The 144,179-nt window shown below is 41.0% G+C and overlaps 1 protein-coding gene and 1 long non-coding RNA gene across 3 annotated transcripts; both read left to right on the top strand.

The window, feature by feature from the left end:
- The first annotated feature begins 25,276 nt into the window (after window positions 1-25,276).
- LOC128314538 (uncharacterized) lies at window positions 25,277-27,880 on the top strand. The gene is made up of 3 exons (XR_008296291.1): window positions 25,277-26,793; window positions 26,870-26,942; window positions 27,214-27,880. It is a non-coding gene; the product is annotated as an uncharacterized LOC128314538 (long non-coding RNA).
- A 4,568-nt stretch (window positions 27,881-32,448) lies between these two features.
- On the top strand, window positions 32,449-89,079 carry IPO5 (importin 5). Of its 2 annotated transcripts, XM_027065122.2 has the most exons (29): window positions 32,449-32,500; window positions 32,902-32,981; window positions 42,112-42,222; window positions 47,704-47,797; window positions 53,955-54,035; window positions 56,913-57,105; window positions 58,999-59,101; window positions 60,212-60,308; window positions 60,526-60,630; window positions 62,840-62,962; window positions 63,048-63,168; window positions 64,959-65,046; window positions 66,835-66,941; window positions 71,732-71,856; window positions 71,949-72,038; window positions 72,131-72,304; window positions 74,666-74,884; window positions 76,364-76,447; window positions 77,804-77,936; window positions 78,024-78,145; window positions 79,730-79,826; window positions 81,470-81,642; window positions 82,587-82,698; window positions 82,786-82,841; window positions 83,964-84,086; window positions 84,955-85,174; window positions 85,789-86,017; window positions 88,187-88,328; window positions 88,934-89,079. In XM_027065122.2, the coding sequence occupies exons 4-29, from the start codon at window positions 47,708-47,710 to the stop codon at window positions 89,018-89,020; spliced, it is 3,294 nt and encodes a 1,097-aa protein (XP_026920923.1). In that variant the 5' UTR covers window positions 32,449-32,500; window positions 32,902-32,981; window positions 42,112-42,222; window positions 47,704-47,707; the 3' UTR covers window positions 89,021-89,079. The 2 variants fall into 2 exon arrangements, with proteins under 2 accessions (XP_026920923.1, XP_053073252.1); XM_053217277.1 differs by lacking the exons at window positions 32,449-32,500; window positions 32,902-32,981; window positions 42,112-42,222 and having other exon boundaries at window positions 47,634-47,797.
- Window positions 89,080-144,179: the final 55,100 nt, after the last annotated feature.

The raw sequence follows: 144,179 nt of genomic DNA on the forward strand, positions 1-144,179 counted from the left end.
ACATAATATAATGTCAGATAGTGAGAAGTACTAGAAATAAAAATAAAATGAAGTAAGAAGGTAGTGAACAGCAGAATGGCATTGGGAGGAGGGGTGGGTGGTCCAAGGCATCTTCACTAGTGGCATATTTTAGCAGAAGTCTGAGAGAAATCACAACGCCAACCCTGAAAAACTCTGACTGAAGACCGTTAGTCTGATGAAAAAGCAAGTGCAAAAACTCCGAGGCAGGAGCAAACTTAGAATGTCAAGAAATAGCAAAAAAACCAGTATGGCTAGAGCAGAATGAGCAGTTAGGCATGAGAGTGAGGTAGGAGATGGGGAAGGGTTGATCGTAGAGCTTGGTTGGCCATCGTTAAGGGTTTGGGCTTGGAGCATGATGAAAGGCTGTAGGGAGTTTGAGTTTAGATGATTCCAGATGACCTAACTTTTGTATACAGAGAGAAATGGCTTCCTAACAGTCTAAGATACCTCTGGTAGGAGGACAAATCAATAGAAAGCCTTTGGTAGGCTCTTAAAAAGCTGAGAATGTGTGTATTGTACAAACTGGCAATTCTATTTCTGGTACGTAACAGGGAGAAGCCATCACACATTTCCACAAGGAAACACCTATAAGGACGTTCATTGCAATATTGCTTGTAATGGCAAGACGAAGTAATAGGGAAACTGACCAATAAAATAAGGCACGTTCCCTCTTGAGTTATCAAAAAGAAGGCACTAGATCTATCTATAGGAACATGGATATGTTTGAGAAATAATGTGAACTGGAAAAATGAACATGTAGATCAATATGTATAATATCATTCACACAGGGGCGCCCGGGGGGCTCAGTCGGTTGAGCGTCTGACTTCAGCTCAGGTCATGATCTCACGGTTCCTGAGTTCGAGCCCCACATCGGGCTCTGTGCTAACAGCTCAGAGCCTGGAGCCTGCTTCGGATTCTGGGTCTCTGTCTCTCTCTGCCCCTCCCCTGCACGTGCTCCGTCTTTCTCTCTCTCTCAAAAATAAATAAACATTAAAAAAAAATCACTCATACAAACTGAAAGCAATAACCCCATCCCAAACCAGTATTCTATATTGGTTGTAGATACATAAATATGCGCAAAGAAAATGAAGGCTTAATTGAATGGATACCTACAAACTCATGATAGTGGTGATGGGGACAACGTTGGGAAATGAAGTCACATGTCACCGAAGGTTAATCTGTAATGTTTCATTTTGTTGCAAAAACAAAAAGACTGAACGTAACAAAAATATTCTGTGTTAATTCCAGGTGGTAAGAAACGCGAGCTTTTTATACTATGTTTTCTACCTTCCTATCTATGTGAGAAAAAGCTCGGCTATTCCACAGCAAGTAGTTGGAACAAAAGGAAAAGTCATTTTGCACACTTATGGCCATATGAGATTATTTCCCCTTGGGCACACAAAATCAGATGTCTTTTTTGGACTCGAGAAGATAAAACGTTTTCCAGCCTTTGGGTGGGTAAAGCAGGCCTTTTATAACCCCTCGGGGACTTCGGGTCTTTGCAATGTCTTCCTGCTAAACGCTCTCCGGCAGCCTCAGAGCCCGGGTCAATGGTGCTTTCATCATTTTATGTGAAGAAGGCTGTTCACACAGTCCTCAAACCTACATCCAATCAATTAATTTAAAAGAAAAAAAAAATCTCCTCCCTGTCCCTGGGGTGAGGTCCAAGGACTGAGATATCCTGTGGGCTGAGAGGAAGTTTAAACCAAAATAAAGATTTAAGCTTTTAATCCATCGATTTCATTCAGCGAGGGGGCCGGAGATCAAAACCAGTCTCACTGGTTGTGAAGACTAGAAATAAATAAACAAATGTAATTACGTTTTCACCACAAAGCAGTCATCAGGTACATCCTCTGGGAGCTGAGGGAAGGGTGTGGGGAGGAGCGGGATCCATTTCTTCCTCCCAACAGGCATTTTTGCAGAGCCTCCTGAAGGCTGACACAAGTTCACCTCCTGCTGATGTTACAAATGGGCCCTCACGTCCCGTTAGCTTCCCTCAGACACACTTCTACCGGATCTGAAGGTTTTTTTTAATTTTTTTGGTGTGTTTAGTTATTGTTGACAGAGAGAGACAGTGCGAGCAGGGGAGAGGCAGAGAGAGGGAGACCAAAAGCAGAATCCAAAAGTAGGCTCCAGGCTCCCAGCTGTCAGCACAGAGCTGGGCGCAGGGCTTGAACCCACGAAGCGTGAGATCATGGCCTGAGCCGAAGGCGGACGCTTAACCGACAGAGCCCCCCAGGCGCCCCTGAAGTTTCTTTACGCTAAGATTTCAACCTCTGAGCCTACATTTCCATCACCCCCACCCTTAAGCCCCATCTTTCAGTCTCAGGAAAAAAGAAAGGCTTTCCTCCTCTTCTAGATGGCAAATGAGACACTTACTCCTCAACCCTCAAATATGAGAAACTTGACATCTCTCTCTTCTCAGTCAGGTGGATCACTTTGAATCTCACCCAGTCTGCTCCCTAAATGAGTCTGGTGATCTCGGCCAGGGGAGGACCTCTCCCGCTTCTCACAGAATTATGTAAGAATCCTGTTGACAGAAAACCAGGTGAGGGGCTGGTCCACAGCTTTTGCTTCATTGTTGGGGACACTCTGGGCTTCTAGATGCCAGGGTCTCTCAGCATCCCACCCTGTGGAGTGCAGAATCCTCTCCTAAGCCTCTCGCTGCTGCTAGCCTTGGCCATCCACAGACTTCTGCAGCGATGACCATTTTTAAATGTGCCAACAGGTACATTCCTCCAGGAAAGGATCCTGAGATGTGTTTCTAAAGGCCCAGGCTGCCACCAGGATGCTTAACCGACTGAGCCACCCAGGCGCCCCCAATAAGTCTAATTTTTTACTAAGAGGACGTATATTTTGCAGATTTTAACATGTTCGTATCTATCCTTGCCTTCGTCCTTTTTATGGCAACCCTCAACTGTGCCCATCATCCCACGTCTGTCTCCCCCAAGCAAATCGGAGTGCCAGAGTTATAAGACCATTCTTATATAGTCTTCTTATATTCCGGGGTATGCTGGTTGTATTCATTATTTAAGGAATTCGTTATCAAATGTCAGTGCTTTATTACAAACATAAATAATTTGTGGCGAGTCTGATGGACACCACAGAGTACGCCATTCAACCTCATCTCTGCTGCAATGTTATTTCAACCTTTCCTCACCCTCTACACCCAGCCCTGAACCTGTTTCTCCCTCTACCTTCCCCACCACACCCACCTGCCTCCACTCCCTGCCGGGCTAGAGTCGCATCCTTTCTCTGGCTCTCTCTAAAACGACAGTGTGACCGAGTCACTCTCTCGTGGCTGCCGACTGCCTTTCGAGTAAAGAACATGATGCAGCCCCATCCTGGGCACGTGGAACGGGGTCCATGCCACCGCACGCACCCCAAGCCCCAACAAGCACAGGTTCCCCTAAATGCCTTCTACTGTCTAACAGCCTCCGTTTTCCCACGCTATTGATTCTGCCTGGAATACTGCTTCCTCTGCCTTCTGTCTTCCTCCCTCTTCTCTCCCTGACAACCCCCTCTCTGCTGCTAAACCCATATAGTGTTGATGCAGGGGGGCTTCCATTTCAAACTGCCTGGGTTCAAGCCCACCTACATCTCTGTCAGGCCTTGAGCAAGACACTTAATCTCTCTTTGTCTTAGTGTCCTTATCTGTAAAATTGGGATCATAGTATGTTAATAAAAGGTTAATTTCATTAATGATTAGTTGATTGTAAATTTTTTTTAATGTTTATTTTTGAGAGACAGAGAGCACGAGCAGGGGAGGAACGGAGGGAGAGGGAGACACAGACTCCGAAGCAGGCTCCAGGCTCTGAGCTGTCAGCACAGAGCCCGACGCGGGGCTCGAACCCACAAACCGTGAGATCATGACCTGAGCCAAAGTCAGACGCTTAACCGACTGAACCACCCAGGCACCCCTTGATTGTAAATCATAATAGCAGCACCTATCAATAACATAGAGGTAAGGATTAAATTTGCTAATACCAGTAAGTGCCTGGGCAATGGCGTTCTTTTCTGAGGCATCCCCCTCACCCCTCCAGACTGCCTCCAGCATGTCGCCTCACTGTCTTGTGATGGTTTGCTCAGCATCAGACAGTGGTTTCCCTCAGATCAGTGATTTCTTTGTCATGAGCCCTGTGCCCATAGCAGCTCATATTACAGCAAAAACACATTGGAGCTCAACCAAACCACGTTTTTCCAACACCCGCTGCGCATTAGAATCATCTGGGGAGCTTTTAATACGCTGCCTGGGCCCCAAGCCAGACCAATGATATCAGGATCTCAGAGGATGGGGCACAGACTTCAGTATTTTTTAAAACCTTCCCTAGGTCATGAAGAACCACTAAGTTAAACCCGTTGTTTTTTTTTTTTTTTTCTTTTAATGTTTATTTTTGAGAGAGAGGGAGACAGGATCTGAAGCAGGTTCTGCACTGAGAGCAGAGAGCCCCATGCAGAGCTTGAACTCACAACCTTGACATCATGACCTGAGCCAAAGTCGGATGCTTAACCGACTAAGCCATCCAGGCGCCCCTAAACCCAGGTTTAAACTTCAACTCTTCCACTTCCTAGCTCTAGGAGCTTGGCTGAGTTACTAAAGCTCCCAGAGTCTATGACCTCGTCTGTAAGATGTGGATAAAAAATGTCTAACTGCAATAGCAACACTCAGAGTATGTCCCCACCACCCCCATCCCCTTCACAAAGCAGATGCTCCCACAAAGAGGTCAGGGTATTTATTTTCCTGCCGACTACCCTGGCAAGTTATCAGAAATGTCTTGGGTCCCTCCATCAAAGCCTGAAACTCTGAGTTGGGCACTCCTCTCCTGCAGATAGAACCATTTTCTCCCTATTCGAGTAACCATGACCTTCCCTGGCCTCTTCTGGGGCAGGAGCCACGATGGCCTCCTACTCCTTCCACCCTCAGAGCCCTTCAGTATACTTTGCTCGTTCTCTTAGACTCTGCCCACACTTTTTAAAATAATTCCTTTACTATGGGGCACCTGGGTGGCTCAGTCAGTTAAGTGTATGACTTCAGCTCGGGTCATGATCTCGTGGTTCATGAGTTCGAGCCCCCACATCAGGCTCTGTGCTGACAGCTCAGAGCCTGGAGCCTGCTTTGGATTCTGTGTCTTCATCTTTCTTCCCCTCCTCTGTTTGTGTCTCTCTCTCTCTCTCTCTCTCTCTCTCTCTCTTTCTCTCTCTCAAAAATAAATAAACATTAAAAAAATTTTAAATAATCCCTCTATTAAAATTTCCCATAAACCCATTTGAGTGTGCCATTTTGTAATCCTACTGATTATAATAGGGAAAAAATTGCACTAAAGAGGGAGAAAAAAAAACAGAAAAAGAAGTGGAATATATGGTTAAATTTTAGAAAAGTATAAACAAAAACAAAACAAAATAAAACCCTCCTAAATCCTATCTTTCCTTGCCAAATTCCCTTAAGGCAGCTAAAAAGCTTGAAAAGTACTCTGAGTATCTATAGTTTACTATATGATAAATTAAATAAATAAATAAACAGATTGTGTTCTAAGTTTCTCTGAGACTTTTCCTAGTTCATTATTCTCTTTCCTTTACAGGCTTCTTTTCTTATTCTTTTCATTTTGGCCCAAATCATCTAACAAGATCGCAGTCAAGATTTAAGGGAGGTCCTCCAGAAAAATGTACCTTGGGGAAGTAGTGCGTTGGAATGATCTCAGGCTCTGGTGCCAAAGTAGACTTAAATTTGAAACCCACTCCTCATTCTGTAACTAAGACAAGTTGCTTATTGTCTCTAAAAATGGGGTAAGGGGCGCTTGGGTGGCTCAGTTGTTTAAGCGTCTGACTTGATTTCGGTTCAGGTCGTGATCACATGGTCATGAGATTGAGCCCCTCATCAATGTGGAGCCTACACGAGATTCTCTCCCTCTCCCTCTGCCTCTCTCTCTCAAAAATAAAAACAAAATAAAAATAAACATGGGGTATGAATTCTTATCTCATGGGTTTTTGCAAGATGCTATATCATGATAATTATAATAGTTAATATTTTAGGGGCACTGGGGTGGCTCAGTTGGCTGAGCACCCTACTCTTGATTTTGACTTGGGTCATGATCCCAGGGTTGTGGGATCAAACCCCAAGTCAGGCTCTGCCATGAGCATGGAGCCTGCTTGAGAGTCAGTCTCTCTCTCTCTCTCTCTCTCTCTCTCTCTCTCTCTTTCTCTCTCTGCCCCTCTCCCCCACTCATGCTTTCTGTCTCTCTCTCAAAAAATAAAAATAAATTTTAAATATATTTCACCTTTATAAGTCAGGCAATGTGATAAGCATTTGATATATCCCATTTAATTCTCACAAAAACCCTAGGAGGTAGGTGCTATTTTTAATCCCCAGGGAAGTTAAGCAATTTGTCTGAGGCCAAACATGTGCTAGCAAATAACAGCATTAGGCAATAATATATGATGTAAGTTGCCTAGAGATCATATTAAGCACATATTAATGATATCCTCTGCTATTTTGATAATGATTAATTTTCTTCTCCAAGTTGGGGAGGGAATGAGTTCAGAATAAGCTAAGTAATTATACCACTTGCTTCTTACCCCAGTAGTCTGGAATTCAAGGTTTTTTCTATCTGGAACTTAAATGAGTATAATGCTTAGTGTCTCACTCCTACAAATTTCCCGCCCCCCCAAAATACATCCACAAAACGATGTATACAAGAATGCTCAGAGTAGCTTTATCCTTAATAACCTAAAACTAGAAACTTCCCAAATGCCCATCAACACAAAAATGGGAAAATGAATGACAACACATCCATGCAATGGAATACTACTGAGCAATAAAAAGAAATGAAGTGCTGGGGCGCCTGGGGGCTTCAGTCGGTTGGGCATCTGACTTCGGCTCAGGTCATGATCTCATGGTTCGTGGGTTCGAGCCCCGCGTCGGGCTCTGTGCTGACGACAGCTCGGAGCCTGGAGCCCGCTTCGGATTCTGGGTCTCCCTCTCTCCCTGCTCCTCCCCTGCTCATGCTCTGTCTCTCTCTGTCTCAAAAATAAATAAAAAAACATTTAAAAAATTAAAAAAAAAAAAAAGAAATGAAGTGCTGACACACATAACAACATGGATGGATCTCAGAAATATTATACTTAGTGAAAAAAGACAGAAAGTGCACCTCATTGCTCCCATCCAACAGGAGAAAGGGAGGGGCTTGCTGATTGTTCTCTCAGGAACAGAGAACTTGCCCAGAAACACTCTCTGTATCTCTTTGGCCAGAGTTGGGTCGCTCACCCTTCATGAACCAGTTCACTGTTCTTGAGGCAGTCAGGCGCCCCCCTGAACTAAGAATGATCTCCCCAAATGCACTGCTTCTAAAGGAGAAGAGCAGCTTTTGGAAAGGAAACTGTAATATCCACTTAGGGTAACGGGAGGGGATAAGACTGGGGCGAAAAACCCAGATTGTGGAGAACCTTTAATAACAGACTGAGGAACTTGAGTCTAACATAATTAATAGGGAGCAAGAAAGTGACCTAGGGGAAATTGACGATCGTAGTATTGAAAAGGGGCATTGGATTTGAAGTTGTCGGGTCTAAGCCTGGTTCTGCGGCTTGTTAACTGTATAAGCTTTGACTCTTAGATCTCTTAGCACCTCAGGACCACCATACCTTAACAGTAACGTGAGAATGAGAATGAGCAATTTCAAAGCTATTGTTACGAGAATTGTAGTGAAAATATATTCTTTATCATTCATTCGATCTGTATTTATCGAGAATTTGTTAAACACCTGCAATAAAATGTAATAAAAAATATAAGAATAAATGATGCTAAGAACATGAGCCCATTCGGTAAGCCCCTGCTCAGCTCCTTGCTTTTGACATTATTCTCTGCAAGTCATTTCTGGCTGTGCAACTCTACTTTTACTAAACTGAAAGCCAGCAATCTAACTTTTCTGCATCCTTGGGCAGGGGATGTGCTCATGCCTTTGTTCACTCGACAAATGCATTATAGAGAAGTACGAACAAACGGGCTGTTCTATCATTATTCAATCCTGCTTCTTGCTTTCACAGTGGCCCTGGATTTAGTTATCCAGACAACCTGACCCCCACGCTCATAACACAAACAGCGTGCAGAGCCTCGGACCAGCACCCTGCTCAGTCTCTCATCCTTTTCCTAGATTACTTAGAATGTCTCCATTAGGTCCATGGAAACGGAAAGGAATCACATCTGTTCTTGGCTATTTTCAGAATCTCTTTAGGAAAAAAAAAAAAATTGAATGGCAAGCTTCTGCAGTTTTCCTGAGGACACTATACTATACCCTTCCAAAGTTGAGATGATAATTAAATAGAACCTAGCTATTTATTTTTGATGCTTGCAAAGTTCATTGATATTCAGTACCTCGATACATTTCTTTACAAGATAACAGATGGAAAAAAATTAGCTGAAGAGAATGAATAGCTAATAAAGCAAGAGTTGCAAATGACCAATAAATGCACAAAAATTTCCAGGTCTCTCGTGAGTGAGGAAATCCAAACTAAGACGATAATGAAGCATCTTTTTGCACCAAGTAAATTTACAAAGTTGAAAAAGAACGGTAATGCTGCATGAGGGAATTTTCAAATAGAGGAAGTAGGTCTTTGCATTTTTTCTACTTTCATAACTACAGCTTTTTTTGCTAGAACTATAACATTGAGATGAACTTTTTGGAAGGGAATTTGGCAGTAAGTATCAAAATTTAAAATATATGATACCCTTTGTCCCAGCAATTCATACCTAGAACTATATAATTAGGAAATAACCAGAGATGTGAATATATTTACTTGTACAGAGTTATTCATTGTAATGTTATTTATAAGTGAAAAAAACACAATCTAAATATCCAACTATAAAGAATTTTAATAATATGTAACCATTAAAAATCATGTTGTGAAAGTATTTTATAATAACAGGAAATATAGACAATATAATAAGTTTTTTTTTTTAAGCCACATAATCATGTATAGTATGATTCTTCTAAAAATCATGTATGTGTGTGTCAGGGGGTGAGAATAATGGTGGTAGGTATACAAAATAGCAGCCCTGTCGGATTAGAATTTGTTTTTTAATTTGTTAGAATTTATTTATTTTACTTTTTTAAATTTAAATCCAAGTTAGTTAACATACGGTGTAATAATGATTTCAAGAATAGAACTTAGTGATTCATCCCTTAAATATAACACCCAGTGTTCATCTCAAAAAGTGTCCTCCTTAACGCCCCTTGCCCATTGAGCCCATCCCCCCACCCAACACCCGTCTAGCAACCGTCTCTGTATCTAAGAGTCTCTTATGGTTTGTCACCCTGTCTGTTTTTATATTATTTTTTTGCTTCCCTTGTGTTCATTTGTTTTGTATCTTAAGTTCCACATATGAGTGAAGTCATATGATATTTGTCTTTCTCTGACTTATTTCACTTAGCATAATACCCTCTAGTTCCATCCACATTATTGCAAATGGCAAAATCTCATTCTTTTTGATCACCTAGTAATATTCCATTGTGTGTGCATATACCACGTCTTTTTTATCCATTCATCCCTTGAGGGACATTTGGGCTCTTTCCATACTTTGGCTGTTGTCGATAGTGCTGCTATAAACACTGGGGTTCATGTGCCCCTTTGAAACAGCACACCTGTATCCCTTGGATAAATACCTAGTAGTGCAGTTGCTGGGTCGTAGGGTAGTTCTATTCTTAGCTTTTTGAGCAACCTCCATACTGTTTTCCAGAGTGGCTGCACCGGTTTGCAGTCCCACTGACAATGCAAGAGGGTTCCGTTTCTCCACATCCTCACCAGCATCTGTTGTTGCCTGAGTTGTTAATATTAGCCATTCCTACAGTCTCATAATTAAAGGAATTTTTCTTCCTTCACTTTTTTTTGCATGTTTTTCAGGTTTTCTGCTATGAACATTTATTTCCTAATAATGGAAATGCAGGGGAAAAAGGTTTTTAAAAGAATCTTGTGATTCTTAAGAATTTTGTCAAATTCCCCTTTGCCTTCATCCAAAAGTACAAAATAAATAAAGTTTAAAGTAAGACAACACCATATTACTAAGTTACATCTTACAGTATATTAGGGTAAGGTCCAATTCTTACTACTACCCCTGTCCTCTAGCTCAGTCCTTTCAAATTTAAGCTGGTCTAACCAGGCCTTCCTATTGAGAGCCTCAGCCATATCCTCAAATGCTACCCCCACTGCTACCAACATTATCTTCTTTTAAAAATAAGTTACTCGTGGGGCTCCTGGGTGGCTCAATCAGTTAAGTGTCCAGCTCTTGATTTTGGCTCAGGTCATAATCTTACAGTTCATGGGCTCGAGCCCCACATCAGGCTCTGTACTGACGGCATAGAACCCGCTTGGGATTCTCTCTCTCCCTCTCTCTCTGCCCCTCCCCCTGCTTGCGCTCACACAGGCACACTCTTTCTCTCTCTCTCTCTCTCTCTCTCTCTCTCTCTGTCTCAAAATAAATAAGTAAACTTTAAAAAATAAATAAATAAAATAAAATATTTGCCTGTTCTTTACAATGGGTAATATATGCACCTGGTACAAAAACCCAAAATGTAAAGGAAGTAGCTATGCATATAAAATAGACATGTATAGATCGTTTTCTTTTCTTTGGGTACAAATAGTCGTGCATGCTTTTCATTACAAGGATGTAGTCTTTCGTTGACTGATAGGAGGTTGAGGCAATTGTCCGTCTTTATATTCCCAATTTTCTGCTTCATTTTGTTTTAGAGATGTTTTCTACAGACAGCAGGTAGTTGGGTTTTGCGTAGTAATTCAACAAGAGTGTTTTTACTATTGTCAGCAGGTGAGACTAACCCGCCTACATTTACGTATGTGAGAGGATTGTGTGGTCCTGGTTCTGTCAGCCCGTTTTACGTTATAGTACTCATGTCTCCGTTGCCTTTAAAAATGCTCTCATTTAGGGGCGCCTGGGTGGCTCAGGCGGTTAAGCGTCCGACTTCGGCTCGGGTCACGATCTCACCGTTCACGAGTTCAGGCCCCACGTCGGGCTCTGTGCCGACAACTCAGAGCCCGGAGCCTGCTTCCGATTCTGTGTCTCCCTCTCCCTCTGCCCCTGCCCCCATTCACACTCTCTCTCTCACTCACTCTCAAAAATAAATTAAAATGTAGAAAATTTTTTAAAATAAAAACACTCTCATTCTATGGGCTGCGATTTCTTTATGTAGTGTATGTGGGGTTTTTTAATAGTTGCAAACTTGATGTTTTTGTTCGAATGGACACATTCATAACTATAATTTTGCTTTTTTCATTATTTTGTATTTTCCTATTCTTTCTTTTTTTCGCAGCTAGTACAAAATTCAAAAGATACAAGAGTACACAGTAAAAAATGTCTCCTTCTGCGATCTTCCCAGCACTCATTTCTTTTTTTCCCCCGTACCCATTTCTTAATCCTAGAGGCAATTATATAAAGAATCCTTTATAGCCATAATTCCATACAGTTCACTCAATCGTTTGTTTTTAGACAGTGTCAGCTACTGCCATTATGAGCAATAGTAAAATTAATATACCTCTTTTTTCTTCCACATCCCCACCATTGCCTTATTTTTGTTAACTGAAAATTTCTTAGTGTTTCCCCTTGTTCCTTAAATATATTTTACACATGTTGACATGCCAGATTCCAATGATTTCTTGTATCTCTAACATCAAGCATTGAAAATACAGTACTTAAGGGAGCCTGGGGGGCTCAGTCAGTTGAGCGCCGACTTTGGCTCAGGTCGTGATCTCGCAGTTCGTGAGTTCGAGCCCCACCTTGGGCTCTGTGCTGACAGCTCAGAGCCTGGAGCCTGCCTCGGATTCTGTGTCTCCCTCTCTCTCTCTGCCCCTCCCCTGCTCATGCTCTGTCTCTCTAGCTTTCTCAAAGATAAACATTAAAAACATTTTTTTAAAAAAAGAAAATACAGAACTTAGATCACCTCCTACGTTCTCACTACCTCACCCTCCCAAACTTCGATAGTTGACATCATTTCTACAGCGTCGGAGTTTATAGTTTATATTTTGTACCTCTCAATCATTAAATGAGATATGTTTCAGCCTTAATCCGATGAGTAGGATTCATGTTCCTACTGCTGCTTTTCCCCTGAGCTTCATTAGGGCTGAAGTTTGGTCTGTAGTAGTTTCTTCAAGAAAAACTCATTGAAGTTAGAGTTCCTACATTCTTGATTATTCAACGGATTTGTATGTTGCCTTTATATTTAAAAGTTGTAGCTAGGTAGGGGTGTCTGGGTGGCTCAGTCGGATAAGCATCCAACTTTGGCTCAGGTCATGATCTCGCAGTTGGTGGGTTTGAGCCCTGCGTTGGGTTCTGTGCTGACAGCTCAGAGCCTGGAGCCTGCTTTGGTTTCTGTGTCTCCCTCTCTCTGTGTGTCCCTCCCCTGCTGGTGCTCTGTCTCTCTCTCTCCCTCTCAAAAATAAATAAACTTTTTTTTTTTTTAAGTTGTAGCTAAGTTAAAAAAAAAAAAAGTTTGAGTCACACTTTCTTTCTCTAGGGCTTTGTGAACAAAGGTCCATTGTCTTCAAACACTGAAAGTTCTGTAGAACATCCAGAGACCAGCCTGATCTTTTCTTTCTGACAGGTGGCTTACTCCTTCTCTCCCTCACCCAAAACATGCCAAAGATTCTTGTTTCATCTTTGGAGACCAGTAACCTTACCAGGGTGTAGATGACTATTGATTCGTCCATGCCAAATTTTTCTTAGATAAATGGGTCCTTTCAAGTGCAGATTCAAGTCTTCTACTGCTAGTAAACAAATAAATGTCTGGAATGTTTTGTTTCTTTTCTGGGACAACTGAACAGTCAAATCTTAGTTCACTCCTGGAAATGTTCCTTAAATATATCTTTAAACATTTTTCCAGGGAGAGCCTGGGTGCCCCAGTCCATTACCAGCTCAGGTCTTGATCTCAGGGTTATGAGTGCAAGCCCCATGTCAGGCTCTGTGCTGGGTGTGAAGCCTACTGAAAAAAATAGATAGCCTGGGTGGCTCAGTCGGTTAGGCATCCTGCTTCGGCTCAGGTCATGATCTGACAGTTCGTGGGTTTGAGTCCTGCGTCGGGCTCTGTGCTGACAGCTTGGAGCCTGGAGCCTGCTTCGGAGTCTGTGTCTCCCTCTCTCTCTGCCCCTCTCCCACTCATGCTCTGTCTCCCTCTGTCAAAAATAAATAAATATTAAAAAAAAATTTTTTTTAAATAAGCAGGGGTGCCTGGATGGCTCAGTTAAGCATCTGACTCTTGATTTCCCTTGGGTCATGATCTGACGGTTCATGAGTTCAAGCCCTGTGTCAGGCTCCACACTGACATTAATGAGCCTGCTTGGGATTCTCTCTCTCTCTCTCTCTCTCTCTCTCTCTCAAAAATTAATAAATAAAATTTAAATAAATAAATAAACATCTTTCCAGTCCCCTGACCTCAATTCTCTTTCTCACATAACCACTATGCATTATGTTAGCTAACTTCTGCCTTCCGTTGCTCTCCATTTCTTTCTAAGCCTTCTTAAGCTGGCTCATTTCTATTACATTTTGTCCGCTTTTCTCAATGTTATCCACATGCTCCTTTGAGCTACTTTAATGAGGCTTTTCTCTCTCTAACAGTAAACATATATTTTCCTCGTCTCGTCTGAAGTCTGTCAGTTTACGTGCCATCTCTTTCTGTTGCCCTGAATTTTGTATATTTCTTCTCTGAGCTCTTGTTTCATAGATACCATCAGAAAGAGCATTAGTTCCTTGTGATGTTTCATTGCATAATGGCGCTCACGTTTGGCCACAAGTTTCAGTTGTCCTGAGGTAATACTTCTCTGGTGAGTCATTTTTGTCCGCCATCTGTTGTCGCCCTCTCCTCGCCCTTCTTCCAGGACCCCTGTGTAATTACAATTCTTATGTGCTGCGATTTGTCATAGGTTGCAAATTACAAATCACTAATACCTCATATCGGTGATTGTTCAATAATCATTTCTGTTTACATCAATGGATAATAGAAGTTTCATAACAGAGAAGTGAAATGCCCAGAGTATCTGGCTTACGCTTAGGTTCCTTCGACACAGGATTTTGTGTGAGTGAGGCATTTTGATCGCCTTGATGTTTTTGTTGTTGTGCACTTTCTGTTTTGGCTTGGGGTGTTTTGGTGTCTACTTTTCCGCAGGCCATCCGGACTGGTAACTTCTGTGCTACTCATAAGGAGTCTACTCCACTCCTCTTTATGGGTAAACTACTTCTGGCAGATGCGACAGGTCTGTGTTTTTCCCTTTGTTCCAGATTCGCCACGAAGCTCCTGGGAGCTTCGCCCCCAGTGCCCCATCTGTTGACATCTGAACCCGTGTTTCACCTTCCCCAAATGTGGCCACCCTACCTCTCACATCTTGTGTTTCAGCAGTACAGCTGTCTCCTAGTCTATTCAGATATGGAGTTTTCTTTCCTGTTTATTTTTATTTTCAGATATTTTTAGAGAGGAGACTGGAAGAAAACCCTCTTACTGTGCCATTTTAAACAGTTATCTCATTTTCTTTATAAAACACAGAATGATTGTTGATTCTTTTTTATTATTGTATAAAAATAAAGTGCAAAACCTTGCATATCCTCAGTGTTTCATAATCAGGCCCCAGCCTGTTTCTAGACCTTATCTTCGCTCCTTCCTTGGGTACTTCTGTACTGGCCACAAGACAGTTTTAGACGTCGTCCATGGAAACCATGTTTTCTTCTCCTGAAATCCATTATTTATTTATAAATAATATATAAATATATATAAATTATATATATATATATATCTCAGAGTAATCAGAGGCCAGCCTGATCTTCCCCCCCAACAGGTGGCCTAAGTCTTCCCCTTCTTCATCCAAAAAAAAAAAAATGCCAAAGAGTCTTGCTTCGTATTTGTAGACCAATAACTTCACGCGATGTGCATTGCCGTTGATTACTCGATGTCAAATTTTACATAAAAGATGTTAGTCATCTTGGTAAACATTATCAAGATAAAAACAGGATTTAGATATAAGAGAGAAAATATTTATTAAAGGGTAATCAGAACTGTCACAGAGAGAATATCTGACAAAACCAAGTTCTCCCCTGAAGACACTGGGACGTTTACATTGAGAGGACCTAGATTTGGGCATTAAAAAAACAAAACAAACCAATTTATCCCTTTCTCCAATTCCTATGTCAATCTGAGAGCCTTTTTTCCCAGTTTTATTCAGATATACTTCCCATATAACACTGTATTCATTTTAGACATACAACATAATGATTTGATATTGTATATGTTGCAAAATTTCACCACAATAAGTCTAGTTAACATTCATCACCTCACATTGTTACAACTTTTTCTTGCAATGAGAACTTTTTGTGTTTTTTTTGTTTTGAGGGGGGGGGGATGTGGGGGGGGGAGCATGAGTGGGGAAGGGGCAGAGGGAAAGAGAGAGGAAGAGAATTTTAAGCAGGTTCCACATTCAGGACAGAGTACGGAGCACAGAGCCCGGAGCCTGACATGGGGCTCGATCTCAGGACCCTGGGATCATGACCTGAGTCAAAATCAAGAGTCTGACACTCAACCACCACCCAGGTGCCCTCTCTTGCAATGAGAACTTTTTTCAATTTTCTAAATGTTTATTTATATTTGAGAGAGAGAGAGAGAGAGTGTGTGTGTGTGTGTGTGTGTGTGAGCAGGGGGAGGGGCAGAGAGAAGGAGACAGAATCTGAAGCAGGCTCCAGGCTCTGAGCTGTTAGCACAGAGCCTGATGCGGGGCTCAAACTCATGAGCCGGAGATCATGCTATGAGCTGACATAGGATGCTTAACCGACTGAGCCACTCAGGTGCACCACAGTGAGAACTTTTAAGATCTACTCTTTTAGTAACTTTCAAATATATGTTTTAGCCATTTTTAAGTGTATAGTTCAGAGGCATTAGTTATATTCACAGCATGGTACAACCATCACCACTATTTCTAAAATTTTTCATCACCCCCAAATAGAAACCCTATACTCATTAAACAATAACTCTGTATTTCTCCTGGTAACATGTAATCTCCACTCTCTGTCTTTTAAATTTGCCTATTCTAGTTCATATAAATGAAATCATACAACAACTGTCCTTTTGTATTTGGCTCAATTCACTTAGCATAATGCTTTCAAGGTTTATCCACGTTGTAGCATGTGTCGGTACATCATTTCTTTTTATTTTTTAATTTTTATTTATTTTTAAGAGAGAGACACAGAGAGAGAGAGACAGAGTATGGGGGGGGGGGGCAGAGAGAGGGAGACACAGAACCCCAAGCAGACTCCAAGCTCTGAGCTGTCAGCACAGAGCCCAACGTGGGGCTTGGACCCACAAATTGTGAGAACCTGAGCCAAAGTTGGATACTTAACCGACTGCACCACCAGATGCCCTGGCACATCATTTCTTTTTCAAGCTGAATAATACTCCATTGCATAGCTACACATTTAACTCACGTATTCATCTGCTGCTGGGCACTTGGGTTGTTTCTACTTTTCTGTTAGTGTGCGTAATGTCGCAATGAACAGTCACATACAAGTGTCTGAGTCCCTGTTTTCAATTCTTTTAGGTAGAGATACCTAGGAGTAGAATTGTTGGGTAATTCTATGTTTACCTTCTTAAGGAACTGCCACTGTTTTCCACAGTGGCTGAGCCATTTTACATTCCACCAGTCGTGTGCAAGGGTTCTAAATTTTTCTTTTTAACGTTTATTTATTTTTGAGACAGACAGAGACAGAGCATGAACGGGGGAGAGTCAGAGAGAGGGAGACACAGAATCTGAAAAAGACTCCAGGCTCTGAGCTATCAGCACAGAACCCGATGCGGGGCTCACACTCACGGACCGCGAAATCATGACCCGAGCCAAAGTAGGAGGCTCAACCGACTGAGCCACCCAGGCACCCCGTAAGGGTTCTAATTTTTGCACATCTTTGCCATCACTTGTTATTTTCCACTTTTTTGATGATAGTCATGCCAGTAGGTATGAAGTGGTATTATACTGTGGTTTGGGTGTTGTTGTTGTTGTTGTTGTTGTTTTACAAATATTGACTATACATTGATTTGGTGATATGGCATGATGCAACAAATTTCAAAGGAGTAATGTCATAAAGACTACATTTATTAAACACAATCTAATTAAATTGGAAATAGAAAACAAAAAGATAATTTAATTTAATAAGACCCCACATATTTAAAAATTAATGGGGCGCCTGGGTGGCTCAGTCTGTTGGGCAACCAACTTTGGCTCAGATCATGATCATGATCTCACATCTCACAAGTTCGAGCCCCACGTCAGGCTCTGTGCTGACAGCTCAGAGCCTGGAGCCTGCTTTGGATTCTACATCTCCCTCTCTCTGTCCCTCCCCTGCTCACTCTCTCTCTCTCTCTCTCTCTCTCTCAAAACTAAATAAACATTAAAAAATGTTTCAATGTCTCATTTAAAAATTAAAAACATAATTCTGAAAAAATTCTTTTTTTGTTTTTGTTTTTTCCCTTTATTTTTTTAATTAATTTTATTTTTTATTTTTATTTAAATCCAAGTTAGTTAATATATAGTGTAATAATGGTTTCAGGAATAGAATTTAGTGATTCAACACTTCCATATAATACCCAGTGCTCATCCCACCAAGTGCCCTCAATACCCATCACCCATCTAGCCCATCCCCCCACCCAACTTCCCTTCGGCAACCCTCAGTTGATTCTTTGTATTTAAGAGTCACTTATGGTTTGTTCTTTGTATCTACAAGATCCTTTCTTTAAAAGAAGAAAATGCTTTTATTGAATTATGTCATGCATACAGATAAGTGTATAAATGATAAGTTCACAGCTCAACTAGTTTTCGCAAAATGAACACACGTTGGTATTCCCCACCCATATCAAGAAACAGAGCGTGACTACTCCCCCCTACCCCCAAGAAGCCTTACATGGGCCACTTTCCAGGCTGTCCTATCTTCTTCACCACAGAGGTCTCCAATATCCTACACTGATAATCAATGTGCTTTTGTTTGGGCTGGGCTTTTTTACTTAGAATAATGGTTCAGAATTATCCATGTAGTTGTGTAAAGAAATAGTTTTTTCACTTTGTTTTCTATATCTTCTGTTGTATGAACATATCACAACTGATTTATCCATTCTACCATTGATGTAAACTTGGATGTTACCAGTTTGGGAGTAGTACAAAGAAGCTGCTGAAACACATTATTTTACAGGTCTTTTAGTGACTATGCATACACATTTCTGTTGTGTATACCTGGGGACAGAGCTGCTGAATAATGAACTCTCTGTGCCCAGCTTTTAGTAGACATGACTTCAGTTTGCCAAAATAGTTGTTCTTGGGGGGCTCTTCTGCAAGGACTTTATGCCTATGGTGAATTTGCATCAAGAGCTTATATATCGGGGCGCCTGGGTGGCGCATTCGGTTAAGCGTCCGACTTCAGCCAGGTCACGATCTCGTGGTCCGGGAGTTCGAGCCCCGCGTCAGGCTCTGGGCTGATGGCTCAGAGCCTGGAACCTGTTTCCGATTCTGTGTCTCCCTCTCTCTCTGCCCCTCCCCCGTTCCTGCTCTGTCTCTCTCTGTCCCAAAAATAAATAAACGTTGAAAAAAAAATTAAAAAAAAAAGAGCTTATATATCAATTACTTCTGGGGCCATAACGAACCACACACTAAAACGCAATGGCTTAAAACAACAATGTTGCTGTTATTCATGATTCTGTAGGCCAGTAATTTCAATGGCTAAACCAGTCAATCGGGTTTTCTGCTAGGGCCATTCATGTGGCTACAGTTATTCAACAACTCTCCTCGGGTCAGATAGGATAAAATGTCCTCACTTAGGTCTCGGCTGAGCCTCAAATCTTCAGCAGCAAACTTGGGCTTTTCATATAGAGCAGCATTTCAAAAAGACAAGAGCTGAAGCTATAATATCTCCCAGGTCCAAGGCTAGGACGACGTACAACATCACTTCTGCTGCCTTCCACAAGTCAAAGCTAGTGAGAAGGCCAACCCACCTTCAAGAGCAGAACAATAAAGTCCACTTCTTGATGGAAAGGCCAGTAAAATATTATGTCCTTTTTTTTTTCAAGTTACTAACATCTTCTACCTGAATGCAATATTTATTTTCCTCTCCCATGCAAAATATACTCACCCCACCCCAGGATCCCCATGTGTCTCATCCAATTATGACATCATCCTCAAAGTATAGGATTGCATCATCAGCATCTGGTCCAGTGAGGCTCCCTGGGTATATCCTCAAGTGCAGTTTCTCTCAATCTGGGTGACTACATAAATAAAACTGCAAACTTTATGCCCCTCCCCCCAAATATACAGAAGGCACTCCTAATCAAGAGGGAAACTGGGAGAGGTGTAGAAGTCACTGTTCCATGGCAATTCTGAAGTACAGGCACCAGAAGTAGGGAATGTTTCTTGATTGGAGCCATTGCCGCTCTTTGGGTATAGAAGCATCCAGTGCATTTGTCTTGGAGACTCTTAGCTCTGTGCTCTGGGATAGTGGCTTCACCGTCTGACACAACTTCTCTTCTCCATCAGAAATGGCCCATTTTGCAGCTGAGTAGCTTTCTCGGTCTGCCTTCTACCTATAGAGAGTTGGGAGCCCATTTTGACAGCCTCTGTCCCTTTTAGTCTAAGCTAGCAATTCTTCTGTCAGTAACATTCCATTTAAAATTGTGTGGATTTCCTATGACTCTGATACAGGTCTACTCAATGGGGCCAAAGTCACATTTCTGATTCTTTTTGAGACAAGTCTCTTTCTATTTTGGGCCATAAGTCAGGCAATAGTGGGACAATGCTCTTTTGTCTCCTGAGAGAGTCTAGCTGGCACTGCCTTCAATTTTTCAGTGATCTTGAGCATAATCTGGACCTTGGCCCCAGGCCTCATTTCATTTTGAGAATCTTTTATTGTCGTGGACACTGGGGGAAATAAGCTATTTTATTTTCCAGCCCAGCAAATCTTGGACCCTTTATATTCTCTCTGAATTTTGCTTGCAAATTCAATAGTTGCATTTTGACCTCGTCTGTCTCTTCTTATACCTTATATGCATCCAGATCCAACAGACTGACACTTTCCACATTCTGCCTGGTGATTTCTTTAGCCAAATCCAAAAGCTTATTAGAAGCATTTCCCATCTTCCAAATTATTACAGACAACAGTTTTGCAAATTTTGGTACCACTACCTAATGCCCTTTGCCATTTACACAGATTCCCGGAGGAGTTTCCTCACGGCTTTTCCAGTCTCTGTTAACACTAGCTTTGCACACATCCAGCCTTTACCAGAAGTTTTCTCATCACTGTCTAATCTTTCTCTGGGGCAGGATTGTCTGTTTAGCTGGTAACCTTGAGAGATGTAAGATCTCCCTGGAGACAAGAAGCAGGCTTGGTTGCTGCTTGCTTGAAAACAGGCGGGTTCTCCAAGCTCTGTGTTTCTCAGCTGCATCTGAAACCCACTGCATGGATCACATTCATCTGGGCCATACCACATTGACCCCAGGACTTACGGGCAAGGAGGACCAAAGCAAATGTGTGGATACTCATGCTACTTGTTCTGTCAGGAATAATAAAGTGTTCTATCTCAGCCCCAGCAATCTGTCTCTATTGCCAGCACTCCCGAAACAGCAACAGGCTCATCTCCTGTGGCCTGTAAGTAGGGAGCATCAAGACCCAGACCTTACAGTCTCCATCGGCAGAAGGCATTCTCCATTTAGCTTTCAATAAATCTTGACTTGGGGTGTGTGGGTGGCTCAGTTGCTTAAGCATCTGACTCTTGATTTCAGTTCAGGTCGTGATCTCACGGTTCATGAGTTAGAGCCCCACGTTGGGCTCTGTGCTGCAGTGCAAAGCCTGCTTGGGATTCTCTCCCTCTTCTCTCTCTCTGCCCCTCCCCAGTTCTTTCTCTCTCTCTCTCTCTCTCTCTCTCTCTCTCTCTCTCTCTCAAAATAAAGAAATAAACTTAAAATAAGCAAGTAAATAAATAAATCAATCTTGACTTAACACTACCAAAATCTGGCTTTCCAAAGATAAGATTGGAGGCAGCAAACTTTTTTAAAATTCAAGACTACATCAGAATTCAGAGATTGAAACAAATCATATTAACGACTCTGCACCCACGTTATTGCATGTCTCCAGAGCTGGCCTAGCCTCAGATTCAGAGAAATGTTGTGGCATTGTTGAAAATTGTGTATTCTCTTCAAGAAAATTTTATCTGTTGGGCCACTTATCAATCTAGCAACAGAAAAATGCCAACAACTGTCCAACGTCAATGGTCTAGGCAATTTCTAGATAAACATGGTAATTTTGTGTATGTTTATTTATTTTTGAGAGAGAGAGACCCAGAGTTAGAGCATGGGAGGGTCAGAGAGAGAGGGAGACACAGAATCTAAAGAAGGCTCCAAGCTCTGAGCCATCAGCACAGAGCCCAATGCAGGGCTTGAACCCATGAACTGTGAGATCATGACCTGAGCTGAAGTCAGACACTTAACCGACTAAGCCTCAGGCGCCCCACGTTGTAATTTTCTTTATATTCATTTATTTTTGCAATAGAAAGAGAGAGAGAAAACGAGTGGGGGGAGGCAGAGAGAGAAGGGGAGAGAGGCTCTGAAGCAGCTTTGCACTGACAGCCCCAGTGCAGGGCTCAACTGACCAAGCCACCTGGATGCCCCTACAAACACTGTAATTTTTAACTCTCTGGTTCCCAAATGTGTCTGTCTCACAAACTAATAAGTCAAAGGGAGTACAGGGATATTAGAAGGTGGAGAAAGGATAAGTAACACTCATATGAGAAAGACAAATACTGTGTGATCTCACTTACGTGTGAAATTTTTAAAGAGTTGAATTCACAGAAGCAGAAAGTACACAGGTGGGTGCCAGGGGCTGGGGGACAGAGGGAATGGGGAGATGTTGGTCAATGGGCATGAACTTCCAGTTACAAGATGAATAAGTTCCAGGGATGTAATGTACAGCATGGTGACTGCGGTTAACAATACCGTATTGTATACTTGAAGGTTGCCAAGAGCGGATCTTAAATGTCTTTACCACAAGAATAAAATGTTAACTATGTGACCTGATGGATGTGTTAACTAACCTTACTGTGGTAATCACTTCACAATGTATACGTATATGGAATCACCACGCTGCACGCCTTCAACTTCTACCACGTTACATTCCAATTATATCTCGATAAAGCTGGAAAAACAATTCATGCCATATGCCAAGGAACTGCAGAAAGTACCTTGCTGACATTTAGATGAAACCTTCTTATAACTGTTGTCATATCAATTTCCCAAGAAATGCTACAGCTCAGGGCCTAGGAACGCAGGCTCTGGAAAGAGACCACCTTTGCAGGTAATGAGCTCTGAAACGAGGCCCTTTTTTGCAGGAATATTCTCTATGCCTTTGTTTCTTCATCTGCAAAATGGGAATATTGGCTCCTACTTCATTTGGGTTTTTGCTTTATTTGAGCTCAAAGGGTTAACAAGCACTGTAAAGTGCTTGTAACAGTGCTGTTTTGTTACAATAAATAGTATCTACGTCAAAGATAGTTGGTAGCTGAAGAGGATGAGGGGAAAATGTTATAATGCATGGGAGCAAGAATGACCATTTGCTGCACACTCTGCAAATTCCAAGAAACTGGGATGAAGAACTAAAGTCCCTGAATGCCTGAATTTCTTGATAACTAAGAAACCAACTCCAAAAACTTTTCTTTTGCTTCAACATCTTTCTAAAATAGAGGAATTTAATTCCTTGCTCTTGGATTTCTAGCCTCCAGAACTATGGGACGATACATGTGTGCTGTTTAAGCCACCCAGTCTGGTCCCGTGGTGATGGCAGCCACAGGAAACAAGTACAAGATACTATGTCGGACGGTTTTTTTCTTTCCTAGCTTTTTCTTTTCTAATCAAAGTAAGACATAGTAGCAAAGTGCTTATAATGACAAGGAACACCTTCTCACCCCATCCCTCCTCTCTGTTGCACCCGGAAGAGGCTTTTTCTTTTAAGTTTACTTATTTATTTTGAGAGAGAGAGCATGTGTGCATGCGCAGGCAAACGGAGGAGGAAGAGAGGGAGAAAGAGAAGCCCAAGCAGGCTCTGCACTGATAGGGAGCCCGATCCGGGGCTTGATGTGGGGCTTGAACTCGCCAACCTTGAGATCATGACCTGAGCTGAAACCAAGAGTCAGACACTCAACCGACTGAGCCATGCAGGCATCCCCAGAAAGAGCCTTTTAAAAGATTCTTATATGGTCCCCTCTTCAAAGCCCTTCCCAGCTTCCTGGAAATGAGCTGTTGGGTTTCTCATTTTTACTCAAATTACTCTGATATGAACGCTTCCCTTTGCAGCACAGGAAACTCTTATGCCATGCTTGTCATAATAGATGGGTTTTTTTTTTTTTTTTCTGTGTTTGAACTACTCCAAGTCAGTCTCCTTTGGAAAGAGGTTTGTTGTTGTTTTTGTTTTTTGGAAGCTTGTAAACCTATTTCACCCAGAGTTGCCGCGGCCAAGTGCAAATGGCAGAGGCTTCATGCTCAGGCCACTTGACCCCCTACTCTATCTGCCACTTAGCCAGGCTATTTCAATGCCTTACTCATGGTTATTAATTTCACAATGGATGTAGGGGACTAATATCTCAAAACACTAAATTCAATGCTCTTCCTCTCTTCTTATCTTAATGATTGCATTATGAGATGCAAAGCAAGCACAGAGCTATGTGTCCAGGATACATGTGATTCTAAAGTAACCACTACCCAAGTCAGAAGAACAAACATTGCCCTACTCCAGTGATATTCAATATCACCAACCATTAAGAGGATCCAGACTAGGACTGTGACGATCTATCACTGCACACTCTATCAAAACAGCTCAAATTTGAAAATAACAGCAAGGGCGCCTGGGTGGCTTAGTTGGTTAAGCAACTGACTCTTGATTTCGGCTCAGGTCGTGGTCTCGCCTTCGTGAGATTGAGTCCCACGTTGGGCTCTGTGCTGAGTGTGGAGCCTGCTTGGGATTCTCTCTCTCTCTGCTCCTCCCCCACCCCTACTTTCTCTCTCTCTCAAAATAAATTTAAAAAATAAACCTTAAAATGAATAAACAAGTAAGTAAATAAATACAAAAAAATAAAAATATTGGCAATACGAAATGCCAGCAAGAATGCAGAGACACTGGATTCCCACACATTGCTAATGGGAATTTTGGCTTTGTGTTATTATATATTCATCACCTCTACATGCTTCCCTAAAAACATAGTGTATTTTTTTTGCCTAATTTAAGCTTTACACAAATGGAAGCCATCACATGGAGTCTTCTCAATTTGGCTTTCTTTACCTAACATCATGTTTGTGGGTCTCATCCATAACATTGGTGGCTGTAAGCCCTGTATTCCATCAAACAGATAGGCCACAATTTATTTGTCCATTTTATTACAGTTGGCTTCTGGGGTTGTTTCTAGTTTGGGGCTCTTAGGAGCAATGCTGTCATAACATTCTTATACCCTGGTGCACATATGAATGCATTTTTCTTGAGAATATACCCAGAAAAGCAACGGCTGGGTCCTGGGGTATGTTTATTTTTGACTTGACGAGAGAACGGTAAACTATTTTCCAAAGAGTGGGTACCACTCTTCATTCCATCAGCCATGGGATGAGTTGTTATTGCTCTTTCTGAGTCTAAAAGACAGATTTTAGCCATTCTGGTGGGTGCATAACTGTGTCTCATTGCAGCTATCACTCGAATCTCCCTGACACTCTTCAGTTGGGCCTTATTTCATTTATTGGCTGCTGGGATTTTCTCTCCTGTGAAGTGTCTGCTCAAGTTTTTGCCTCTTTTCTACTATGTATCTTTTCCTTACACATTGGTAGGAATGTTTACAAATTCTCAATACTAACATTTTGTTTGTGGCTTTTCTTTTGTCTTTTTCCTATTTTCCTTTCCCCGACTCAGCATGGATGACGCCAACTTTTTCAGTCAAACGCATCCATTACCACAGGTAGAAAGATAATCAATAATAGAATTATTGAGAAAAATACAGCTTTTGGTCTCTTAAATTGATTGTTGAACCCATATTAGTTACACCTATGTTCATAGCAGTGTTGTTCACAATAGCCCAAAGGTGGAAGCAACCCAAGTGTCCGCTGATGGATGAGTAGATAAATAAAACATGGCATATACACACCCTGGAATATAATTCAGCCATAAAAAAAGAAGGGCATTCTGACACGTGCTACCACATGGGTAAACCTTGAAGACGTTATGCTCAGTGAAATACACTAGTTACAAAAGGACAAACACTATGGGGCACCTGGGTGGCTCAGCCAGTCAAGCGTCCGACTTATGCTCAGGTCATGATCTCGCGGTCTGTGAGTTCGAGCCCCGCATTGGGCTCTGTGCTGACAGCTCGGACGGAGCCTGGAGCCTGCTTTGGTTTCTGTGTCTCCCCCTCTCTCTGCCCCTTCCCCACTTGCTCTTTGTCTCTTTCTCTCTCTCAAAAAGAAATAAACATTAAAAAAAAAAAAGAACAAATACTCTATGATTCTGTTTAGATGAGGTATAGAGAGACAAGAAATAGAGTGGTGGTTGCCAGGAGCTGGAGAGAGGGGCAAATGAGGAGTTACTGTTTCACGGGTACAGATTTTCAGTTGGGAAAGATGAAAATAGTTCTGGAGATGGACCGCAATGATGGTTACACAACAGTGTGAATGTGCTTGGTGCCACAGAACTAGATACTTAAAAATGATGAGAACTGTAAATTTTATGTGTATTTTATCACAATAAAAAAAATACCTATGGAATCATTTTTAAAATGATCTTTTATTCATATAGAAAGAATATGTGTGCATTGAAAAAAATAGACATGTAAGAATAACTACAATTTTTACATTTCCAGCATCCAGAGCCCCTCAGAGTGGTCTTGCAGATCTGAAAATGGCCTTATACTGTACCCATGTTTTGTAATCTGTTTTAATATCTGCTTTTAATGAGTACATGATCTCTACATTTCTACATTAAATTTTTTCCAGTTGACCTAAACGTGTAGCAATTGTTTTAAAATAATAGTTTAAAACAACTACAACCTATTTTTTCTTTTTATTTCTTCTTTTTCCTTCCCCCCACCCTTTTTTTTTAAGTCAGAAGGCAAAGCTCTGAAGAGGCCATCCATGAAGTTTATCCTTAAACAAGAGCTCATATGAGATCACCTAGGTGGGCACGAGAAAACCAGCGAGGGTTCAGAAGGGGAGAGGGTGGGTCCCCAGCTCCTGGCGCTATCCAGGTGAACACCTTTAGTCCCTGCACTGAAAGTGAGCTGGGACCTCAGCCAAAGCTAGCAACCACCACTGTCATTTGTGAGCAGTTCTTGTTGCTATGCTAAGAAGCTGCCGTGGTTTTGCTGTGTCCCCAAGAGAGCCTCCCAGCAACAGTGAACAATGTGCCAGGTGACCCCTAGCAGCAGGGACATCTGTCAGCAGCTTCAGAATTTGCACAGCCCATCTGGACTTGTCCAGGGCCCAGGACACGTGCGTATGTTCCTGACTGCACCCCAAATCTTAAGCAAAGTGCCACCCATCTCCAACGGTTCTTTTAAGGGTACAGTGAAGGCATCCGGAACAATGTCAAGCTCAGCTCTGTGCTTGTCCGTCTTCCTTCCTCTTATAACTCCAGTTATACAGTAATTGGCAGAATGCCAACGTCACCTGTACAAAGCATCCCATTGGCCGATGACTCAGAAGTTTACAAGAAAGAAAAAGAACCACAATTAACCACATTGTGTGAGTGTAAGTGATGAGGTTGATTCTCCCAAACATGGCAATCTCGCTGAACAAAATTCCTAACACGGAAATTTCCATACAGGTTTGAGCAACGGTACCACCGCTGGAAAAAGCACACAGTCTGCTTTGAAGCAGCTTTGAAGATCAGCCTTCATGTAGGTGTATAAACTCTCATGTCTGTTGTTCAGCTTTCTAAGTCTTGTCGTTATGTACTTGGCCTCGTGACTATCCTACTTGTTGTTGCCTAAGATGCTTTTAATTAGCTTTCAAGGTCCTCAGAAATCATTAGGCCCACAAAAAAATTAATAATAATCTATCCGGACTAGAAAACTTTCATTTTTGTATTTATAGTTAGCAGTTTAACAGGCAGGCAACAAATAACATCAGTGCTTGCTGAGTAAATACCGGGTACCTGTATTGTTACAGGCACTGAGGTTTTACAAAGAAGAAATCAGACATGGTCCCTCGACTTCTGGTGTCCGCGATCTGACCAAAAAGATAAGACAGCTTAAAGATGAGAACTATAGAGATGTGGGGGAAGGGTCAACTAGAAATGTCCTTAACACTTTTTATAATTCACATAGGCTTTGACGAGGCCAAATTTGAAAGGAGAATATTCTGTTAATTTTTTATATTCTTAGCTTTATTCACATCATGACTTCATTAAGCTTTCATTTTCATGTTTGCTTTAAATTTTACTATGCCATATTCATTAAGTTTAAGAGGAGATGATAAGACCAAAGTGAAATGGGTCAAAAAAAATTAGATGACATAGTTTTTTTGAAGGAAAGAAATCTGTCAATGACAGCATTTTTGTTTTGAACAAAATATAAACCATTGTTAAAATCTTTGCCTGACAATATCCACTCATGTAATCATTCAATGGAAACATTTCTTAGAGTGAGGTGTGCAGGTTTTATGATGCCCCCTCTATGTAAAAGAAAATGTAAGGGTGCCTGGGTGTCTCAGTCGACTTTGGCTCAGGTCATGACCTTGTGGTTCGTGGGTTCGAGCCCTGCATCAGGCTCTGTGCTGACAGCTCAGAGCCTGGAGCCTGCTTTGGATTCTGTGTCTCCCTCTCTTTGCCCCTCTCCTGCTCATGTTCTGTCTCTCTCTCTCTCTCTCAAAAATAAATAAACATTAAAAGTTAAAAATTTTTTTGAAAGAAAATGCACATGAAAGGTCATGTGACTTCTCCAAACTCTCACCATGAGTCATAAAAGCAGAAATCAAGTGTCCTATGGGGCGCCTGGGTGGCTCAGTCAGTTAAGTGTCCAACTTCGGCTCAGGTCGTGATCTCGCAGTTCGTGAATTTGAGCCCCGCATCGGGCTCTGTGCTGACAGCTCACAGCCTGGAGCCTGCTTCGGATTCTGTGTCTCCCTCTCTTTCTGCCCCTCCCCTGCTCACGCTCTGTCTCTCAATAATAAATAAATGTTAAAAAAATTTTAAAAAAAGAAATCAAGTGTCCTCTTAGTCTGTTGCTGTGTCCACTTCACACTAGGTTCACTTATTTCAAATCACAGCTACTTCAATGCATTTCCAGATTCTTTTCATAGCTTATTAATTATGCTTACAATGGCTCAGGAAAACATCTTTATCTTATATGCCCATGCTTTCTCAAAGGATATAGACATTCACACAACTTCAGAACTGTGAGGGACCTTTGAGATCTAGTCCAACATTCTCGTTTTATAGATGAAGACACTGACGCCCAGAGGTGAAGCAGCAAGACCAACAAGATAAAAATGGATTCCACGAGAAAAGGTTAAAGACACTGAAGTTGTTTCCTCCAAACAGACAATAATGACCTTTGAGTATTCGAATTATGATTTGAGATAAGGAAGTTGTTTTCTGACTTTTTTTTTTTTTTTTTTTTTTTTACTTCTCTTTTTCATTACCAAAACCAAAACAAGAAGGAATCAGTTTTGATTACGGTGAGCAAAAACAATGAGGCTGAATGTAAAAAAGAATTTCTGGCAGTCAGGATAATCAAAAACTGAGATAGGAAATCTAGACATATAATTTACGTGATCTACAATTCACCCACCTAACGTGCACAATTTGTGGGGCACCTGAGTGGCTCAGTCAGTTAAGCATCCAACTCTTGATTTCAGCTCACATCATGATGTCAGAATCGTGGGATCAAGCCCTGCATGGAGCTCCATGCTGGGTGTGGATGGATTCTCTCTTTCCCCCTCTCTCTCTCTGCCCCTCCCCCACTTGTCTTCTCTTCTCCCTCTCTCAAAAAGAATTTTTTTTAAGAAATCATTTGTTTAAAAAAAAATAAAGTGCGCATTTCAACGGTTTTAGCATATTCGTATACTAAATGAATATACAACCGTATGTGCAACCATAAACAGAACCCATTTTAGAACGTTTAATCAATTCAAAAATCCCCATACACTTTAGCCATCATTCCCCGTACCCCCATCTCCCCCCAGCCTTAGGTAACCACTCATCTACTTTGTCTCTATGAATTGCCCTATTCTGAATATTACATGTAAATAGAATCATATAATATATGGTCTTCTCTGTCTTCTTTCCATAGCAAAACATTTTCAAAGTTCATTCTTATTGTGGCATGTATCAGTACTTTATTTCTTTCTATTGCCAAATAGTACTCCATTGTATGGGTATACCACATTCTGTTCATCCATTCACCGGTTGTTAGACATTTGAGTTGTTTCCACCTTTTTGGGCTTTTATGAATAATGCTGCTATGAATATTCATGGGCAAGTTCTTATGGGGACATATGCTTTTATTTTCCTAGGGTATATACCTAGAAGTAGGTATTGCTATTGCTGGGTCAAATAGCAACTCTTTACTTAGCTTTTCGAGGAAAACAGACTGTTTTCCAAATCGGCCGCACCGTTTTGTATTCCTACTAGCAGTGAACAAGGGCTCCAATTTCTCCATATCCTTACCAACGTTGCTATTATGACTTTTTTTATGATAGCCATTTTAGTGAGCGAAGTGGTATCTCATTGTGGTTTTGCTTTGCATTTCTTTGATGACTAATGGCGACTAACATCCTTCCATGTGCTAATGGAATATTAGCTAATACTTATATATCTTCTTTAGAGAAATGTCTGTTCAGATCCTTTGCCCGTGAAAAATTTCTTTTTGAAAGTTTAGGTGTATATTCTTAATCTCTGGATTGCTTCAGACCTAAGCCTCCATTATATAAATTATATGAGTCCTAATCAAATGAATTTGATTTTTTCAATTTTTTTTTTTTAATTAGAAAGAGAGAGAGCACGAGCAGGAGAGAGGGGCGGAGAATCCCACGCAGGCTCCACGCTCAGCACAGAGCCCCATGTGCGGCTCAATCCCACAACCCTGAGATCGTAACCTGAGCTGAAATCAAGGGTCAAACGCTCAACCAATTCAGCCACCCTGGCACCTGCATCCAAATGAATTTGATTAATTCTTTCTAGTTCTATGAATCTATGGTTTGAAAGAATTTTCATATCTTAAGGTGGATTTTTACAGAATGGAAGCTGAAGATAGAATGCTACAAAGGGTCCCCACTTCCTGCAGAGATGAAATCTGAGTGCAGCCTCATGGAGATGCATTTCAGGAGGGCCCTTGGAGTGACGAGTTCTGCAAAGCAGACTCTCTACATTGGTGCAAAAACTGACACAGAAACGGGCCAGTGGGCAAATGTGCTTCATTTTCTGTGACACTTTGAAATTATTGCCTGAAAAAACAAACCCAGTTTTTGTCTGAATTACATTATGAGATGATCCGTCTTCCACCCCAGCTGAGAATAGAGCTGAGCTGTTTCAGTAAAAAATGACGTTACATGAAACCGTGCATCTCAAGATAGGCAATTCAGCAGGGTCTCAGTGTGAACGTGTTCCTGAAGGGTACAGCCACGGATGGAAAAAGCCAGCACTTTGCTTCCGGACCTTTCCCTTCATCTCTATAATAATTTATCATGTTGCTTCATTTAAATATGAACATTTCAAAAATATTTTTAAGGTTTTTTTTTTAAGTCTGTGGGCTCAACAGTCCCCAAAATAAGTCTCACGATGGTAGGAAGGAAATAAGTATGTACCCACTTGTGAGTTGGGTTGACGTAAGATTTGAGAGTTAAGAGTAAAAAATTATGACCAGTTCTGGGGCAGCTGAAGTCACCACAGTTGATCACTTGAGCACAGTATGAATTCATTGAATATTTAAGAACTGAGGATGGGAGTTTCTCTTTTTTTAAGACACAAGGCCATTTCTATTATCGCTCACTAACATCATCCATCCCGAATAATGTTGTGAAGGCCACGTGAACAGTTCGGAGGATCAGAATTTGTTAACTGAACAAGGGCAACATATCTAAGTGATCACTAGGAAGTTTACATTTTAAAAAGGAGAGGAAAAACAAGTCACCGAGCTTTCTGATTACCCAAGACTTTCACAGCTCATCTATGGCTGGATCTTGAGTGGAATAAAAGGCGAATGGAGCCATAAGGCACAACATCCCCCACAGTCCTCTCCACACCTGACTCTCTAGCCTTCCTTTCTCCACCGTGATGCTTCCTACTCAACTTTCTTCCTCTTGTTCCTGCTAATGAACAAACCAATAGATATTCCCCTGAATCCAGGCTTTGGTGTAGGTTCATAATGCCCAAAGGCCAGCCAGGGCAGGCTAGGTCAGCCAGCACCTTCCATAAAATGAACGGACCCTGGGACGATGACCTGAGCCAAAATCGAGAGTCGGATGCTCAACCGACCGAGCCACCCAGGCGCCGCTGGAATTCATTCTTTTAACGTGTTCTTCATACACCTTATAATCACTTTATTATCATTCAATCACTGACTCTTAAGCTGCAAAGGTTCAGGTGTGGGACTCTTGGTAGGACCCTTGAATAAAAAGTCATGAAGATATCTCACTGCCATCACCCCTGCCCATGAGCCAAAATATCAGAACAAACAACATGATTGGTGGAAATGAAAACAATGAAGCAAGGAGTGGAGCTGAGGAACGTTCAGGATTTACAGAGACCTTGAGAGTGCGCAGACCTCACATTTCACCAATAAAACTATGACCCATCCTAAAGGGTTTGAGCATGTATTATGAAACAATTTTAAAAATGAAAAAGTTTAGTTTTAATTAATTATCCATGAAAATTAATAATGGAATATTAGATGTAGCAAAACTAGGTCACGGAGAACCAGGACAATCTAGGCCAAACTTGGTAAGTTAATATATCATGTCAGAACTTAAAGTACAAACCAAAAATGCCAAAAAACATATTTAATAAGGAATTTCTTTTGTTTCCTAGAAATTTATCTTTGTCTATTGTAGAGATCAGTTTCTCTTTTCGGTATTAATTACTAGAATAGAAGCGAAATCCGTAGGTAAGGAAACTAATCATACAGTTTCAAGGCTTAAGTTGATGACACATGTATACCCAAGCTGAGTAGCCCTCAACAGCATGAGCTTTGAGTTCTCAAAGGTCTGAGCTCCCTTTCCTTCTATGGCTTTGGGAATAGACGAGTTAGCCTATAATATATAAATGCCTACACGGCCTCTAAAGCTGGCATGGTGGGCAAATTGAAACAGGCCAGCTGCATGACACTGCTTACCTGCTGCGGGTCACAATTGCAGTCAGATGTCTCCATGGTGACCTCTCTGAGCCATGAGGCCGGAACTGTGGGATTAACATCCCACGACTGGAGCAACCACAGTACTGAGAACAGCTTTGACTACTGTAAGTAATCCCTAAACCTCAAATTTAGATGAAAAACTTTAAGAACTTAATCCATACCGAGGGACCAATTTGGGTGATTCTAGAGGGAAAGTCTTTCTGTGTGAGATCCAGGAGGAGCTGTTAGCCCTCGTACCTTCTGGAGTCCCCACAGTAGTATCTATGGGGAAGGGAAAGGAGAGAGAACTTACTAGACAGAAACCAAGAATGAAAGAATGAGAATACCACGACTGGCCATTCATTGTTCCTTGACACTGTGCCTTAAACTAGCTGGTGACTGCTTCCATGTACTTAAGAAAGCACCCCTTGAGCAGAGGTGACCAAAAGAATGTAGACCATTGTCCTAACTATGTGTATAGCCATCCTGAAACAATAAAAAAAAAATGAGTTTTTATTTTATTTAGGTGGTTCCAGGGAGAAACTTTGCCAGGACCCACGTATGGGCACAGCTGTTTTCCCTGATCAGGATCTTTGCAGCACCCAAGTAAGACTATACTTATCAGATAGATCTTGTTCTGTCTCTGGCTACTGCTAATTGCGTTATTTCCTTTATAGCTAAAAAGTCCCCCTTTTTCCTACAATTGCGATATCCATGATCATTTCGCCTTTTGTTCACCAACTAACCAAACTCCAATCCACCAGGATTTTCTATCCTACTTTCCTATAGAAGAAGTCTTAAAAGTCTGACTTTTAAGGGCTCTTTTTTTTTTCTAATGTTTATTTATTTTTGAGACAGAGAAAGATGGAGCGTGAATGGGGGAGGGTCAGAGAGAGGGAGACACAGAATCCGAAGCAGGCTCCAGGCTCCAAGCTGTCAGCACACAGCCCGATGCGGGCTCGATCCCATGGACTGTGAGATCATGACCTGAGCCGAAGTCAGATGCCCAACCAGCTGAGCCACCCAGGCACTCCTAAGGGCTGACTCTTAATTTCTCAAGTGTCTCAAAATAAGTTCTGTTTAAAATCTTTCAAGGTCCCACCTTAGGCCCCTACATATTATGGTGGTGTCCTCTCAGGGGCTGATCACATTTTATCTTAATTTACAGAGATCACTAGTCAAGTAAGTGAGGGAAAACATAATTTATTTTCATTGTGGGAAAACTAAATCAACCACTGTGTAGTAAAAAGACTACTAACCTAATGGATTACATTACTTAACTGTTTCTCCTAGAACTTAATCCCCTAAATAGGTATAAAAAAGCCAAAATTAACAAAGGAAATGATTAGATGCAGGGGACTTGTCACTGGCAATGTCCTTATTACATAAGGTTTAATTTAGACCTTTCTAACCAGTTTTGCTCTATTGTTCTGTCACTTGTTTATGTGTATATATGTTAGAACATCCATAACTCTAGTAGGGGGAGACAGCATTGTGTTAGCATCTGAGTAGAGCTAAATCATTGGAACAGAGTTATGAACCACCAAATTAAAAATACCTAGGCAGCCAAATAGTAATTGTCCTAAGGCTCATGCAGGGTACTCTACAGGAAATATGCTCTACTCTCTTCTCTGTGTCTATATCATATCCTTTTTAATGCATGTGGTTATCTGATTTCCAAAGCACACAGCAAACCAGATGATAAGAGGAGCTGACCAGCAGAGACTGCCATCATTTTATGTTGGCAGATACATTAAGTGGCAGATGCCTGAAAGGAAAAATGAAAAAAAAAAAAAAAAAAACTTTGAGAAAAGCAGGCAGTGATGTAAGACCTCAAATCTCAGAGACCCAGAGCAATTTCATTTCAGGAAGAGCCACCCTAAGTGGCTTCTGCAGTCATCACCCTATTTCAGCGCCGTATGATAACTGACTTAATGACCCTCAAATGCTGGGGCTGAGGAGATACCCTAGGGATCAAGTCCAACACTCCCAATTTACAGATGAGGAAGTGGAGGCTAGAGAAGCCTTGAGGGCCCAGTTCAGGATCATAGCTGGCTAGTGGTGGAGCTCCCATTGGAACCAGGATCCCCTGACCCCAATGCATTTTTTCTTGAAAAAAAAAAAAACGGTTGAAGCCTCATTGCTTAAACCCAACGATTGAATGAGATAATGTACAGAAGGTTAGCACTCAGACACAGAGAGCCAAGTTTCGTCAGTGATTGTGAATAAAAAATCTGATATAAAGAATGGTTGAGCATTTTTGTAACTTTTTTTTAATGTTTATTTATTTTTGAGAGAGACAGAGACAGAACGCAAGTGGGTTAGGGGCAGAGAGAGAGGGAGACACAGAATCCGAAGCAGGCTCCAGGCTCCGAGCTGTCAGCACCAGAGCCCGACGCGGGGCTCGAACTCACGAGCTGTGAGATCATGACTTGAGCTGAAGTCGGACGCTCAACCGACTGAGCCACCCAGGTGCCCCGGTTGAGCATTTTTAATATGAATCTTTGAAATAACTTTGCTCTTTTGGAAAATTAATTTCCATGAAGCAATCCAGTCTCAGATGTTACAGTATTAACGTCTCCTGAAAGGTCTCCCCTGACTACCCTTTTGAAAATAGGACCACTTTCACTTTCTCTTTCCCTTCTACCAAGCAATATTCCAGTTTTAAGCTGTGCTCTATCAAGATTTTCTATATGAAGTTATGTTTTAAAATACATGACTTACAGCTGAATCCAGGCAAACAAGCCGTTTTAAAACACAGTCCCAATATCACTCTTATTTTACATGGCAGTGAGAACTTAAAACACATTCCTGCTTTTCCCCCACTCCCTTTCTACATTCTTTAAAAGGGCAGTAACTATTATCTCTCTGCATAAAGAAAGTTAACTAGATACGTGCGTCTATTGAGGTGGAAGACAGCATCTGACATCTGAGTATTAGTTTGAACTAATGCCTTTAGTAATTATTTTCATTCCACATTAGTACAGCTAGTTTCTAAGTGAGAGGCAGAGAGGTAGATTAGGTTGTTAAGAGAGCTGAGTAGTTGAAGCAAATTTAGAGAAAGTAGTATTTCCTTAGCACCAAATAAATACTACTACTCCTGAGTAGAAAAAAAAATACAAATAAAAAGTAACCCTTTCAAATAAAATGCTATGGGATTGAGTTTTTCTTTAACATCTGTGCCCACTTTTTCTTCCAACTAGTTTTACATTCATGAGTGGATGCCTAGGTGTTAACCCCTTGCCCAGCGGAGATCAACAGGGAATTTGAACTTAAGGTGACTAATAATGCTCAGTGTAGGTAGTACCATCAGTTCCCTCTTAAGATTATCTTTATATTATGTATGAATTATAAACCTCCTCCGCCTGGCCCCAAGTGCTGGGATGTCTCACGGCTGAGTCCTTGACCCTCTTCTCTCTTCTCCAGGCAACGTTATCCACTTCGGCAGTCTTGAATGCCATGAATGTGATGACTCAGTTGGTATTTCCAGCCCTGCTCTTTCTGAGCTCCAGCCTCCTCTGTCCGACTGCTCACTGGACATCACCACTTGGATGTCTACTAGGCATCTCAAACTGACTATGACTGAAATTCCCCTCTTGATTTCTTCTTGCCACACCTTCTCCCAAACCCATCCTCCTTTTAGTGGCATTACCATTGCTCAGACCCAAATCCTAAGCATTCTCGACGTCTCCAATTTACTCCAATTGACCAGAGGAGGATTCACCATGGAGCTCATGAAGCTTGAGCTTACAGCCCATTCACTCGCACAGAGCCCCTCCAGGAAACCTCACTTTATGTTCAATTTTTTTATTTATCTTACAGAGGGCCCTCAGATTGTGTCAAGTTTCAGTTGTTTTTAACTTGGATCTGCCTCTGCACCCTACGTCCTGCTCCATTTCCAAAAGAAAAACATCTAAACCAGACCACTTTGGACACCGTTGATCGCCATACTCCAGGTCACATTATTCTCCTACCTGGAGTACTATCGTGACCTCCTCATGCTCCCCCAGCTTCCTCACTCCCTCCTACTATTTCCTATATTGCAGCAAAATGACCTTTTATAACTGTTAAATGTTCAATGATCTGTGAAAAACGGTCATACCCTTTACTTAACCTGTTTTGCTTAAAATAAGTTATACTACTGAACGATCACAATGCCCCAGGTGATGTGCCCCCCCCCCCCCCCGCCCCGACCCAACTTGCTTCTCAGCCCTCCCTTCCAGGTTTACTCCTCTCTGGCTGTACCCTTCTTTCCTCACTGGAATACACCAGACCAGTTTCGCCTGGGGGCTTTTGCACTTGCTGTTTCCTCTGGTGGAAATAGGAATTTCCTCCATTTCTTTCTTCACCTTGGCTCAACTTTCAAGTCTCAGCTCAGATATCTCCCTCAAAAGACTGTTTCACCGAAGTAGCACCCAACTCCACACCCTCTTGATCCCATTATCTTCCTTTCACTGGTCACTATAGAATGTTCTAATCTACTCAGTTGATCTGTTGATTGTCTGACTTCTCCCAAAAGATAAGCTCCATGGAGGTGGGAACCCAGTCCTACTCACCACTGAATCTCACAATCAGTGCCCACTGCAGAGAAGGTGCCCAATAAATATTTGCTAAATAAGTGAATAAGTAAATGTTAAAAACAAATGCTAATACAGTAAAGTGAGGCATAAAGTGATAAACACATAGCATGGGTGGAATTGAAGAGTATGAACTGTATTACGAGGTCCTTTTTGTTTCTACCTCATTAATTACAGCTAAAAATCTGTTGCAAGTAGTTGCAAATTTGAGCTGTACATTGATCTCACAATTGATATTCCACTATGAACGTCATCATAATGCATGAGGTAAAATTTGCGTGTCATAGTATCCAAACTATGAGATAATTACTATAAATAGCAAATATATGGAGAGGAAAATATATAGACTGAATCATATCTGTATCTCCCCAGTCCTTTTCCTCCAAAATAATGGTTTAGGAATGCTCAGAAGGTTTCAAGGTTATGAATGCTATCATCTATGTACTCTGAATTGAGTTAAAAATAGTGTAAAAATAGAAAAAAATAGTAATTGAGGTCCGGATCAACTTCCTTCAGATAGCTAAGGAAAAGCACTTTTTAAAATCACACCTTTATTGAGATATAATTCACATACCATAAAGCTCACACTTTTTAAATGTACAATTCTTTAGTATATTCACAGAGTTAGTCATCCATCACTGCTATCACATTCCAGAACATTTCATCACGCCAAAAAGGAACTCCATACCCATTAGCAGTCATTCCACCTTCCTTCCCCTCCCCTCCAGGCCCCTGACAACTACGAATCTACTTTCTGTGTCTATGGATTTGCTGCTCCTGGACATTTCACATAAATGGAACCAAAAAATACGTGACTTTTTGTGTCTGGCTTCTCTCGCTTAGCATCATATTTTTAAGGTTCATCCATGTTGCAATATGTACCAGTCTTGTTTCTTTTTATTGCCAAGGTGATATACCACATTTTGTCTATCTATTCATCAGTTTATGGATATTTTGGATTGTTTCCACATTTTGGCTACTATGAATAATGCTGCTATGAACATTCATGTACAAGTTTTTGTGTAGACATATGTTTCCATTTCTCTCGAGCACAAATGCTGACTCATATAGTAACTTTATGTGTTACTTCTGAAGAACTTCCAAACTGTCGAATTGACCTCACCATTTTAAATTTCCATCAGCAATGCAGGAGGGTTCCCATATGAGGGGCCCAGTTTTTCCACACCCTCATCAACACTTGCTATTGTCTTTTTTATTGTAGCCATACTAGCAGTATACCCCCTTTTTTGGGGGGGTGGGGGTTTAATTTATATCTCCCTAATGACTAATGACATCGAACATCTTTCAATGTACTTATTAGTCATTTGCATTCATGTATCTTCTGTGGGGGAAGGTCTATTTGAATGTCTGTTTTGCCTATTTTTTAATTGGGTGGGTTTTTTTGTTGTTGTTATTGAGTGCAATGGTTCTTTATGTAATCTGGATACAAGTCCCTTATCAGATGTATGATCTGCAAATATTTTCTTCCATTCTATGGGGTGTCTTTTCACATTCTTGATGGTTTCCTTTGAAGCACAAAAATTTTTAATTTTGATGAAGTCCAATTTAACTTTTCTTATTTTTGTCTTTTGTAATTTCAGTGCCATAACTAAGAAACCATTGTCTAATCAAATGCCATGAACTCTTATCTTACGTTTTCTTCTAAGGATTTTATAGTTTTGCTCCTACATTTAGGTCTATGCCCTATGTTGAGGTTTGCACATGGTATGAGGTAGCAGATTAGCTTCATTCTTTTGCATGTGGATATCCAGTTGTACCACAACATTTGTTGAAAAGATTATTCTTTCACATGAATGGCCTTAGCACCTATATTTGTCAGGATTCTCCAAAGAAATAGAATCAATATGATCCCCAAAAAGAGATCTATTTTAAGGAATTAGCTCATGTGATTGTGGGGGCTGGCATGTCTGAAATCCTTAGGGCAGGGCAACAAGTGGAAATTTAGGCATGAGTTGATTTTGCAGTATGGAGTCTGAAATTTGCAGAGGAAGCCAATATGTGTTTCTGTGTTGCCATCTGTCTTAAGCCAGGTCCGAATTGCTTCTTCCTTTGGAAACCTGTCTTTGCTATGAAGGCCTTCCATTGGTTAGATGAGACCTACCCACAGTATGGAGGGTAATCTACTTTACTTAGAGTCAACAGACTATACATGTTAATCACATCTACAAACGCCTTCACGGAAACGTCTAGACTAGTGTTTGACCAAACAACTGGGCACCATAGCCAAGCCACGTTGAAAAATAAAATTAACCATCATAGCACCCTTGTCAAAAATCAACTGACCACAAATATAAGGTTTATTTCTGAATTCCCCATTCAACTTCACTGATCTTTATAAAGGTCTATCCTTAGGCCAGCATCACAGTGTAGCTTTAAAGTAAGCTTTAAAATCAAGGTGTGGGGGCGCCTGGGTGGCTCAGTTGGTTGAGCGCCGACTTCGGCTCAGGTCATGATCTCACGGTCCGTGGGTTCGAGCCCCGCGTCGGGCTCTGTGCTGACAGCTCAGAGCCTGCAGCCTGCTTCCGATTCTGTGTCTCCCCCTCTCTGACCCTCCCCCGTTCATGCTCTGTCTCTCTCTGTCTCAAAAATAAATAAATGTTAAAAAAAAAATTAAAATCAAGGTGTGAATCTTTCAATTTTTGCTGGGTTTGAAATTATTTTGGCTATTGGTAGTCTCTTGCAATTCATATCCATTTTAGGATCAGCTTTTTCTGAAGAAAAAAGTGGTTAAAATGTTAATAGGTATTGCTTAAATCTGTAGATCAATCTGGGGAGTATTGCCATCTTAATTTTAAGTCTTCCAATCCATGCACGTAAAATGTCTTTCCATTTATTTAGATCTTTCTAAATTTCTTTAGCCATGTTTTATAATTTTCGGTGTAGAAGTCTTATATGTTTGTTAAATTTGTTCTATTTTATTTTTTTGATGTCATCATAAATGAGATTTTCTTAATTTCATTTTTTGATTGTTCATGGCTAGCGTATAAGTGCATGATGTTTGTGTATTGGCCTTATATCCTGTAACCTTGCGGAATGCATTTATTTTTCTAACAACATTTTTGTGGATTCATCAGGATTTTCTCTATACAAGTTCATGCCATCTGTGACTCTCCAGTACAATATTGAATAGAAATGGTGAGAATGGGCATTCTTGTCTTGTTCTTGATCTCAGGAAGAAGGCATTCAGTTTTCCCCCAGTAAGTATGATATTAGCTGTGGGTTTTTCATAAGTGGCAATCAATTTGTTCAGTTTGTTGAGTGTTTTTATCATGAAAGGGTGTTGGATTTTGTCAAAGGCTTATTCTGCATCAATTGAGATAATTATGTGGTCTTTATACTTTATTCCGTTAATATGGTGTATCACATTGATCGATTTTCTTATGTTATACCAACTTTGCATTCCTAGGAAAAGTCCCACCTAGTCATGATATATAATCCTTTTTACATGTTGCTGAATTCAGTTTGCTAGGATTCTGTTGATAATTTTTGCATCCATATTTATATTGGTAGGCATTTTCCTTGTGATATCTTTGGTTTTGGTATCAAGTTAAAACTGGCCTCATAGAGTGAGTGTTCACTCTGCTTCTATTTTTTGGAAGAGCTTAGAAAGGACAGGTGTTAATTCTTCTTTAAATGTTTGGTAGAATTCACCAGTAAGGCCATATCTTTTCTTAGAATTTTGTGGGAAATTTTTTTATTACTAATTCAATCCCTTTCATTGCTATATATAGGCCTATCCAGATTTTCTATTTTCTTTTTGGATTCAATTCAGCAGTTGTGACTTTCTAGGATTTTCTGTTGAATCCAGGTTATCTAATTTGTTAGCATACAATTGTTCAGTTTTTCCTTTTAATTCTTCTTATTCCTGAAAGTTTGGTAGTGATGGTCTGTCTTTTATTTTTAATTTTAGTAATTTGAGTCTTCTTTTTTTCTGGGTCTAGCCAGAGATTTGTCAATTTTGTTGATCTTTTCAAAGAAACAACTTTTTCCCCCCTCTGTTGATTTTTTAATTCTCAATTTCACTTATTTCCTTTCTTGTTTTTATTGTCTCTTCTGCTTGCTTTGGGTTTAGTTTGCTCTTCCTCTAGTTTCTAAGAAACTAGGCGAGACTATTGATTTGAGCTCTCTTCTTTTTTACCAAAGATGTTTACAACTCTAAAGTTTCCCAAGAGCACTGCTTTCATTGCATCCCATAAGTTTTGGTCTCTTGTGTTTCTGTTTTCATTCGTCTCAGAGTGTTTCCTAATTTTTCTTGTGATTTCTTCTTCAACCCATTTGTTATTTAGAAGGATGCGGCTAATTCCCACTTATTTGTGAATTTCTCAAATTTCCTTTTGTTCTTGATTTCTCATTTCATTTTGCTGAGGACAGAGAAGATATTTTATATGATTTGAGTCTTTTTAAACCTATTGAGACTTGTTCTATGGCCCAACATGTGATCTCTTCTGGAGAATGTTCCCTGTGCGCTTGAGAAAAATGTGTATTCTGCTGTTGTTGGATGGAGTGTCCTATGGATGTCTGTTAGGTTTAGATGGTGTATAGTGTTCTTCACATCTTCTATTTGTTGTTTGTCTTCTGCCTAGTGGTTCTATTCATTATTAAGAGCGCAGATAGAACTCTTCAACTATTTTGTTGAACTTTTCCCTTCAATTCTGTCAAGTTTTGCTTCATGTATTTTGGGGCTCTGTTGATGGATACATGCGTTTATGATTTTTGTGTCTACCTGATTGACCCTTTTATCCTAATAAAATATCCTTCTTCGTCTCTGATAATTTTATTTTAAAATCTATTTTGTCTGATAGCAGTATAGCCATTTTGGCTCTCTTTTGGATGGCATATCTTTTTCCATCCTTTCATTTTCAACCTATTTGTGTTCTAAGGAAAAAAATACACTTAACACTAAATTCTTCTGCTAAGTGTATTTTTATTTCAGGTGTTAAAAGGCAGCAAATGATGGTTTTTAAAATCCATTCACATTTAAATGAAAATAATCAACATTAAAAAAATAAAAGATATTCTTCCTTCCTCCAGCTCTTCAACAGTTCTTGACTTAACTTATAAGGATTTATTCTAGGGGATCAAATCTTGAGACTTCCTTACCTTCTAAAGGCTCACAAATGTGTTCAATGTCAAACCAGCAGGGAAAGGACATTCCTAAGCAAGAAACACTGCTCAGGAAGTACTGCACCATGTCTCCAGGTCCCTGAGAATCAAGTCAGAAAACTGGGAGCAACAGAAAGCACTATAAGGTAACTGATCCTCACTTTGTGACAAGTCATTTCCTGAATATAAATGAACAAACTACGTAGCACACTTGTGTGTAACTAGTTGGTTATTTTGCTCCCAAGCAAAGCAGTGTTCAATAGAAATATCATGTGAACCACAAATGCCAGTCATATTTGTAAATTTTTTAAATGTTTATTTGAGAGAGAGAGCACACATGCAAGTGGAGGAGGGGCAGAGAGAGGGAGAGACAAAATCCCAAACAGGCTCCACACCGTCAGCACAGAGCCTGAGTAGGGCTCAAACTCACGAACCCTGAGATCGTGACCTGAGCCGAAATCAAGACTTAGACACATAACCGACTGAGCCAGTCAGATGCCCGCCCCCATATATGTAATTTTAAGGTTTCTAGCAACCATATTTTAAAAAGTAAAAACAGGAAAATTAATATAATTAATAATTATCATTTATTAATAAGTATAATTAACATATTTTATTTAACCCAATATGTTGTCATTTCTACATGTGACCAATATAAAATTGTTACTCTTCATTTTCTTCCAAGGCTCTGAAGTTTAGTTTGTACCTTACACTTAAAGCACACCTAATTTCAAACTAGCCACATTTCAAGTGACTGATAGCCACAATGGCTAGTGGCTACCACTCGGACAGAGAACTGTAGCATTTAAAAGTGAAAATGACCTTAAAATGCTCTATGATGATCATGACCTGAGCCGAAGTCAGATGCTTAACCGACTGAGCCACCTGAGCGCCCCGTAAATTTTTTTTCCTTAACATTATACATTGCTATAACATGACTGCTTATATAATAGGAGTATAAAAATGTAATAACCTAACAAGTAGGTGTGCAATCCAAACTAACAAATCTCGGAGGTTTTGATCTGCATCAATAAGTACAGCTAACTTTATTAAGCATTTACTCTGTGCCAGCACTATGCCAGGTATTTTGATGCATGGTGGAAGGTACTACTGTTATTTCCATTTCACAGAAGAGGAAACTGGGGCTGAGAAAGGTTAAATAACTTGGGCAAGATCACAGCATGTAAGTTGTGAAGTCATAATTTGAAGTCTCGTTCTGGCTGGCTCTTGGAGCCTCTGCTCCTAAGCCTCCAAACTCTATACGTCCTTCAAATGTATCCAACCACCAGCTGACATTCAGTGAATTTCATATATAAAACTATGAGAGAGAGGGCAAAAGAAACTAACCGAATCCAAATTTCCCCTGCCTGTGTTCAATTCCACAGTTTGCTGACTAGTGTGTTTAGTGCCCTTTGGGAATACAAGGTTTCACTTGCCCCTGGCCTGCATGCTCTGACTGTAACAGACTGCTTCAGACAGGGGCTTAAAAATCTTGATAAAAGGCAGCTGGAGAAATGGAAACAGCTTAGCATTTTCTTTTCAGCAGACAACTTTCCTCAACAGGTCTCATCTTTTCTGCTGGCTCTTACCTAAGCAACAAAGAGCATCGATATTAGAAAGCATTAGAAATTTTATTTATCAGCCAAATGCTTGTTAACCATCCTTAATCCATCAACATACCATTTTACTCTGCATAATTGGGAGGGAGACTAATAGAAAATATACAAATACACTTTATTACACACACAAACGCGATGCATACATCTATATCGCATGTAGCTTTAAAAGTAGTCACCTGAGGCCTATTTCTTATTTAACCCTAGAATCCATCTAACCAATAATAGCTGATAACTATTGAGTGCTACGGTATCTGCAGACCCCATGCTATGTGCATTTACAAATATTATCCTACTTTCTACAACACCCCTATGAAGAAGTATTATTCCCCTTTTACAGATGAGGAAACAAAGACAACTTGTTATGTCATACCATGTTAACTATTAATACAAACACCTGTAAATAATACCATCTGCTTATATCTGTGTAGTTATAGATTATAATACTTTCACTTCTATTATTTAAACTGCCCCTCAAAATAGGTTGTGCTATAGAGAGCACCTGTGCTTACCACTACCAGGACAGGTAGTGGAAGTTATGTTGGGAGTCCTGGGGCAACTTTTAAAAATTTACAGATTGTTCACTCGGGAGAATCTTATTTACATTCAGAACCCAATAAACCAGAAATGACAGACAAGACCAAATTCTACCCCAGCTGAAAGAAGCTTTCGCAGGGGTTTTATAAGCCTAACTTCTCCAGCCACTCCCATCAACACAAAACCTATAAAATCAAGAGCAGTACCCAAGGAAGATTCTGCTGCTCTCTTGTTAAGGAGTCTGGCCTCCTGTATTATTATAAAGAGGGCATGGCCAGGCTGTGCAGTACCTTCTGACAAACATCAAGAATCCTAAATTGCCTAGATTTCAAGTCTCAGTTGAGAGAAACTTCCAGCCTTCCATTTTCCCAACCTCACCCTTTTACACAAAGGGTTATAAATGCTCTGAGCAAATATGCCTCCAGAACTTAATGGAGGCAGGGTCAGGTCTAATAAGCTGAAGTGAAAGGCATCAGGAGCTGGCTGTTCACAGTTGACTCGCCCAAAGCAATGGCGGCTAATTGGGAGTGAGCAAGACTTCGTTCTACCCCTCCATTTCATTTCCAATTATAATTTAATGTCAGAACTTTTCTGATTAATAATAGCATACTTTAACAGCCATTATTATTCCATGTTATAATGAGAGATTGAGGCTTAAAGACATTAAGTGCTCACTCAAGTTCACATTAGTAAGACACTAAAGACCCACATCCACTCAAGTTCAAGGTTCTTTACCTTCTACCATCTGATCTCCTTGGGAAATAAACCTATATTCTTATGGACTGCCATGATACAATATCTGAGCTATTTTCCCAGGGGGAGATTATGTTCACAAAACAAATAGGACTCTCTCCATGAGAAATAGGTTTCGAAGTGCAATACATTCCCTGAAGGCTGAGCATTACAAACTCTCTAAACTGGCAGGCCTGCTGTTGAAAATGCAGTCCCCACTTAGGAGGTTTCCTGGACACAAGAACTGGTCTCCGTTGTCAGAATGGCTGATATCCACCCCAAGTTTACAGGAATTTCTCCCATTTGGGGATCTCTTCTTTCATTGCCCGTAAAAATCTCCTTCCTTCTTACTTAGAATATTAAAATAAAGCTGGGCTGACATTTCATATTGTAGCAGTTGATGTCACAACTAACACTGACTTGTTTTATTTGTAGTCTGAATAAGTATGTGCTTTGCCTCACCAAAAAATCAAGCTCTCTCGGGCACCTGGGAAGCTCAGTTGGTTGAGCATCCAACTCTTGTTTTCCGCTCTGGTCATGATCTCACGGTTGGTGGGATAGAGCTCGGCTCTGCACTAACAGTGCGGAGCCTGCTTGGGATTCTCTCTCCCTCTGTCTCTTTGCCCCTTCTCGGCTCTTACACACACACACACAAACACATTCTCTCTCTCTCTCTCTGCCCCTCTCCTCTGATAGCTCTCATACTTAATCTCTCTAAAAAAATAAATAATTTTAAAAATTAAAACAAGCTCCCTATCTTGACACATACGTTGTAATTTCTATTATTTAGTAATTATTAAACAAATGTATGTAATCTACAGAGTCATTACCAATAAAACACATACCACAGCAAGTGTTATAAAGTAACTGGAGATCAGGACTTACCCTAAGCAAGCCTCCAGGCAATTCATCTTATTTCACTGGTAACATAGTCATAAAATAGGCTGGATAAGTAATTCCCCAAATCTTAATAACCTTGGGTGAGGAAAAAGCCTCCCAGAATCCAGACATGACCACTGCTGACATACATACATACAAAACAAGCAAAAACAAAAACCTGTCCCAAATTAATGTACGTGATGTTCTATCTTTAAAGAAATAATGTGTCATAAGAACAACAAATTGTCACATCTAAGGAGCATCAATTCTTCAAAGATAGGTCTGCAGACCTCTTGTAGAGAACTCTTATCACTATCACAGCTAAAACTTTCTAAGGGAGTTTTTTTCTCCACGAATCAGAATCCTTTAAAAGATCTTAGCTGGCAATCACAATTGCATAGCGATCCCGGGGCCTCAGCGCAGAGATTCTGGACGCAGTGGCTGGGATTCTAATATACAGCCAAGGTTTAAAATCATTCCCTTTAAAGCAAATGTTTTAAGTAGACTTCCAGAGAACACAACTTCCGAGTAGTCAACAGGAAATTAAATTCCCTTCGGGCTGCCAGAAGTGTGGTCCATCTCACCCAACGTGGAATCTCCTCCCTACCAGTGTCCTTTTGAAGCAAAGATGATGAATTATTTTCTCCACTGTCACCCTTAGCCCAAACCATTGGACACAGTAGGGGCTCAACAGAAGTGCCCTTTGATTTGAACACTGCCCTCTCCCATTTGGCAGCTCCAGGAGCGAAGAAAGATTGGGTGTATTGTCTATGCAATTGAAATCAGGTCTCTGGGTCCCGCAGTACCGGCAGGAATCATTTAAGCATTTAGATGAGCCCTACAAACCAGGATTCCGTTAGGGAGGGGTGATCTGTCTTAGCTTCTCCCAATCATTGAAAGAACGGGACCCCAAAACAAGGAATTCAAGGGAAAAGTCTGGGATCCTGGGTGGGGAGGGGATGGAGGCCTGTGTGCTACGTGTACAACTCAGGACGACCCTGGGCTGGGGAGGGCAGAGGAGGGCAGGGGAGGGAGGCCTGGCGGGAGAGCCCAGGGCTGAGTAACACCTCTCCCGGACAAGCCGAAGGTGTGAGTCACTGGTGAGCGCGGCTGGAGCAAGGGGTGGCCTGAGTCACAGCCCTGGGGGAGGTCGGAGGGTCTGACAGATAGAGAAGTCTGTAAACCCGGGGGTGGAATTGAGTGGGAAGTGGGTTTCAAAGGAGCTCCTCCCTGGGGGGTGGGGGTTTACGGTCCTAGAGACTGCGGGGGCTGGAGTTGGGGGAAGCTCCGCGGGCCGCAGGGAGAGGGTGGCGGGCGGCAGCCGAGGAAGCCGGCCAGCCCGCGGCGCCGAAATCTCCCGCGCTCTGGAGCTGGCCCCACCTCCCCAGCCGAACCTCACGCCCCTCCGCGCGGCGCGGTGCGGCGCGGCCCGCCAGCCAGCCCCTCCCTCCCGCCACCCTCCCGACGTCACCCCAGGCCCCAGCTGGCCGGCAGAGTCCCCGCCCCACATCGCCCGCGACCAGCCGGGCAGCCCGCCGCGAGTCGCCAGTGACGGCACTGCAGGGTGCGTGGCCAATCGGCGCGGCCCCGGAGGAGGCGGCCTCCGCCCCGCCTCCCGCGCCCAGAGCCAATGAGACGCCGGAGCTGGGGGCCGCGACTGGGTGAGGGGTCACGAGTCCCCGCCCCATCCTCCCCTTTCCCCTTTGCCCCGCCCTTTCCCGCCCGCCACCCGCCCCCCCCACCAGCCCCGCGCCGCGGCTGGTGCAGGTCCCCGCGCTGGGCCCGCCCCCACCCCTCCCGCCGGCCCGCCAGCGCGCCTCACGGCTCCTGTCTCCCCTCCCTCCTTCTCTCTCACACGCCTAGCGCAATGGCGGCGGCCGCGGCGGAGCAGCAACAGTTCTACCTGCTCCTGGGAAACCTGCTCAGCCCCGACAATGTGGTCCGGAAACAGGCAGAGGTAACCGAGCTCGTCGCCCCTGACTCCGTGCCCCGGCCGGCGCGCCGGCCTGCCCCCGACGCCGCCCCTCCGGGCCTCGGTCGCTCAGCCGCGGCCGCGCAGGCCGGGGCCGGGCGGCGGCCGCGTAGCCCACGTGTGAGGCGGCCCGCGGCTCCCGGCCGTGCCCCCGGGCCCTTCCGGCCCTTGTCGCCGCGGCGCCCGGAGCCAGTTACCTCCCCGCCACCCCTCGCACACACGTGCGGCCACTCCTGACACGCTGCCCCCGCCCAGATGGGGAAGCCGGGCGGCGGGGAGGGATGTGGGGTGTGGGGCGGGCCGCGGGGCTCCCCTCGCCCCTTTCCCGCTTTCTCCCCGTGGGAGCCTTCCCCGCCTTTCCAGCCCTGGTCTCCAGCCGGCCTCGCCCTCCTGGGTCCCCAAACCCTGCCCGCTACCTGACCCTTCACCCCGGCCTCTCTCCTGTCCCCTCTTTCTTCGCTACCGTCTTTCCCTCCCTCCCCCATCCCCTCCTTTCGAAATGTGTGTCTTGCTCTCTTGCCTTTCCACTCACTCCATTTAGTCCTCTTTCTCTTGTCTAGTTTCCTGACAATCCATCGGAAGCTGGATTTCCCTCCTCCCCCTGCCCCCCGCCCCCGGCCCCCGGCCCTCGCCACAATTCTGTAAAGTTGCCTTTAGGGTTTCTTTCTAAGCCGCTTGCACCTTACTTTATTCTTCCTTTAGACACATTTTCTTTGATCTGTAGAGATTTGTGGTCTCATTACTGCGATGTCCTGGGACTTCCGTTGTTTAAGTGGGCCAGTGCCACCATATGTTTAAGTCTTTAATTTCATGAACTCCAACATGAATCAATCAGTCAATCAATCTCTCTCTCTCTCTCTCTCTTTTTTTTTTTTTTTTACCTCCTCTGACTGCTGGCCTCCAAAATGTGGAGCTGTGGATATTTTCAAGAGACAGTATTTCAGATGTATCTTCAAGTTCTTTTACCAAGTAGCAGTGAGAAACACTTGGTTTAGTAGAAGACTGATGTTAAGGCTGTCAGTGTTGAGACCACAGTACATACGTGAGACAGTGTAAGGGAAGGGCAGAAACTTTCCAGTTTCTTTTAAGTGCATTATAAGAACCTGTCTTCAAACTTGGTTATATGTGGAGTTCTCTGCCACCATGTGATCGAAGATTTTTAGAAGATTCAGCAAAAGATGTTCAACCAGATGTTTTTAGGGAGCAAAATTCATTTTACGTGTAGCTAACAAAATTGGGGGACAAGTCCTCTTCTGTACTCCTGGGTTTTATAGATAAACTTTAGAATCACAATGTTGTTAGTACTTACTTTGAATAGATTAGGATATGCTGGTTATACTTAGTGGTTTTATAATATTTGAAGTAAATACACTGGAAGTTCAGTTCTGTATGAGAACGCGCTTTAAACAACTATTTAATGATTTTTGCTTCATGTATTATACATGTGATATGTGTTCAGGGTAAAGTTTTAAACAGTGCAAATAGTTTTTTATCCCTTTCCCCAAAGGTAACCACTTTTAAGTGTCTTGTGAGTTATCCCTGAAAATACCTTCACAAGTGTAAATGTATACATTCATTTTTACATGAATGGACCTTAATACACATACACATATAATTCATATGCTGTGAACCTGGATTTTTCACTCCATATATTTCACGTTGCCACATACAAGATTTTGTTAAAGCAGCTATGTAGTAGTCCATAATATGGATGTATTATTTATTCAACCAACCCACCTATGAAAGGACATTAAGGTTTCTAGTGTCCTTTTAAAAATAAGAGTACATGCTAAAAATAAGAGTACATGCATACTTATCTTTTCAGACTTTTCCAGGTTTACTTGAAATACTTAAAAGTAGTATTTGTCCTTGGAAGTAAAGTGCATTTATTAGTTGCATCAATTTGCACTCCCGTATTAGTGGGATGTGATGATGCCTATGAAAACATTTTAATGCATTCTGCTAACTCTGGGGGTAATTTTTCACCAAAATAAGTTCCTAATCCCAAACCATAATAGAAATTGCCATGTGTTACAAAGCAGAACAGCATTGTAATTAGTAAGCTAGTTTAATTCTCCCTCTTCCCTCCAGTTGCTTAAGTCTCTATTGTCAAGCCTAGTGGGGAATCTCTCTTCTATTGAACTAAATACCAGTGTCTGGTTCAGCTTGAATTCCGATTGGTGCCTGTTGTAAATCTTTTATCACTTGCATCACTTTGGGGATAATTAGCAGCATTCAGCACATTTTCTCATAAAGAACAATTGGAAAGTATAGTTGACCCTTGAACAACACAGAGGTTAGGGACACCAGCTCCCACCCCCCTAACACTCCCAAAATTTAACTACTGATAGCCTCCTGTTGACTGGAAGCCTTACCAATAACATAAAGAGCCAGTTTACACATGTTTTGTATGTGTGTTATATACAGTATTTTTACAACAAAGAAAGAGGAAAAAAACGTTATTAAGGAAATCATAAGGTGAAAAGATACATTCCAGTACTGTACTGTATTTATCACCCTCAGAAAGAAATCCACATATAAGTAGACCTGCACAGTTCAAACCCATGTTCAAGGTTCAGCTGTACTGTCAGTCTTTTTATTCCTAGTGAAAACATTCAGGTAGTACATTTTTACTTTCTTTGTATATCCCAGGAATGTATTAATGTGTGAAGTAAGTCTTATAAAACAGAATATTCTTAATTTGACACCAAAAAAGGTAAATGTTAGAGGGGAAGTTTCCTGATGTCACATAACACAAAGTTTGACTGTAAATAGAGCTTAAGAAAGCAAAATATTAGTTGGAAAAGTAAATAGCTGTGCATAATGATATTTTAATGCCCCTTTTTTGCCTTATGAAATGAGCTGTTTATAAGTAATGAAGCCAAATTAAATTGAGTTATTACAGTCTGATATGGCAAATATAGAAATTTTTTTAACTAAAAATTGGCAAAAGCTCAGTAAGTATTTTTGTAATTTACTCAGTCAAAATAAAAATACTTAGTTGACACAAATACTGAACTGTTGACTAAGGTAACTTACATTCAAACATGAAATGAAGTACAGTAAAGGACTCGTTGTAATATATTGTTGAAATCATTGAAAGTCTTGAAAAGTTTTAAAAGGTTTTAAAATTTCCATTATATAAACTATCTGGTAGGCTTTATGTTATATTTCTGTTAAATCTTGAAGAATTTTTCTCTTTAACTTTACAAAAAATGTTTCTGATGCTTGAAGAAATGATTTAAATGCTTCTAAGTCTAAAAATACAATGATTAACATGAATAAGCAATTTGAATGAATAGTTGACAGGTAGTACAAAGTTGAATGTCCATGGCATTCATGACTGGACATTTTTATGTGACACAAGCTTAAGTATTTTATTAAACATATGCTTGGATTTTATATTCTTAGTTTTTCCATTGACTTTGTTCTTCATTGATTGTAGTATAGAACTACATCAATGAGATTTGAATTGGAGGAGGGTAATGTATTGAAAAATATACCTGATTTTTGAGGAACCAGGTTGTTTATTTACTAGGTAAAAATTGTACCAGGTAAAACTTGCCCCCTCTTTTCATATGCAAGGTTGGCTCACCATAAATATTTATGGAATGAGTGAAATGAGTATTTATTAGCGTTTCTCCTTTGTATGGACAGAAAAGGGGGAGGTGAAATACTTTGCATTGTGTGAATGTGCATGGTGAAATCAAATGGAGTTGAAATTGTGTTTGCCAGGAAACTGGCAACATTCATTGAACCTGCCTGGCCTAGGGCTAGGAATATTCTTCGAAAGATTGTTTATATATTCTTTATATAGATATTCTTTACATTTGCTGCACTCTGATGTGCTAAGTGCTGGAATACAAGGAGATACCAGCCCTGTCTTGGTGGCACTCCGTCTGTTTAGGGTTTTAAGGTTGTGCTCTTTTTGCCAAACTATTATCCTTGACCAATGTTATAGTGTAAATGTAATACTATATCTGGATTGCTACAGTGGAACATAACAAATGGGAGAACCCTCTCTCAGGAGTCAGATGTCACTCATACCAAACTCTCTCTCCATTGACTTCTAATTCTAATTCCTTATGGAATAGAGTTCAGTATTGGACTTAATATTTCTAAGTCTCTACTAGAATTAGCACAGTATAACTGTCACACTAATAGTCCCAGCTGGGCATGGTTTTCCGAGAGTGATATCCTAATAAAGAATTTTTTTCTGAAACTTGATTTAGACCACTGGAAATTTAACTGTTTAACATTTATGGCAGATACAGTGCATCAGGAGCTAGGCTAGATACAAAAATAAAAAGGCATTTTTATTATATACTGAGAGACTGTGTTTAAATGGAAAGGCTACACCGGTCGTTCAGTTGCATTCATAAAGATTAAGTGAGAAACCTCAAGGTACATTTCCATTTTTGCAATCATCTTATGAATATCTCTACATAAATTATCTCATTTCTGTATACATAAATTCAGACCATCTTCTCTCCTCAGCTGTGAATGCTTGTCACAGTTTTCGGCATTGTTGTATTCCTCTGTGCTTACGCGCTTGAGAGGAACTTGAGTTTATCAGAGGATTTTGAATTCTCCTCTTCCCCCCAGATGTGTTCTTTCATTGAGATATGTTTGAGAAGTTTGAAAACTGTGCAGCACTGCATAAACAGAACTGACTGGTTGGTGGAGTCAGGCCCCAGGAGCAAAACCCAGAAAGAACATTCGGTGCTGGGGAGATTTTGAATACGGTTGGCCTCAGGAAACCAGAGTTCTCTCCAGCATTTATTGTATTTGACCTTGGGCCGGTCATTTAACTTCTGAGCCTTTATTTCAGTATCTGTCAATATCTCAGGGATGCCACAGAGCGCTTAATAGAAGTTATGAGGTAGATGTGCATTTGGGGAAACCCTGTTTTCCCACCCTTTTCCTTGTCACTTCTGTCCAGAGGAACTAGGTAGGTTATAGGGGTAGTGGCTATTAGAGAGTAGACAAGTGAAGAGTTGTCTTTGGGAGAACAATTCTATACTTCAAATAATGATTTTTTTCCACAGTAAAAGACTACTATTACAGAATTCTTTATTTTATTTTATTTTATTTTATTTTATTTTATTTTATTTTATTTTATTATTTTTTTAATGTTTGTTTTTGAGAGAGAGAGAGACGGAGCGTGTTCTAATGTTTATTTTTGAGAGAGGGAGACACAGAATCCAAAGCAGGCTCCAGGCTCTGAGCTGTCAGCACACAGCCTGATGTGGGGCTCGAACTCATGGACCGCGAGATTATGACCTGAGCCAAAGTCGGACGCTTAACCGACAGAGCCACCCAGACGCCCCTGTTATAGAATTCTTAGAATACATGCACATGAATCTATACTTCTCTTTAGCTTTTGTAGACAATATATACTTAGATCTTATATTTTGATCTACTCTGACAATCTGTCTTTTAATTGGTGTCAACTTTTTATTGTTAACCAATTTGCTCATTTTACATTATTCATGGAGAAGGGAAGCAGTGCCCCGAGTCACAAAACTAGATTTCTAGAATATTAAAACAGTATTAAAGAAATTATGTTAAAATCTCCTGGCCAAATTTCTCCTGGCCATATTCATTTATTTGTGTATATAATATGGTTTTAGTATAATCCCTCTCTCGAAAGAAGAATTTGAATACTTTCTTCCCTTTCTTGGATTTACTTCATCTGAGGTATGTTTCTGGTAGTTTGTAAGTAGTGGTAACATAAACCAATTTTACGTCATCTGATCTAGAAAATGTTGACAAGATAAGTAGTTTTCCATGATGTAAAGGGATACTGGGTAAGCACTTGCTTTACAGCATGGTGGCTCAGGTCACATTTAAGAATTTTTTGGCCCTCATAGGCCTTGAGTTTTGTTATTCACAGAAGCAAAAGTTGGGAAAATATGCACTTACATTAGAAAAATCTAAGAGCTAAATGTAGAAAGGAGCTTGAAAGTCACTCCCTGGACATCCTCTCTTTCCTTACCAGGAGAAAATTTTAACACCAGACCTAGATTACATGACTTCGTATGCACAGACCTTTCCCAGTCTTATTTCATTTTTTTTCACTGGTGTGCTCGTGAAGTTTTTGAACATCTTCTAACCTCTAATGTTTTTCTTTTCCCTGAAGGAAACCTACGAGAATATCCCAGGCCAGTCAAAGATCACATTCCTCTTACAAGCCATCAGAAATACAACAGCTGCTGAGGAGGTACTATTTTAATATTTGAGGATATGACATTCTTACAAAACAAAATACAAAGTTGGGTATTAGATGGTGGTCCATGTGGGTAATGAGAACTGGTGATTACTGCATAGATGGTACCAGAACTTTGAACTTATATTTGCGAAAAGCTACTTTGCAGTTACATTTTTTTTAAGTATTCTATTAAATAATTTCTCTTTTCCATGTCAGATGATGTGTTCAGGATATTTGAGTTAATAGTTTTTATTTTACATAAAAATTTATTAAATTTAAGTGATTTCTGTGGTTATAAAAAATATTTCTTCCTTGAAACCATCCTAAAGGAGGAAATTTAATTCATTCGTTGTTTTAATATGTTGCCAGATGTTTCTGAAGAAATATGTTTTGCCTGTCTTTAAAATTCTTATGCTTATTATAATCATCCCTAGGTGGTGAATAAGATGTGTTAAAGATGTTTAGGAACACAGAGACACTTTGTTGAATCCTTTATAAACTGGTTTTTAGCAAATGACCTGATGACTGTACCAAATTCAAATGTGTTTTTCTTACTGGTTTTATATGCATAAGCAGCTGATTTTTTTTTCTTGCCCAAAGTAATATCCTTACATATATTGAACGTTAAGTGAATATTTTATTTATTTCAGAAAAGGTGTCAAAATATCCAAGTCTAGAAAACTAATCCCACCTATGAAACATGGAATTTAGAATGTGTAAAGTTAGGGGTGTTCTAGCTGGCTTGTTGATAGAGCATGCGACTCCTGATCTCAGGATCATGAGTTTGAACCCCACATTGGGAATAGAGGTTACTTTCAAAAAATAAAAAAGTGACAATTTGTAAAGTGAGACTTTTGCTAATATTAAAACATGATGGAAACAAAGCCACACTAAATTTCTACATACTGTTACACGTGATTTCTTGTAGTCAGTCGGTTTAAATTGGCAATTTAATGTTCTGTGGTATTACTTAAAAACAGTATGAAAGTACCCCAGTTTGTTTTTTTTTTAATTTTTCTTTTCAATGTTTATTTATTTTTGAAGGAAAGAGACAGAGTGTGAGTGGGGGAGGGGCAGAGAGAGGGAGACACAGAATCTGAAACGGGCTCCAGGCTCTGAACTGTCAGTGCAGAGCCTGACCTGGGGCTCGAACTCACAAACTGTGAGATTGTGACCTGAGCTGAAGTCGGTCGCTTAATCAGCTGAGCCACCTGGGTGCCCCAAAAGTGCCCCAGTTTTTAAAAACAGATGACTGGGGCGCCTGGGTGGCTCAGTCGGACTTGGGCTCGGGTCATGATCTCACGGTTCATGAGTTTGAGCCCTGCGTCAGGCTCTGTGCTGACAGCTCAGAGCCTGGAGCCTGTTTCGGATTCTGTGTCTCCCTCTGTCTCTCTGACCCTCCCCCGTTCATGCTCTGTCTCTGTCTCAAAAGTAAATATACGTTAAAGTAAATAAATAAATAAATAAATAATTAAAATAGATGACAAAAGGTGCTTCTTCGCCTTTGTAATATATCCTTTAATTCCAAATGAATGTTAAAATATGAAGAATAAACATAAAGTAACAAATCTCTAGAAACAATTGGCTATTTTAATTCTTGAAAATTGAATCAAGTTAATTGTAAAACACATTTTAAAGCCAAGAGTAAATAATACTAAAACTGTCGAATTTTACTTTTAAAAACCTACATTGAACCTGTTTTAAATCTTGAATTAGATGATGATTATGAACTAGCCTCAGTGTCTTCATTATGGCTTCATTGTTTTCAGTGTGAGAACTGCACAAATTTTAGGCACTTTTACAGGGATTTTAACCATTTTGAACCCTTTCTAGAGCATTGAAATTTCTTTAAAAGTTTGCTGTTTGCCAAAATTGAAATAAGATTCAGGGCCACCTGGGTGGCTCAGTCCTTTAAGCATCCAACTTGGGCTCAGGTCATAATCTCACAGTTTGTGGGTTCAAGAGCCTGCTTCAGATTCTGTGTCTCCCTCTCTGTCTCTGCCCCTCCCTTGCTCACTCTCTGTCTCTGTCTCTCTCTCTCAAAAATAAACAAACATTAAAAAAAATTTTTTTAAGTAAAAAAAGATTCAGTGAAAAATAACTTCAGGAAAAAATTGGCACATTTTATTTGTATAGCTTAACTTTTTTTTGTTGGTCATAGTCCCAAAGTAATTATAGTGATAATGAGTAGCCCATGAAAAATTGGGTTTAATAGTTTTAATGGCTTATTTATTTAGTATGATAAAATTTTAGAATGATTTTTTTTCTTGACTCATTATAATCTAAAGGAATATCATACAAAAAACGCCAAACTTAAATATAGTCTACAGATTTTTAATTGGGATAAGAATGTACACATTGATATTGATTAGCACTTGTAGGCATTAGGAACTTGTAATGTTTGTCTGCTTGAATGAAGCATAAAGATAAATGGATTTGATAGCATGTTATCAAAGGTTAATGAAAGGGCTGTGATACAGTGAGATAAGGCCAGGCTAGGAGTAAGATTAGGTGTACTGGAATGAGAAGTAGGACAAGAGCATTCTAGAGTTTGCAGTTTGTATTAATACTTATTTTTCTTCAAAAAATCTATTGAAAATACCAATTAAAGATAAGTTTACCATTGCTAAGATATATTTTTTATTTGTGATCTGATGTGTTCAGGGCTTTTCCTTACTTATTAACAAAAAGAGCTTTTGGGTAGCATATCAGTACAGTAGACTAATGTGATTAGAGAGAGTTTTATGTATTTTATCTTTTTTAAAAAGAATCTAGCAAAGTGCTTTAGAAATGAATTGTAACATATACCCATGGTGGAGTGAATGTAGTTTGTTAAAAATTGTTTCTCTTGAAAGATACCAAGTTCTTAACCATGCTCTCCATTTATAGGCTAGACAAATGGCTGCCGTTCTCCTAAGACGTCTTTTGTCCTCTGCATTTGATGAAGTCTATCCAACTCTTCCTTCTGATGTTCAGACTGCCATCAAGAGTGAGCTACTGATGATTATTCAAATGGAAACCCAGTCTAGCATGAGGAAAAAAATCTGTGATATTGCTGCAGAACTGGCCAGGAATTTAATAGGTGTGTATGCAAATACATTCATTATTACGTTTTGGAAGAAAATGAGTATATTCTTCCCTTTTTTTTTTTTTTTTTTCTAAAGTGGAGTCTTTTTAAAATTTTTTTAAAAATGTTTATGTATTTTTTTTTGAGAGAGTTGGGGAGGAGCAGAGAGAGAAGGAGACAGAATCCCAAGCAGGTTCCACTCTGCCAGCGTAGGGCCTGAACCCACAAACTGTGAGATTATGACCTAAGCTGAAATCAAGAATCAGACACTTAACTGACTGAGCCACCTAGGCGCCCCTGGTGGAGTCTTTTTAAAGGAAGATTTATAAGTACCTGAGTACCATTTATTCTGTTCAAAATGAGAGTGATTATGGATTCTGCATTTAGAGCCAAAAATCCGATGTTTTGAAGTGCAGTCATAATACTTACCTGTTGGTTTTCAGAGCATCTGTGTGGAGAAATAATTTTGTAGTTTGCTTGAAAATTAATCAGTTTTATTCCCCCTAATCTATTAATTTTTGAAAGCACAGTCTAACTTATAACCCGTTTTGTAGATTAAACTTGCCAACAGAAGTAAAAATCAGTGGACTCCAGGAGATTGGGTGTTATATCTGTATGATAATAAATTTTGCAATAGGCTATTCTACCACTATACTGTATACCTTCTAAAATACCCCAAAATATTTTTAAATGATGAAATAAAAAGAAAATCTCTAAGAATGCACTTTGCCAATAGTCAAACCTTTTTTGGTCACACTAAAAACATTAATAATGTAATTGAATATGCTTTGTTTTTTTTGGGAGGTTCATAGATGTGATTGTAAACTTCATTTAGGCAGCATTTTTAAAGGTTGAAAAGGATACCTCACTAAGATAAGATTTTTTAATCTCCACTACCAGGAATGTAGAAATTCTTGTTCAAGTCAGCTTACAGATATCAACTAATTCCTTAAAACAGGAAATGTGTTGGGGCGCCTGGGCAGCTCAGTCGGTTAAGCGTCTGACTTCGGTTCAGGTCATAATCTTACAGTTCATGAGTTCAAGCCCTGCATCAGGCTGTCTGCTGTCAATACAGAGCCTGATTTGGATCCTCTATCTCCCTCTCTCTGCGCCTCCCCTGCTTGCTCTCCCTCTCTCTCTGTCAAAAAAGTAAATATTTTTAAAAAGTAGGAAATGTGCTAAATTTTTTATTTTAAATAAGTTCAAACCCCACTGAAACTCTTAATTTTGAATTTTTTAAAAATATTTATTTATTTTGAGAGAGAAAGAACGTGACCTGGGAGAGAGAGAGAGAAAGAAGGAGAGAGAAAATCCCAAGCAGGCTCCACATTGTCAGGCAGAGCCCAACATTGGGCTTGATCTTACCAACTGTGAGATCATGACCTGAGCTGAAATCAAGAGTTGGGACACTTAACCCACTGAGCCACCAGGTGCCCCTTAATTTTGAAAAAAAGAAAGAAAAGGCTGGTGAACCCCCATTGTTTTCTGGGTCTTCTGTGACCAAACTTTATAAATGACATCATTTCTAATTCAGAATCACTTAATAATGGAAATGTTTCAAAGTGCTGTCCACAATGATTTTTTTTAAACCATGATTTCATTCCCTTCCACCCATAAGCATGATCTTTATGTTAAAAGGACTGATTTAAGGGTGTTTCTTTTAATGCCAGCTCTTTAGAAAATAACCACTGCCAGTATCTGTGCTTATGCAACACAGATGCACAGTTGCTGTTTACAAGATTAGAATGCCATGTTCATGGTTAAAGGACCTAATTTTATTAGGACGTTTTAAAAATGTGACATTTTCTACTACTAACATACTTTGAGGCTTGTGAAATGAAAGGATTCACCCTTCATTCTTTGAAGTTTTGACTTACATACTTTATGCCTGGATTTCTTTACTTTTAGATGAGGACGGCAACAACCAGTGGCCCGAAGGTTTGAAGTTCCTTTTTGATTCAGTCAGCTCTCAAAATATGGGACTGCGGGAAGCTGCCCTTCACATTTTCTGGTATATACATTGATCTTATTTTCCTGAAAAACTTAAGTGTCATGAATGTACAAAGCACATTTTAATGGATGTTTTAGTCTGACTTTTTAGACTTAAATAATGCCTTTAGATGAGCTATTTGTGTTGGAAATAAATTGAAAAAACACAAAGCTTTTAATTTCATATTATATTCCTTTTTGTGCACAGAGGTTGTCTGCAATTTATTTTCTATTCTTTGGCTTTTATGATTCCAAACAAGATGGTTTCTTTTCCCTTTTTTGGAGATCGACACAGTATTAAATATATCTTTTAGAAAGCTACTTTAATAATGAAATCTTGAAGAAGAAAGAAAAGGCTGGTGAACCCCCATTGTTTTCTGGGTCTTCTATGACCAAACTTCATAAAAATACATTATTTTAATAAAATCCTATATATTTACAAGCAAATGGTCTCAGTTTAGAATTAAATTGCACTAAGAAAACTTTGTCTGGTGTTGTCATACAGTTCTACATTAAAAATATAGTTGGATTTATAACGTTTCAAGATTATATACTTGTTAAGAAATGAGATACACCTTGAATATCAGAAGCGGATAAGGGTAGACATTATACCATCTTCTACTTAATTTGTCAAATGGATCCCATTTGTATCGGTAACCCGGAGTAGAGAATTAATTGCAAGTATTGAATATACTTGTTAGCTACATTTAAAGTAGAGCAGAATCGGGACTCCCTGGGTCACTGACTGAGCCCAGGCACAGATTGTCAGGTAGCTCTGTGACTGCAGCTACCGTCTGCAGCCTCGTGTTTGCTTTTGTCCTGCACTCCAGGTCAGCTTCCTACAGGGACAAGAGTGATAAGGATCAAGTACAGGGCTGGATGGGCTGCTGAGTAGTGTGTGCGCACCTGGGTCACCTCTGCATCCAGCATAATCCTCTCTGCTAATGTTTGTTGCCATTCGCCCAACCCCCAAAGAGGATTACTTGGAAGATGGATGGATGGTGTTCAGCCATCAGGGTTAATGCACACTTAAGTCAGGCTGATGTTTAAGGTTAGATTAGAACATGAGATGTTCTAGCTGACACCTTACTGAAATATGTCATTTTGAAAGAGTACTTTGGATCTTTTTTAGGAACTTTCCTGGAATTTTTGGGAACCAACAGCAGCACTATTTAGACGTTATCAAACGGATGTTAGTTCAGTGTATGCAAGATCAGGAACATCCATCGGTAAATAATTTCAATTCCACTAGTATTAACACCTAATTTAAGATAACATTTAACTTGTGAACGGGATTTATGTATTTGGAGATTATCTTTAGTTTTAATACTGCAAAATAGAAGTACTGGTTTTACTGATGAAAAATTTCATCTTGAGTAAGAAATCTTGACCTTGCATCCATCAGTAATTTCTCATGCTTGACGTTTTTTACTGTTTTTGTATTAGATCAGGACATTATCTGCTAGAGCTACAGCTGCATTTATACTTGCAAATGAGCATAATGTTGCTCTATTCAAACATTTTGCAGACTTGTTACCCGGATTCTTACAGGTAAGAAAACGGTATGAAATAAGTGAAAGTTATATCCTTTTTTGGTTTTCTGTGGTTTCAAATTCTTACCAGAATTCTCGAATGCTTTCATTTATTCAATCAAGTCATTGGCTACTGTGTGCTAGCACTAGGCACTAGAGGGGATCTCTGTCCCTGTTGAACTAGATCTCTTGCCTTTCGTAGACTCTTAATCTCTTAAAATACCTAGGTTAGGGTTTCTAAAGTTTTCTATGATGCATGATACAAGTAATTTGTTAAGTAATCACATAGATTATTGCCACTGAATCAACCAAAAAAACCTATGAAATTTAATGCCCATTTTACATAAGGAGAAACTAAAGAGGGGAGGATAAGAAACTTGCCCAAGGTCACAGTGTCAGTAAGTGATGGAACCATGATTTAAACCCAAATCAGACCGAAGTCCTTACTCTTAATCCCAGGGCTTATGATAGTTTGTACTATAAATAGTTTATGGTTAATTGTCACTATTGGATCCTAAGGTTGTTATTATTTTAGGGATACCATCTGCCTCAATCAGAGCATAAAATATGATTGGGTAAGTTAGAACAATTATTGTCAACCTTGTTAGACCCAGATTTTGTAACTTTGCATATTCCATTTTGAAATATTGAAATGCACAGGTAATGTACATATGTATATGCACAAAGTTTAAAAATAAAATTATATTGCCCTAAGTTAAAATACAAAGAAGAAATAAGAAGAAAGTAATATGCAATAAAATGGCATGCTTTTCGATATATAAATGGTAGGGCATGACTACAATGAAAGACATAGTAAACTAGGTGTTTTTTATTTTATTTATTTATTTTTTTAGAGCATGTGTGGTTGGGGAAGAGGGGCAGCAGGGGAGCAGGGTGAGAATCTCAAGCAGGTTCCACACTCAGCATAGAACCCAGTGCAGGGCTTGATCCCACCACCCTGGGATAATGACCTGAGCCTAAATCAAGAGTTGGATGCTCAACCGACTGAGTCTCCCAGGCATCCCCAGACTAGGTGATTTTTAAGTGATCTATACAAACTCAGTAGCTAAACATGTGGACTGATAGATATCATTGGCAAGGCCAACACCACAAATGCTGTTATTATTGATGATTTGATTTCCAGAAATGGTAAAGTTCTGGACAAAACTATGTGTTTATTCTAGATTTATACAATGTTTACTTTTGGGGGTGGGGGGAATCATGGTACATTAAAACCAGACAAAATCTAATTGTGACTTAGGTTTTAGGTTCAGATCATTATAAATGAGTTTTTCATTTTTAGAAGTATCTGACATTATCATGTGAGATGCATGGTAAGAAGGTCCTGTGAGTTCCTCGTAAGCATTTGTGTCACAGATGCAGACGTCTAGCAACCCTGGTTTTGGCCCTTCCTGAGTCATTGTGACAACCAAGAAAACTCCTGGGAGAAATAGTGTCCTGTTGAAAACCACCAGGTTAGAGAGGATTCAGAAGAGCTAAAATTGAAAAATCCTGTGTGAATTGTACATGATTCAGAGTAATTTTGTAGGATTTAGTAGAAACTTTTCTCTCAGTGCTATCAAATTGAAAAGATAGTTTAGGTCAATGACAAAAAACATTAACTTTTCCATTCTATCGTTTCAGTCGTTTATTACCTAAAAATTTTGAGTTACTCACTGTTGAAGTCTAATCTCAGATTTTTCTTCCCTTGAATTTAGAGTAAGTTAAAATGTTAGCCAAAACTTCTAGGAGTTGTCACTCTTAAATAGTCAGTGGTTGATACAGAATGTATATATAAATACCACAGTGAGCTAACTCGATGTCATAGAGAAATAAGTTGAGTAATATTGGACACTTGAAATGTATCCTACGGCCTAGTATTTATTGTATGTCTGAAAAAGACTAGGATGTGGATGTTGGAAGGACAGAGGAAAGGGATTCCTTCTAGTTATGAAAAGAATTCTTTGACAGCCTCAAGTTTGTTGTGCTGGATGCTATAATTGTGAACTAGATTTAAATCTTTGTATGTTTCTAGTTGACAGTCAAAAGGAAGGTGTACATGTGACTGTAGGTAAAATTTCATCGTATAGATTGCTAAGTTATTTAGTGAAAAATACTCTTTGATAATGCCACTTTGTTGTCTGCCTTTTACTGTTTTGGCAGTGAGGCATCTATAAAGTGACTCTTGAACCCAGACCTTTTTTCCTTTTCTATTTTATTTTTTCCAGGCTGTGAATGACTCATGCTACCAGAATGACGATTCTGTCTTAAAGTCCCTTGTTGAGATTGCAGATACCGTTCCAAAGTATTTGCGTCCTCATTTAGAAGCTACTTTACAGCTAAGTCTAAAGGTAAATTAAATACTTCAGTAAATGTTCTGTTTATTATTTTCAATGAATAAACTACGAAATGTGTACAAATACATCTTCTTTGTAGTTGTGTGGAGACACCAGCCTCAATAACATGCAACGCCAGCTCGCCCTTGAAGTAATCGTGACCCTCTCTGAGACTGCAGCTGCTATGTTAAGAAAACATACCAATATTGTTGCACAGACTAGTAAGTCAAAGATCTTTAAATAATTTGTGTTCATGTGGAAAAACTCTTCAGTGAATTTGCTGAGAATTGTGTAAGCTCATAGATTTGTTGAGAATATGATGTCCTTTCAAAACAGATGAATCTGGAGACATACATCCCTATACATATTTATGGGCATGGTGGCTATGCTGCACACATCTTGAAATCCCATAATAGGCAAGACATGTGATACCTGGAAACAAATCCAAAGACACAGAAGACCTTTATGGGGAAATTAGATAACATGTTGAAAGACTAGACTAATAGAGGAGCTAAATACCAGTTCTTCTGAAATTAATCTATAAATTAATACAATTTCAGTCAGAATCCCAATAGAGTTGGACATGATAAGATTGATCCTAAAATTCATGTAGAATAACACAGGGCCTGAAGTAGCCAAGACCATTTTGATGAGCATAGTGGAGATCTTGCCCTCTCAACTATGAAGATTTAGAATTTGTTCGTGGCACAGGTGTAGACAAGTGAATCATCTGAAACAAAAAGACCTATAAGCAGATCCACTCACATGGAAACAAAGCTGACTTGAAAAGATAGATAATTGGGGGAAAAAAAAAAAGATAATTGATCAAAGGTCATTTCTGTGGCAAAAATATATCCCAACCTCAGATATCCTATAAACACTAATTTGGGATTAAACACCTAAATAATAGTTCATTTTTACAAGTAAATCTTGATGATTGAAAAAGATTTTTTTAAGACTGAATCACAAACCACAGATGCAAATATTGCTAAATTTGCAAATACTAAAATAATTTTTTGACCAAATACTCCGTAAGTGAAATTAAAAAATAAGCTGCAGGCTGGGGAAAAGTAGCTGCAGTGGACAGAGTCAACAAAGTTTAAGTACCTAGAAAATAGATGAAGGCTAGGGAACTGGAAATTCACAGAGGAGGAATCTGAACTAGCTAATGAGTGCTGGTCAGTCTCAAATAACAGAGTAGTTGTGGAGTCCCAAGTTGTCTGAAAGTTTGACAATACTGAGTGTTGATGAAAGATGTTGAGCAGGCAGGACTCCTACAGCTTCAGGGCACTTCACACGTTGTTGTGAAATAAGACAGTTATCCTTTTAAACTTCCTCTAGGAATGCAAATTTATGCAACCACTATGCAGAGCAGTTAGTCTTTCTTATAATATTGAAGATAACCTGTAACAGTTTCATGCCCTGAACTCACACATTTCAAGGATATGTGTATAGAAAACTCATCAAAGGAAATTTTTTAATAGGAAGAAAATTGGAAACAACCAGAATGTCCATAGATGGAATAGTGTGTTTACGTAGTGGAATACTGTGAAGTAATTAAAATAAAATCCATATGTGTTGAAAAGAAAGCAAATTGCCAAAGGTTACATGTAGTATGGTACCATTTATTGTGTAAAAACTAAAATCTTGAAATGGTGCTGTTTTTTGTATATAGGGAAATCTGTAGTTCAAGTGTAAAAACAGTTTGGGAATGAGAAGCGTCGGTTTTATTCATTGCTCACCTCTGGTGAGTAAAAGAGAGTGTAATAGGATCTAGGAAGTTTGACTTTTATCCTTAGTGGCACTTCTTAAAAAGAACAAGGTCTAAAGCAAATGTGGCAAAAAGGTTAAAATATAGCAAATTTTGGGGGGCACAGGCAAATATTTGTTCTGTCTCTTAGAGGCAAAGTAAATCCTTCATTTTTTACTTCTTAAAATTCTTGTTCATAAATGGTGATATTGATAAAATAAAAAAGCTAGTCTTCAGGTGTGAAGTGATGATTTACTTTAGTTCCTCAGATGTTAGCAATGATGGTTGATCTTGAAGAGGACGAGGACTGGGCGAATGCAGATGAGCTAGAAGATGATGACTTTGACAGGTAATCGCATGCGCCAGAGACTGTGTGGAGGCTCCTCGACAGAACAGAGAGAGCTCCGGTAGTGACAAGAGTTTAGGGTTCCAGGCTCCATGTCTTCCCACTGTATTCTGTAATCTAAAGTTAAACTTGTCATTTTGGAACATGGGACACTGAGGCTTTCTGTGTCAAATTTTATAAATTATATTTTATTTACTTTTAATTAAGTAGCCATCTTTCCTCCCCATTTTACTCTGAATTTTCTTCAAGATTTTTTTTTTTAGTGTAAGAGTATCTTAAAGTCTGTATAAAGAAGCTTTATTGTGAAAAATGCCTTTATATGCATAGACCTCACTTAGAATAGTTGTTTCCACACTGTTCCCTGCAAAATGACGTTTTCCCAATTTCATTCAATTTAACCATGGGCTAGAGACAAGATAGTGGCAAGATTTGCACACTAGATTACTGTGACACTGGAGCTACTGTTTTACTTGTTTAGACCTCAGAGATTCCTCTGGAATTCCTGGAAAAGTCCACCAGAATCTATTCACTGTCCAGTGGTGATGATGGCCTCTTCTTACACGCATGTGAGAAGTAGCACTTTAGAACTCTGTTATTTTAACTGATTCTTTCAGTGTTCCTACAGATACATTCTCAGGTAGAGTCAGAAATGGAGAGGGCATTTGAGTGATTTGTCCAGGGTTTGTATAGCCCGTCTGTAGATGAAGGTTTAATGCCAGTGTGTCATATTCTCTTTCTCAAAGAGCTGAAAGTATTGCCCTGAAAGACTGGTAGTTGGTATAAGCTACTATAACAGGAATTAGGTAAAATGAAAGACATTTGACTTACAGAATGTACAGCGCATCTCGCGGCTTAGTCCCATTATTAAAAATGACTACTCTGGCTTAAATGCCGTTTTGAAGTATGTGAAAATAATCCTTCACTGGAAATTACCTCATAGGACTAAAGAGAAGACCAGGCTCAGATTGGGTTTCCTTTCCCTGGTTCAGTTACTGTAATGTGCTGCTGCTCCCTGGCCTTTAGTTTGCCCTGTAAAAGGCACTTACAATTATATGGCTTATGAAGCTACTTTTTCTGGGCTAGATGAGTAAGATTTTCTTATCTGTGGGTAAATAGGCCAGGAATATATTCAAGGTGAGTTTAGATATATTCTAAAAATCATTTATAGTTTCATCTTTATAGTCTCCTCTTCACTGGACAGTTGGAGATGATCCCATGACAAACTCACTACCAATCTTAGAGTTCAAAGCCAGTGCAAAAGGCTCTTATACCCAAGTTTCTTCCATTTTCAGTGAAAACACTGGAATTAAGTCTCACCGGTGCATAAATGTTAGCTATGCAGCTAGTACTCCTTTAAAAGGTAAGTTCACTGCAGAGAAGGCATCCCTGAGTCTGAGCACTGCTTTCAGTGTTCTGTGTTCTGTTGATGGAGTTTGAAGGATGTATGTCTGGGAAATGAGGTAACAGGCTGTCTTTAACACGCTGCTCATACCTTTGAGTCTTGAAAGCACCAAAGCTGAGTGTTAGCCAGTGAGGGGTGTGTGCAGAAAGAGCAAAGTCTTGAAAGTTAAGATTGAGACAGGACTTTTTACATCATGGCGAATGAATCATGAAAATGTTACGTGTTCTCCTTTTCTTGAGGATTTTGAACCCACAACTTCATGCATTTGAAAGACTGCTTAAATTGGTCTTTCTCAGCCTTAGTTTCATAGCATATTTAGAAATACATGTGCACAGTGCACTGTTCTTCTGTGTGTTGAACATGTTGGATATGTTCTGGTTTGTGTGCAGCAATGCGGTTGCTGGTGAGAGCGCTCTGGACCGAATGGCCTGTGGACTTGGTGGGAAGCTGGTGCTGCCGATGATCAAGGAACACATTATGCAGATGCTCCAAAATCGTAAGCTGTGTCTCCCTCGGATGCTAGCATAGTGCATGTGGCTTTCTAAGTCTCAAACTGACAAATGCTTAGACTTCATCTTTCTTTGCCTTTTTATATCCAATGTTTAGCCTAATTTTTGTGTTATACTGATAAAATTCTATTTAGTCCTCTTTGGAACCATCCAATCTTATGCTAAAGAATGTTTTTTCTCGCGACTGCAGATACTCCATTTCCTCTGTAGAACTGGCTTCAATGCATAGGAAATAATTACAATACCAAGGAAAAACTATAGATTTTCTCCCTAGCCAGAAGTATCTAGGTTTTAATTTAAATAAGACATCGTCATTTGATGTTTACAAATATTAGCACATTTGATTCATATGATCTTCCTTAGCTACTGTCTTTTATTTTTAAAAATACATAATCAGGGGGCGCGTAGGTGGCCCAGTTGGTTAAGTGTCCCAACTTTGGCTCAGGTTATTATCTCACGGTCTGTGAGTTCAAGCCCCACATTCGCCTCTGTACTGACAGCTCAGAGCCTGGAGCCTGCTTCCGATTCTGTCTCTCCCTCTCTCTCTGCCCCTCCCCTGCTTGCACTCTGTCTCTCTGTCTCAAAAAATAAAGAAACATTAAAAAATACATGTATAATATATATATAATCAGAAGAGAAGCCACTTCTGGGGCCCCTGGGTGGCTCAGTCGGTTGGGCATCCGACTCCATTTTGGCTCCATGATCTCATGGTTTCGTGGGTTCAAGCCCTGCATCAGGCTCTGTGCTGGTGGTGTGGAGCCTACTTGGGATTCTCTCTTTCCCCCTCTCTCTGCTCCTCCCCCACTCATGCTACCTCTGTCTCTCCCAAAAATAAATAAACTTTGAATAAAAAAAGAGAAGCCACTTCTATTTCTTTTATTGTTTTCATAACAAATATCTGGTCATTTGTCAGTCAGCCTCTGTACCTGTAATTTATATCTATATCAAAAATTGTTGTATACATGTTATATTTTTATGTTTTTTTAAGATTTTATTTTTAAATAATCTCTATACCCAGTATGGGGCTTAAACTCAACAACCCTGAGATCAAAAGTTGCACATTCCACCAACTGAGCGAGCCAGGCACCCTATGCTTGACTTTTTTTAAAAATTCAAAAACAGAGATATATAGACTGAAAGTCTCTTAACTTATTAGATTTTGAGGTGGCCACTGTTAATTGTTTTCTGAGACTTTTCTTTGGCCTCCATCATGCATATATGCAGTTTTTAAAACAATGTGAACATACCATATAGATACACCATACTTAAGCTTTTACCCCAGGGTATATCATATCACCACAGAATAGCCCCCTCATAGCATTCTGTAATACCCCATTAAATGTTAATAGTTTTTGTTGATACAAATAATGCTAATGCATATACTCTTCCACAGATATCCTGACTTGTATGGATAGTCCTATCTATAGGGTACATGGCAAGAGACACACTTGAGGGTCAGACAGTTGATTCAAGGTCTTAAAGTAGTAAAGCAGGGTAATAACATAATACCAGCTTCAAATGAAAGGAACTGTTGAGAACTGTAGCCCTTTATACAATTTACTTAATTCTTATCCTATAAAATTCTTCTGAAAAGGCATGGCCCAAAACAATTAACTCTTTTTGATGACGTGATTGTATACATGGGTCTTGAATAGTTGTTTCCCCCCTCTTTTTTAACTGTTTATTTTGAGAGAACATGAGCAGGGGAGGGGCGGAGAGGGGGAGAGAGAATCCCAAGGAGGCTCTGCTCTGACAGTACACAGCCCATTGGGGGACTTGATCCCACAAACGATGAGATCATGGACCTGAGCCAAAGTCCAGAGTCAGACGCTTAACGAGTCAGCCACCCAGGCAGGCGCCCCAGTTTTCCTTTTTTTAGCTCCTCAATTTTTTGAGGGTTTTTTTTTCCCCAAAGGAATAGAGACAGCTTCACAGATTGCTTAAGAGAAAGAATCTAGCTTTTCCATTTTTAAGATGAAGAAGGTAGCCTACAGATATAAAAGATTGTAGTCACTGTTTCACTATTGGTTGATGGTGATCTTCAGATAGGTCAGTTGTGGATGTGGTTGGGATTTGTAATTAAAGAATTTGGCTTTTCAGTTTTTCTTGCTACACCTACCAGCTGGATGCAAGAGGCTTTATTATATATGGCAATGAACTCTTAGTAAAGATCTGTTATTGTTAATTCTATGGCTTTGAGCAAATTTTCTGCACCTTAATCTCGTTTGTAAAAGAGGCAAAAATGATGCTTGCTTTATGCCCAGGCTTGAGATTAGATCCAAAGATGCATCTAATGTGTGTGAAAAGTGCTTTAAACAGTGGCCAACGATATGTATCTCCTAGTAACTTAACACTTTATTTTCAAAGATAGTTTTACTGGTTTTGCTTTAAATAATAAACAGCAAAATTTAAAGGAGAAAAACCACTTCTAAATCCCCATAGCATACCATCACATTCTGCCGAACATACTTTCAGGAACTCTGCCTATTAGAGATACACAGACATATCTTTTTATTTTTATTTCTCTGATCCAAATAAGGACACATTTCTGTATCAGTAAGTATTTATTGCATCTCTTCTTTAAATTAGTAAATCCAGGGCGCCTGGGTGGCTCAGTTGGTTAAGCGTCCGACTTTAGCTCAGGTCACAGTCTCGTGGTTCATGGGTTCGAGCCCCACGACAGGCTCTATTCTGACAGCTCAGAGCCTGGAACCCATTTCAGATTCAGTGTCTCCCTTCCTCTCTCCCTCTCCCTCTCCCTCTCCCTCTCCCTCTCCCTCCCCCTCCCTCCCCCTCCCTCCCTCCCTCCCTCTCTCTCTCTCTCTCTCTCTCTCTCTCTCTCTCTCTCTCTCTCTCGTGTATGTGTGTGTGTGTGTGTGTGTGTGTGTGTCTCCCCCCAAAATAAACATTAAAAAAAAAAAAAAACTTAGTAAATCCAATATGCAAAGGTTAGCATCTGATTTACTGATTTCCTAGGATGATTATTCCTTAGTTGAAAAATGTTGGCTTATTGGTATATTAAGTAATTGAAATGCGTTAAAAATATTTAATAATGTTAATAATAAAGTTTTAATACTTAACAGCAGAATTAGGAAACTTTCAGAAATTTTTTATGTTAGAGGGGTGCCTGGGTGGGTCAGTCTGTTAAGCATCAACTCTTGGTTTCAGCTCAGGTCATGATCTCAAGGTTGTGGTCATTAGATTGAGCCCATGTTGGGCTTTGCACTGAGCATGCAGCCTGTTTAAGATTCTCTCTCCCCTCTGTCTCTACCTGTCTCCTCATGCAGGGTGTGCAGGAGTGCAGGTGCCCTCTCAAAAAAATTCTTTATAGTAGTATATTACAACGGAGTTCATCTTGGGCTCCCCAAAGTGAAAAATTATTAATTCTGATATAATTTTATGCTTCTCTACAACTTTTGTTAACTCTTACGCCAGTGGTTCACAAACTTTGTTTTTAAGATCCCTTTACACTCTTAAAAAATTTAAAAAAAAAAATTTTTTTTTTAATGTTAGAGAGAGACAGCCAGCATGAGAGGGGGAGAGAGAGAGAGGAAGACACAGAATCTGAAGCTGGCTCCAGGCTCTGAGCTGTCAGCACAGAGCCTGACACAGGGCTCGAACTCATGGACTGTGAGATCATGACCCCAGCCGAAGTCGGATGCTTATCCTACTGAGCCACCCAGGCGCCCCTACACTCTTAAAAATCAACTGAAGATCCTAGAATGCTTTTGTTTATGTGGGTTATATCAGTGTTTGTATTATTAAAGATGAAAAACATTTAAAATGTTCACTTAAAGATAGCAATAATAAACCCATTACACATGAACAGAAATAACATTTTTCGTGAAGAATGACTTCAAAACAAAAATATGTTAGCGAGAAGAATGTCGTCTTATGCAGTTTTGTAAATATCTTTAAGTGTCTTAGCTGAGTTCTTGTTTCTGCTTCTTCATTCAGTGTTAGTGACCATAATGTGTTGTAATCCCTGGAATACTCCACTGGACCCTCAGAGTGAGAGTGAAAGAGTATTATCAGGACAGTAATCCCAGGGTTCTTGGGCCTCACCTTGAGAGCCACTGCTTTACACAGATATTAGCTTTCTGTATTTATGTATGTCTTGCTTTGTTCCACAAGTTGTGTGAAACCGCTTAAAGGGAACGATAATGTAATGAGCATAAACATTTCGAAATGAGAGTCAGGGAAATTATATATTAGAATATGATATGAAGATCAGTATAATAAATACTGCTTAGCTAATATTCTAGTCTAAAACCAAGTAGCCATTAGTAATATTAGAATATATGTAATGTTCATCTATATTCATTTACCATGTTGTTACATAAAAATTCTTTAAAAGCAGTATCTTCTCCATGGCTTTTGTTCTTTTTAAAGAAATATAAATTTCCATGGTTGGACAATAGTGAATCTCTGTGTTCAATAAATAGCAGTGTGTGGCACAAAATCCAGGTATTTGTTGCTAATGGTAAATCTTAGGGGGAAAAGGCTTATTTTCAGTGGTTGTTATAAATACTAATAAACTCTTTTCTTTCATATTGCCTTTGCACTACTTTTGGAATAGAAATGCTCGTCTGACATAACCATTACCATAGTGAAATAGTCCAGTCGGGCACTTTTTTCTGTCCATTTTTCTAATTAATGTATAAAAATATTTTGGTGGTCTTTTCTAAATAAGGAGAGCTTTTTTTATGCTTCTGACTACCAGAATGACATGTTTGTACTCGCTAACTGTTCTTTCACCTGTAATTCTTTTTTGTAGCTGACTGGAAATACCGGCATGCAGGATTAATGGCCTTATCTGCCATTGGTGAAGGATGCCACCAGCAAATGGAAGGAATTTTAAATGAGATAGTAAATTTTGTTTTGCTTTTTCTTCAGGATCCTGTAAGTACCAGTAAATACCTGATTCATACTTATTACCATAGTTCCCATGTGGGAACCCCTTACCTTTACTTACACAAAGTCCCCTATTGCAGCATCCAAGAGTAAGGTACGCAGCCTGTAATGCCGTGGGACAGATGGCTACAGATTTTGCACCTGGCTTCCAAAAGAAATTTCATGAGAAGGTAAGTAACAATGCCTCAAACACTCAAACAGAGGAGGTATGCTTGGAAATGTGGTGTTTCAAAATGTGTGTTTATCTGATTCCGTTTTCCAGGTGATCGCGGCCCTGCTGCAGACCATGGAGGACCAGGGCAATCAGCGAGTGCAGGCCCATGCTGCTGCCGCTCTGATCAACTTCACTGAGGACTGTCCCAAGTCACTGCTTATTCCATATTTAGACAATTTGGTGAAACATCTACATTCCATCATGGTACTTAAACTTCAAGAGGTAGGTTTTCAAGGTCTTTAAGCTCCTATTTAGAGATTAATGTAGGTTATTTTAGTGGGTAAGACCTGGAGAAAGACCAGGTTCAGCCTGGCCATAAAGAATAGAAAGTCAGGTTAGGCTGTTTGAAGTAGAATAATTCAGTCTTGACCAGAGAATAGGCCAACATTGGAATTGGGAAAGAAGTTGTAGCCTAAACGTTAGGTAAAATCAGTATGTGAATTGCCTTGAAAATAAGGCAGTTATTTTGAATTCTGATTTGTATAAATTTGGAAGAACCATTTTGTTCTTAACTGCTGCAGGAAATCCTGATAATGTGATTGTAAGAAATTAGCTGTGTAGCATTGTGAGGCGTAAACAAAACGGGAGAAAATTTAAGACTGTCAAGATTATTGTTCACAGAGCTTGGGTGGTAATAGTGGAAATTAGTGGGGAAAGATGATTCTAAAAGTCATTTTTCAGGAAGCAGTAACAGTTTCTACCAGTTTGAATTTTAAAAGATGATAGAGAGGGGGTGCCTGGGTGGCTCAGTCGGTTAAGTGTCTGATTCTTTGTTTTGGCTCAGGTCATGATCTCATGGTTTGTGGGTTTGAGTCCCACTTTGGGCTCTGTGCTGACAGTGCTGAGCCTGCTTGGGATTCTCGATCTCCTTCTGCCCCTCCCCTGCTTGTTCTCTCCCCTCCCCAACCACCCCCCAACCCACCCCACCCCCCCCGTCAAAAATAAATAAACTTAAAAAAAAAAAAGACGAAAGATAAGTAAAAAAAGTTGACCGTTCTTCTCACCTGGATGACAGAAGTAGACAGATGAGAAAGAATATCATTTTTACGTTAAATAAGTTGAATTTTAAAATCAGGCCTGGCTGTCCAAATAGAAGAAGGTTTGCAGTGATAGCTTACATAAGAAATAGAGCCTAAGAGACTCAGTGGTGTTAGTACAGCAGTGTGTGAGGAGAGGATGCAAGTGAGAAAGGCAAAGATTCAGGCTCAGTTTGTCGTGAAATGAATAAAAAGGACAAATAAAAGCCTCTTAAGAAAAGTCCTGTGTTTACCAGACACAAAGTTACTGTCAAATTGCTATAAAAGTAAAGTTTCTAACGTTATTAACTCAATTCTCACATATCAATTCGTTATGAACCAGGAAGAATTAGTAAACCACACTTCACGTAGTCATTTTCTAAAGGAGAAACGGGGTGGAGACGAGATACAGTGTCTCCGAAGGTGAAGAAAGGGGCTTTTGAAATATGACAGGTGTTCAGTGTCCAGTGACAGCAGACCAGGAAGGAACAGGAGTGAATCTGAAGACGGGTAGACCCCAGTTGAAGGCAGATGAGTTTGTTGGTTAAATCAGGAACAGAAGGATCAAACGTGACTTTACAAGTGTGTTTGGGTAGAGGGCTGAAGTGTAAATAGAGTTTCAATTGCATCCCCTTACTCCAAAGAGGCAACAGGTCAGATTTTTTAAAGACTAAAAGAAGGAATTGTTAAGACGGCCTGGGGAAGAAGTTAAAGTATGTGAGCAAAAGTTGTGCAAAGAGAAGGTAGCTGATGAGGAACAACGTTCCTCGGAGATCAGAAGCAGTCAAGACCTGAAACGTGGAGCGGATGCAGAAGAAGGGAGTAAGTTACCCTCTTACAGGGCAGTGGAAGTGGTCGTGCAAGAGGAAGAACTCTGCTCAGAGTGGCTGGAGTTGACTGGGGGGAAATGAAACAAATCTGGAATAGTCCCTGGGTCAGGTACTCCTGTGAATCCTCAAGGGTTAGAAAATGTTACCAGGTGACAGCATGAGCCCCGCTGCAAGTACCCAGTGTTTGTTACTAGCCAGGTCAGAGAACCTGTAGATCTTGAATGCAGGAGAAAGGGGAGCTCGTGTGTTTCACCAAGACAGTGAAATAGTTGGCTAAAAAGCTCTGGCTCTGATGGGGTCATTAGTGCTACCTTCTGGGGAGAGTCACATGAGAAGATAAAGGAATGGACCATGAAGGGGATTCTCTCATGCATGGTAGGACGGCGCAGAGTGTACGGTAAGTAGTGGGAGTCAGTGAGGTAAAAGGACCGAGAAATACGGGTGTCAAGCTGGGATACAAAAATTGGAAAAGGAATCAGATTTGTGCTTGAGAATTGGTTGCTTGGAGTTAAGGCAGACCTGAGTAAGGAGCATTCCATTAACAGAAGAGAGAGGAGATCCCACATCAGTAGTTCCGCAGGGATTCTTTAATTTGCTCCGGAACCTACGGTCTCCACTCGGGCTGCTGGAGGGTGGTCTCCGCTGGCTGTCTCAGAGAAGCCTGTGAGAACTCGGAGCAGGTATTTCTTCCAGTTTCTCGTTTGCATGATTTATTTTGTGTGTCTTCCTTCTCCTAGTTGATTCAGAAAGGCACCAAGTTAGTTCTGGAACAAGTTGTGACATCTATCGCATCAGTTGCAGATACCGCAGAGGAAAAATTTGTCCCCTACTATGACTTATTTATGCCATCACTAAAGCACATCGTCGAGAACGCAGTTCAGAAGGAACTCCGACTTCTCAGAGGAAAAACTATTGAGTGCATCAGCCTCATTGGTCTAGCCGTTGGGAAGGAAAAAGTAAGTGATTTGTAGAAGGCTGAATTTACTGTCTGTAGTTTGGCTGTGGAGGCATTGAGGGAGGTACTTAGAGGCCTTTTCCTTCTGCTAAATGGTTTTCCAGATACTTGTTTTTTTCCATTGTCTTACTCTCCTGTAATTCTAGCTTTATATAGAAATTCATTTTTTCAGCATTAATATTAAGGTTTTTTTCTTAATTCATTTATGCTCTTGAAATCTCCTCCTCTTCCTACCACATGTACAGTCTACTGGGAGGCGTGTGGAGTTCAAGATCCATATGTTTAGCTTCACTCATTTAAACACGTACTTGGTAACATTCCGTTTGCTTTCTTGTTAATCCAAAAACCATCAAGTGTCCTAAGAGAAATCTCTATACATATAGCTCTGCAGAAAATAATTAGCAAGGACCATTGGCAGATGTATTTGTCTTCCAGCCAGCATATCAGAGTGTCAAAGCTGATCCAAATGAAGTCCCCCCTGTCATTGACCTCTCGCGCTCTAATTCTCAGAACTACCAACAGTAGAACCTCTCCAGTTGGTCTCCTCCAAAACCAGCACCAGTGTTAACTTTACCTTAGAAATTATTTTCTGTGAGATACTGAGAACCTAATCAATACAACATTTTCATGTTCCTACTCTGTCTGATTTTCAAACTGTCTCTGAAACACTGCCTGTTTATACAGTGGGGATTGGCAGAACTACACAGAGTTACCTGAAAATCCTATACTTCTAGGGAGCAATCCAAAATTTTCTTTCTGGATTTGGATTATCTTTTTACTGCTGGAAATACATAAACTATAGACCAAAACTTGATATCATTAGAAATTCCTTAAATTGTGGTTTATATACACAATGGAGTACTACATGGCAATGAGAAAGAACGAAATATGGCCCTTTGTAGCAACGTGGATGGAACTGGAGAGTGTAATGCTAAGTGAAATAAGCCATACAGAGAAAGACAGATACCATATGTTTTCACTCTTATGTGGATCCTGAGAAACTTAACAGAAACCCATGGAGGAGGGGAAGGGGAAAAAAAAAAAGAGGTTAGAGTGGGAGAGAGCCAAAGCATAAGAGACTCTTAAAAACTGAGAACAAACTGAGGGTTGATGGGGGGTGGGTATTGAGGAGGGCACCTTTTGGGATGAGCACTGGGTGTTGTATGGAAACCAATTTGACAGTAAATTTCATATATTGGAAAAAAAAAAAAAGAAATTCCTTTATACTGCAGTTCACTCTGACCTTCACTGGAGAATCTATTTTTCTAGAAAGAGCACTAGGTGTGTGCAACATAGATGAAAATTTTTCAGTGTGATACTTTTGTCTAAGGGGTTATGACCCATGTGGGAAATGTAATGGATTTTCTTTTGGAAAGTTGTGTTATTATACAAGAACCAAAATTGGGTAGCGGTGAGCACCTCTCTGTTCTGATAGCCACGAGAAACACCGGTGTTGATTTTCCCAAATATTTTCTTCCAGTTCATGCAAGATGCATCAGATGTGATGCAGCTCTTGTTGAAGACCCAGACGGACTTTAGCGATATGGAAGATGATGATCCCCAGGTAAAGCAGCTTTCACATGTTCGTATACTACATCTAGTATAAAGTTAAATGTACTCAAAAAAAGAAATTGAGTGATAGTTTTCTTGAGATAATCCCTGGTTGCAGAGACGTTCTTCACTGGCTTTCCTTCTACTTCTCATGCCATCTTTTTCTCAGTCTGCTCTGGCTGCCCTCTCCCCTGACTCTGGCTTTTGGCTTTTGGTTTTTCGGGTATTTTTATGCTCTTAGGGTTCTGTCTTAGGCCCTCTTCCCTCCTGAGCAGTGTCATCCACACCATGGCTTCAGTTTTCCTCCATGTGCTGTAACTGCCAGATCTTTCTCTCAATTCAGGGTTCACTGATCCCCCCGCTTACTAGACATCTCCATTTGGACGTCTCTCAGCCCTGTCATTGCCACATGACTTCCCACAAACCTGCTCTGCTTTTTTCTTTCTGCCCATGAGCACACATTCATGTCACCCCTGCCCCATGCAGCCTGACTAATCCCAGCTCATATTTCAAGGCCAGTATAAGTCTTGGTAGTGGATCCTTACGACACAGTGTTGTAAATTGTAAGTGTGTGTCATGGTCCTAATAGTATTCACAATGCCTAATGAATAACAGCGACTCCATAAATAATTGCTGGGTTACATTTGGACTTTACACGGCCATGCTATCATTATTTCCTATGAACTTAGATTGTTTTTTCTTTTGTGTGTGTGTGGTTTTTTTGTTTGTTTTAGAGTAGGTGTGGAGAATATGTGTGTATACGCACGTGAGATATATTAGTAAAGATCAACTCACTTTCTGGGTTACAGGGATGATGAATTAGAACTAGATCCTCTGTTGGTGGTTTGCAGGTGATTGAGACTATGTAAACACAGTAGTAGAAGAGGTGTCTTAAAAACACCCAGCCACTTACACAGAAAATTGAAACAGCTAGGAGAAAGGGATGTTTTCTCGGGTGTTAATACATGTTTAATGAATGGAATGCTAGGCAGTAAAGATACAGTCAGATAAAATATGTTCTTGTCTTCAAAAAATGTAGGGCCTAGGAGTTAAAATGGTTAAGTAGATTTTATATATGTGACTCAGATGCTATTAGAGGAAATTATATATTGCTTCTTGAAAGTAAGAAAAAAATAAGACACAGTCCTGGTCTTCCTCTTTTCCCTCGCCTGCTCTCTCTATCCCAGGGTAAAGGTTCACAGTGATTTTATTTCTGAATGTTTTAAGTATATGACCCTAGGAAATGTACTTTCTGCTTGAAGGGCTATGAATGTGAAATAAAACATTGTTTGTATGAAATAGGGAAATGGCTTCTTTGTGATTGTCTATTTACCATTGTTTTGAAATCAATTTTAATTTTTTTCCCCAGATCTCTTACATGATCTCAGCATGGGCCAGAATGTGCAAAATTCTTGGAAAAGAATTTCAGCAGTACCTTCCAGTGGTTATGGGGCCTTTAATGAAGACCGCTTCAATTAAGCCTGAAGTAGCCCTTTTAGATAGTAGGTGTCTTCATGAAGACATAACAGTTGTAAAATTCCTCCCTGTGATTATTTTTAGCGTGAATTTGTTTTCTTCCTTGTTAATAGCCCAAGACATGGAAAACATGAGTGATGATGACGGTTGGGAGTTTGTGAACCTTGGAGATCAGCAAAGTTTTGGTATTAAAACTGCAGGACTGGAAGAAAAGTCCACTGCTTGTCAGATGCTGGTGAGTGCGTATAGTGTTTATCAGACTTCAGTTGACAAGTTCTTAGAACACATTCATACACACATTTCAGAGGAGTGCCTCCCATAGATGTTAAAGAAATTATTTGAAGAGCAGGAATATGTTCTTTAAAAAATAAAATGTAGAGATATTTTGACCCAACATTTCCACTTCTGGATAAAGAAATCACGTAGGTAAACTTCATGATCATTGCTGTTTCTAATAACAACAACAAAAATGAAAAGCCTGAATGCCTGTTATCAGGAAGATAATAATTATTGTACCCAGCTGATACAAAGCTATGTTGGGGCAAGGATTTTTGTCCGTTCTGTGCTTAGTGTATAGTAGATAAGATGACCAAGGAATATTTTTTGAATGAATGAATGAACAGAAATGTGCTCATGCTACTGAAAATATAACTGGTATGATGTCAGTCATATAAAAAATATAAACATGGTAGGGACATCAAAATGTTGACAGTAATTACCTCTTGCAGTGTTATGAGGTCTTGTGTGCAAGTTCTCTTTGAGGTTGTTTTTTTGTTTGGTTTTTTCCCTCCCCTTCCCCTTTATGAGCATGTGTTACAGACAGGGACAATAATCTATTTTTCTTAAAGGTAGAATTAAGAAATTATGGTATATTACAAACTTAGCAGATGAGTAAGCCCAAATAAAAGTTAATAACTTAAATTTTATCTTGCATTAATAAAGCATTGTTGTATTTACCAGTTCATTTAAACTTATATTTCTTGAACTTATTTTTATCATCAGTACTTACTATATATTGTAAACATTTATGCCTATAATATAATTCATAGACATTTTGGATTTTTGTGGTATCTTTCAACTAGAGAGTAAATGTAAATGTAACATCTCTAAACAAAATTATCAAATCTTTTAATGTGGAAGAAAGTAAAGAAACTTTTTTTTTTTTTAAGTTTGTTTAGTTTGAGAGAGAGCACGCGAGCAGGGGAAGAACAGAGAGAGAGAATCCCAAGCAGGCTCCATGCTGACAGCATGACACAGGGCTCACTCAGTCCCACGAACCATGAGATGGTGACCTGAGCCAAAACCAAGAGTCAGCTACTTAACCGACTGAGCCACTCAAGCACCCCGAGAAACAATTATTTTTAAAGCAGCATTATTTTTCTGTTTCACTGATGAAATGATTTTTTTATTACAAAATAACATAAGCCTATTTGCAGATTTACAGAGTGATACACTACAATTAAGGTTCGGGTTTTTATATCTCTTTAAAGTATTTTTCTTCAATGATATATTTTGTTTGAAGTACCTCAGAGTGCTGAAACTTTTGCACCATTCTCCCACACACAACACTAAAAACGTGGGGTGTTCCGGTCTTTGAATGACAGCGTATACTGCAGTCACGCCAAGGCCCTTTCCCTTTGTACAGCTTTTTCTACATTTATATTTGTATTTCCCAGATACTTTTCACAGTCTTGCATGCAGCTCTAAGTGTACTTCCAGTCAGGGTACAGCATTCTGTGGTCCTTACGATTCTGCTATTTAATCAATGTTAGTACCTAAAAACTAACATGGATCTTGATTTCTGATACTTTGGTTTCAGGTTTGCTATGCTAAAGAGTTAAAGGAAGGCTTTGTGGAATACACTGAACAAGTTGTCAAACTGATGGTCCCTCTACTGAAATTTTATTTCCATGATGATATCCTATAATTTTTGAATGCAAAACATTTCTAGAATTAGTTAAATTGTAGCTTGAGTGTTTGACTTTGTGTTAACTGATGTGTGCTTCACTATGATTGTTGGCACTAACTGTAATTTAAGATTGTTAACTACATTTTTTGCAGGTGCTTTAGTGTCATGGTTTTTGTGCCAAAAACAAGAAGAAAATGTTACCTATTTTCTAGTTGACAGCTTTTTCTGTGAACCACTGGAAAGATTTTAAGGATTGATATTTTTAGTAAATGTTTGTAGTTGTATATAAGAACTTTTCTCAAATATCTGTTGGTGGTGTTAAGCTAAGACTTTTTTATAATTTTTTTTTCAACGTTCCTTTTTTGAGAGACAGAGCACGAGAGGGGGAGGGGCAGAGAGAGAGGGAAGCACAGAATCTGAAGCAGGCTCTAGGCTCTGAGCTGTCAGCACAGGCCCAACACAGGGCTCGAACTCACGAACAGTGAGATCATGACCTGAGCCAAAGTCGGACACTTAACCGACTGAGCAACCCGGGTGCCCCGAAACTAAGAGTTTTCTTAATAGGTTAAGAGACCCGCTGATAACTTTCTGTGGCCTAGTCCTACATTTCAAATGTGGGTATCACCTTGGAGAAACCTTTCTTGATAAATCTGCATGTTAAATGTTTTCCTTCATAACATGATTGTTGTAATTAATACATGGAAACATTTTTAGGCCTTAACACACACACACAATTTCGTAGATGGGTTTAAAAAAAAGGGACAGCCCAACAGAGTGGTTGAGGCCAGACCCAAACTCAGATCTTCCTGACTCCAGAGCCCCTTTGTTTTAGTTCCTCATGCAGTATCCTGTAGTGGTATCCTTTACAGAAGATGGCTTTTGCCCAAGAGAAACTTACCATGATGAGAGAGGACAAAGGGAAGTCTCACGACCTGATGTCACAACTGACACTAGATAGGGAGGGGCAGCTTGGTCTTCATTGAAACTGAAAAGGCTCTGACAGGAGAACTTAATTAGTGTTCCCAGGAGAAATATAGCTTTGGTTGCATTTATTAGTAACATTTTTTTTAATTTTCTTTTTTAAAGTTTGTTTATTTTGAGAGAATGAGGGGTGGGGGCAGAGGGGGGGCGGGTATAGGAAGAGGGAGAGAGAAAATGCCAAGCAGGCTCCACGCTGTCAGTGTGGAGCCTGACATGGGGCTCACACTCAAAACTGTGAGATCATGACCTGAGCCAAAACCAAGAGTCAGCCACTTACCAACTGAGTGCCACCCCCCCCACCAGGCTTCCCATTAGAAATATATATTGCATAAGTTTGGGGATGAGAACATACTAAGATATGCTCTAAGGGTCCCAGAACCTTTTACAATCATTTCTGTGTTTGCAGGTCACATTTGAGACTCACTGCTGTATTGTAGGTGACAGAAAAGACAGGGATAAGTCATATGGCCGGGGAGATGTCTGTTTTTATACACACGATATATTTAACACAAGCTCCTGGATAGCAGTCTCAGATAATCTGGCCATATGACTGGCACTCGGTGAACACTTTAACATTTACGTAAGCAGAATGAGAGAACAATCTTTCAAGGAGAGGAATTAGACTAAGTGTGTCTGAAATTATTGATTACGTTTCCTTAACAATAAAACGTGTTCGAGTGGCGGCAGCAGAATCCATGCCTCTTCTCCTGGAATGTGCGAGAGTTCGTGGTCCTGAGTATCTCACACAGATGTGGCATTTTATGTGTGATGCTCTAATCAAGGCCATTGGCACAGAACCAGACTCAGATGTCCTCTCAGAAATAATGCATTCTTTTGCAAAGGTAAATATTCTCTTAAAAGTATGTATAAGGTTGTATGTTCATATATTAGTCTTGCTAAAAATAAATAAAATTGGATCTTAAGTGATTTTTTTTTTTTTTTTATTTACTGAAAATGTTTCTTTCTTATTTTAACGTTTTAGTCCAGTCTTGATAAGTTGCCACCGTCATTTACCTAATAATCCAACTGCAGAATCTTGGCTCATCTCCAGCTCACACCTACTTTCTGTCCTATTCTCTCCTAGATGCCTCTGCTCTTCATTTTCCCTTATGTCTTCTCTGTGCTGAGATCGCCTCCTTTGGTCTGCTCCCGATGTCTCTCTCCTTTCTTTCCCTCCCAGTTCATTCTCCTTTTCTCAGGCATGAACTTGCTTAATACTTGCACTCCTCTTCCCAATATTCCTGGTCACCCCCATTGTTCACAGCTCCATGGTCTGCTCCACAGTTTGGTTTAAAAGTTCTTCATTACCTTTCATTTGTCCCCATTTACACTCTTACAGTTCACATTTCTTCTATTTTAACAAAGGAGGCCCCCCTGGGCCTTTGTGCATGTGATTTCCTCGGCCTGTAGTGCCCTCCCAGCACCCCCTTGTCCTTTCTCCCCACTGTGTTTGTGTAGACCGTGTGTGTGGTAATTGAGCTCCTCAGAAGCTGGATAGTCTGCTCCATCTTTGAGATGTCAGCTCCTAGCAGTAATGCCTGGCATTTAAGATCTGCTCAGGACATGTTCAAAATAAAAATATTTTTTAAATTATTTTCTTTGAAGTACTGTCATATGAACATACACCAAGCAAGTGTAATCTACTCATTTAATCGTTAGTCTTCGACTGTACTGAGTTATGTTCATTTTTCTCATGCTTCCGTGTTATTCTTAACAGAACTTAACTTTTGACTCTTAAAACATTTAAATCTCATGGGTTGCTTTCTTTCCTCAATTTCATCATTAGTGCATTGAAGTAATGGGAGATGGATGCCTTAATAATGAACATTTTGAAGAATTGGGAGGCATATTGAAAGCTAAACTCGAAGAACATTTTAAAAATCAAGAATTGCGGCAAGGTAAGTTCTCCACACTTTTATTTCTGAATGTAATCCTTGACCATTTTGGCGACCGTTTAAAAAGACATTTATTTGGGTGTGTTTTAGTTAAAAGACAAGATGAAGACTATGATGAACAGGTGGAAGAGTCACTACAAGATGAGGTAAATTATTCCCTTCAGAACTTAATTTATATGATCATTTGCATCTGGAACATTTTTAAATGCTTAAGTTTCTAATTCATTTCTGACTTGTCATTCTGATGTAATTATCGGTAATTTTTTTAGCAGAAGAATCTGACATGTATTTCATTTACTAATCTAGAGAATAAGTAATTGCAGTTAGCTGATTTGTGTTTTGGATGCTGTGTGAGTGTTTTTGCTGCAATACCTCCCACATGACAGCACTTCTAAGTTCACCTAGTGTTTCTTTTATATATGCCTCTCAGCAAATTTTTATTGGCTGGCGTATTCACTGTTTTAAAGATTAGTGGACTCAAAGTCAGGTGTTAAATGACTGTCTAAAGCCACACACTGCCGCGAGTCTAGGGCTTAAGGCCAGATCTTTTTGTAACAACAGCTGTCTTTCTACCAGATCACAGGATAGTGAGAATTGCCTTATAAATAATACACATGCAGTGGTTGAAATAAGTCTTCTACGTTGCTTTGTTCAGTTCTCTCCTCATCAAACCATTTGATGCCATCAGATGTATTTCAGCTGCATATTTAGGTTCCAGATGTGGCACGTAGCCATCCTGGTGGACCAGTGCTCGCGTGCTCGGGTCATCCCCTTTCTGTGCGGGTGCTCCTGTGCGCAGCTCATCCCCTTTCTGTGCGGGGTGCTCCCGCACACGGCTCATCCCCTTTCTGTGTGGGGTGGTCCATCCCTTTCTGTGCAGGGTGCTCCCATGCTGACACACACAAATTGCTCCCAGGGATGAGGTGTTGTCAGTTAACTGACCCCACATCTCTCCACCCATCTGCTCCAAAATTAGAAACATTCTTGCAGAAAGCAAAAAATACTACTGAAGTAAAAACACTTCTGTTTCAGAATTTGAAATGTAAGTATGTTCCAAGGAAAGTCTTTGGAGGAAGTGCAGTACTGGCCGCACTTCTCTTTCTGTCGGCAGGTGGGAGGCGTGACACCCAGCCGTAGAGGTGCCCTTACAGTGATGAGTAGTTTAATTTCTGCATTTCCTAGATTTTTGTAAATGAATGTTACTGTTGGCAGTAGTAGTGGAGATGCCTTTTGATACATATGGGTGTTGTGTGTGTTTTTGTTTTTAGGATGATAACGATGTTTATATTCTGACCAAAGTGTCAGACATTTTACACTCAATATTCAGTAGCTACAAGGAAAAGGTGTTACCATGGTTTGAACAGCTGCTCCCGTTAATTGTCAACCTAATTGTAAGTGTTACCTCTCTTTGACGTTATTTTAGATAGTTGACCAGGGATTGTTTCAGTGCAGCACTTGAAAACACACTTCTAGGTTAAAATGGACCTTAGAAATCCTAAAGAGTTTCCATGATTTTATCAGGTTTATTGCATTGCCCTTGATATTTTCTCATTTGATACATGCTAGAAGTTTGCTAATTAGGTTTTCCATAGTTCAGTTAAATCAGAATGCATTCCAAAGACATACAAATGACTTTTCATTATTTCCGGTTATCCGTGCCCTGCTCAGTTATCAACATAATTAGTTTTTTTCAGTGGACCCTAGAGGACTCCCTTAAAATCCTTGTTACATACAGCCAGCAATCATCGATTCTGGATGATGGCCTTATGTATTCAGTCTTTAAAATACACATGAAAAGCAATCAATAGAAATTTGTCTCACTTTGGCTTTTAATCTTGTATTTAGTAGGGCAGCACGTTTTTTTAAAAACTTAGGCACATAGGACTTAGCCTGTTGAGTGGATATATAAAGTTAACATCGTCATAACTTTTGTTGTTCTTTAAATACAGCATTATCATTGTCTTTTTTGTGAATTAAATGTACCTACGTTGTTGCTGCTGTTGGTTCTTCCGGTATATGCTGATATCAAATTGTGGGATTTTATAAAAAAATCATACAAAGTCTTTTAAACCTGTACTTCCTTAAGTCTGTGTTGTAATTTGAGGATTCACAAGAAGTGATTATTACTGTGTTTTTCGTTGCCTGTATCTGGAATATCCATGTAAGCTTATCACTTACATGATAGCCTATAGTGAATTTTTTTTTAACGTTCTTCGTGTACTCCAGTATTCAGAGCTTAAAAGATTATCTCTTTTATAGTGTCCACATAGACCATGGCCAGACAGACAATGGGGATTGTGCATCTTTGATGATGTCATAGAACACTGTAGTCCAGCCTCTTTTAAATACGCAGAATATTTTTTAAGGCCGATGCTCCAATATGTGTGCGACAGCAGCCCCGAAGTGAGGCAAGCAGCTGCGTATGGCCTGGGTGTCATGGCACAGTACGGTGGAGAGAACTACCGGCCTTTCTGTACAGGTACTTTCTTCTGCTCGGTCCCAGGCATCCCTTTTATCGCTCTCTCGTTCTCTTTTCCACATCCCCAAACATTATATAGCTATTTCTGCTGTGTTCTTCTTCCCTTTTTCAAACGTCTCCCCTATAACATATACAAATTGACCGTCTTTATTCTCGAAGATACGGAAATGAAATCTGAGTGGAATCAGAGCCTCCCCACCCCCATCCCCCAGAGTAGAGTTCATTTTGGGCTTGGGAGGTACACCCCAGCTGCGGCATAGGACTTTTAAAACATATGGGGGTCCCTGTAAGCCAGTGCAGGAATACAGCTGGAGGCTTTTAAAAGCTTGAAGTACCCTGAGATGATCGGGAATTGAATGTTGAGCCTGCCGACTTCTTGGGCTCCCAGTTAGTGGAGCACTGATGCTCCGGCCCATGCCGGGGCAATCCTCCTTTCCTTCTTAGGTCTGGCTCTGCAGCCAAGAAAACAAAACGGGCTGGACACTTCAATAATTCTTGACTACAATCGATAACTGGACCGAAGATAAAAAGAAATATTTATATAAAAAATACTGGCTTTGCATGAAAATGTGAGGTTTTAAAAAACTGACCTTTTTTGCAATTGCTTATTTTAGAAGCACTTCCACTGCTGGTAAGAGTTATTCAGTCTGCTGATTCTAAGACCAAAGAAAACGTCAATGCCACAGAGAACTGCATCTCAGCAGTGGGGAAGATTATGAAGTTCAAGCCTGACTGTGTGAACGTGGAAGAAGTCCTGCCTCACTGGTTGTCTTGGCTTCCACTACATGAGGATAAAGAAGAAGCTGTTCAGACTTTCAATTATCTGTGTGACTTGATCGAAAGGTAAGAAAAAGGACAAATAGACCTCACTCTCTTCCTCTCTAAGCAGTGTTTCCTGTGCACAGCCCCTCAGATATATAGGTTTCTAATAATGTTGTCTTTAAAACCGTATCACAGTTAACGCTGCCTTACAGTTAGATCTAGTTTGACTTGTTCTTTATGGAATTCAACAGATGAGGCATTATAGAACATAATGTTTTAAGAAGATTCTCTTTCAAGGGTGTCTGCGTGGCTTGGGTTAAACATCCAACTCTTTTTTTTTTTTTTCTTTTTTTTTAACCGTTCATAGTGGTGCCTGGATGGCTCAGTTGATTAAGTGTTCAACTTCCACTTAGGTCATGATCTCAAAGTTCGGGAGCTCGAGCCCCGTGTCAGTTCTGTGCTGACAGCTCAGAGCCTGGAGCCTGCTTTGGATGCTGTGTCTCTTTCTGTCTTCCCTCCCCCATTCACGCTCTGTCACTCTTTCTCAAAATTTTAATGTTTGTTTGTTTGTTTGTTTGTTTGTGAGAGAGAGTGCGTGCACATGCAAGCAGGGGAGGGGCAAAGAGAGAATCCAAAGCAGGCTCCGTGCTGTCAGCACAAAGCCCGATATGGAGGTCGAATTCACGAACCATGAGGTTATGACCCGAGCCAAAGTCAGATGCTCAACTGACTGAGCTGGCCAGGTGCCCCAGGCATCTGACTCTTGCTCTCAGCTTGGGTCCCCTCTCAGGGTCATGAGTTTGAGCTCCACACTGGGCTCCACACTTGGCATTGGAGTCTACTTAAAAAAAAAAAAAAAGTTTCTGTTTTAATGTTGTTGCCCGTTTATGTCACCAAAATGTCACCCCATTTATCTATTGTTTATTTATTTGGCTTTAGATTTTTTTTTTAATCTCCGCTTTACAGAAGTAGAATTGACATGTATCATGTGTTAGTATAATGAGATCAAAGTATGTCATTAGCACCATGGTTTTTGGATTCAAGAATCAGTGGTATAAGGAAAGTATTCCAGTTGGGTAATGAAGATCTGGCCCTGGGCTCTGGCATTATTAATGCTCTTTTGTGTCCATGAGTATATCTAAGAATTGCAACAACCTGGAGGCTACAGAAGCTATCAGATCAAAGGCATGTTCTGTGGTGTGTTTTTCTAAGTCCAAGTTCTCCTAAATGTTAATCAGATCGAGGCTCTGTCACTACTAATTACTGCTTTTATTCATGAATAACTCCAAGGGCTACAACCACTCATCTGGAATTCGTAGAAATAGGCCAGTGAGCATATTCCTTCATATCTGTTTAAGTTCAGGTTCACACAAGTGTATTTGTGTGTTCCCACTGAGAACTGTCATTAAGGGATGTGCTAACCCTGGTGGAGACTGCACACTCCGTATCTACTACTGCCTTTGAAGTGACCACTTCTCCATCATGCTGTTTGATCACCTCCCTTGGAAAGGACTGTTGTGAAATTCTCTTAATGACAAAGACTGGAATCCCGGTTAAATACACTGTTATGTTTCTTTCCATTAAACTTGCCTGACGTTTACTTCCTGGCTTACTCTTTTTTTTTTTTTTTTTTTTTTTTTTCTTTTTTTATTAGAGAGGGAGAAAGAGAGAATGAGTCGGGGAGGGGCAGAGAGAGAGGGAGACACAGAATCGGAAGCAGGCTCCAGGCTCCCAGCTGTCAGCACAGAGCCCAATATGGGGCTCGAACTCACAAACCACGAGATCATGACCTGAGCCAAAGTTGGACACTCAACCGACTGAGCCACCCAGACGCCCCCTGGCTTACTCTTAAAATGCCCATAAATCCTTTTGAACTTCACATTTATTTGGAAATCATTTTGCCATATAAGAAACTGCTATTCTTAGTAATAGCTCTGTTGTTTTGTTTTTTTTTAATAAGTCACAAGTTATTTATAAGGCACTTAGAACGTCCTATTTATTGTTTGGCCCTTGAAACTAACCTGAGATGAGCCAAGTATTTTTCTTAATTTACATGGGAAAACACTGAAGAGCTAATAAATAAAATTAGCTGGTTTTCCTGCCACTGAATTTGATTTTAATGAATGCATAATCATTTTATAAAGATCCTATAGCAGAATTCCATACTGGGGGAAGGATATAGGAAAATGTGAGTGCTTGCGTAATTTTTCCTTAATTTTCATTTATAATGGCTTTCTTCTCTTTGGTCAGTAATCACCCAATCGTTCTTGGCCCCAACAATACCAATCTGCCCAAAATATTCAGTATAATTGCAGAAGGAGAAATGCATGAGGCAATTAAACATGAAGATCCTTGTGCCAAACGTCTGGCTAACGTAGTCCGCCAAGTACAGGTAAGCTGTTTTGTGGAAATAAAACAGTTTCTTAGGGAGGTGTTTTGTTTTGTTTTCTGTTCTACAAGAAAAAAAATAGGTACCCAATGAGCAAAGGAAGTTTCTTCATTTTTATATTCTCTTGTCTCCAACCTTCAGATTACTTAATGTATACTGTGTCTATATGTTCTCATCTTTTATCAGTACTAAAATGTTTGTCTTAAACTTGAGATACTTCAAACCTTCCACTTGGTGCTTAGCGCATATTCCTGTAGAAGGTTTTTTTTGCATTGTCTGTGACGAAAAAAAGATGAGATTTTAATAGTAAATGAGCTGTCAGCTACCAAAGTTTTTTAAGTGATTTATGCTCCTTATTCCTTTGTGTTGTTTACTTGACTGTGTCCTCTACCTAATATAGCTTTTTCAGGTTAGATTGGATGAAGAAAACAGTGTGAGTGAAATGAACTTTAAATAAATGCATAGATTTCTTGCTTTTATTATGGCACTCCTCAAACTACATCGACAGAAAGTATTTGGCATTATTATAGTCTACTAATGATGATTAGTAAAATACTTCTAAATGACCATTTCACTGAATCTAAATGTATGAAATTGTTTTTTCCTAGACTTCTGGAGGATTGTGGACTGAGTGCATAGCACAGCTCAGTCCCGAGCAGCAGGCAGCCATACAGGAGCTCCTGAACTCTGCTTGAAGGGCCTTAATATCACCACCAGAAAACTAACTCCAAATAAACGTTTACCCTTTTGTTTAGGTTTCTTTGTTTTGTTTTTGAGCAAAAGAGAACGGTAGAGTTGTGTTGTGTAGGCCATTCTTCTGCAAAGCCACAACAGCAGGAAGAGAAGCACTGGGTTTCAGAGTGGGGTTTGAAAGGATTTCTATGGTACCACTGAAGAGGTTCCCTGTAAGCCCTACAGCAGCACTGAAGAGTATTTTTCTATTGGTATAAGCCACCCACGTGAAGGTGAAAGGGAAGGAAAATTAATTTTTCTCTTTAGACTTAAGGAAATTTAAGACAAAACAGCTTTAAGATCAGTTATTCGGTGTAGATGTGTACTAAAACAATTTGCTATACACCTAGTGTTCTATTAATTGGATGTGAGTCTTTTTGTAGGGTAGAAAGAAGCCTTCTACCCAACAAACCAGTAGATCTAAAAATTGGAAGAAAAAAAAAAAGCTGAAGACAAAAACAAGCATGAAGATGTCATATTTGATGTCACTTTCAGTTTTTTCCCAAAAGGCTTATGCAGTGACTCAATCTGGAAAGCTCTCCAGCTTCCAGCCCTTGAATGTGAAGTGTCGTTGGCATGTCTGGCAGTAGTGTCTCATTCACTCAATAAACAACATTGAAGTACAAAGAGATCTGTGTAGAAATTCAGTACTGTCTGGCTTTGATTCATTTAATGTTTTTAATATAAGAATAAGCTAATATTTTTTTAGAGTAGCAACTATGTCTTCGAAGGTTTTCTTTTTCCCCTAATATTTTCCTTGTGCATTTAGTTTTTACCATCTTCCACTTTAATTTAAGCTAAGTTATATACTTATTCCTTCACAACTGGTATCCCTTTAAAGTTTGCAAATTTCAACCAATAGTTTTTTAAACTAGTGTTGTTCTGGTAGATAAAAAAGATCTGGCTTAGTATTTTCACTGCAAATTGTAATTGATAGGGAGCCACGTACAACTTTCAGACTTTTAATTTTATGATAAGTATTATGCCTAAAATTATTTGCTGATAAATTCAGTAAAATGTATGAAATTTTTTTCCTTGTGTGTTAACCTCATAGCAGTGAATGACTTGCTGTTGTTTCTTTACATAATTTTTCTAAGGGATCTTAATAGATTTCTGTTGAAACTTCAGTGTTAACACTTTTATAGTTTGTACTAAATTTAACCGTGATACAAAAATGAATTTTATGCATAGATCAGAATTTAAAATTAAAGATTTTTTCTTTAAGTGATTTGCATTACTTTATTAAAATTAAATCTGAAATGGAATAGAAAGAATGAGTTAAAATTAAGATGGTTCACTGGGTAGCAAATATCCTTCAAATATATTTTCAGTTTTCAGCACATTGTTAGCCCAGAAGCTTCAGTATCCTGCAGAACAGCATTGAATGACTTCACCAGCACAATCATTGCTTTCAGTGGGCACCTACTCGACTGTTTTGTAACGTGTGTGGGTAACACTTGGAACTACTTTATACCCTGTGTTCCTGTTGGAGTAAAATGTGTCAAGACAACTCCTTTGTGCTTTCTTATGTAGAATAGAGTTTGGAAGGCCGAATCGTGTACTGATTGCAATAGCAGTTTCGCTGTTGTTTTTAATTTAAATTATTACAACACTTAAAACATGTTAAAAATGTGGCGCGCCTGCCTAAGTTGAAATGGAAGTGTGATCAGAAGATGGCTGCATGTTTTTGGAGAATCTAGTGTCTGCAAAGCTCTGTACTAAGTACTTACGGGTAAGACTCGTAGCTTCTGGTTTAAACACTAATGGGAAAGTCAGAAGATGGACCAGTGAAGAGTCAGTAAGATCCCTGAAAGAAGTAAATGGGTGCAGATCCATCCTCGGGCTAGAAATAGAGAAACAACTGAAACTGAATCGCATTCATCAGGGAAAGGTTGGTATTAAAGGCTATTACTGTGCCATGATCCGGAAATCCAGGGCTTGTAACTAATTGTAATATGTTCATGAACTAACGGTTCTTTGGAATTATCTGGGGACACATTTTTAATACCTCATTTTATCTACACAAGATGAAAATTCATGTTTTTTCCTTTTGTACCAAATTTAGTTGCCTGGTGGCCTTGCGTGTCAGCCAACAATGGTATATTTATGAATCCAAGCTATTTCTGGAGGAAAATCATGTGTGTGGCTCTTACGTTTTCTGGGTATTTTGTAACAAAGGATTAAGTTACCTGCACAAGTATTAGAAATTTGTAGCAAAACTTATTTGGAGTATTTTTTTAATGCTGTAAATTTAAAGAAAAGTAAAATTGTCTTAAAGCTAATTTGACACTTCTGTAATGGGAGGCAACTTTATCATAACTCTGGAGTTGTAGTTTGACTAACCGAACCATCACTAAATAATACGCAAATAAACATTCTTGATGCACCTGGTCTCCTAGTAAATAAGGGGGGTGCATATTAATAGTTGTGTGAGCATTATATTTTTATTAAGGCATTTTAAGCAATTTGGAAGCCCCTCACAGCAAGGTAATGTTTTATTTAGTATGGCTTCATTCTGCCTACAGGTATTGGATAAAACAGTTTTTTGGCTTTCATCTTGTTGCATAGAAATCACTGCTCCTATTCCTCTTTGCCTCAAAGGAGTGATGGCCAGAAGCTGCCGTCTTTGATTTCCTTAGCTCCAAACGTGGGAGTACCACTGTTTCAGAAGAGTGTGAACCAACTGCAACGAGGAGGCTGGGATTTTCATTTCCAACACTTGAACTTCTGAAGCAGAGGGGCAGGGGTAACAAACCATTCTGGACTAGACTTGCTTACCCCCCTCCTTACCCCCTCCCCCCTTTTTTTTTTACACAGACCTTTAGTCCAGACAGTCATTGCCTAGACTATACAGATTATATTGTTTATATGAATGGATAAATACTAACACTTAGAAGATAAAATTATAGCTCAGTTGTTACTTTCTAAAAACTGAATCCAGAAGCGGTGTGGTATGTATGGATTTTATACAAAACATCTCCCAAGTGCTTTAATTCTAGTTAAGGCAGAAGAGTGATTCTGAAATGTTTCTTGGTGATTCTGATCTTTCATTGTTTCCTCAATCTGTAAGTCTCTGTCCTCCTTGACTGTCCTTCAGATTGTGATGGAAATCAAGACTTGCGCCGTTTGCTGTGGATAAGGAATTAGTTCCCCTTTGTCTCTGGACACTTTGTGACAGATGGGTAGAAAATGTCCAAGTTTTCCATTGCAGCCTGACCACACCCTGTGTTTTCAGGCACACCTTGAAAGAAAGATCATGGTGTTGAGTGATGAAAACCAGGGGTCAGCAAACTTTCTAAGGGACAAAAAATATTTTAGGCTTTGCAGGCTCAAAGGTCTCTCTTAAAACTACTTAGCTGCCATTCTAGCGCCAGACCGTCCATAGGCGATACCAAACGAGAGGGTGTGGCTGTGTCTCCTTAATCTACAAAAACAGGCTGGCCGTGGTTTGCTGACATCTGATGAGAACCATTGCTTGGGTTCAAAAGTCTCACTATACATGTATTGACACCTTGGACAAATTAACCTATGTCTTAGTCGCCTTCTCAAAAGTGGGAGCAATAGCACACACGCATTTTGGCTGCAACTACTTACTAGTCTAGGCCCTCCTAGAGCCCCTGTATTTCTCTGCCTCAGTATTCGTTTGTAAAACAGTCTGTCGACAGATCTACCACACGGGATGGTTGTGAGGCCTGAGGTAGTACAACACCCGAAGCACCTGAGACTGCCTAGTGGTGCAGGTTTGCTATTTGAGTACACATTTGAAGAGGTAGAATTAAATCTGGACACTATCTGCTTTTACAACTAGTTACGTCATAGTTACTCCATGAAACGTGGAGTAGTACTTCCCAGCGAGAACGCGGTCACTTTTATTAAGCTGTGTAACAAACACTGACCGGCTTCAGTGCAAGTGCTGAGCAAAACGTCTGCCTTTAGGTAGGGGACACCCAATTACATAACAAGGAAAAGTAGAAGGTAGAATAGGAAGAAAGAGAACTAACATATCAAGTACTGCAAATAGGGGATGTACACAGTGGCCTTAAACTGCCCACTCCTGGTCCCTGAAGAAACTCCTGAGCTGAAGCTTTCTGCCTGGCCTTGCTGGCACCGTGGAGCTGGTGCTAGGGTTGTGTCACAGATGGCCCAGAGTACCAGACCAGCACATGCTCTCTTGGAGGGTGAAGGAGCCGGGCACAGAAAGCCTGTCGGGTCCCCAAACCCTCTCCCCGCAACCGAGCACAACTCCTGCCTAGGGGAAGTATTGCCAGTAAATCACAATCTGGTTGACCGTGAAAAATGCCGAAGTATTTGTTGCCCATTTAGAATCCTGGTCCCAATCCCCAACTGCAGCTAACTCTTGTTTCACAATATGTAGAAACCTAGTGGGGCAGGTGAGCTTTTTGTGTCTGTTTCTGTCCCACGTGTACATGACTGCCCCTTACCGCTTAATTTCACACTCCCAGACTTTTCCCAAACTCCTTTCGGCTTCAGCTGACACGTCTTACATAGGTCTAAAATTTGGCCTTTATAACAAAGACCCTTTGACTGCAAGTAGTGGGAAAATACAGGATTGTGGCCATATTGCACTTTGTGCTTTAAAAATATTTAAGGTTTATGGGGCATCTAGGTGGCTTAGTTGGTTGCGTCCAATCTCGCAGTTCATGAAGCTGAGCCCCATGTTGGGCTCTGTGCTGCCAGCTCAGAGCCTTGAGCCTGCTTTGGAATCCGTCTCCCCCTCTCCCTGCCCCTCCCCCACTTACATTGTCTCAAAAATATTTTTGAAAATTTTTAATAAAAATATTTAAAGTTTATTAAAGGGGCACCTGAGTGGCTCAGTCAGTTGAGCTTCCTTCCAACTCTTGGTTTCAGCTCAGGTCATGATTTCATGGTTCATGCGTCTAAACCCTGCATGGGTCAGTGCAGAGCCTGCTTGGGATTCTGCACCCCCCACCCCGCTCGCACTCTATTTTGAGAGAAAAACACAACCTGTCAATTTTTAGTGTTCCTGAATTGTCTCGAGAAAAGGTTACCACTACTATATGAAATATCAGTAAGTCGTAAGACCAAGAACTCACATTGTAGATGGTGTTTAAAGAGACTAAAAATACAAAATAGCCAACACTAGTATGGAGACCTAAAAATGGATTGCAATTATAATTGTCTCTAGAGAGGGATAGCTTTTCTGGATAGCAGTTGGAAAGGACTCCGAGGCACAATGAACTTTGCCTTTGAAGATACTAAGTGAGGGGCCTTTTCTAAAAAAGTTTACTCTGAGAGAAAGCAAGCAGAGGAAGGACACAGAGAGAGAGAGAGGGAGAGTATCCCAAGCAGGCTCCAAGCTGTCAGCCCCAGAGCCTGACGTGGGGCTCTATCTCATGGCTGTGTGATCATGACCTGAGCGGAAATCAAGAGTTGGACCCTTAACCAGTAGCCACCCAGTACCCCTGTGAAGATACTAAGGGGGGTACTTCCTGATTCACAATGGAGATCACCCCTTCCCTCCCGAGATGGAAGCTTCCAGATCTCTGCCACCAAAGACAGTGAGTGGGAGACCCTGCAAAAGCCTTCAGGGATCCCACTCACTCCAAAGCTACTTGCTTCCCTAGATGGCCTGTGCGATCCCAGTGCAGAGGCCAGCTCAGACAAGTCATTCCCAGAGGTGTGCAAGGCTGGGGGCCAGGCAGCAGGGCCTGCTTCCGGCTCTGATCCATGGTCCCCCACAGCCCCGCCTCCCCAAGTACCCAGCAGCCCGAACCCCATTCCCTCCTGGGAAGGGAGCCCTGGACCCACGGACTTCTGCTGTTTTGAAAACTGCTTAGACCTGCAGGTAAGGTGCTGTCTCCCTCATCCCCCGCTCTACTTTGTTGTACTAGACCATTTGCTTCTTGCCTGGGCCTGTTTTCATTGCAAACATCTCAACCTGGCCTTTATCTGATCTAACTAGCATAGATGACATGGTTTCTGAATTGTTGCTCTTGGATGCTCCAAAGACTTCTCTAATTTTGTGCGGTGGAGAGTGCTGGTGACAGTTCAATGGAATGATGTAACCCAAGTGCTTACGTGGTTCAGGGTAGTGGCTTTACTATGACACCTACACCCAGGTCCCGGAGACCAGCCGCCAATTAAATACTCCAAAACCAACCAAGATTGGAAAACCTGATAATCTGAGCTTTCTGCTTCTGAACTCAGGTGAACATTTTGCTGGAAATATTTTAATTATTTATGAAAAGGTCCTTGACATTTTCTGAAGCAGATGGCAGTGGATAAGTAAGGAATGGGTAGATAATCACTGTTTGCTTATTTAAAAAAAATAAAGGTCTCTTCCTTAGTTGGCATATGGGTATTTCGAGAAGAGGCTCAAATTCTGCGGAGTCTTAAATTTTTTTTTTAATTATTTAACTTATTTTTACACAAAGGGCCACCTGTACCTCGTTCAAACTTCAAGATTTATTTAAAAAATGATTCAGGGAAAAGTCTCTTTTCACTCTTGTGCCTCAGCTGGCCCCATTGAGCTTTCCTTGTGAAAGAAAAATTCATAGACTTGGTCCCAACAGGACTTTTTTGCCCTGTATTTGATAACCTCCCTCTGGAAGGAAATCAGCATTCCAGATGAAAAGCCTATGCTTTCTGATGGATATGAGTCAGGTTAACAGTTCTGAGAAGGGCACCTGGCTGACTCAGGAAGTAGTACACAACTCTCCATCTGGGGGTTGTGAGTTCAAATTACACGTTGGGTGCAGAGATAACTAAAAAAAAAAAAAAAAAAGATTTTTTTAATGTAGTTCAAAAAAACAAAAAACAAAAAAAACCAAAACTATTCTGAAAAACTACCCACCTACCTAGTTAACCCAGCCTGAACTCTAATCAGACATTTGGTTTATTTATTTTGTTTTATTTTTTGCTAAGCCAACAGTGATTATCTAACCTAATTTTTTCGTGCCTCTAAATGCCTCTGCTATGAAAGAAATCTTTGAAATTGGCCTGCTCAAGATCTATGTTCCTGCAGTAAATTTATACTAAAGTTCCAACATACTACATTGTCTGAAAAGGATTTTTTAAGCCATTTTCCGTCTTATGTATCCTTCCAAGGTGATGAATATTCAAATGGATCTTTGGAATGAAAGTACATCATTTTCACTAGGAATTATCAATAACCAGCTCTATTAAAGGTGGAGGTTAAAGATCTTTTGCCCTCTAAATTGAAACACTCAGTACTGGTTATCATCAAATTGGTAAAATGAGGTCATCACATTGATTTAGAACCTCATTTCGTTTTAAACTAAGTGGCATTGGGCCAAAAATCCTTTTATTGCTAAATCAGCATAAAGTCTCGCTCTCATTAGGGAGAATATTTTCAAGTATGCATTTTCATAAAATAATTATCTTTACTAGCATTCCATTTTATTTTTAAAAATTTAATAACATAGTTCTGTTCTTAATGTGTTTAGTTTTGTGGTTACCTGCTATTTACAGCAAATGATACCAGTTTTTTATTTGGAGTAATGACTTAAAATTTTCTCTTAAAGCACTTTTTAAAAAGCGAGTTGATTTTTTAAATTATAATGCAAATACAGACACGATTGCCGTGAGGGTGCAGCAAAAATCATGCAGATGGTACTCATGATTAAAGTCTTTGAGATACTTCTTGACCAAGGTTTGCAATGAAATCCTGCAGGATCGACAAGTTTTGTCCTTTGTTACGAGAAATGCAATGCCATGGTTGTTCTGTCAGGTTAGACAAACAAAATTCAGCAATAGGCTCAGCCAACAGGACACTTGGAGGCATGGACCAAAAACTAAAGAACTGTACAGGTTTGGGGATTTTTTTTAAATTGTGTTGTTTTAAAACAACTTCAAATTCATAGGTAAGTGTACAAAATAGCACACAGAACTCCCATATCTCCCTTCTCCAGATTCACCACCTTGAATGTTTACCTCCCAAATCCCTTGAGGGTGATGGAACCTGCCTCCTTGACCAAGCTCTGAGCAGGTTCCTCTGAGCACTTCTTCACACAGACCTTGACTTTCAGACTTCCTCTCTGCCTTGTTCCAATCTAGCCAGAATCGTGCTATCAGTGGGGCCGCTGGACATCCAATATCCGGTCAGGTTCAGGGTCCTGCAGGTCAGTTCAGCCAGAACCCCACGTACCCCTTTTCACGGTTTTCCATCCACCGAGCCCCACCTTGCCCCTTGCCTGGAAATCCCCACTTGTCCTCGTTGGAGTCAGAGCTGAGCCCGGTCTCTGCCACATCATGGACCCACTGTCCTGGACCCTACACCTGTCACAACGGCCTCCCTGAATAAAGTCCACCTTGCCTTCTTAGCCAGTGTCATGAAAAATCTTTTCTTTAGCAAAAGTTACAGAATCCTAACCCGCTGTTCCTTCACATTTCAGCACACATCTCCCAAGAATAAGGACATTTCCGTAAACACCACAGTATCATCACCATCAGAAAACTTAACGTCACCACAATAGTGTCCAATGTCACATCCATGTTGAAAATTCACCAGTTGTGCTGGTCATTCATTCACTCATTCACTCCAAGCTTCCTTGCTCTGCTCTCTGACACTGGGGTTGGGACTTTGCCAAGTGCATTTGCAGGGCTCCCTTGCCAGCTAGCTCCTGTGGGGACCCTACCGACGGGAGGCCCCGCTGGGAGACATGGCAGGGAGAGGAGAAGGAAGGAGTAGGAGGAAGCTAGCACGTCAAACTCCAGCTTCCCAAGGGCTTCCCAGCGTCAGGCACACCACCCGCCTCCCACCCCAGGTTTGGGAGTGGGGCGCCAGCCCCCTGAGCTCTGGTTCCAGCCAGCCCAGCCCTTCTTTTCTCCCCTAGCCCTTGGTTAGTAGCTGCTCCCCAGAGTAGGAGAATCTCGCTTACCTCGGCCCCAGGCATCACAACTGCTTTGTGAATTTACCAATGTTTAAGTATCCTGTGTCTTACTCTTTCAGCCTTCCAATGTCTCTATGTGACCGATATTTTATTCGCTCTGTCTCATTTTTGTAATTGCATTTTTTCAACTGTGGTAAATACACAAAACGTCGAGATTACCATCTTAGCCACTTTCAAGGGAGCAGTTGAGGATTGTGGGGTACGCTTTCATTGCCGTGCAGCATCGGAGTCTGGGGGTCCGTGCATTATATCTGCCTTCTAACCTGGAAGGATTTAAACTCTTACCTTCAGGGCCCACAGAGAACAGGTGCACAATGAACGGCTTGGACAGGAGCATGAATGGAAAGCAGAAGCCTAAGGAAAGAATGAGCAAGTGCATGTTTTCTCCTGAGACTAGCGCTGGGTGGGGAAAAGCATGGACTCTGAAGGCATTTGAATTGTCCATGTGCTTTATTAAGTGCGTGGGTTTGGAAAATGTACTTGGCATTGGCAAGCTTCCTACCTCGGTTTGCTCATTGGGAAATGGGGAAATAAATGCCTATTCCGCAGAGTTGCAGTGAGGGCTGAGGTCAAGGGCGCAAAGGCCAGGGAATTCCTAGGTGCACAGCAAGGTGGACCCTGCCCTCCCACAGGCCCTTCCTGCCCAGCACAATGCTGGCAAATCCTTATATCTCAGAACAAAAATGTAGTTGCTAGGTTGACAGTAGACACAGTGAAACAATAACCAAGACAGAATCTGTGACTCATTTATTACACGGTGGGTGTCCTAAAAGCCCAAGAATATTAGATATCAAAAAAAGGCTTTGCTCTTTTACCTTAAAATGTATGCAAAACATATTTTTTAATGACTAGATCTTAAATATCCATCATCCTGAATGATGCTAATAGCAAATAAATAACCCCCCGACGAAATCAGTGTGCGGAAGATAATATTACTGTTCCTTAATCATTGGGACTATCAGTGGTTTGCATTATGAGCAGCTTATGTGAGATTTTTATACTCTGTTTTGGGTGGCATCTTGGGTTACTTAAAAATGTGTCTTCCTGGAAAAAACTCTGAGAACCTTGAGGGGGCAGCAAAGGAGCATCACAACTTGAAAAGTTGAAGAACAATAAGGATTTCGTCATTTGGGGGAAGAGATACACTAACCTATCCTGAAGCAGTTTCTAAAGAATGTACCAGTTCTATTAGAAATACCTCAACGTATTCTGTTGCTGCCCAGGATTCTACTTTCGCCCCTTCCGTGGTCAACGTTCAGAGCATAAACAGGCAAGAAACACAGGTTACTATGAATAATCAGAGCCGTTGGGGACTGGTCCTCTCCTGGGTTATCAGTGTATTTGCACTGTATTATCTTTTCTGACCCTCCGCCATTGTTGGGACAAATAATCTGATTAACAACACAAACTTGGTAAAGCATGAGGCCTGAGCTGCTATTTATGTAAAATTATTTTGAAATTTTTCCACATTGGAGGAATTTTTAAAAACTCTTTCTGGGGCGCCTGGGTGGCTCAGTCATTTAAGTGTCCAACTTCGACTCAGGTCATGATCTCATGGTTTGTGAGCTCGAGCCCCACATCAGGCTCTGCACTGATAACACAGATCCTGCTTGGGATTCTCTCTCTCTGTCCCTCCCCCACTCATGTGTTCTTTCTCTGTCTCTCAAAATAAGTAAATAAACATAAAAAAAAAACCAAAAACTTTCTATATAGTCAGTGCCTGATAAATGCCAACTAATTATTTGACCTTCAATACATATATGGCAGATAATTAACTGCTACATAGCATTAGTCTTTAAAGCAATGTTTAGATCCCAGGTTCTACACATTCCTATCCGAATGATGGCCTGGTACAATATGGTTAAACAAACAAGGAAAAAGAAACTGGAGAAACCATGAGAGTTTTACGATCAAAATAATAGCATGGTAGGATTAAGGGGGATCATTAAGGATAAATATTAGAAAATATGAAAATTAACATCTGCTACCCTAAGATACAGATTAAGCTGGCTCTATGTACTTAACACATTTTTGAAAAGGAACACATGTACCATACAGTAATACTTTTCACACTGTTATAAATTTGGCATATGCCTCTGGAGAAAACAGTAGCTTTTCTGTGTGATAAACACACACACTTTTGACATAACACTGGATTTGTTCAATTATATCCTTTATCATGGATGACCAATATGAGCACATTTAATTCTCCCACACTAAGAAGTCAACATGGACACTCAATCTCTTGATTTCTGTGCATGATCCAAGCTTGTGTGTACTAAAATATAACGTGGCTACTGATGTTGAACAACTTGTCATGTGCTTGTTTGCCTATTTTATAATTCTATTTTATAATGATGCTAATAGCAAGTAAATAACCCCCCGACGAAATCAGTGTGCAGAAGATAATATTACTGTTCCTTAATCATTGGGACTATCAGTGGTTTGCATTATTGGATTGTTAGTTTCCTTTACTGTCAAGTTTTGAGAGCTCTTTATATTAAATATTACAAATGTAAGATCTTTGTGGGACATGTGATCTGCAAATACTTTTTCCTGGTCAAGAGCTTATCTTTCACCCTCTGGACAGGGTCTTTTGCAGCACAAAACAGGATAGAATCTGTATGCTGACAAATCACAACATATTGATGAAATAAATAAAAGAAAATCTAAATAAATGGAGAGGTGTCAGGCACTAATGAGTTAGAAAGCTCACTATACTAAAGATATCAATTTCCCCCAAATTGATCTGTAGATTCAACATAGTTCCTATAAAAATCGCCACAAGATTGTTTTTTGCAGATATAAACAATCCAATTCTAAAATACATATGGAATGGTCAAGGAACTTGAATAGTCAATACAACTTTGAAAAAGAAGAATTAAGTGGGAGGAAATACTCTACCTGTTTTTAAGACTTAGTATATAGTGTTAGTAACCAAGACAGCACAGTACTGGAAGAGGAATAGACACATAGATCAATGGAAGAGAAAAGAGAACCCAAAAATAGATCAATGTAATATGTCCAATTAATGTTTAGGAAAGGCACAATTCCACGGAGGAAGGACAGTGTTTTCAACAAATGATGCTGGAAAATTAGACATCCAGAGACAAACAAGGAAGTTCAACCTAAACTTTGCACTGAATGAAAAAACTAATTCAACAATGGATCATTAATTAATTTATTTTTTCATTCTATTTTTTAAATTTATAATAGGCTTCAGGCCCAATGTGGAGCTTGAATTCACAACCCTGAGATCAAGATTCACATGCTCTACCGACTGAGCCAGCCCAGCACCCCGGATCATGGATTTAAATGCACAATGTAAAGTTCTAACACTTATAGAAGAACACTGAGGAAAAAGTCGTTGGACCCTAGGGCTAGGAAAAGTGTTCTTAGACATGACACCAAAAGCATAAGCCATTAAAAAAATTTTTAATTAAATTAGATGTCATTAAAATGTTTGTGTCCATCTCCTTTTGAGGAGCCATTCTTTCTCCCTCCCTCCGTAGAGATGGGAGCTTCCATTATCTTCAATGATCCCAATCCTGTGGCTACAAGGGATGGCACAGCTGGCCCAAGCTGGGCCAGTTGAAATACATAGTCTCCTGGTCATGGGAATTGGTGGAAAACTTGAACACATGATGGAAACCAGGCTTATCAGACCATCCCTGGGGTTTTCCACGTGTGGCCCGGGGGGGGGGGGGGTGGCAGGGGGGAGACTTCTTTCTTCTCCAACCATGTGATGTGAGGATAGAAACCCATAAGGGGCAGTGATCACATGAGACAGCAGGTGTGCAATGAGAAAGCTTGCCAAGGGAAGCAGAGAGACCGGTTCTGCATGTTCTTATGTCAAGACACCAGCCCTGGTGGACCCCACGGCCTCACCAGGGCTGAGGGGAGGAGGACCACCACCCACCTATAGCCTATGCACAAGACACTGTTTGGGAAGCTCTGCCAGAGCCAGCAAGTCAGTCTCCTTTCTTCGAAGGGCTGTTTGAGTCGGGTTCTTGCCACTTGCAATGGAAGGAATTCTGACTACTTCAAAGCAAAGCTAGTTTGAAGACCCAGGACAGTCTGGTTGCAAAGGCTGTGCTTTTTACCACCGTGTGACCTACTGCCCCCACCATGAGTGCCCTCCTCTGGTTGAAATTCTACTTCCTAGAGACACGTTTTCTATGGAAACTCTCCCCTTTTGGGAAATTGTCATGTGTGTATCTATCATGGCTTCCACCAACTTTTCAACTACATTGAAGGTATCTGTTAGTGAAGAACGTTGAGATTCAGCTAATTATTGTCCACACTGTGCCAGTGAGTATGCTTTTTCATGTTTTTTTGTTTAATACTCAAGTATTTGGTGATGTCATGGTTTTGGTATTTCACCAATGAGGAAAGTGAAGCTCCATGAAAGTAAGGAATTGGCCCAAGGCCAAAGGTAATTTTCAACCCACTGATATTGCTGTTCTCCCTGTGATCACTCCCCTTAATGGGCTCTAAGAATTTATGGCCTCTGCTTTGGATTCTGTGACTCCTTCTCTCTCTGTCCCTCCCCTGCTAGCACTCGGTCTTGCTCTGTCTTTTCCATCTCTCAAAAATAAATAAATGTTAAAAAAAATTTAAACAAAAAAGGATTTATGGCCTCTCTAGTGCCTTTCCTTATTTAATTAAAACATTCCACTGAACCCTCCTATATTGCTGGTGGGAATGCAAATTGGTTCAACTCCTGTGGAAAACAGTTTGATAGTTCCTTAAAAATTAAACACAGAATTACCATATGATCCAGCAATTCCACTCCTAGGTATGTACCCAAAAGAATTGAAAGCAGGTGCTCAAATACATGATCAAAGTAGCACTAATCACAGCCAAAAGGCGGAGACATCCCAAATGTCCATCAGTGAACAAACGGACTAATTGTGGTATAGTCATACAATGGAATATTATTTAGCCATGAAAAGGAACAAAGCATTGATACATGCAACATGGATGAATCTCAAAAACATGCTAACTGAAGAAGCCAGACACAAAAGTCCACATACTATATGATTCCATTTATATGAAATGTTTAGAATAGGTAAATCCATAGAGACAAAGTGTAGATTGGTAGTTGTCCAACTGGTGGATGTCTTCTTCAGAGTAGCTAATGTTAACACAGTGTTTCTCTACAAATTATAAGGAATTTTAGGGTGCCCGGCTGGCTCAGTCGGAGCATGAGACTCTTGATCTCAAAGTTGTGAGTTCGAGCCCCACGTTGGGTGTAAAGATTACTTAAAAATAAATTCTTTAAAAACAAACAAAGAAATGAAAAGGCATTTATGCATTTATACATAGCTATAGCTAAGGGTTTTTAGTTATCTTATAAAACAAGATCACACCATATGTTCCTTCTACATCTTGCTTTGTCGTCACCAGAAAATCCTACCACAATAGATCCAAGTACTGATATAACTCTGACTTTTTATTTTTAATGGATATATATATTGCTTTTCTTTTTTTCTTTTCTTTTTTAAAATTTTTTTTTAACGTTTATTTTACTTTTGAGACAGAGACAGAGCATGAACGGGGGAGGGTCAGAGAGAGGGAGACACAGAATCGGAAGCAGGCTCCAGGCTCTGAGCCATCAGCCCAGAGCCCTACGCGGGGCTCGAGCTCACGGACCATGAGATCGCGACCTGGGCTGAAGTCGGACGCTTAACCGACTGAGCCACCCAGGCGCCCCATATATATCGCTTTTCTAGAAAAGTGGAAGAAGACCTACATTCAACCCAGAATACAGTAAAACCTTGGATTGCAAGTAACTTGTTCTGCAAGTGTTCTGCAAGACGAGCAAACATTTTAAATAAATTTTAACTTGATAAACGAGTGATATCTTGGAATACGACTGGTATGTGATGCTGAGTTGTCACATGATCACAACTGAGTCAATGGTTTTCTCTCTCTCTCTCTATCTCTCTCTCTCTCTCTCTCCGGGATTGTCGGTGATTGTCTACCATGGTCAAACGCTCAGTCTCAGGCCACGGTGCTTGTCAGAAAGCAGTGAATTTTCAGAACGTTGGGAAGTGCCCACAACTGGCACTAGGGTACTTTTTGTCCCTTCAAAGCACCAATGGACAGTCCTTTGCTTTTCCATGCAAGAGTAAGCTTAGGAATGCTTTGCTTCATTCTAGGTCATTGGATAGGTTCTTTGTTAAAGTCGCATGAAAAGAAGTGTGACGATAGCACTGATTCTGTTAATGATAGTGAAAGTCACTCTATGCAATAACCCTCCTCCCTTGTCCCCTCACACCAGCCACGAAGGTTTTCAAAGGTAAGTGCAGGTTAATTTGTTTATTTTTCTATTTTGTATTATCTTTATTATGTTGTATTACATTACAGTATTGTTATCATTTTTATGTGAATATTTTTGGGTTGTGAAACATATCATCCGAGTTTCCATTATTTCTTACGGGGAAATTCGCTTTGATATACAAGTGCTTTGGATTACAATCATGTTTCCGGAACGAATTATGCTTGCAAACCAAGGTTTTACTGTACTTACTACTATCTGTTCTTACGTTATTCTCCCATCTGTTCCATAAAAGACCTCTAAGTCTGTTCCTCATCTACAAGAAAGCACTGCAACCCCAAGATCAATGAGTCACGTACTTTGGGCGCCTGAGTGGCTCAGTGGATTAAGTGGCCAACTTCAGCTCGGGTCATGATCTCACAGTTCACAAGTTCCAGCCCTATATTGGGCTCTCTGCTGTCAGCGCAGAGACTGCTTTGGATCCTCTGTCTTCCTCTCTCTCTGCCCCTCCCTCACTCACACACATGCACATGCTCCCTCTTTCTCTAAAATAAAAAAACATTAAAAAAAAATGAATCATGTATTTGTACAGTGTTCGTCCAATTGTGTGAGGACCATACCCGTACCGTCTCGCTCAGGCCCTCTTGGATAAGTGATGCGCGTTTTTAAGAGCACCGAAGTCCAGATGCATTTTGTAATCATGTTAGGAGCAAAGTCAGCTTGTCCACAAGGGGCCCAAACCCAAGACCTAGGCCTCATTACTGCCAGTACTGAGCCATGGAGGCAGCCTGTGGCTGAAGATAATTAGCTGTGCAGACAGACTCTCTCCTCTCATGGGTCCTTAGTGACCAAAACAATCTTTTGAAGCCAACAAAACAGGCTCAGATTGTGTTTCTGCACTGAAATGCAATCATTTTCCTCAGCGTCCTCAAAATAAGATTTCATAATAAGAGCTGTTGGTGTCAGAGATCAGTCACACAGGTGGTAAAAAGACAGAAATAATCCCTTACTTTGTTTATTCAACTTGCTGACAGCTGAGGCTGTTTTCCGTTGTGGTGTAGGGAAGGGAGAAGGCAGGGACCACTTTCTTCTTAAATTCAGGAAGCACACGGCTTAGCAGGCTGCCGAGGCATTGTTCTTCGACTCAGGAAGGCACCAGCCATTTTGATCGTTCTGAAGAATGAAGGAGCGGGCTTCACTAACAAAGATGGAGCCATGTAATCCTCGAGGGAAAGGTAACATGACATTTGTCGCTGGAGCTGAGCCTTGCCAACTCGTGGTGGTCTCAGTCGCTTCCACAGGCCTTTCCTAGTAGATGGAAAACATGGTTTCGCTGTTCATCAAGGGAAGGAAAGTAACTACAATTGTTTAGCAGGAGACGTTCCAGATTTTGTGGCACTTGAAAAAAAAATACAAAAATAGATCACTTTTGCAAATTTCACAAAAATCGATGACCGAAGGAAAAACTGCCAGGGGCCGTGGAAGGAGCTCATGTCACTGTGGAAACCTGAAACTTAAGCTCCATTGGTTTTACTATAACTACACCCCTGTTTTTGAGGACCTACTATGTGCTAGATATTTTCACATGCGTTCTCTCATTTAACCCTCCCAACAATCTTGTGAGGTGGTTGCTCTTACCTCCAGTTTTCCAGGATGCTAAGAAAAGCAACCACTTTTCCCCCTTCTTTATATTTTTTGTATTATTTGAATTTTCTGTATAATATGCATTTTTTTTGTTATCAAAAACAATAGTGATGCCATTTTCATTTTGGAAAACTGCAAGAAAGAAAGAAACATGCCCATAACTTTTGTGCATAGGGTTTAATGCTATTTTGCCAGCATGTGGCTGAAAGCCTGGCACTCAGTAGGTCCTCAGTAATGTTGTCATCTATTCACGTAGCTGCACCCTGCTTGAAAGGCTGCATTTTCCACATATCCAAGTTGTCTCTAAAGGGCTTGATGCCAGGCCAGGGGAACAAGAAGACCACAAGGCACCATGATCCCAGAAAAATTAGGAAGCCTCTTTGCACCCAAATTCTTAATCTCCTCTCCTTCCCCATCATGATCCCTACAAAAACAAGCCATACTCTTATGTCTGTTGAGGCTGGATACTTCTTTCATAAGAGGCAACATTATTTTGTCTCATAATTGAAATTAAGGCTTCATGTTTCCTCTGGGATTTTGACATGAATCCCCCCCCTCCCCACCACCACCCACCCACACCCCTTACTGATTCTTAAAAGCAGTTTTGGGAAAAGGCCGCGTTCTGAGAAGAGTTCTGGGGAAAGGGGAATACCATCCACCAGCATCATAAAATTTGGCTGCACCATGCAGAGGAAAGATGTGGTAAGTTCAAGATCTTGGGAGGGGATCCCCGTTGTCTCCAACAGGGACTGGGCCAGTTCTGCCTGGCTCTCAATGGCAGCTCTAGAGAAGTGGCTGAGAGCTATGAGTCTGGGTGGTGTCTAGAGAAGGAATAAGTTACCAGGAAGGAGAACGGATCCAAGACTTAGGAGTTTTTCATCACTGTTAATGTCCAACCTAAAGCTGACGAAGTGATATTATGGAAAGAATTTCTCAGTCTTTAAGGGGATAGAATAGGCCACTCACATCTTAAGGCTTTTAGTTCTTAAGAGTACCCTTCTAGGGGCGCCTGGGTGGCTCAGTCGGTTGAGCGTCCGACTTCAGCTCAGGTCACGATCTCGCGGTCCGTGAGTTTGAGCCCCGCGTCGGGCTCTGGGCTGATGGCTCGGAGCCTGGAACCTGCTTCCATTCTGTGTCTCCCCCTCTCTCTGCCCCTCCCCCGTTCATGCTCTGTCTCTCTCTGTCTCAAAAATAAATAAAACGTTAAAAAAATTTAAAAAAAAAGAGTACCCTTCTATTGAGCTAAGAATTTTGGGCGGGAGGTTGGGGGGGGGGGCGGCTAGAGAATATTCCACATACTACGTTCTTCATCTGCAAAATATTTGCTTAACCTGTCATAATCCATACGTTTTGACGAACCCAAGGGTTGTCATTTTTGTCTTAGAAAACTTTACATCAGTCATGGAAAAGGGTTCCATTTAGTGTAGCCTAATAATAATAGAAAGTAATAGACTTTTTAAAAAAATTGTGAATATAGCGGTGGGGAAAAATTGAGAGAAACCTGCTTGAGCGCATTAGGTTCATATAGTCTTACTCCTACGCAGAATAGTTTGGCAGAAAATCAAAGATAAATTGAAAATTCAGGCAAGAAGTCTGTTGATCCAAGTTTTGTTTTTTTTTTTAAGTTTATTTATTTATTTATTTTTAGTAATCTCTACACCCAACGTGGAGCTCCAACTCACAATCCTGAGACCAGGAGTCGCTTCCTCTTCTAACTGAGCCAGCCAGGCACCTCAATCCAGGTATTTTAAAAATAATCTTCCATGTGGTTATAACACTTGGAGCTTCTGTAAAGATGGCAGGCAATTTTTTTGATTTTATTATTTAAGTGCACTTCAATGTTTTCATATAGAAAAATTTATTTTTTAATATTTATTTATTTTTGAAAGAGAGAGAGAGAGAGACTGACAGTGTGAGCGGGGGAGCACAGAGAGAGAGAGAGAGAGAGAGACAAGAATCCGAAGCAGGCTCCAGGCTCCGAGCTATCAGCACAGAGCCCTACTTGGGGCTTGAACTCGTGAACCATGAGATCGTGACCTGAGCCAAAGTCAGATGTTTAACCGACTGAGCCACCCAGGTGCCCTTCTTATAGAAAATTTTAAAGATTCCCCCAAATAAAGAAAAGATCCTAATGAACCTCCATGTAACTACCACCAGATTCAATAATTAACAGTATTCTGCCATCTTGTTTTACTTCCTCCCAACTTTTTATTCCTTGAGTAATCAAAATCAAGCCCCACCCCCCTGCTCCTTTCGATTTATCTGTTGTGTCTTCTACCATACCTTTCAATTCCAACTTTGCTCTGTACTATAGCTTTATAAAACAGGAGTGTATGGGATTAAGGCCAGGAGTATAAGTACCTGCCTTGGACACTATTCCTTATACAACAAAAATATTAAACATTTTTTTCCTCCTCAAAGATAAAAATTGGAAAAAAAAATCAAATCCCAGACATCAAACATTTTACTTGCAACACTTCAATACATTGCAACATTAAAGAATGGTTCTTGAGGGTTTTTTTTTTTGTTGAAGATAAAATTTACCAATAAATGGCCAAAAGTTGATTACCAGAAAGAAACAAAAATGTAAATTGAAGTCATGCCATACACATGGATCAAATCTACATCAGACTATAACTCTGCTGGCAGAGCATTTATTTATTTAATGAGCAAATACTTTTTTCAATGACTACTATTTGCCAGGCATTGTGCCAGGTCTGGAAGATAGAAAGAAGACAGACAAGCGTTCGCCTTTGTAGAGCCAACACTGTCGAGGGTTTGGGTAGATATGGATCGCTGGAGACTTGAGCAGGTCCAGTATGGCAAATAAAGATACACACAGTGAACAGGAAAACACTGTAAGGTCATGCAGCTAGCAGTAGACCAGGGGGCAAAGCTGTGAAACACTAAGACCCCACAAGACTGTGCCTCACAATCCGAGACCATGTGGCACTTTGAAGGCAAAGGAAATGTCAGCTGTGCGTGATCCAGAATGATGTAATCCAAGAGTGGACCCAAAATCTGAAGGGGAGCTATCACAATGATGAGGCTTGGGAAGATTGCTAATGCTAATTTTTTTTTTTTATAATACTCAAGTTTATTTTATTTTATTTTATTTTTTTTAACGTTTATTTATTTTTGAGACAGAGAGAGACAGAGCATGAACGGGGGAGGGTCAGAGAGAGGGAGACACAGAATCCGAAACAGGCTCCAGGCTCTGAGCTGACAGCACAGAGCCCGACGTGGGGCTCGAACTCACTGACCGCGAGATCATGACCTGAGCCGAAGTCGGCTGCCTAACTGACTGAGCCACCCAGGCACCCCTATAATACTCAAGTTTAAATCACACTATCCACAGGCAAAAATTGCAAAAATACACTGCAACGTCCACTACATAAAATCATTGGTAATACGATGCATTTGAATGGATAATCATACTGAACTTGTATTATTTACTTATATTCACGTATAGGAATGGCTTTCTTTTGTGCTGTAACCAATTCTCTCCCACGTTGCATCCTGCCTCCCCCCGCCCGCCCCGATTAAGAGATATGTCCTTTGAATGTGGGCTGTCCTTAGCAGCTTGTGTAACATTTAAGTCTGTGATCCATTCTGAGTTATGTTTTACATAAGGCGTGAGGTTTATGTTGAGGTTCATCTTCCACCATTGTCTTTAATAGCAAACTATTGGAAACCCAAATGTCTAGAGGAGATTGAGGAAAATCTTTGTGTTCTGCTCTGGGAAACTATCCCAGATAGATTATTAAGCAAAACTTAAAATCTTTTTAAAAGACAGTGCAAAACCACTGGCTCTAGTATGCTAGAAAATATATACACAGATACTTAGCACAAAATAACTGGAAAGAAACAAAAGAAACTGATTATATTGTTTGCCTCTGGAAAACAGAACAAGGAAACAATGGTGCAAGGGATTGATTGATTCATTGATTTATGTAATTTCTACACCCAACATGGGGCTCCAACTCACAATCAAGGGTCACACGTTCTTCTGACTGAGCCAGCCAGGTGCTCCTTTCCCTTTCAACTCTTTTTTTAAAAGTTTGTTTGTTTGTTTGTTTGTTTGTTTATGAGAGATATAGAGAGCGAGCAGGGGAGGGGCACAGAGAGAGGGAGAGAGAGAATCCCAAGCAGGCTCTGCCCCATCTTGCAGAGCCCAATATGGGGCTTGAACTCACAAACTACGAGATCATGACCTGAGCGGAAACCAAGAGCCGGACGCTTGATCAACTGAGCCACCCCATTGCCCCTTTCTTTCAACTTTTAAAGTTGAAGTCACTGCTCACAGAACAATGGGCAGAACATACATAGATAACGCTCCATATGTGCTCCCCAGTGAACACCCATGAAACCACCCTCCCACTCAATGAAGGATCCTTGCCAACACCTGAGAAAGCCCCTCATGGAGCACCACTGCCCGTTCCCCCTTCTCAAAGGTTATGTCTGTGAACTCCATCCGTGCTGTGCTTGCATAGTAATTCATTCTTTCTTGTCACGGAGTGTTGCGCTGAAGAAATGTGCCACGATTCCTCTCTTCAACTATTGAAGAATGGCGTGGCTCTTTCTAGGAGGCAATTAAGCACAACACGGTGTTATTCCCAACAGCCAAAGGGTGGAAACAACCAAAGTATCTACTGATGGACAAACGGATAAACAAAATGTGGGATATACAGACAATGGAATATTATTCCGCCATGCACAGGAGGAATATTCTGACACGTGCTACAACGCACATGAACCGTGAAGACTCTGTGTTCAGTGAAATAAGCCAGTAGCAAAAGGACAAATACCATATGATTCTGCTTATATGAGATACCATATAAGATACTCATAGAGGTAAAAAGTAGAGTGGCGGTTGCCAGCAGGGGAGAGAGGAATAGGGAATTGTTTGATGGGGACAGAGTTTCAGTTTGGGAAGAAAGAAACAGCTCTGGAGACGGATAATGGTGATGGTTGCACAGCCATGTAAATGTACTACATGCCACTCACCTGTGCACTTCAAGATGGCCAACATGGCAGATTGTATGTTTTGTGTACCTTGCTACAAACTTTAAAAGGGGGAGAAAAGGGGCACCTGGGTAGCTCGGTTGGTTGGGCATCCACCTTCGGCTCAGGTCACGATCTCGCGGTTCGTGAGTTCGAGCCCCGCGTCGGGCTCGCTGCCGTCGGCATGGAGCCTGCTTTGGATCCTCTGTCCCCCCCTCTCTCTCTGCCCCTCCCCCATGGGCTCTACCTCAAAAATAAATCAACATTTAAAAATACAAGGGAGAAAAAGGAATGCTGCTCATTCTTCTTTTAGCTTTCTTTTTCTCTCTCGGTTTTACTGACATATCACTGACACACAATGTGGTTCGAGTTTAACATGCACAATGTGCCTGTCTGATAGACGGATCTATTGCAGATTGATTGCCGCAGTAAGTTTAGTTAACGGCTCCACATCCATCACCTCGTGTCGTTACAATTTTTGTGTACGTGTGGTGAGAACATTTAAGATTTACTCTCTTGTCAACTTTCAAGTACACGAGAGAGTATTGTTAACTGCAGTCACCATGCAGTGCAGGAGATCCCTGGAACTTAATCGTCTTGTCACTGGAAGTTTGTACTCTTTGACCAACATCTCTCCAGTTCCCCACCCACCAGGCCCTGGACACCGCCATTCTACTCTCGGTTTCTAGGAGTCAGGAGTTTTTTAGATTCCACATATAAGGAAGATCATACAGCACATGGCCCTCCAGAGCCGTTCATCCGTGTTGCCACAAATAGCAAAGTTTCCTTCTTTTTTGTGGCCAAATGATGGCCCATCGTGTGTATCTGTGAATACCACATTCGCTTCAGCCATTTATCTACAGACGGCCGGGTCAGGTTGTTTCTGGGTCTTGACTATCGTGAATAAGGCCTCAATGAACATGCGGGGGGAGGGGCAGGGTGCAGCTCTCTCTTCAAGATGGGCATTTCATTTCCTTCAGCAGTGTACCCAGAAATGGCCTTGCTGGCCCATGGACTAGCTCTATTTCTCATTTTTTGAGGCACCTCCATGCCGTTTTACACAGTGGCTGCACCAATTTCCAGTCCCCCCAACAGTGCACGAGGCTCCCTTTCCTCCACGCCCCGCCAACACCGTTGTCTCTCGGATACTAGCCGTTCTGACAGGTGTGATGCATTGCCCACCCTTACGTGGCTTCTAGAGGCCTTACTCATTTGTCCCCGAATTGCTGAGTCATAAGGTAGGGCGAGTTTAACGTTAGTGGCCACTTGGGCCTGGTTTTAAGTTTTGAAGGGCCAGTCACATCCCTGTGGGGTGGTCGTCCTCATCTCTGCTGCCGCATAACAGATGAGCACAAACTCAGAGGCTGAAAACAGGACCCATCTGTTATCTCTTAGCTTCTTGGAGTCAGGAGTCGGGCACAGCATTGGTAGGTCGTCCGCTCAGGGTCTCCTGAGGCCGCAGTCATGGGGTCTCATGGAATCGCAGGGTCCTCTCACGTGGTTGGTGGCAGAAAGCCATTCCTTGCCGTGTGGGTCATTCCTGCCTCCCACGGTGACTCTGCAAACTGAGATTTCTATCTCCTTCCAGGGACACCTGGGGAGCTGGCATCACAGCCCTCAACACCTCTCATGTTTTCTGACGTGTCTTGGGATTCTTTCTCCCTCTCTCTCTGCCCCTCCCCATCATGCATGCTTACTCTCTCTCTCTCTCAAAATAAATACACATTTTTTAAAAGGTCTTAGCTCCTTAATATGGAATAGACTCAGATTTTCCCCCTTAGTAATCAAAGACCTGATAAAGACAAAATGTAGAATCTTCTTCTAGGTAGATTATGTGAAAGATAAAGAAAAACATGTGTTTACAATTCCTTGCAAATAGCAGACCAATACTCTAAGAAACCATTTTCTTTTGAGTAGGGGGAGGCAGGAGGGGCAGAGGGAGAGAGAGAATCTTAAGCAGGCTCCACACCCAATGCTTAACCCACTGAGCCACTCAGACGCCCCAGAAAACGTTTTCTTTTTAACAGAGAGAAAACCAAATCCTAATTTTGCATCAGTTTACTTCTGATATTAAAACTCATTAAATAAGGGCACCTGGGTGACTCAGTCAGTTAAGCATCCGACTTCAGCTCAGGTCATGATCTCACAGTTTCAGAGTTCTAGCCCCACATCGGGCTCTGTGCTGACAGCTCAGAGCCTGGAGCCTGCTTCGGATTCTGTGTCTCCCTCTGTCTCTGCCCCTCCCCTGCTCACACTCTGTTTCTCTCTGTCTCTCAAAAAATGAATAAATGTTTAAAAAATTTTTAAAAACTCATTAAACATATTTATTTTAATCTAAACCAGCTTGACTGCACATTTTAAGACGGTTTTTCCACAAATCTTTTTAACCTTTTCCCCCAGATTTTGTCCTAAGTTTTTCCTCTTTAAATAACCAGACTCAATTTAAGACAAAATTACTTTTTTTATCCTCAGTGAAAAAGTGCATTTTCATTCCTCATTTTACCCAAAAGCACACATCCTACTTTTCTCTTTTCCCTCCCAAGTTTTTATTAAATTCCAGCTGGTTAACATACCGTGCAATATTAGTTTCACGTGTAGAATTTAAAGATTCATCACTTACACACAGCTTGGTGTTCATCACAAGTGCCCTCCTTAGTACCCATCACCTGTTTAGCTCTTCCCTCCTGAACTATTTAGACTTCTAGGAAAGTTGGAAAAATAGTGTACTGTTCCTGTAAACCTCTCACCCAACTTTCCCCATGTAATCCTTACAGAGCCATAGTGCAACGATCAAAAGCAGACAATTTACGTTGGAATAATCAGTACCTGGACTGTGGACCTCATTCAAACATTACCAGTTTTTCCACGAACATTCTTTTTCTGCGCCAGCATGCTATGCAGGACTCCACATGGCATTTAGGGGTTGTCTCCTCTTAGTCCCCTTTGGACCGTAAGAGTTTTTCAGTTTCCTCCTGCCGTGACCTTGACACGTTTGAAGAGTTCTGACCAATTATTCTATAGAATAACTCTTAATTTGGGCACGTCTAATGTTTTCTCATGACTACAACGATGTTATGGGCTTTTAGCAAGAAACCCACAGAAACGTGCTGTGTCCCCAGTGCGGCAGACACAAAGATACGTGATGTCAAAATGCCTTCTTATTGGTGATGTTAACCTTTGATCGTTTGGTTCTGGTGGTGTCCACCAGCTTTCTCTACTGTAAAGTGACTACCTTTTTCCCAGGGAGATTCTTTCAGACTATACCAATATCCTGTTTCCCCTCAAACTTTCACCCACCAATTTTAGCGTTCATTTGTTCAGTGGCTCTTGTCTGTAACGACTATGTGTTAGCCAAGTGGCAATTTTCTATTTCCCTCTGTCTTCTACGGTTGGAATTCTTCTGTAAGGAAGAGCAGTCCCTTCTCTCCATGTGTTTGATTTCTATCAATATGGAAGAGTGGATATTATTTTATTCTATGAGCTAAAATCCAACTTCCTTTTTTCCTTCTGCCCTTCCTTCCATCCTTCCTTGGTTTCTTTCTTTCTTTCTTTCTTTCTACCTCTTTCCCTCCCTCCTCTGTTAAATTGTTGCAGCTTTGACTACCAGGATCCCCTTTGGATTGAGTCCTATGATCTTTCCTCAAGGCCCCATTCTTTTGTGAGCACTTCCTTATTTCAGGCACTATAAGATGTTCCAACATCATCTTGTGTTTTCCCTGCTCAGTCCTGGAACTAACCACTTCTCCAAGGATCCTTGGTTGCTTTTATTGGAGAATGGCATCTAGAAACCAAGATTTGGGTGCTAGATGTTCTCATTGTCATGGAAGTGTCATTGCTTTTCAGCCCTCTGAATAGTCAGAGCCAGGAAGTGTAAGTATGTACATTTGTGTGTATACAGCTTCCTCACTGTCAGCGCAGAGCCCAGTGTGGGACTCCATCCCACAAACTGCGAGATCATGACCTGAGCTGAAATCAAGAGCCAGAGGCTTAGCCAACTGAGCCACCTAGGCGCCCTGACATGTGTATTTCTATATCTATCTTTCTGTGTATATATTTAAAACTATGAATTTATAATATCTCTTATTCAAATCCACTGCTATGGGGTACATTCTAGCCTTTATTTGGAACTTCTTTTTCCTATGGTGAGAAACCTGGCTTTCTTTCTTTTTTTTTAATTTTTTTAAATGTTTTATTTATTTTTGAGAGAGAGACACACAGTGAGAGTTGGGGAGGGGAAGAGAGAGGGAGACACAGAATCCCAAGCAGGCTCCAGGCTCCGAGCTGTCAGCACAGAGCCCCACGCGGGGCTCAAACTCATGAACCACGAGATCGTGACCCGAGCAGAAGTCGGATGCTTAACTGGGTGCCACCAGTTAGTCGGAGCCACCCAGGTGCCCCAAAACCTGGCTTTCATTATCTATAGTGCCCTTACTTATTTCTTCCATTCTTATACACCCATAGTGATTTTAGAATTGTTACCTCATACACCTGTAAGTAACACATTTACTAACAATAACATTTATGTACCATTCTGTTGGTATCCAGTAAGGATATGGGTTACCAAAACTACCCAGATTAGGCGTTTTCTTGCCTATCCCCCTTTGTGCTGTTAGTGATTCATTTGTGACACAGTTAAGGTTGATTCGTTGGTGTTTGTGTTTCATTTTAGGTATTTGAAGGGTGTCTAAAACACGGCTGTCGTTCTAAGGGTCACAGCCATACAAAAGGTATACTCAGAGAAATGTCACTCCCTCCTTATCCCTGATACTCCGATTTCACACCCCTTTTTCTCACTTCTCCCCCACTCTCTCCTATAGGTGATTGGTGTCTTTAGCTCCTGATTTACCCCTCCTCTATTTTTTTTGGACAAATGAGCAGATACATGTGTATTTTTTAATAATCCCTTCTTCCTTACGTGAAATTTAACATACTGCAGGTAACTTTTACTCTCTGCAGGAAGGGTACTCTTTTCCTGGGAGTCCCTGCCTATCATGTCACAGAGATCTTCCTCATTCTTTCTTATGTCTGTAGAGCACTCCACTGTGTGGACGTAGCATGGTTTATTCAGCCAATCTCCTGCATAAAGGCACTTAAGTTGGGTCTGGTGGTTCACAATTAGGAACAATGCTGCAATGAATAATATTGCGCATGTATATTTTCATGTTGTTGGAGGCATATCCATAGCATAGAGTCCTAGAAGTCGAATTGCTGAATTGCCAGCTCCAGAAGTAGAAGTGATGTATAATACTGTTAGACACTGCCCAGTTTTCCTCCTGAAGGGTTATGCCAGGGTGCATGCCTACCACCAGCATCTGAGAGTTTCTGTTTCCCCACAACCTCGACAACAGAATATGTTGTCACGTGTAAAAATTTGTGCCATCAGGGGCGCCTGGGTGGCTCAGTTGGCTAAGCGTCCAACTTCGGCTCAGGTCATGATCTCACCATCCATGAGTTTGAGCCACACATCGGGCCCTAGGCTGACAGCTCGGAGCCTGGAGCCTGCTTCCCATTCTACGTCTCCCTCTTTCTCTGTCCCTCGTCTGCTCTGTACTCTGTACTCTGTCTCTCTGTCTCCTTCAAAAATGGATGGTATTGGTTTTTATTTTTACCTCCAGAGTCCTGATGCATTTGGGATTTGCTTTGTGTGTGGAGTGGAATATAAATCTAATTTTATCTTTTCCCAAATGGCTGTGCCACGCTCCCAACACCATTTATTAAAGTTCGTTTTGACCCAATGATCTGAGATGCCACATTTGTCATATATTAAATTTCCCTGTATATTTGAGTCTAATCTGGACATCCCATTCTATTTCCATTGTCCATTTTTCCATTCACATGCCGGCACCACACTGCTAATCATAAAGGCTTTATCCTACAGTTTAATGTCTGCCAGGGCTAATTTGCCCTCACAGTTTTTATCTTTCACTGTTTTCCTGGCTTATTCTTGCATGTTTTGTTTTTTTCCCATAGGAACTCTAGAGTCACGTATCTAACTCTATAAAATAGCTTGTTGGTATTCTTACTGGGTCAGGTTGCATTGAATTCATAAGTTAACTTAGGAGAACAGACAGCTTTGAAATGTTGAGTCATCTTGTCCAAGAATAGGGGACATTTTCCTTTTTGCTGAAGCCTATTTTTGTGTCTTTCAGGAGCATTCTAAAACTTTTCTCATGCAATCTTTGCACGTGCCTGCTCTGATCACATCCTATTCACCCCACTGGTGAAGGAAGGATTCTGCGCCCTAGTGTATGATCACCGCTCACGCAACACCAGCACCGGACAGATAAGATGGACAGTGGTTTGTTAGTCACCTGCATTCCTAGTCCGGGGAGGAGGACATCCAGGCCATGCAGGGCCACACAGGGGCCACACTTGGGAGCAGAGTGACCCAGTCCATGTGGTGGGAGGCAGGCTCTGCGGTGACAGGAGGTGATGATGGTTCCCACAAGAGGATATGACTGGCTTGTCTGAACAAACACCCCACTGGGTGGGGCGGGGGGGTGGGGTAGGGCATATCCGGCAACAGCCGAACTTACCACTAAGGCTCCGGGGCCCCATGAGGCTCAAAGACATTAAGGCAGCACATAGAATTTCAGGCTTTACGATGCAATATCTTGTTAAATTTATTCCTGACTGGTTTCTCTTATTTGTTGCTATTGTAAATGGGGTCTTCTCTACCATTACATTCTATAACGAAACAATATTTTCTAAAAACTGCCGCAAGCAGCAGAGTAAGGCAGCTGCTGTTCAGAGATATGCGGACAGGAAAAGCCTCAATTTTACAAGTGAAAAATCAGGGAAGACATTTACGGAGCAATTTCGGACGAAGCATTATAATCCCAGGTCGGTTACCTCGTCCATTTGTTCTGCTTTGACAGTAGAAGAGCAACATTTGTAAATCCTCAGGAACGGAAAGGGCTACAGTTAAAAATCATTCATTTCGAGGATCATTAAAAATGGACAATTTAATTTGCATTTCAAAGGTAGACTCAGAGAAAAGATTAATTTGTCAGTATGACTAATGGGGAACGTTTGATGGTGTAAATTATTATCTTTTGTCTTAAGGGAAATACAGTATATAATAACAAGGTATTTAAAAAGGAACTAAAAAGGGGGCGCCTGGGTGGCTCAGTGGGTTTAGTGTCCGACTCTTTTTTTTTTTTTAATTTTATTTTTTATTTTTTTAAATTTACATCCAAGTTAGCATATAGCACAACAATGATTTCAGGAGTAGATTGCTTACTGCCCCTTACTCATTTAGCCCATACCCCCTCCCTCACCCCCTCCAGCAACCTTCTGTTCTCTACATTTAAGAGTCTCTTCTGTTTTGTCCCCCCCCCCCTTTTTATTTTTGTTTCCTTTCCCTTATGTTCATCTGTTTTGTCTCTTAAAGTCCTCATATGAGTGAAGTCATATGATTTTTGTCTTTCTCTGATTAATTTCAGTTAGCATAATACCCTCCAGTTCCATCCACGTAGTTGCAAATGGCAAGATTTCATTCTTTTTGATTGCCAAGTAATACTCCATTGTATAGATATACCACATCTTCTTTCTCTATTCATCCATCAATGGACATTTGGGCTCTTTCCATACTTTGGCTATTGTAGATAGTGCTGCTGTAAACATGGGGGTGCATGTGTGCCTTTGAAGCAGCACACCTGTATCCCGTGGGTAAATGCCTAGTAGTGCAATTGCTGGGTTGTAGGGTAGTTCTGTTTTTAGTTTTTTGAGGAGGCTCCAGACTGTTTTCCAGAATGGCTGCACCAGCTTGCATTCCCAGTGTCCGACTCTTGATCTTGGCTCAGGTCATGATCTCACCGTTTGTGAGTTCAAGCCCCACATCGGGCTCCAAGCTGATGGTGCAGGGGCTGCTTGAGATTCTCTCTTTCATTCTCTCTGCCCCTCCCCTGCTTGTGCAGGTGCGTGCTCTCTCTCTCTCTCCCCGAAAAGAAATAAATAAACTTTTCAAAAAAAATAAGGAGGAACTAAAAAGATTTCAAAGCAACAATATTAATGATTTGACATTATTTTATTGTTTTATTTTATTTTATTTTATTTTATTTTAAAGTAATCTCTATGCTCAACGTGGGGCTCGAACTCGTGACCCTGAGATCAAGAGTCACATGCTCTACTGACTGAGCCAGCCAGGAGCCCCCAAACCATTTTAAAGTCCATAAATATCAAGATTAATGTCTCATTCATTTATTTATTCAACAACCATTTATTGAGTGCCTACTATGGGCCAGGATCCATTGGCATTCAGAGGTCAAGTTTACCATCCTGGCCCTCAGGTTGCTCATAGGCTTACAGGGAAGATGGACAAACAAGGTTGTATCACATGTCATGAGGCTCTAGTCAAGCAATGTAGGGAGGCAAGGAAGGAGCATCTACTCGGGATTAAGAATGACAAGGCTGAGGTGCCTGGACAGCTCTGTCAGTGGAGCGTCCAACTTGGGTTCAGGTCATGACCTCACGGTTCATTTCGTGAGTTCGAGCCCCACACGCACCGGGCTGGCTGCTATCAGCACAGAGCCCATGCTTCAGAGCCTCTGTGCCCCTCTCCCCCACCTCTCTCTCTGCCAACTTCCCTGCTCACACTTTCTCTCTCAAAAATAAATATACATTAAAAAAAGAAAGAAAGAAACCAACCCAAGGATTTGATGGATTTTGGATTATGTCCAAAGATGCATTTAAAGGAAAGAGAAAAGGCAAAACTAAAAATAATGCCTGTGCAAATGTAAGAGAGGCAGGAGTTTTAATCATGATCTCTGACAAAACAGACTTTAAACAAAAGCCCAGAGGAAACATCCACGCTGGCACATTAGAATGATAAAGGACACAGTGAGTAATGAAAACACAGCAATATTCATTAGGTGCTACACATTTCGTAACAACAAAATATATAAATGAAAAGGTGACAGTTATCCAAGAAGAAATACATAAAACTTCCTCAGTTTTATTCCTCAGTTTTATTCCTCAGTACCCTGTGTTCAGAATATGGCAGATCAAATAAACAAAAAGACAATTAAAAAAAAAATCACAGAGCTGAACATCACCACCAGTAAGGTAGAATTAACAAAGTTTCAGAAAACAAGATGCAAAATTGGAGAATCTACCTTTTAAAAATGTGTATGAATCTGTCTCACACTCCAAATAATTGTATATTGGGTTAAGAAGTTTGGAGTCCATGGGGTGCCTGAGTGGCTGTCAGTTGAGTGTCCGACTTGGGTTCAGGTCATGATCTCACAGTTCATAGGTTCGAGCCCCGCGTCGGGCTCTGGGCTGACAGCTCAGAGCCCTGAGCCTGCTTCAGATTCTGTGTCTCCCTCTCTCTCTGCCCCTCCCCTGCTTGCACTCTGTCTCTCTCTCTCTCTCAAAAATAAATAAAACATCAAAACTAATTTTTTTTAATTAAAAAAAAAAAAAAGAAGTTTGGAATCCATAGAATCGACGGGCCCTATGTTGACCAAATTAGAAATATAATAGCAAGCACGTAAACAGTGTTGGTTCTGTGACAGGCTCTGTTCTGTGTGTGTTTACAAATGCTAATTCGTTTCATTTGCACCATAAACTCTCTGAAGTAGGTAGTATCAGGATCCCCAATCTACAGATGAGAAAACTAAAGCAGAGAGAAGTTATGGGCCAAATTCCTCCCTCGGAAGTGACTGGACAGTACACGGTCCACTGTGTACCGGGAGGGATAGCTGCTCAGGTCATGGTTCTCCATTCTGGGAGCCCGAGGGACCCTCAGATGGTGAGTCCTCAGCGGTGGTGTCTGTGTTGTATCTTCCCCCTGGACCCAGAACTGGACGCCTGGCCCAAGCCAGATCAATAGATTTTCTCTCCCAGGAACTGAAACCTGATGCAGAGAGATCCGGGGGCTTGACATGATTTCCTAGCTGGGTCCCAGTGGGGCAAGGGAGCTCTGGAGGATACAGCCTGGGCTGGGCTTCCGGCACCTGTATCCCAGGGCCGGCTCTTCTCGTCCTTTGCTGCTAGAGCTGCCCAGGCTCCTTCCAATACTTCACACGTTTGCCTAAATTACTCAGTACCCGGAGGAGCCTTAACTGATATCCCCACAGAATTTAATTTTTTTTAATGTTTATTTATTTTTTGGGGGGGGGAGGGGCAGAGAGAGGGGGAGACACACAATCCAAAGCAGGCTCCAGGCTCTGAGCTGTCAGCACAGAGCCCAAGGCGGGGATCGAACCCATAAACTGCCAGATCATGACCTGAGCTGAAGTTGGGTGCTTAACCACTTATCCAGCTGAGCCACCCAGGCACCCCTCCCCACAGAATTTAAAACACTCCCCATGATAGCAATAGAGTTACAGAGAGAGTCCACAAAAATTACTAACATCCTATTTTAAAAACAAACTCTAGGGGCGCCTGGGTGGCTCAGTTGGTTAAGCGTCCGACTTCGGCTCAGGTCGTGATCTTGCAGTCCGTGAGTTCGAGCCCCGTGTCGGGCTCTGGGCTGATGGCTCAGAGCCTGGAGCCTGTTTCCGATTCTGTGTCTCCCTCTCTCTCTGCCCCTCCCCCGTTCATGCTCTGTCTCTCTCTGTCTCAAAAATAAATAAACATTAAAAAAAATAAAAACAAACTCTACCCACCAAAATTCATCAGTGCAAAGTGTTATTTAGAAGAAAATATATTTCTCTAAATAAATATGTTAAGAAGGCAAAAGGAAGTTATACAAAATATAAAGGATTTAGAAAAGGAACAAAACAATTAAGCATTGTTCAATATTTAACAACATTTAACAAACCAGACACTTAAACAAGTAGAAAACTTAGGGGGTGTCTGGGTGGCTCAATTAGTTAAGCGTCTGACTCTTGATTTAAGCTCAGGTCATGATCTCCTGGTTTGTTAATTCCAGCCCTCATGGGCTTCTGTGCTGACAGCTCAGAGCCTGCTTGGATTTCTGTCTCTGTTCTTTCTCTCTCTGCCCCTCCCTTGCTTGCTCACACTCTCACTCTCCAGTTCACTTCTCTCTCTCTCTCAAAATAAATAAATAAATTTAAAAGAAGAAGAAATAAGAAAGTGAGAAAGCTATTAATTCCACAAGCGGAGGGAATTAGCAGTAAAAATAGGACCACACCTGTGTAACATAAACTCATGGATTAGTTGTGCTTATAGGCTTAAATTATACCTTTATTAAATCTGTGTATGGTTAAGCCACACTGTATCTTCGCCTCTCACCAGCTAATTCCTCCGCCTTTTTTTTTTTTTTTTTTTTTTTTTTTTTTTTTTTTTAAGCGCTTGTTAAAGAAACCTGCCAGGAGTTACAAATCAGAATACTCAAATCTCAGGATGGAAACCGCTCCACAACGGGTCAGATCGGGGTGCCGGAGAATCTGCAGGGTCCTCTGAGGTGAGCCGGCACTTACTTAGTGGCCCCCACGCTGACCCCAGGGCCCCTCACTGCTGCTCCTGGGCGGGGTGGGTTCTGCGCCCATTCTGCATATTCGCACTCCACCTCCACTCGCCCACCCCCACCCCTTGGTGCTGGTGCTACTGGGGTGTCTGCCGAATGCAGAAATCCCCAAACCACCACCCTGGTCAGTTTCAGGAGAAGCTCCAAGCACCCTCTCCTCTCTGCCTCCCCCAAGCCTTTCTCAGTCCAGCACACCACCTCTTAGAGCCTGGGGTGCTCACAACCAACGATGGGGCAGGGACTCTCCCCGGACGCCTGGCATTTCTGCCTTGGACTCAGCATCCCCCAAACCAGTAATGAACCCCTGGAGCAGTGAAAGGCAGACTCTCACCTCCTCGGAACAGAGAGGAGAGAAAGTATTCACAGCAGCACTAGACAGACCCAAATTACGCTCTGTCCTGACATGGTCTCCTGTGGGTTTCAAGGGTTCCTCTTGAGTGAGTGAGAGCCACCCGTGGCTTGGGTATTGTAAGTCCTGCTGCTTTGGGTCCCCACCAAGAAGGGGTGTGTAGAAAGGAGGGGGAACAGCAGAGCACAGAAAGAGGTGTTGGAGCCTTCAACACCTTGTAAGTAGGACATTGCAAATTTTTAAATATTATTTTTTAAAAATTATTTTTAATGTTTATTTTGAGAGAAAGAGAGAAGAACCGTGAGCAGGGCTCGAACTCACTGACCCGGAAGTCATGACCTGAACAGACACTTAACCCACCGAGCCACCCAGGCGCTCCTGCCCAATATTTTAGATATTTATTATCAAACAACCATGACTGTGAATCATCAGATTGATAACGTAAGACAAATTTCATGTCTTTTCAAACTGGGAAATATAGGATCTAAACCCAAAAATATATCCCAGGGGTGCCCGGGTGGCTCAGTTGGTTTAGCATTCAGTTCTTGATTTCGGCTCAGGTCATGAGCCCCAGGGTTGTGGGATCTGGCCCTGTGTGGGGCTCTGAGCTGACAGCGTGAGTCCTGCTTGGGATTCTCACGCTCCCTCTCTCTCTGCCCCGCCTCCGATCTCACTCTTTCTCTTTCTCAAAATAAATAAAGAAACATTTAAAAAATATATCCCAAAATGTGTCATCACAAAACACCATGAGAATCGTGATACTTTAGTTAGATTCAAAAATTATCTGAAAGGAATAACACGCCACGTTGCTAATGCATTAATATTTAGCTATTTATAATAATTATTATAATAATACAATTAGGATAGTAACAGTTAATTATTCTCTAATAGCCAGTAAACTAAGTGCTAACTTGTGGCCTGTCCTTTTCTAAGCACTGTGTGGGTTTTAACAAATTTAACCTTAATGAAAAGGCAGTTCCTTTGGGGGAGCCTGACTGGCTCAGTCAGTCGAGCATGTGACTCTTGATCTTGGGGTTGTAAGTCCGAGTCCCATGTTGGGTGTAGAGATTACTTAAAAAATCTAGGGGTGCCTGGGTGGCTCAGTCAAGCGTCCAACTTTGGCTCAGGTCCTGATCTCGTGATTTGTGAGTTTGAGCTCCATGTCAGGCTCTGTGCTGATAGCTCGGAGCCTGGGGCCTACTTCAGATTCTGTGTCTCCCTCTCTCTCTGCCCCTCCCTCGCTCAGGCTCTGTCTCTCTAAAACAAATAGGTGTTTAAAAATTTTTTTAAATAAAACAAAATAAAACTTAAAAAGAAAAGAATCATAAACAAACATCCAGAAAGTTAGTTGTTGGCAACAAAAATCGATTGGTGGAATTTTGTAGGAATAAAATCTGATTTCTTACAATAGGTTTTACCTCACTGAATTTTCATAGAGGCATAGTGGGTCCTCCAAAATCGTTTTTTTCTTCTGGAGTTCAAGGATTACAACTGGCATTGTAATTATAATTGTGTAAAAATACATCTATATGAGTTTCATTGTATCACGTGGAATTACAATTAGTGAAACTGTGCAATTCCGACCTAACTAAGGGTTAGGTACACATGCAAGACTTTTCCACGAAGGATGATCATGGCGTTTTTTTCCCCCTTCGTATCATTCCTCTTTGCCATTGATAGACCAAGTTCGAGGAAGGTGTTCCTGGTTTGCTGTGGTTGTAGGACACCCAATGTCGTTCCCCTGAGGGTGCATGGCCAATGTTTTCCGTAATGCAACATCTCCCCAGGGGCAGTTTTCCCTGGCACCCTGATGGGCAGATTTTCATTAAATTCCACCAGTGTGGAACCTTAGTAAACTTCACCACACCCAGCGGCATGGCCACGGCCATACCATCTTCCACAAGGTCCGTATCTCAGCCCTTGCTGGGGAGGGTGGGGGGGGCGGCTGTCAGGTTTCTTCCTTTTTTAGATGCCCCAACTCCCCCCTGAAGGTAGTGGCTGTTCCCTACACCTTCTTTTCCGGTATTCTTTGGAGTTCTCTCTACCCTTTAGTAGGTAATCCCCCATTATGGTTAATAATTCTTTATATTAAACTCGCCCTGTTCGGTGTGGTTTCTTTCTTCTGAACGGACACTGACTGACACAGTGAGCTATTCCCCTAATAACTGATGATAAAGTCTACCATTTGTTGAGTGTCTCTGATGTGGGAGACGCTATACTAAGCGTGTTGGAAACATGACCTGCGTGAATCCTACCAATCATGCCATGATGTCGGGATCATTTTCTCCACTTCCAGATGGGGAAATTAACGTTCAGTATTGCTTAGGTAAGAAATGACAAGCCTGGTCTAGTGGACCCCAAGCCTCTGCTATGAGGAATCAAGAAAACAATACAATCTGATGTAAGTAAGGCATAGATGCCTTCCACATTCAGCCACAGCTGAAATCACAAGGTTTCTTGGAAAACCCATAAATAACTAAAATTGTCTTCCCTCATAAGTATGTCTGTGTGCTCCAGGGCAAACCGCCTTCTTTGATCATTTTCAGCTAATCAGCACCTCCAAAGACAATGAAATAAGGGCAAACTCTGGTCCACAGATGGCCTGCAGTTTTTACTTTCATAAACCTTGCCGTGACTTTTGATTTACAGATAATTGATCCCCCTCATACACAAGTTAGGTTTCAGCTAGGCTTTTAACTACACTCATTTTTCTGAATTATTGTCGACAGTACTTTCTGGAGATCACACTGAGATCTGCTCATCGAAATGTACCCACAGGAGCCCGCAGCTGGCGTGAACCTCTCATACGGACCCCTGGAGTCCTGACTTGCCTTCTCGCTGTCCCCCTGGTGAGTGTCAGTGTGTGCCATTCAAGTTCTTTGGCTCGCGAGTGTTGGTTATACTTCTGCTGTGCCTGTGGCTATTGTGGGGGGCGGCGGGGGGGGGGGTGGCTGTGGACAGAGGAACTGCCAGGCAGATCACACAGTGACAATTCTCTGGGCACGTGGCGTTTGGGGGAGCTCCAGGGTCATTCTTCTCCCTCAAGTGGCTGACAGGCTGCTATTCCCACACTGACTGATTCCAAGACTGTTGGGTTCCCAGGCTACCATGGGGTTACAGAAAGGAGATGTGCAATAGGGCAAGTTAAAATGTCATTGTTCCTACCAAGATGCAGTCCGTTTTCTTGAATAAATAGGCCCCAGATTGTGGCAAGACTTTGGTTAGTTTCCAGACTGCTGCAAAAGTTGAGTTCGACTATTTTTGCTGGTGTTTTGGTGGCTTTAATGGAAGACTGGATTTTCAGAGATTCCTACTCAAAATTCTAGAAGTGATTAGATAACAAGGTTTAAATAGATCATAAATGTGAGCCCTTAATGTGACTGACATTCTTTCTGAGCAAGTACAACAGGGAAGAATACAAAACAAACTAGCAGGAATCAGCTACAGATGCTTCCAGAGTCACCTTATCTTGCCTGAAAAGATTGTTCCATCGTGTGAATGTGGAGAGATTTCCTCTTCTTTTTTTTTAATGTTTATTTTTGAGAGAGACAGACAGACAGAGTGTAAGCAGGGGAGGGGCAGAGAGAGACACACAAAATTCAAAGCAGGCTCCAGGCTGTCAGCACAGAGCCTGACATGGGGCTCGAACCCACAAACTGAGATCATGACCCGAGCCAAAGTCAGACAGGTAACCGACTGAGCCACCCAGGTGCCCCACTGAGGAGAGATTTCTAAACAGACTTTTATATCTGGCTACTTTTGGAGGAAGTTAATAAATTGGACTATAAAATCTCTTCCATTAAAAGATGGCCTATTCTGATTGATTTGTAGAGCTGGATAAACACTTGTAATACAAAAAGTTTTCTGAGTTACAATTCATCAAGTGTTCAAGCTTTTTCAGAGGACCAGCTTTCTTAAAGCATGTGGAGTTAAAATTTGTTTATTCCCTGAGTATTCTCAAATTATGAGATCTTGATTTATACAAGCATTGATTAATCTCCATAAATTAAATTATTGGCCTTGGTTCTTAAATTATAAGAGAAAAAGCAAGAAACATTTAAGTTGTTACCAGGCAGAAAAAGAGAGAAAATACTATGACTATGTCAGAGATACTCAACAAAATGTAAAGTTTTTTAGAATTTAGGTACATAAATACAGAAAAATTATATAAGGGCAAGTACCTGGAATATTACTAAACATGATTAGTCCTTGGGCAAATTACACTGCTTTGATACGTCTCATTTTAAAAAAACTGTGTCTTCGCCCTGATTTTGTAACAGTATATTAAAAAGTTCACCTAGTATTCTAGCTGATGTAAGACCTGTTTATTTTCACACAGAAAGCTTAATTAATCTGAACTTCTTATATTTCCTATTCTGTTTTGAATGGTCAATAATCCTTTCACTAAGTGTTTAACATACAACATCAGAGATGTCTTCCAAACTAATTTACTCTTAAAAATTTCACATAATGCTACAAATTATCACAAATTTTATTTTTCCATTTGTACTGTGAATATAAAATTTCAGATGCCATGCTTCTCTTCTGTACTTTTTCTTTAAAAAAAAAATTGTATTCTCATTGTCTGTACCATACTCCACCATGTGGTTTTATCATACTTAGCCATTACCCAATTAATGGAGATCACTGGTCCTATTTTTCCTATTTTCCTATTAAAGAATGCTAAAAACACCCTTATACATATATCTTTGACTACATCTCTGACTACTTACTAAAGGTGGGATTTTAAAATGTTTATTTATTTTTGAGAGAGAGAGAGAGATACCATGAGTGGGGGAGAGACAGAGAAGAGGGAGAGAGAGAATCCCAAGCAGGCTCCACACTGTCAGTGCAGAGCCTGATATGGGGCTTGAACTCACAAACCGCAAGATCATGACCTGAGCCAAAATCAAGAGTCGGAGGTTTAACCGACTGAGGCATCCGGGAACCCCAACTTGGCACATTATTTTCAAGGTTCCTCCATGTTATAGCTTGTGTCCATACTCTCCTTTCCTCTTTATGGATGAACAATGTTCCATTCTATGGTCAGACCACATTTTCATTCCTTGCTTCATCATCAGGTTGATATTTTCAATTGATTTTTTATATAATTTTGAAAGTCGATTTCACCAAGGAATAACTTGCATGTAGTAAATTCACTCTGTTTCGTTCCACGAGTTTTGACAAATATGTATAGTTCTGGAACTACCAATCATCCGCATAAATTCCCCAGTGTTCCTCTATAGTCAATATCCTCCCCATCCCTAGTTCCTAAAAAACTACCGATCTGTTCTCTGTTCCTATAGTTTACTTTTTCTAGAAGGTCACGTTAATGAATTCACACAGTATGTATCCTCTTGAGACGGGCTGTTTTCACTTAGCTTAACGCATTTGAAAAACTTGATCAGCTCTTCTCAATTATACATATCTTCTGACACCCCATTAGTGATGTTCTACCAACCCTGATTCCCACCTCCTGTTCCCCCGCTTGACAGTCCCTGGCGGGATACCTTCCAATGTTAGCATGTTCTCCCTTATGACATCATGACTCACAAAGCCCACTGCGGTTTGCACATCAACGGCTGCGCAAATACCAACATGAGAAGTGTTTATAAGCTGAGGTCCAAGCAGCTTGTGGGAAATAAAACCTCAAGTGTGAGAGTGGTATGTCCATTTTGCTGATCTTTCTATTTGTGAGCCCCTCAATTTTCTTCTGTTTTTAATAGTTTTACTTGTACTTACTTTTCATTTTAACTAAAACGATGCATAAACAGAATTTTCACCATTGAATAGTGTATAAAGCTTGTGATGAAAAACAGTAGCTCCCCAACTGCCCCACCCCCGCTAACTTCTCGTTCTCCAGGGACAACTTCTTTTATTTCTTTTAACTGATTTTTTTTCTCCATCTCTTTACATAGCACATTTATATTTGATATTTCTTGATTTTTCCATACCTCTTGACTTCCTCCTATGGAATATGATGATTGAACTCTTTCTTACACCCCTGTGCCCCAACCTGCCTCATAGGGCAATATTATAATTTTGGTTAAAACAGTATTTAGTGTTCCGCTCCTGGGGCCACGCAAATGCCACTGACAGGTGAGCTATGCAGTGTGCTCTGCTTTTTTTTTGTTTTCCTATACAACTTTTTGTTTTCTTTGAAGATGATAATGGTTGTTTTTCAATAATCTAGGTTTTCTATAGTTTCACCACCGATTTATCCCCAAACCTACCCCAGTTTGTGTAAATCACCTCTCAAAATTTTCTTTTTTTTAATGATTTTTTCATTTTTTTAAGTTTATTTATTTATTTTGAGAGGTGGGGGAAGGGGTAGAGAGAGGGAGGGAGAGAGAATCCCAAGCAGGCTCTGCACAGAGCCCGATGTGGGGCTTGAACTCACAAACTGTGACATCATGACCTGAGCTAAAATCAAGACTTGGACGCTCAACCAACTGAACCACCCAAGCACCCCATTTTTTTTATTTTTATTAAAATTTATTTTATTTATTTATTTAAGTCAGCTTCATGCCCAGCATGGAACCCAATGTAGGGCTTGAACTCAGGACTTTGAGATCAAGACCTGAGCCAAGGTCAAGAGTTGGACACTTAATAGACTGAGCCACCCAGGCACCCCATCTCTCAGAATTTGCATACATATTAGGTTTCTTCTTTCCTTATTAAAAAATATCTCCCCATTGACCTATGTGTCTGTTTTTGCCCCAGTACCATACTTTCTTGATGATTACAGCTTTGTGATATATCTTGAAATCTGGACTTGTGATGCCTCCAGTTTTGGTTTTCTTTTTTAACATTACTTTGGCTATTTGGAGTCTTTTCTCATTCCATAAAAATTTTAGGATTGTTTGTTCTAGCTCTGTGAAGAATGCTGGTATTATTTTAATAGGATTGCATTGAATATGTAGATTGCCTTGGGTAGTATCAACATATGAACAATAGTTGTTCTTCCAGTAAATGAGCATGGAATGTTTTTCCATTTCTTTGTGTCTTCTTCAATTTCTTTCATAAGCTTTGTATAGTTTTCAGCATATAGATCTTTTACCTCTTAGGTTAAGTTTATTCCTAGGCATTTTATGGTTTTCAGTAACCCAGAAATGGACCAAAAAATGTATGGCCAACTAATCTTTGACAAAGCAAAAAAGAATATCCAGTGGAAAAAAGACGGTCTCTTCAGCAAATGGTATTGGGAAAACTGGACGGCGACATGCAGAAGAATGAACCTGGACCACTTTCTTACACCAGACACAAAAAATAAATTCAAAATGGATGAAAGACCTAAATGTAAGACAGGAATCCATCAAAATCCTAGAGGAGAAAGCAGGCAACAATGTCTTTGACCTTGGCCGCAGCAACTTCTTACTTGACATGTCTCCAGAGGCAAGGGATACAAAAGCAAAAATGAACTATTGGGACCTTATCAAGATAAAAATCTTATGCACAGCGAAGGAAACAATCAGCAAAACTAAAAGGCAACTGACGGAATGAGAGAAGATATTTGCAAATGACATATTGGATAAAGGATCAGTATCCAAAATCTACAAAGAACTTACAAACTCGACACCCAAAAAACAATCCAGTGAAGAAATGGGCAGAAGACGTGAACAGACACTTTTCCAAAGAAGACATCCAGATGGCCAACTGACACATGAAAAAATGTTCAACAAACTCATTAGCAGGGAGATACAAATCAAATCCACAATGAGATACACCTCACACCTGTCAGAATGGCTAAAATTAACAACTCAGGAAATGACAGATGTTGGTGAGGATGCAGAGAGAGGGGAACCCTTTTGCACTGTTGGTGGGAATGCAAACTTGTGCAGCTACTCTGGAAAACAGTATGGAGATTCCTCAAAAAATTAAAAATAGAACTACCCTACAACCCAGCAATTGCACTACTAGACATTTATCCAAAGTATATAAAAATGCTGATTCAAACGGGTACATGCACCCCAATGTTTATAGATAAGCATCTGACTCTTAATTTCGGCTCAGGTCATGATCTCATGGTTTGTGGGATGGAGCCCCGTGTTGGGCTCTGTGCTGACAGCATGGAGCCTGTGTGGGATTCTCTCTCTCTTCTCGTCTCTGCTCCTCCCCTGCTTGTATGCTTTCTCTCTCTTTCTCTCTCTCAAAATAAATGAATAAACTTAAAAAAAACGTGGGCTTGGAAATGTGTTATGAAAGCCCCACCTAATACAGATGAATCAAAAATGGCCGGTGACTAAGTGAAATGATGACCGGTATATAAGTTTATTTGCTCAAGCAAATTTTCTCTACGTAGTCATAAATTTTCTTATAGTCAAATAAAATTTATAGTAAAATTTTATTATTTTATAATAAAAAATTTTTATAGTAAAAATTTTTTTAATTTATTTATTTAAAAAATTTTTTTTCAACGTTTTTTATTTATTTTTGGGACAGAGAGAGACAGAGCATGAACGGGGGAGGGGCAGAGAGAGAGGGAGACACAGAATCGGAAACAGGCTTCAGGCTCCGAGCCATCAGCCCAGAGCCTGACGCGGGGCTTGAACTCACGGACCGCGAGATCGTGACCTGGCTGAAGTCGGACGCTTAACCGACTGCGCCACCCAGGCGCCCCTAATTTATTTATTTTTTAAATGTTGGTTTACTTTTGAGAGAGATAGAGAGAGACAGAGCATGAGTGGGGGAGGGGCAGAAAGAGAGGGAGACACAATCTGAAGCAGGCTCCAGGCTCTGAGCTGTCAGCCCAGAGCCCGACGCAGGGCTCGAACCCACGAACTGGGAGATCATGACCTGAGCCGAAGTCAGACACTTTACTGACTGAGCCACCCAGGTGCCCCTAAACATGTTTTAAAGGAAGGGAATAAGAGAGACTCATCCTACCATCCTGCCTGTCAGCTGTGTGGAATTATTGATATTCACTCCCCAATATCTCCTCATACTGGACAATATTAATTGAGTCTAAGGGAAGTTTTCTGTGTGGCAAGACTTCCTTCCTCGCCACTTCATACTTGTGCGTGTGTGCGCGCATGAACACGCGCACACACATACACACCTCTCCAGTCGCAATACTCTACTTAGGGGTGTCCTTTTAGGCACAGTGGGGCCACTGTGGGATGGCAGGAAGATGATTAGAATGGCAGTTAGAAAGTATGGATTCCAAGACTTTGGCAAATCACATACTCCCTGGGCCTCAGGTTCTGTACTTGCAATTTCCATGATGACTAAGGTCTCTCTCCAGAGCAACCACCCATGACCCTATCTATGGCCCAGTGGCCTGCAGGTGATGTGACCCTGGTCTTATCAGCATCATGTTTTTCACAACTGGCCCACATTGTTCCACATCAGCCCCATCGTGTGGATGAGAAAATGTGCCAGATGCACCGATTGGGGGCTGAGAGGCCCTTACCAAGCGATGCTTCCCCTGGTGAGTTTGTGGCTTCCTGTGGTGGCAATGCTGGTATTCTTAAATTGCCACCACCAGGAATCTAGAAAGTTCCTGAAGTGTCCGAAGTCCCCCCTTCCGCCACAGATCTACTTGTCCTGTCTGCATGCCGTCTTTTCACTGATTTCACTTTCATAGGAAGAAGGTTCTGATCACAAATCTTGCAGCCATTTCCCTCCAGTCCAGAGAGCAGCTTGAAAAGCATATTTTGTACTCACTTACGGCCTCACGTGTAGTTTGATGTTGATTTGAGCAGTGGGTGCTATATACCCGGAAATTCTTCCTTGAGAATTTACCCCCTAAACTGGCGTATGTCCTGAAGGACCCACATGCAGGAAGGTGAGTGCAACATGGCTTGTAAAAGCGGAATCTCACTCATGGAAGAAATGTCGGTCATAGGGGTATGGGGGATGTCATGGGTCCTGTCCACGTCATGGGCCACCGTGCCACTGTGACAAAATGAGGTCAGTCTGCTAGTGGTGACAGATCAAGTGGGGTAAGTTGAGATGTGCTCCCATCGCTGTAAGCACAAGGACTCAGCATATCTAGTGCTTACAAGTGTTTGTCCTATGCCAGACTAAGATCCAAGCACTTCGTATGCTTTAGCTCATTTAATCCCCCAACGATCCTGTGGGTAGATTCCATTATTATTCACTTTTTTATAACTCCGAAAACTGAACTCGGTCAGTGTTGCACAGTTGGTGGCTGAGCTAGGATTCAAACCCAGGCATCTTAATGCCATAACCCTGCACTTCACCGTAAAGAGGCGCGCGCGCGCACACACACACACACACACACACACACACACACACACGCATGCACACAGACACATACAGCACTCATGTATGCATTGAACACTTCTGGAAGGACATTAAGTATGGACAATAAGTTATCAGTGGTTGCCCTTGGGGAGGGAAAGTCATAAGGAGTAGATACATTAGGTGAAAACATAATAATAATAATAATAATAATAATAATAATGTTTATTTATTTATTTATTTTGAGAGAAAGAGAGATCACAAGCAGGGAAGGGGCAGAGAGAGAGAGAGGGAGAGAGAATCCTGAGTAGGTTCTGTGCTGTCAGCTAAAAGCCTGATGCGGGGCTTGAACTCATGAACTGTGAGATCATGACCTGAGCTGAAATCATGAGCCGGACGCTTAACCAACTGAGCCACTCAGGCGCCCACAAAATAATTATTATTGAACACCTTTTGTGTTATTAGTGTTTGTCATGGTTTTTTTTCAAAGAACAAAAATGTTAGTACATTTTAAAAAGTCAGGTGGCAGAATAACTAGACTAATTGTGGTGACCATTTCACAGTATATACCCAATATCGAATCATGTTATACACATGAAACTAATATAATGTATGTCAATTTTACTTCAATAAGAATAATAATAAAATAAAAAGTCACATGGTATGAAAGATGACAAACATGACCAGTAGAAATATAACATCCATGACTCTACTGTGTGGAATATTTTTCTTTTCTTTCCCTCACTTTTTATTTATTTATTTTTTAAGTAAGCTCTATGCCCAACTTGGGGCTCAAACTCATGACCCCAAGATAAAGAGTCATATGCTCCACCAACTGAGCCAGCCAGACGCCCCCTACCCCTCACTTTTTAACTCAAAGTCCGACTCAGCCTGCCATTGACCTTAAATCCCTAGCAAAATCAAGAATTCTTGTGAAAGTGCCTTATTATATTTAGCTATGTTTAATGAGACCTTTTTAAAACTACAGAATTGGCATACTTTTTGTAATTTTAATATGCTAAATAAAATAATTCCCCTCTACTAGCAATTACAACTAGTTCCATAGACCGGTTGCTAACCCTAGTTCAACACTGTAGAGAAAGATTTTTTTAATACTTACTTGTACATGGCGTATCACAAAAGCAGTGTGCAAGTTGCTGTTTTGTCTGGGATATGACCCAGTGGAAACCTAAATGTGACCAACAGCCTTCTAATTCACTGGCTGTGATGGATCACAGGTGAGTTGGTCCTGCTTCCAGTGTCTCAAAGGAGAAATGCGTCACGTGGCTTCTATACTCCCTAGAGAGCGTTCAAAGTTATTCATGAATGAGCTGCCTGAATGATGTGACAATCTGGGCAGTTGAAAATTGTTTCAAATTGACCACTAAACCAAAAAGTTTCCTGGGGATTATGGAATCAGATTGTAGTAAGGGATCTGAAGACGTCTGCTGGTGTAGTTGTTCCTGAATATAACTGGTCACCAGAATCATCTGGGGGTCATTTGTTGTTGTTGTTGTTCTTAATACAGATTGCTGGGTCCTCCCTAAAAATTCGGTAGCCTTGGGCTGGGACCCCAAATTTGCAATCCATCACCACTAATTTCTGTGGCTCAGCCACGTTTGTATACCACTGATTTGATTTATCCTAATCTATTTACCTACATACTTTTGACTCATCTAATTGTGCTTTTGTGAATTAGCCAATAAATGATGAAATTCCCTACAACACATTTGAAGATACATCAGGCTGCATTTATATGGACCATGTGAGTTATAATACATAAAACAATAACTCACGTGTGTCACTTTTTATAGTTAATAAAAGGCATTTGCAGATATTATAATGGAGGCAATAACGTGTCGTGGTCACGAATAGAGTCCAGAGTCAGGCGTTGCTTAGCTTCTGAAGGAGATCAGAATCTTCATCCCAGTATATGCCACTTTAGTATAAGGATTATTTTGAGCCAAAGGCAACTGAGAATCACCAGATGCAGGAAGTGTTTTCTGCCTTCCTTTATCTGCCTAAAAGCAGGGCATAAATTTCCCCTTGTGAACATGTCTTTCCCACCCCCCCTACCCCGTCCATACTAGACAAAAACCAACTCTTTTATTATTGAGGTATAATTAACAATGTTATATTAGTGTCAATCATACAACATATTGATTGGACAAGTCTATACATTACTCAGTCCTCACCATGATAAGTTTAGTCACCATACAGTGTTATTACAATATTGACTACCTTCCTAGGCTGTACTTTTCATCTTGGTGACTTATTACTTTATGGCTGGAGGTTTGTACCTCTTAATCCCCTTCATCTATTTTGCCTATCCTCCCACCCACCTCCCCTCTGGCAACCACCCATTTGTTCTCTGTACTTAAGGTCCATTTTTTGTTTGTCTGTTATTTTTTATTCTCCACATGTAAGTGAAATCATATGGTATTTGTCTTTCTCTGCCTGACTTATTTCACTTAGCATGATACCCTTTAGGTCTCTCTATATCGTTGCAAATGGCAAGATCTCGTTCTTTTTTATGGCTGGGTAATATCTTTACATATCACATCTTTACAGTATATATATATCTCACACATCTTTATCCATTCATCTGTCGATGGACACTTGGGCTGCTTGGGCTGACTATTGTAAATAATGCTGCTATAAACATAGGAGTACATATATCTTTATGATTTAGTGTTTTCATTTTCTTTGGGTAAATAGCCAGTAGTGAAATTACTGGATCATATGCTAATTCTATTGTTAAATTCTTAAGAAATCTCCGTACTGTTTTCCCCAGTGGCTGCACCAGTTTGCATTTCCACCAACAGCACACAAGGGTTCCTTTTTCTCCACGTCCTTGCCAACACTTGTTTTTTGTGTTTTTGATTTCAGCCATTCTGAAAGGTGTGAGGTGATATCTCATTGTGGCTTTGATTTGCCTTATCCCCGATGATGAGTGATATTGAGCATCTTTTCACGTGTCTGTTGGCCATCTGTCTGTCTTGTTTAGAGAAATGTCTGTTTGTGTCTTCTGCCCATTTCAATTGGATTATTTGAGAGTTTGTTTGTTTGTTTGTTTTTTGGTGTGTGTTGAGTTGTGTAAGTTCTTTAGATATTTTGGACATTAATACCTTATCAAATATATCATTTGCAAATACCTTTTCCCATTCAGTAGGTTGCCTTTTTGTTTTATCGATCATTTCCATTGCTGTGCAAAAGCTTTTCATTTTGGTGTAGTCCCAATAGTTTAATTTTGCTTTTGTTTGCCTTGCCCAAGGAGACGTATTCATAAATATGCTGCAAAGGGTGATGTTCAAAAGATTATTACCTCTGTTTCCTTTTAGGAGTCTATCGTTTCAGGTCTCACATTTAGGTCTTTAATCCTTAGTGGCTTTATTTTTGTGTTTGATGTAAGAAAGTGATCTAGTTTCATTCTTTGCATGCAGTTGTTCAATTTTCCCAGCACCATGTATTGAAAAGCCTGTCTTTTCCCCCTGGAATGTTCAAGAATGGAGAGAGTGAACTGACACCAAGACAAGTTTGCAAAAACGGACCTTACTGAAAATAATACTTCCCCGGACACCTGGGTGCCTTAGTCAGTTAAGCGTCTGACTTTGGGTCAGGTCATGATCTCATGGTCCATGGGTTTGAGCTCTGCGTTGGGCTCTGTGCTCACAGCTTGGAGCCTGGAGGCTGCTTCCGATTCTGTGTCTCCCTCAATCTCTCTCTCTCTCTCTCTCTCTCTCTCTCCCTCTCTCTCCGCCCCTCCCCTGCTCGCACTTTGTCTCTCTTCTCCTTCTCAAATATACGTAAACATTAAAAATAATTAAAAATAACAATAAGAAAATAAAAATAATACTTCCCTTCCATCAATTATTTCAAATGTCTCCTACCCACTTCCCCATGATTTTTCCTTCCTCAAAGCCCAAATCTTCTTTCTTTTGTTAAGATGGTATATTAGCCCATTAGTCTGCTTTTTTGAGTTTTGATTCTTCATTGTAAACTCTCACGTATATAAATGTTATTAAAAAACTGCATCCCTTTTCTCCTGTTAATCTGTCTGCTGTTAGTTTAGTTCGTAGGCCCCCAGTGTTTAAACATAAGACAGTAAAGGAGAAGTTTTCCTCTCCTATGCTTCAACTCTCAGTTCTCTGACTTCCTGTCTGTGTGACTCTAGACTGGTTTTCTTTTTTTAATCTTCTATATGCCTCATTTTCTTTATCTACAAAATGATGATAATAATAGCCCTCTCACGAGGTTGTGAAATTTGAATGAGTGAATACTTTTAAGCCCTTAGATCAAAGTCTGGTATTTAGTAATTACTTGGCAGATATTAACTGTTATTTTATGTGATCTTCAAAAGGTATAATAACTGCCATTTTATGATTGTGGAAATTGAAGTTTGGAGAGTTTATATTACTTGCCCCAGGCTAGATGAAAAATAGTGGAAACTGAAAACCAGATCTTCTGACTCCAGGTTTTATGCTGTCTGGCTTTTAAGTATTTATCATTTAACATCATAGAGTTGTTTATAACTTTGATTCTTGCCAAGAGGATTCAGGGTGAAGATGTAATATTGATTGGCCAGAGGACTCTAGAAATATAAGAAAAAATGGAAAGGTACAAAACAGAAGAGAGAACTCATTTCAAAAACAGCTATTAATACTGAGTAGGAGAATCTTTCGATAACCATGAGTAAATGACATATGTAAGGGCAAGTAGGGGTATGAAATTGAATTAGATAAGTGAAATTATAAGAAAAATAATGGGGCACCTGGGTGGCTCAGTCAGTTACGTGTCTGACTTCAGCTCAGGTCATGATCTCAGGGTTTGTGAGTTCAAGCCCCGCTTCGGGCTCTGTGCTGACAGCTCGGAGCCTGGAGCCTGCTTCCGATTCTGTGACTCCCTCTCTCTCTCTGCCCCTCTCCCGCTGACACTCTGTCTCTCTCTCAAAAATAAATGAGCATTTAAAAAAATGTTTTTCAAGAAAAACAAAAGATAAGGTTTATTTTTGCCAAATCCACTATAAATGAGGGTAATGGCAAAGAGCAGAAGAGGGGAAATGAATGAATACCTTTTCACAGCGACTGCTTCCCAGATATCATCCACTCGACTCAGAAACTCTGCCTAGACCATTACAGTCTTACTGTCAAGATACAGCTCACTCAACATGCAATGGATTTTAGCTCGACACGGGGATGAAATTGAACAGAGAACCAACAAATGTTATCTATCGGTCACGTGGAAACAAAATTATAAGCCCCATATTCTTTCATTCACACTTGGCAAGAGATTATAACTGAAGCCAGAAACTACAAGCCCTAGTTGGCAATTTAACTTTAAATTTTTTTTTGATGTTTATTTTATTTTTGGGAGAGAGAGAGAGAGATAGAGAATGAGTGGGGGAGGGGCGCACACACACACACACACACACACACACACACACACAACACAAAGCAGGCTCCAGGCTCTGAGCTGTCAGCACAGAGCCCCACGAAGGGCTCGAATTCAGGAACTGCCAGATCATGACCTGAGCTGAAGTTGGACGCTTAGCCAACAGAGCAACCCAGGTGCCCCCGCAATTTAATTTTTTAAAAATTTTAAGAATGGGGCATCTGGGTGGCTCTGTCAGTTAAGCCTCTGACTCTTAATTTTGGCTCAGGTCATGCTTTCACAGGTTGGTGAGTTCAAGCCCCACATCGGGCTCTGTGCTGACAATGTGGAGGCTGCTTGGGATTCTCTCTCTGTCCCTCTCTCTGCTCCTCACTCATGCTCTCTCAACATAAATAAATAAGACTTTTTAAAAACTTATAAAAATGGGGCAGCTGATACAGGTTCTTTGAGATGACAAGCTTCCAGCCAGCCATTCGCCTCTTTAAATAGACAAGGAAAAGTTACCAAATATTTACAAGCCTGTTACCATAAAACCTAAGTTAAATCTGTATTTATTATGTATCTTGTTACCTTAACATTGTACTTCTAAATTCTTTGCTAAGAATCACAAAGGTTATTACTAAAAAGTTATACATTAAAAGTTTACTTTTTGTAGATCTAAGGGATAATCACTTGTAATCTAGAATTTAAACATTCATTATATGAAACTTGGTTTGCTAGAATTTTTGGTTGAGAAACCTGTTTATTCTCTTCAAGTTTATAGTTGGTATCAAGTTCGCGATTGGAGCAGGCCCTCATTTTACCTACCACATTTATAATAACGTCCTAAGTCCTCACTAATCTATCTCTATTAGACTAAAGATCTGTGCAAACTCTCTTAAACCGAGGAACAGAAAGCATTTAGTACTTGTAAAATTCTGGGTTTTTTTTACAAATACAAATAAAAAGCTAAGTAAAACTCTTGACAGGGGCGCCTGTGTGGCTCAGTTGGTTTAGCGTCCAACTTCGGCTCAGGTCATGATCTCGCAGCGTGAGTTCGAGCCCCGCGTCAGGCTCTGTGCTGACAGCTCGGAACCTGGAGCCTGCTTTGGATTCTGTGTCTCCCTCTCTCTCTGCCCCTCCCCCGCTCATGCTCTGTCTCTCTCTCTCTCTGTCAAAAATAAAAATAAACATTAAAAAAAATTAAAAAAAAAGTCTTGACATGTGCCTCAGTGGCTAGTTAGACATGACTTGGGAGTCTTGGCTGGAATTTGAAGTGCCTGTATTTGAGTACTGAACTCAGTGCAAGAAAACGACAGAGGGACACTTGGGCAGCAGGGGGTGGGGGGGGTGTCCCGGTGATGAGGCAGGAAAATCCAGCGTGGTCTCAGGCCAGATCACCAGATGAGAGCAGAGGAGGTGAAGTAGGTGACAGCTTGCTCTCCTTTTCATCACCCCTGAATCGCATCTTAAGACTCAAGGACCCTAGTTCAGGAGGAACCACAAGAGCACAGACTGTGGCCCCGTGCGGCAGCCATGGGGCACACAGCTGGCATCTCCCTTCGAGGAAAACTGGCCATCGCCGTCCAACAGCAGGGAGCGTAGGTAATCTTCAGGTTCTACTCTGCTTTCTGACCGAAGCCACTCAGTGCTCAGGCCGCCCCCAGCCCCGGACTGAGCTCAGTGGGGGTCCAGGCACCTGGCCATTTCTGCCCGGTGCAGCACTGGCCTCTTGCACAGGCTTTGAGCTCCTGGTCGGGTGGGTGAGACTCTGAGGCCCCCAGCCTGGTCTGAGCTGCTGCCTGTTTTCCTACTCCTTCCCCAGGGGTCACATTAGCATGGGCAGAGGGGGCCTGAAGGTTTCCCCAGCCTCATGCTTGTTCCTCCCCCTTATCTCTCAGGCATGACTCACCCCACCCCCAATGCCTTGCTGACAATCCTCAACGCCATCTTGGCTTCTGCTTCCTGAGTCCAAATGAAGGACTAAACCAATACTTCCTAATACTTAAAGCCTCCAATCACTCTATCAAAGGACCAGGTTACAGCAAGACAGAAACCAAAATTCTATTTTTTTTTAAGAAGGATGGTTAAGTGTTGGCGGCCTCCTTATTATACTTTTATGGTTGATATAAAAACCATGGGCCTCCTGCCTTTATGCACCAGCAGAAGGATGTGAGCCTCACTACCCCGTCTCTTCAGATACTTTCTAGCTTTCAGGTTCTTTGGTTCTGTGAAAAATGGAGCGTTTTCACATAAAAGTGGAAGCTGATTTCTTCTGAGTTGTTCTAACAAGCAGAAATAAAAGTAGTTCTAGGAGGAGGATTTTATTCCATAGAGAGAAGAACATTTCAACCACCAGAAGAGTCCAAAAACGGGGTGTCTTACCACTAGAAGGTGGAGACTCCTGTATTGATTTGCTGGGGCCACCATAACCAAGTACCACAGACTGGGTGGCTTGAACAACATATTTATTTTCTCACAGTTCTGGAGGCTGAAGTCCAAGATCAAGGGGTCAGCAGGTTTGGTTTCTTCTGAGGCCTCTCTCCTTGGCTTATAGATGGCTGCGTTCCTGCTGTGTCCTCACATGGTCACTCCTCTGTGCCCGTGCATGTCAAACATGCCTGTGTTCCAAAATTTCCTCTTCCTGAGGCACCTGGGTGGCTGAGTCAGTTGAGCGTCTGACTTTGGCTCAGGTCATGATCTCACAGTTCGTGGGTTTATGTCCCACATTGGGCTCTGTGCTGACAGCTCAGAGCCTGGAGCCTGCTTCGGATTCCGTGTGTCCCTCTCTCTCTCTGCCCCTTCCCTGCTTGTGCTCTCTGTCGGTCTTTCAAAACTAAATGTTAAAAAAATTTTTCTTTACATTTTCTATCAGGACACCAGTCCTGTCCTATTGGATTAGAGCCTACCCACTTAATGACCTCATTTGAACTTAATTACCTCTTTAAAGATGCTTTCTCCAAATACAGTTACATTTTGAGGTACTGGGGGTTAGGGATCCATCATATAAATGTTGGGGGTCACAATTCAGCCAATACAGCCTCTCCAAGGACATTTTTTAAGTTAATTTATATCTTTTTGAGAGAGAGAGAGAGAGAGAGAGAGAGCATACACGTGCAAAAGTGGGGGTGGGGGGCAGGAAGGAAGAGAGGGAGACATAGAATCCAAAGCAGGCTCCAGGCTCTGAGCCGTCAGCACAGAGCCCGACGCAGGGCTCGAACCCACGAACCGTGAGATCATGACCTGAGCCGCAGTGGGATGCTCAACTGACTGAGCCACCCAGACGCCCCCAAGGACATTTTCAATTACGGTCCTGGTATGACTGTCAGAAAGGTGTAGACTGACTGTGTCAGCACACTGGGGTGCCACTAGTCTGTCCCAGGTGTGCGTGTCTTACGCAGGGTCCCCCGGAAACAGGCCCCTCCTTAGACAAGGATTCACGTGCAAGTAGTTTGGGAGGGGGTTCTAGGAAATGTTGGGCGGGGGCAAGGAGTGGCAAAATGAAGCAGGAACGAGAAGGAAGCCAATCAGAAGTGATGCTTTAAACCAACTGTCCCGATGGGAATTGCCTGTACCCACGCCTGCTGGGTACCGTGCAGAGATGCACCTCGGTTCCCCCTCCCCCGCCCCCCAACAACCCAGAGGCGAGAGAGGGCCGGAGACTTCGTCCGCTGCTTCCACCGCTGAGGGCCTCTTTCTGGGGACGTTCCCTCACTGGCACGTCCATCCTGCCCTGTGCAGGCACAGCGAGGTGCTGAAGCCAGAGAGCCTCCTGGTAAAGAGTTGTAGGTGCTGACGGTTGAAAGCCGGGCCAGCATTTTTGCAAAGGGTTCCCGCCGAGGAGACACGGGCAAGGCACTGAGGCCTCTCGCCCGCGTAAGCTTTATTTTAGCCATGACTGAGGTGATTCACAGCAAAGAGAATGTGGGGAAAGCCAGTCACCACTTGGTCTAGAACAGTCATTGCCTGCCCTAAGTAGGAGGTAAGAGGCAGAGCACAACAGTGTAAAAAGAACATTTGTTTCTTGGAACAAGCAGGAGCTTTCCTTCAAGAGTGTGAAGGCGAGTCCTGTCAAGGCTGTCCTACTAACTAACCTATTAAAAAACCATTACCATATGGAAGAGCCATCAACTGAAGAGTAAAATCACCAGCAATGTCATCTAATCTCATGAAGAATGCAGTAAAAAACCCACCAAATCCCGTTCTGCCCAAAGGGGCTTTGATGAACCCCCACTCATGTGGCATTGGGACTGGGGGGAAGTGAAATGAGAGGAAGACTTTTGTTTTCACCCCACACTTTTTTTTATTACAATTATTATTACAATTATTGATTCTGGTTTACTTACTCCCCTTAGCATAATGTCTTCAAGGTTCATACTGAAGCATGTATTAGAGCTTTATTCCTCTTTAAGGGTGAATAAACATTCCCTTGTCTGTATCTGCCACTCTCTGTCCAGCCATCCGTTCATCATGGAGCACTTGAGTTGCTTCTACCTTTTGGCTATTGTGAATAACACTGCTATTAACTCAGGTGTGCAAACATCTGTTTGGGACCCGGCTTTCGATTCTTCGGGCATGTCCTCAGAAGTGGAGTTGCTGGATCATATGGATCTACTTTTGAGGAACCACCCTACTATCTTCTCTTACTCCATATCTTTTTAACCCCCCCTTCAAATCCTATGTTTAAAGAGTCTTAAAAACTATTAAGCATGCTTAAACACAAAAGGAAGGAGAACGCACAGAAAAGGAATAAAACAACCTAAGTTTTCTCCTATGACACGTCCCAGAGGTGCCACATGGTTTGGGACTTACAGGGGGCATGGCGTGTCCCTTGTTTCCGGATGTCAAGCCTCCTCTCTTGGTCTCTCCCTTCTATCTCCCTTCTGTGACATATTCTAATGAGCCCTGCTTTGTGTCCCTCATTGACACTTCAATTCGGCTATCCAGCTATCCCTGTCTCCCCTTCCAGTCTCTAAGCTTTCCTTCGATCTGATCTTCTCAGAGTTCTGGCTTCTTCCCCTCCCCCATCTTTTTGCGGAAGGGCTGGCCTTTTGTACATACAGTCTGTCAACCGGAGGATTCCTTTGCTTCCTTGAGATACGCTGGTCCCTTACAGTCTGTCAACGGAAGTTCTAGGTCTTCAGTATCTAAAAAAAAAAATCTTTCTTAATTTTTTTTTTTTTGAGAGCGAGACAGAGCGCACAAGCAGGGGAAGGACAGAGAGAGAGGGAAGAGGCAGAATCTGAAGCAGGCTCCGGGGTCTGAGCTGTCAGCCCAGAGCCTGACGCGGTGCTCAAACTCTCGAGCTGTGAGATCATGACCAGAGCCGAAGTCAGACGCTTAACCGACTGAGCCACCCAGGCACCCCTAGGTGTTCAGTATTTTAGTGCTGCATTCATTTAGTGTCTTGTTGGAGTTGTCTGCTCCATCTGTGGTTACCCAGGATAAATCTGGAAGAGTCAAATCTAACTAACTAACTATACATGGTTTTGCCTTATGCGATTTAGCTCTGAAGCCTTAAGTATGTTCACTTAGATATGCTGAATCTCAAATAAATATGAATCCATTCTGGTCATGATGGCGGGCCATGACAAAAGATGAAAAGGACTTTCAAAAGCTATAAAATATTTCTCCTGGAGGACAGTAGCAATCTGATCAGGAGACATCTGTTCCAAGTCTCACTGTAAGGTGAATGGAGTCACGCTCAGAAACGTCCACTGCTCTTGGCTCTAATTCCGCGTTTACTGGGCCACCTTCTGGTTACTCACGTGGGCTTTCCAAGAACCCAGGTGCCTGGAAATGAGTACCCAGGTTGGTAAGACTTCTCAGGGGCACGAGAAAAGGGATGCAAGTAAATCACTCGAATTATCATCAGAAACTGGAGAACTGGCAGTCTGGGCTCTGTATTATTTGTCTCTTCTAAATGTGGTCAGCA

This window comes from Acinonyx jubatus, chromosome A1, assembly GCF_027475565.1.
Source record: "Acinonyx jubatus isolate Ajub_Pintada_27869175 chromosome A1, VMU_Ajub_asm_v1.0, whole genome shotgun sequence".
NCBI lineage: Eukaryota > Metazoa > Chordata > Mammalia > Carnivora > Felidae > Acinonyx > Acinonyx jubatus.

What these genes read in the sequence shown, in the direction of transcription:
- IPO5 (XM_027065122.2), top strand. Translation starts at nt 47,708, where the DNA reads ATGGCGGCGGCCGCGGCGGAGCAGCAACAGTTCTACCTGCTCCTGGGA. An exon ending in TGGAAGATGATGATCCCCAG is followed by an intron (nt 76,448 to 77,803) that starts GTAAAGCAGCTT and finishes TTTTTTCCCCAG; the next exon opens with ATCTCTTACATGATCTCAGC. An exon ending in ACGTAGTCCGCCAAGTACAG is followed by an intron (nt 88,329 to 88,933) that starts GTAAGCTGTTTT and finishes GTTTTTTCCTAG; the next exon opens with ACTTCTGGAGGATTGTGGAC.